Source organism: Haliotis cracherodii, unplaced genomic scaffold (genome assembly GCF_022045235.1).
Source record: "Haliotis cracherodii isolate W230 unplaced genomic scaffold, xgHalCrac1.p SCAF_5, whole genome shotgun sequence".
NCBI lineage: Eukaryota > Metazoa > Mollusca > Gastropoda > Lepetellida > Haliotidae > Haliotis > Haliotis cracherodii.
In genome coordinates, this window is record NW_027266308.1 from 30,276,405 (window position 1) to 30,420,583 (window position 144,179).

At 41.4% G+C, this 144,179-nt stretch overlaps 3 protein-coding genes across 4 annotated transcripts; 1 reads left to right on the forward strand and 2 right to left on the reverse strand.

Annotated features, from left to right (window-relative positions):
* Positions 1–14,509: 14,509 nt before the first annotated feature.
* LOC139442212 (gephyrin-like) lies at positions 14,510–48,321 on the reverse strand. 2 transcript variants are annotated; one of them, XM_071222996.1, is made up of 18 exons: positions 48,247–48,321; positions 42,416–42,494; positions 41,768–41,825; positions 40,471–40,563; positions 39,799–39,893; positions 38,390–38,456; positions 37,019–37,153; positions 24,068–24,338; positions 23,763–23,894; positions 22,877–22,969; positions 22,043–22,098; positions 20,918–21,096; positions 20,227–20,380; positions 18,592–18,713; positions 17,762–17,849; positions 16,536–16,609; positions 15,969–16,137; positions 14,510–15,093 (listed from the first exon to the last, which is right to left on the reverse strand). In XM_071222996.1, the coding sequence occupies exons 1-18, from the start codon at positions 48,308–48,310 to the stop codon at positions 14,863–14,865; spliced, it is 2,160 nt and encodes a 719-aa protein (XP_071079097.1). In that variant the 5' UTR covers positions 48,311–48,321; the 3' UTR covers positions 14,510–14,862. The 2 variants fall into 2 exon arrangements, with proteins under 2 accessions (XP_071079097.1, XP_071079096.1); XM_071222995.1 differs by lacking the exons at positions 14,510–15,093; positions 15,969–16,137; positions 16,536–16,609; ... (6 more) ...; positions 23,763–23,894; positions 24,068–24,338 and adding exons at positions 27,919–33,202; positions 33,911–34,970.
* Positions 48,322–48,708: 387 nt separating this feature from the next.
* On the forward strand, positions 48,709–80,533 carry LOC139442946 (two pore calcium channel protein 1-like). Its single transcript, XM_071223871.1, has 19 exons — positions 48,709–49,131; positions 56,428–56,510; positions 57,380–57,500; positions 58,907–59,029; positions 60,427–60,552; positions 63,975–64,093; positions 64,858–64,962; positions 65,248–65,374; positions 65,918–66,119; positions 66,869–67,013; positions 67,609–67,773; positions 68,024–68,088; positions 70,206–70,287; positions 71,638–71,707; positions 72,187–72,412; positions 72,984–73,074; positions 73,411–73,527; positions 75,770–75,936; positions 80,059–80,533. The coding sequence occupies exons 1-19, from the start codon at positions 48,934–48,936 to the stop codon at positions 80,184–80,186; spliced, it is 2,460 nt and encodes an 819-aa protein (XP_071079972.1). The 5' UTR covers positions 48,709–48,933; the 3' UTR covers positions 80,187–80,533.
* A 7,772-nt stretch (positions 80,534–88,305) lies between these two features.
* LOC139442825 (centrosomal protein kizuna-like) lies at positions 88,306–102,834 on the reverse strand. Its single transcript, XM_071223721.1, has 15 exons — positions 102,761–102,834; positions 101,385–101,447; positions 100,663–100,825; positions 100,133–100,210; positions 98,926–99,544; positions 98,277–98,469; positions 97,514–97,663; positions 96,528–96,695; positions 95,900–96,050; positions 95,280–95,421; positions 94,316–94,417; positions 93,700–93,847; positions 91,312–91,443; positions 90,097–90,143; positions 88,306–88,878 (listed from the first exon to the last, which is right to left on the reverse strand). The coding sequence occupies exons 1-15, from the start codon at positions 102,820–102,822 to the stop codon at positions 88,763–88,765; spliced, it is 2,334 nt and encodes a 777-aa protein (XP_071079822.1). The 5' UTR covers positions 102,823–102,834; the 3' UTR covers positions 88,306–88,762.
* Between the last annotated feature and the right edge of the window lie 41,345 nt (positions 102,835–144,179).

Sequence of the window (144,179 nt, forward strand, 5' to 3'; positions counted from 1 at the left end):
TAGTATATGACATGAACACGAAAAAACTGTTCTATTTATTACCGAAGAAGATGTTTTCATACAGAGACGAGCAAGTCGCAACAGCAGCGGAACCAAAATTCATCTTTGACGTTGTTTCTAGTGTGACGTCATCCCGACCTCACATCACTATAAGATTCGAATGACGTCAACAATGCCGTCCGAATGACGGAAACACTACGCTGTTGTCTCGTGACGTGATATGTTATTAACCACGATGTTTGCCCTCGTAGGTCTGTTAAGTCTGTGTGTTGCTTAACGCCACATTCAGCAATATTCTAGCTATATGACGGCGGTCTGCAAATAATCAAGTCTGGACCAGACAATCCAGTGATTGACATCATGCGCATCGATCCACACAATTGGGATACAATGACATGCATCAACCAAGTCAGCGAGCATGACCACCCGATCCCGTTAGTCTCCTTTTACGGCAAGCATAGGTTGCTGATTCTTACCCGTATCTTCACGGGTCTTGCCCCCGTAGGTAATAAATGCAGTTATCAGGGCGCAACGTTTTTTCACCTCACCTCACAACCCGCTGTGCATTTCACCTCACCTCACAACCCACTGTGCAATCTCTACCCGTGAAGATTCCAGGGTAGAATAGGTCTTCAGCAACCCATGCTTGCCGTAAAAGGCGACTATGCTTGGCGTAAAAGGCGACTAACGGGATCGGGTGGTCAGGCTCGCTGACTTGGTTGATGCATGTCATCGATCCCAATTGCGTGGATCGATGCTCATGATATCTAGAACTGGATTGTCTGGTCCAGACTCGATTATTTACAGACCGCCGTCATATAGCTGGAATATTGCTGAGTGCGGCGTTAAACAACAAACAAACCAACCAACAACCTGTGCAATCTCAGCACGCACCCATTCATCTCAACCCGCTGTGCAATCTCAATGATCGACAAGAAGCAATTGTATCCGTTCTAGGACAATATGGAGCCCACATCCTAATCTTGGATCAGAGGTCCCAGTCCGTTGTAACAACACAATCTTATGAGTTTTTATGTATTGCAACTGTATAATAGCTTGAATTGATGTAATTTAAAGACCTTTAACTTCCACATTTCTAAATCAAATCAGCTTTGAATTGTCAACTTCCAAAGTTGTTAAAACCATCACTGCTGAAAAATTAATTAGACCGTGGGCGTTTTAAATGCTAAATGCTCGGATGTCAGAAGAACGACAATCTGGCTTTTTTCGGTTATAACTTTGTCACGGTTCTTATTCTTTCGCTTTAAACTTTGAAAGGTTAAGCCAGATAATTTTACTAAGCACAGCACGAGGGATCCCTGTGGACCATGGCGTCACATGGTGTAATATTCTAAATCCCATCCAAATATCAATATGCCATAGCACAGGTGCCTCCGAACTCCCAACGGCGTATGTAATTCTCCTGCCCTTCTCTGAGAGAAAGGTTTAGTTGGAGGAAGGTGTGAGGAGAATATGACTAATAAAGCCGCATCGTCTTTACCGTTAAGGTTACAGTTGGTCTCAAGTCACTAAAGCGAGATTTCCCTTAGTCGGAGAATATGGGTTTCGTGGGGGCTGAGACATTGGTCCACCTGTCACATCATGCGTTGCAAGTGATGATATGTATCATAGAAATGGAAGCTGATATGCGGACATTTAAATACATGAAACGATGTTTTAGATTCAAATGTCATTACATGGACATGTCATTGATAATGCGTACTTTTTTTCAAATGTGCATTTCTTTAGTTCTATCAGAATATTTGTTTGTTTGTTTAACGCCACACTCACCAATATTCCAGCTATATAACGCGGTCTGCAAATAGTCGAGTCTGGATCAGACAATCCATGAATTGACATCAGGAGTATCGATCCACCCAATTGCGATACGATGACATGCATCAACCAAGTCAGCGAGCTTGAACATCCGATCCCGTTCGTCGTCTCTTACGACAAGCATAAACGCAATTTACGACAAGCATGAGTTGCTGAAGACGAATTCTAACCCGAATCTTCGAGGGTCTCGAGAATATTTGATCCTGACTGGTCAACAAGAGGTATCAAGCAACGTTGACATGCCTCAAATTGAAAGAAAATGGAATGTGTTTAATATATATGTTAGATATAGTTCCACGGTCTCGTTGCCATTTTCTGGCTACGTTGTAATTGATGCGGGGTGGGGTGACAGTCCAGTAGTCGTTCGCTCGCCACAACGAAAGCCCGGTTCGAATCGTATTCCTGGTGTTCCCCTACGGATGTTGCTGAAACTTTGCTAAAAGCGGCGTAAAACCTTACTCACTCGCTGTAATAAGTGTCTTGAGTGAAACACGAGGGACAATGAGACAGTGAGACATCCTGTATGATGAGTGCATCCATTAAGTGATACATTGACATGCATCACACAGTTCTGAAGACCTAAAGGTGGTGTTTGAATTACTTAAGTCAAACCTTCAAGGTCTGTCGTGTTCCGCGACCCCAGCCGGAAATACAAAATATTGATTAATGGAAGGAAAAAAATCTGAGGTATTGGTTGAAGCATGAAGACCTGGCGGCCTTACGAAGCTGTCTTAGCACTAAGATTGGCGTCAAGGTGTCGTAGCGAAAAACGTCTTAGCTGAGTCTATTCTGAAGCTGTCTTGGCGCTACGTTATCCGTAGCATTCTTGACCAACTCCGGAACAAGCCGAATATTGCAGGTTGCGGAAAGGGGCGAGTGGTGACGAATGTTATCTGTATCTGTTATCATAATTCTCTCATGACGTGACAGGAAAACACCCGATTCTTTCTATCTCCGACAGAGGAGAGCTCCCCGTCTTAGCTGCGACAGCTGTCGTTGCTGGGACACGGCTACGATAGGTTTAAGACAAGTTCAAGAATAGCTCTTATGGCAGCCGTAATGTTTGTCGTATGTCGATAAGATGTGTCTTAGCTAAGACAGCTTCGTGAATGGCCGCCTGGTATCGTATCTACGTTAAAGGGTAGTGCTCTAACCTATTTAAACCATGGCCAACATTCAAAGAACCCTAGCAGCCTAAAATGTTTAAACAACATTGTATTGGTAATCATATTTAAAACGTTATTCAAAAGCCAAATGCTCAACTGTGATAACCCGTGAGACGCCCCGGTGTGATGCACGTGAAATATGCTGCCAGTGCCTTTGCAAGTGCATCTTGAACTTTGGCATCTCGGTTATGAAGTGCATGTCCGGGGGCATGAAAAGAATTCACATTGGACCAACGCGAGCACATATATCAATAACATAAATGATATTTGCCCATGCTGATGGGCCAACAATGAGCAAACATGGCTGTGATCAAGAGAAAGTAACATTCTGAATAAATCACAGTTATTCCCGTTCATGTAAATATGTCATTGTTAATTCCACATGATTTCTTCCATTCCATATCGCCCCATCTTCCCGAGGCAAGGGGGTTAACGCACTTTAAAAATCCAGTATCGTCGTCAGTTAACTCTCTTGCCTCGGGATTCATGTGTCGCCCTGGCAGAAGACTACATTCGTTAGCCTCCGTTACGGACATCCTTGGTTCGAATCCCGCTGACGACACGTGTTGTTCGTGAAATTGTTCAATCGCCAAGGTAAAGTAAAGGCGATAGGGTTCCGCCATTTCTAAATGGTGTTTAACTAAAATTTCTGTGACTTCATGCGCGGCCAAAGACAAAGGAGCCATGGTTTAATCTTAAAATTAGCATATATTTTAAAGAGGTGTAGCAGCATGGATGGCACACAGGCCGTGAATGGCAACGAAAAGTCTTTCACCATCTCCCTGGCCCTCACATCTTGATGACGACGAGAGGTGACCAAATTTGATTGTTTGTTTGTTGTTTAACGCCACACTCAGCAATATTCCAGCAATATGACGGTGGTCTGTAAATAATCGAGTCTGGACCAGACAATCCAGTGTATGACATCCGTATCAATTACATCATCGTCGAATAACCATTTCTTGTTCTTTCAGTTTAGCCACCACCAAACATGTGTGTATACTTTCTTTTGACCGGAGAGCGGAAGGTCCGGGCTTCGATCCCCGGCCCCGTCATACCAAAAGACGTTAAAAGATGGTTCTTGTTGTTACCCTGTCTGGCGCTCGGCATAAAGGGCTAAAACAAGGACTGGTCGGCTCGGAGTCAGTATACTGTGTCTGAGTGTCTGAGTATTCATGTTAAACTGCGGCATGATATCTCAGTGTGCTAGCACTATAAATCGGCATCAGTCTGGACTAGTACAAGCACACACACACACACACACACACACACACACACACACACACTTGCATGCACGTCGATGTATAAGCGCAATAATCTTGGACACGACGTTAAACCCAATTTCACCTCACCTCACCTTTTTTGAACGGCAGTTTATATGACGAACGCTTTGGTGATGGAGGTGGTAAGACTCACGTGACATCGTATTGAAGCCTCGCAACATATCGCTTTACTTTACCATACATCTCTTCGTTCGTTATCCATTGGAACGAGACGTTAAACCCCATTTCACATCACCTCGTTGTCCATTTAGTTTCCGGTACAAAATCCTGTTGCCACGAGTGAAATGAGAGCTTACCGGAATACTTCCAGGAATAACACCTATTTTAAGTAACAGGAAGCATCGACAGTTGGAATGGTCCCTTGCTTAAGTGGCCGACGATTCTTGGTAAAAACTCTTGTCGCATGGCTAGCGTTCCGTGGGACCCATGTTCCCCATATGGAAGAACTGTGTTGACCTTGTATCATTACTGAACTGGAAGTAAACTGCACGCTGCTGTATGGTATAAAATAAACGGTGCTGACAAACCAAGTATCAAAATCAGCGCGAATTCTTGATTCGAAATCATGATCACAGGTTTCAAGCACACCAATCGGACCCAACTATCCATAGCGAATTACCGCGCCTTATTTGATGTGGTTAGACCGGGTCTTCAACAGCTCATGTTTGCCGTAAAAGGCGACTATGCTTGTCGTAAGAGGCGACTAACGGGATCGGGTGGTCAGGCTGGCTGACTTGGTTGATGTATGTCATTGCAGCCCAGATCGATGCTCATGATATCAAGAACTGGATTGTCTGGCCCAGACTCGATTATTAACAGACCGTCGTCACGTAGCTGTAATATTGCTGAGTGTGGCGTTAAACAACAAAGAAAGAGAGAAAACCTTGGCTTGATGTTCACATCGGGAAGAGATGCCAACCACCCGTTCTGATGAAGGTGAGGTGAAATGGGATTTAACGTCGCGTCCAAGAATATTGCACTTATATAGCGACGTGCATGCACATGTATGTGTGTGTATGGTTGCTTGTACTGGTCCGGACTGATGCCGTATATTGACTCCGAGCCGACCAGTCCTTCTTTAAGCCCCTTAATGCCGAGCGCCAGACAGGGTAACAACAAGTACCATCGTTTAACGTCTTTGGGTATGACGCGGCTGGGGATCGAACCCCGGAGCTTCCGCTCTCCGGGCGGACGCTCTGCCATTAGACCACGGAGGCGGTCTCTGATGTAGGTGCTGAAGAAGATGCTTGATGTGGGTGTTGCTTTGTTTTGCCTTGTCCATTCAGCATGAGGTTATTTGAGGTTGGCAATATTTGATTCCTCAGAGAACGGATGTTGATCAGAAATACTCATTCTAAATCTCTTGACAGGTGTGGTAGACTTGCACAAGGCTCTAAGGCAATAATTACTAGTTTAAATCATAATTTCTAGATTATGTAAATAAATAGAGCACGTTGTCCCTATCAGAGACTGGAATCCTTGTACTGTCAATATATCTAGACTTACCTATTAGGATGATAGAATTATTACGCATCCATGGACTTTTCTTTCAGTACAGCCTTGGAGCAAGGCTACATGTGTGGTTGCAGTGAATGTATAAAGTAAAATATATCTGGCCAGGGTTCCAGTAATTATTCATTATCCCACACCAAAATATAGTGGCCTCAAAATTAAAAAAGTGTGAAAGAGTAAGAGATAAGGGATTATTTCTTACGTTTTGTCGCTAGTGCTAACACCGTACACCGAAGTCTGAATTTAGCAGATATTTCTTATGATTATGGAAAATGGTTTGTCGCTTCTATTTAAATGTGTTACTTGACTTGCAGGATAGGAGCGCCTCTGTGGTCTAGTGGTAGAGCGTCCGCCTGGAGAGCGGAAGGTCCGAGGTTCGATCCCCGGCCGCGTCATATCAAAAGACGTTACAAATGGTACTTGTTGTTACCCTGCCTCGAGCTCGACATTAAGGGGCTAAAACAAGGACTGGTCGGCTCGGAGTCAGTATCCTGGGATATTAATGTTAAACTGTGGCATCGTGTCTCAGTGGGCTAGCACTGTGTTGTGTGCGCAAAGTTGCGTCCCTGGGGCACGCCAAAAACGTATGATTGTGGTTTCGAGTTCTCGGCTATGTTTCAAGGTTTGTCAGCACCATACTCATGCTTATAGGCTTCACCAAAGTGGTAAACGTCTGAGACCTGCATAACTTCGGGCTTTCCTCCCACATTAAGCTGACACGTTTTATAACTAGAATACTGTTAAACTCACTCACTCACTCTCTAATTTATGAAATATCGCTGAAATAATACTCGCGCTAATTTGAGTAATTGCGAGAAGGCGCTTCTGTCACCATGGCAACCATTCCGAGTATCACGTAGCGATAACACTATCTGGTGACGTCAATCGCTTTATTAATATTGCTGCTAATTGTTATAAACACTAGTGTTAATAAATCAGCGTGCCATGGTGTATGCGCTAATTTGTTGTTGGATAGGGGAGGCATACCCACACTTAGTCATATAACCTTCACTATTAGTGACGGTATCTATATTTGCAAGATGTTGTGACATTTGAAGCCTGTGGAAACAATGGGCGAGGCGTGAATTCTAGGGTTTCAGATGAAATATCTAGATTAGGTAAAATATGTAAATTCGGTTTGTTCATGAATAATTTCGAACTAACAGTCACTATAGCTATTTCTATGACGTTCATATTTATATATAGGACATCTTATAGTGCCTGCCCACTGAAATACCATGCCGCACTTTAACATGGGTACCCTACAAACACAGACTCCGAGCCGACCAGTAAGTGTTTTATCCCTTAATGCCGAGCGCCAGGCATGGTAACAACAAATACAATTCTTTATGGTCTTTTCGTATGATGCGGTCGGGCATCGAACCACCGACCTTCCGCTCTTTGGGAAAACGCTATATATACTTCACCACGGAGACGGTCTTCGTGATATTAAGTGCAACTAAAATAGAGTTAGTGGTGAGTGGTTTTACTTACCCCAGTAATGTATACACTCTAAAATGGGAGAAAATTTCGTGTTTAAGTAGGCCCCCAGCAATACTATGTTTGTTTGTTTGTTTGTGTGTTTGTTTGTTGTTTAACGCCGCAGTATTCCAGCTATATGATATCGTCTTGTGCATAATCGAGATTGGACCAAACCAGTGGTTGATATTGTGAGCAACGTTCCACGCCGTTGGGGTACGATGACACGTAATCAGCCATGTCAATGAGCCTGGTACGATCTATTTGGTCGTCTCCAGCCCAGACTGCTATTCGAGCCCGAAACCCCAAAGGGAGACAAGCATAAGTTGCTAGGTACCTGTTGTAACCCGGAATTCCACCGAGGATACAAGCACTAGTTGCTGGGAACCTATTCTCACTCGGAATCCCTACGGGATGACGCAATGTGTCTTGGTTGATTTTGTGTCACCGTATCGTGGAACGTTGCTTTTGTAGTAGTTTGCCACAGCGCAGAGTTGCATCTCTTGTGCGTGTCAGGATCCGCTGGTTAAAGTTTAGAATCTCAGATTCAAATAATCCTTTGGTTGCCAGCACCATAGTCGTGCTCGTGGGTTTTACCAAAGTAATACCCGACCTGCACCAGTATAGGCATATATTTGCAATCATCCTAAAGTGTAATAGGTAAAAAAGAGTATGTTTATTTGTGTCTTTGTTGTTTTATTTAACGCCGCAATATACCAGCTATATGACGGTAGTCTGTCAATAATCAAGTCTGGACCAGACTACCCAGTGACTGACATCATAAGCATCGATGAACGCAACTGGGATACGATGACATAACCACCCGATCCATTTAGTCACCTCTTATGACCAGCATGGGTTGTTTGGGACCTATACTCTTACGCAGAATATAAAAAGGAGGATCGGGTATGTCAGAGTAAACATACTGTAACACAACAACGTACCCATTTAATGATGTCTTTTCAACATAATAACACGACAATACTCACCCCTCCTATTCCGAAAAGCTGTACTCGCTCTTTATAAGCTGACACGCCATCCATTGCTGACGACAGCTTTATGATTCTTTTGCAGTCTTTGTGTGTGGAATCATTTATAGAAACATGAATCTGGGTTTACCGGGACCATACACTACCTCGTGAGTTTCAACAATGGTAAAGCCAAACACCTGCATCACTATGGGCCTGCCTCCCACATTTAGCTGACATTCCATGCTGTAACTGAAATACTGTTCAAAGCAGCGTCAGACCAAACTCTCTTTACTCACCCGTTGGGTGACACTCAGCAAAGAAAAACTGAACATTTTTCAGACTTATGCCCCCGGAATGAAGTGACCTCCAACATTAGTTCATTAGGTTTTTAAGTCCAACATGATGGAACGGTAAGTCGAAAATGGAATGTTTCAGAACTTCCTGAACAGAAAAAGGTATCACTTCCCTTGATATGTGTTCGACGTCTCAAGATATGAATGCAGTTTCATTAAGAATATTTGATAGTTCGTATTTCTGTTCCGAAAACAATATGATCACGGACATATAGATCCTCTTCTGTCAGAAACAAGGGATGACGAGGGGAAAGATGGAGGGATGAGATGAAGGGGGGAGACTCAGCCCGCCGGTGTGTGCTGGTGTAGGGTCTTCCCGTGTATGTGACGTGTACGAGTATCAGTCAGTCATGCGGCTGATTCCCACAGCCAGCTATAGCATATACCATAGTATACTTGTCTCGCTTCATGATCAGTATACTGAAGTATGTATACTTGTCTGGCTTCAAGATTAATATACTAAAATACATATACTCGTTTCGCTTCAAGATCAATGTACGAAGCATGTATACTCACTCGTCTTGCTTTTATGTAAAAATACTGAAACATATATATTCGCTTGATTTAATGTAAAAATACTGTAGAATATATACTCGTCTCGCTTCAAACTCAATATACTAAAGTAAATGTACTCGTCTCGCTTCAATATCAATATACTAAAGTGTATTTAATTGTCTGGTTTCAAGATCAATGTACAAACATATCAATACTTGTCTGGCTTCAAGATCAATGTACAAACATATCTATAATTGTCTGGTTTCATGATCAATGTACAAACATATCTATACTTGTCTGGTTTCATGATCAATGTACAAACATATCTATACTTGTCTGGCTTGACGATCAATGTACAAACACATCTATACTTGTCTGGCTTCAAGATCAATGTACAAACATATGTATACTTGTCTGGCTTCAAGACCAATGTACAAACATATGTATACTTGTCTGGCTTCAAGATCAATGTACAAACATATGTATACTTGTCTGGCTTCAAGATCAATGTACAAACATATCTATACTTGCCTGGCTTCAGGATCAACTGAAGAATATACTGGTCTTGCTTCAACAACATCTTCAAGAGCTTCTTGTCCACTAAACAGAGTCGTTTAACGATGTTGACGAAACACACTAACTTGATTCCGCCACTACCATGTTCAACCAGCCAACAGCTTATCGCAGGAAACACGGGGGAATCAGACGAGCTGGTAGGTTTATGCAAGAAACCTTCATGAGTTAGCTCCCTTGCGTTGAAACACGTTGCCTCGTTAAGGCAATACATTTAACAGCATGTTCTTGCTGTCAATGAAAACACACTATGTCAACCGAGCTAGGTGTTGATAATTGACAAAGTTGCTGTTTCAAGAACCATGCGTGGTACCTTGGTGACCTGTAGGAAATCTTGTTCTAGAACAGGTCCTCCTTGTCATAAGAGGCTACTTAATGGATCGGGTGCTCAGACTCCACGATTTGGTTGATTGCGTGTCTTTGTGTCCAGACAATCTGGATCGTTTGCTTATAACATCAGTCATTGTTTTTTTGTTTACAGGACGCTGTCATACATCTTGGACATTGCCGAAGGAGGCCGTACCTATGGTACCTTCGTACCAATATCCTTACGAGTATGCAGCTTTGTGTTACTTAAATGCGAAGGCGTAGTTATGTACTGCTCTTTTTTCACTATCCGATATCTACTGGTCGCCAATACATACATATGCATGTACATTGTACATGTAGCGATGGGTAGATGTTGGAGAGGCACGGGTGACCCAGTCGTCTAAGGTGCCGCAATCCGCTGCGCCCCTTTCGAATCATGGCACAACCTGTTTGTTTCTAGGTTTGTCAGCACCATACCTGTGCTCGTGGGTTTCACCAAAATGAGTAACATCTAAGACCTGTTTCACTACGGGCTGTTAAGTGGCGTTAAACCCAACTCACACTCAGAAGATGTTGGATAGTAAAAGCGTAGCCATATAAAGCTACGGTTTCACAGGTATATGTTCTCTGTCAAACGTCTAAGAATCAGAATAATGACTAATTGTGTCGAACAATGAAGTTTTGAGAGATGAGAACTGAAGATCGAGTTAATGAAGTTTCACAGTACCGACCGCTTTAATAATGTTAAGGACTTTATGGAAGCCTACGTATGGAGATACTGGTATAATGTAATGGGTAATTGAGGCTGCCTATTCCAGGTAAAAAATAGAATAAATAAATTGCAAGTGTTTCTGTGGCATTTATTTGGCTAACCAAGCACCTTTGTCCTTTGTCTCCATAAACCGAAAAAACACCAGGCCGCGTCCACAAACAGATTACTATTTCCTTTTAAACTGATAATGAGTGAGTGGGTGAGTTGGGTTTAACACCGCTTATAACAGTATTACAGTTATATCGCGGAGAGCCCGAAGTGATGCAGGTGCCAGACGTTTACCACTTCGGTGAAACCCAAGAGCACGGCTACGGTGCTTACAAACCTAGAAACATTATCGGGGCGAACAGGGATTCGAATCCACAATCATAGGTTTCTGGCGTGGCCAAGGGACGCAACTCTGCACAGCAAATCGCGACGCCTCAGACGACTGGGCCACCCGTATTGGTTATTTTTGTTTCGATTTACGAGAAAAGCTTTGTTTCAAGCTGCTGGGCAGATCTCATGATGACGTGTACAACCATCTGCGTCCACGAAGAAGCAGGAATGGTAATGCTCCTTCTCCACGACCTCAATGGGTGCAAAACGCAAAGCAAATGTCCACTAACAAGTATGTCAAATATCCGAGTGTTGTGTAAGAAGGCACTCACACTGTTCTTATCTCAACTCTGAGTGAGTGAGTATGGTTTTACGCCATTTTAGCAATATTCCAGCAATATCACGGCGGGGGACTCCAGGAATGGGCTTCACACATTGTACCCATGTCGGGAATCAAAACCCGGGTCTTCTGCGTGACGAGCGAAAGCTTTAACCACTAGGCTACCCGACCGCCCCTCTCAACTCTGAACCTGACAAACAAGGGTTTGATATTGTGAGTAACACTCAAGCATTGATCGGTATGATGACTCATACTCAACATAGTCAACAGTCTGACCACCCAGTCAACTATGGTGCTGACAAACCTTGAAACATAATCAAGGCGAACCAGGATTCAAGACCCTAGTTTCTGGCGTGCACAAGGGACGCAACTCTGCACAGTGCAACATGGCGCCTTAGACGACTGTGACAATGACTGTGAACAAAGGTTTATGTGTAGGTTTTATTGAATTGTCTGCAAAAAATAAAATAAATCACATGACCAAATGCATACAGCATGCCATTGCATAGCTAGATACCTATTTGCTAGCTTTAAAAGATTCAAAAGTCACAAACTTGTTTTGTTAAATAAAAAATTGTCAAAAAGAAAATATATATTTATATATGTCATGAGCTCATTAGATGTTCATACTCAATACTTCACACTGCTTGTATTCACTACCATCCTCCATCATCTGTGAATACATACAACTGACGTGCTGTGTAGTCACGATTTTTAGAAATGAATCAAGACAAGACTTGGTTTCAGCAAGAGGAAAACCAGTCGGTGCTTAGACCATTTTGCACAAACGGCAATATTTCCCCATGCAATATCTGACACAGCCTTGTGGGGCGAGTGATTGAGATGGGTTTAACACTGCTTTTAACAGTATTCCAGTTATATCGCAGCATGTCAGCTTAATGTGGGAGGAAAGCCCGAAATGATGCAAGTCACAGACGTTTACCACTTCAGTGAAACCCACGAACACGTGTATGGTGCTGATAAACCTAGAAACATAATCGGGGCGAACCGGAATTCGAACCCACAATCATAGGTTTCTAGCGTGCCCAAGGGACGCAACTCTGCCCATCGAATCGCGGGGCAGAAGACGACTGGGCCACCCGTGCCCCCCACAGCCTTGTGGACTAACTGCTTCATTATCAGGCAATGGTGGGGCTCACAGGCTCAAAGTTCATGTTATTAGTTGACATGTCCTACACTGGAACTCAGTTGTGGGTGTTCACTGATGAGGAATGTATACAGGCCTGTGAAATATTGATGATGTGGGATGCACTGAAGTAATCTAATATACAATAAAAAGTTCTCACGATCACACCTTACTGCTTAAAACTGCACTACACCAATGATCGATCACACACAGGGAAGTCACACACTGAAAAATTCTGATTAATTGTAGTACTTTTTGACTCTGTATATGGGCCTTATTATCATACAAATACTCAGTCTTCTGGAGTAGAACTCAGATTAAACAATAAATGCTGTCAAATAAAAAATGCCAAATAATATTGTGTTCAAAGAACTGAAACAACCGAGAAGCTTATACCACAATAACAAAACAAACACAGCGCATGTAAGCACTGAGAATGTAACACATGCAACAATATAGCACTCATGTGTTATCAGTTGGAAGGGTAGCATCACATTTCCATTAGTACTATGTGCAAACTATTTGCAAAATACAAACACTCAGTGACAATGAAACAAATACCAACAGCCAGTGCAAGAGATTCATTCCAAAATCCCGAAAGTCAACAAACGAGGTATCAAAGTTTGGAGAGACTACTTACATACAAAACAATCTCATCTTAAACCGCACACGAAACTGGTATTCTAATAATGCCACTGTCAACATTATTTTGGCCACATCAAAGCAGTTTGTAAATATTTGTGGACCTAGCAAAAAGCCATTGAAAGCATGACCGACAATCAACACTCAGAGTATGTTGACAAGCCATGGAGGTGAGTGAATGTTGTTTTATGCCTCAATGCTATTACATGCCTGAGATATTACAGCCTGTGATTAAGCAAGTCGGTCAAATCATCTGGGTACGATGGCTCACAATAAACTCATATTGAAACACCCAATCCTCACTTTAAGATGAGATTTGTTAGCAGCTCTCATCAAGCTGTATGAGTCTGCCCTGTAAATAATAGAGTCTGAACCAGACAAACCTGTGATTGATATTATGAGCAGATGCTCACATTTCTTTCAACATTGGCTGGAAACAGTTGTAGTGCTAAAATAGCTTTGTGGAACATGGCCACGGGCTGTATCAGAGTGAAATTACCCTTCCCAAATAATAATATACTTTTTAGTCCCCTACCAAATACATGTCATGTCAACCAAAACCAGTTCACAACCATTCACCTTAACTGTGTAGCTTACTGCCCAACCACCTTGATGTCACCCTCACAAATATAATGGAATCCAAATTCTATAGCACTTTTGTCCCCATTCATAACAGTCAACTCACTAACATGCACCAACACCGGCAAAACACAAACATTTTTCAGATAGACTTTCAATCTTTGGCCACTCAGTAAATACTGTCAACATGAAGATGAAAATAAATTAGAATTCATCCAAGTATCTTTGGCAACATATCATGTCATCACACTAACATGACACTGTCGGGAATGATTAGTATTTTAAGCCACTTAGTATAGTATCTCGATCATAAGACTCTTCAGCTCAATAAGTGAAGTAAACCCACAGTGACAAAGGACAGTACTTAAGAGTGGGTAACCCACTTGGGGTCTTTGAGACTTGATGTTACAGTATTTAAAAATGAAGACCCTCGAAAACTTTTTAAAATTAACAATAGACTTATGACACGGTTTTCATCCTTAATTCTACCACTGTAGACATTCAGCACTTGACCTAAGAACACTTGTGTGGCGCTGACAGACCAAGGAATGGGAGGAAGGTGAGGTTCAAACCACGACCACAGATCCTGGTACATAACTCTGCACAATGAATCATGACAGGTTAGACCATCTTGCTTACATTGGAAGGCAAAAATTACATAATATTTGTGCTATAAATTTCGGGAACATAATGAATGATATTGTTTCCCAAATTTTTTTAGCATTTTGGATTAAAAAAATAATGGTTGAAATGGTAGATGCAGCAACACCAATATTGATTATATCTGTGCTGTGTAGTTCCATGTGAGAATGTGTACTGAAGACACTATACAGAGGAAAAGAAACCTGTTGACTCATTGTCTTCTCCCATATGACCAGGTATGATATTGACTGTGTTGGTCCAAATGGAATCTCAAAAAGGAGTAGAACTGATGTTACAGTAATCATATGACAATACTACTAATCAAAAGCTAAAATACTTTTGGCACTTCTAGTGTCCAAGTCCATTTTAATTTTGACACATTATAAATTGATTCGTTGTGGCCTAATGGAAGGTTGCGATGGAATTCAAAAATATGTGTTGGAATCTAGAGTCTGCCGATCACCATGGCGTTTACGATATCTCCCTTCTTCAAGGAAGTCTGGGTCTCCGACTTTGGCGGCAACATCAACAAGGCGTTGGCAGTGCTCATGCTCAGCAGGCGGCTGCTGATCTGGTTTCCTGTACTGGTGGCTTCTGGGATGGCTTCTCCCGGGGTCCACGCGAGGACAGCACGATGGTACTCAGGTCTTGGGTCCAGACGCAGATCTTGGGATATCTGAGATGAAGACATGTGAGTGAGTGTTTAAGGTTGTATGATGCCCTCTGCAGTGTTGCAGCAATATCATGGTTGGGTGAGGACCTTGAATTAAATGTATTGTAATTTAGGAAATACTGAAATACTGGTAATGTGTCTCTAACAGATGAAAGAGAGCAGTGGTAGATTATTGTGATTGTTTTGATTCATGACAATACCATCACTTGGCGTAAGTGAGTTCAATAATCCTTATGAGCAGTCTTTCAGAGGTCTCACAGTGAGTAGGTGTAATGAGGGCGGTTGTAGACGTTCACATTCTCGTGATATTAAGGGAAGGGTCTTGTGGAAGAAAACCAAGGATCGTAAACATGACACTGGAGGGGAATGTGGGATTGAAAATCATGACCAGAAGATCCTGGAATGTAGGGATATAGCTCTGCACAGCACATGAGACCCATGGGCTGTAGGGACTTAAACACCACCCACAGGACCTCCACAGGAACAACACAGCGACATCTCCAGACCACCTTGGCAACCACTTTCGTGTATTGTACCCCAAGACCCCTACAGCAACAACATAGCAACATCTCCAGACCACCATCTTGGCAACCTCTCTCATGTTTTGTACCCCAAGACCCCAACAGCAACAACACAGCGACATCTCCAGACCACCATCTTGGCAACCTCTCTCATGTATTGTACCCCAAGACCCCAACAGCAACAACACAGCGACATCTCCAGACCACCATCTTGGCAAACTCTCTCATGTATTGTACCCCAAGACCCCAACAGCAACAACACAGCGACATCTCCAGACCACCATCTTGGCAACCTCTCTCATGTAATGTACCCCATGACCCCTACAGCAACAACCCATCGACAACCCAGCCACCCACCTTAGCCTGCAGCACAGTCCTCCTGGGTTGAGTGCTGCCTGACATCTTGGCCACGACAGGGATGACATACAGGTTACATGTAACTATGGCCGACACGGGGTTGCCAGGAAGACCGAAAAACAGTTTCCTCTTTCCATTGTGCTCTAATGTGGCAAATGATGTTGGCTTGCTAGAGGCGAAAAAAAGAGGCAGTTAGTGTGTGGTCACATATATATAATGTCTGGAAAGGTGTTCTATCTTGGTTTTAAATTTTATTTGATTGTATGTTGGTGGTGGTGGAGGGATAAAACAAGGACCATCTTTTAATGTCTTTTGACATGAGACAGCCAGGGGATCAAACCACCGACCTTCCACTCTCTCCACTGCACCACAGAGGCGGTTTTATTTTGTATGAAAATAGACAAGAACCGTTTCTTATTGTATCATTGAGATTTACTTATGAATGAGTGCCTGAGAGCCCCAAATAGTATCTTTCTGTAAAGCCAAAAGTATTACAAACTCATCAAGACTGTTCAGTAAGGCAAGCAAGGGGGCCACACAATGTCCACTGCTTCTATAAAACCTCACCCTGGCTTCATGAAGACTCTGCCAAAGTGGATGTCAGCACCAAAGTCCTTGTGTAGAACCTGCTTTAGGTAGTCCTGCAGACAGAACAGTAAGGAAATTAACATAGAGCAGTTTCAATTTAGAGGTTTCAAACAGATTTGAAACTCATAGATTCCAATCGATATTGACTCCAACAGCATGAGGTTTGGAAATTATTATGAACTGAACTCACAGTAGGTTTATCTCCAATCATTCATACAAATAATGCAAAAAATTTTGTAACAGAAGAATTACGCAAGCCTAATGTTTTGTGAGGTAGAACATTCCTATTTTAGGATAACCTGAAAAACAGAAGCAGCCCCATCCATCCTCACCTCTTTCTAAATGCCCCAAATTAAGCTGACAATACCAATATCTATCAATAGTCTTCTTGGACCCCTAATGTCTAACATAAACCCAAATCATACCTATGCCACAAACTACCCTAATAAAAAGTTTAAATGTAGGCAAATTCTGGTTCATCACTTCCGTATTTAGGAATACACTTGCCCAATGACTTTCAACATGCAAACAGAAAGTCCAAAGCCCAGCTTATATTGAAGACCACTTCAATAGTGACAATGGAATCAACTGGTGTAGCACTGCACATTAGCAAGTGTTCTTACCCATAAAAACAGAATCAAACTGTTACCAAGAAAACATAAAAAATTATATTTTGAAAATTTAAGGTGATGGGCAATGCATATGCCAAATTCCGTTAAAAAACATTGAACAGTTTTGTTTTCAAGTTATGTCTCGGAATAGGATGGGAACACTGACGACGGGGCCAATGCCAACGGGAACCGAGCCGATTGTCTACCCTTCGGGTTGGTTGGTTGGTTGGTTTGTTGTTTTACGCTGCACTCAGCAATATTCCAGCTATATGACGGCGGTCTGTAAATAATCGAGTCTGGACCAGACAATCCAGTGATTAATATCATGAGCATCAATCCACGCAATTGGGATCGATGACCTTTCATCAACCAAGTCAGCGAGCCTGACCACCCGACCCTGTTAGTCGCCTTTTACGACAAGCATGGGTTGCTGAAGACCTATTCTACCCCGGATTTTCATGGGTCCTACACTTTGGGGGTGGGTGGGGATAAGAGCCATAATAATACTACCCCAGAACAAATGCAACCCTTTACTGCTTGAAACTTGCTTAGGTACATGCATATATATTTGCTCAACATCAGCTGTCTTCTTACCCTCTCTCCCATGGACACGCCCCCTGTTGTCACAACCACATCAGCACTGTCAACGGCCCTTCGTAAAGCCTTCATCAGTTCATCGGGACTGGAGACGGATAAAAAAACGAATGTGCAAGTGAAATAGTAAACAATAATCTTACTTGATGCAGATGTCATCCCTTTCAATCATACAATACTCGGAACGCAATCTCCTTAATTTCGACATATGACACACAAAAAACAGGAAATGTTTTGCAGGCACTGGCTCATTACATTAAATCCTGTGCATCATTTTTACTGCCACTGAACAGAAAGTCGACTCTGTTACCCATGCTTGACAACTGACATTAAACTAAAGAGCTGAGTTCAGTGTGTGTCGAGATGTGTTTGATGGTATTCTTGATGTGAAAAAAAAGTATTCCTCCCTTACTTCTTTTTCTTAATAAAAACTAGATAACTAGTCCTACCACCTCCCTCACTTTTGAGATAAATGTGTGTAGGAAACGTATTTTTTGGGACCACATTAATGATTGCCTCATCAGTGATTCTTCTAGTGTTTGTTGTAGGCCATGCATCAGCCATAGGAAATGAATGCTACTTGGATTACAGTAAATCACTCCTATAGTTGTTATTTAATGATGCAGTCAGAATTATTCCAGCTGTATCACAGCCTGTTAATAATCAGACAAATCTGTGGTAGATATCATGATCAACAGCACACGCAAAATGGGTTATGTTGAACACATTTAACCAATTCACCAAGCCTTAGTCGCCCCATAGTAGAAGCAAGTTTCTGTAATCTTGCCCATACTATTCAGATAGCTCCAACATAACACATGTAAACCTACCTGTCCCTTGCTACCCCGAGATCCACTATAGGGACTCCATAGTCCTTCAGCTGAGACAGCAGGGATGTACGGTTGCTGTCACGGATCTTCCCCTCTACCACAGGATCTTCCGGTTCCAGGAGCTGAGCAGAGACATACAAGATACCACTAGCAGATGGTTTGTTTGTTTAACACTGCAGTATTCTAGCTATACAACAACAGGCTGCAATAATTCATCTTACTGAGACAAGAGAGTCAACTGACTTTAAAAGTCGGGTTTCCACCCTTGCCGAACTAGGCATGAATTCCTGGGCTCAACCGTAGCGCAACCAGTGGCTATTACGAGTTATGTCCCTTTTAAGCCTCTCCTATGGACCAATCAGATTTCAACTCTCGTATCACTTGCATTTGCTTCAAACAAAATGGTGGCGGCGCCCCGTCAAGACGATCAAATCGATAATCACGATCTATATTGTGATAAAATGGGTCTAGCATCGCGAAGTGCATCATTTCAAGTGAGCACCTTGATTAAAAACATGAAAAGATTTGGAAAATATCTGTTGACAAGGCGTTGGCGGTGTACATCTTTTGCAAATCCTGCAATCGACCGAAATCTGCACAACAGTTTACGAACCGGATTTCGATTTCGTTGCGTGATTTTGATTGGACTATGCATAGACTCATTAGTCCAGCCAAAATGGAACTCCATAATACCAGCCTAGTTCGGCAAGGGTGGAAACTGGACTTTTATAGTCGGTTAACTCCCTTGCCTTGGGAAGATGGCAATAATTAGTCTGGACCAGACTTTCCAGTCATCAACATTGAGTGAGAGTCCATGCCAATGAAATGCAATCAACAGTCACCAAGTCTGACCACCTGATCCATTTGGTCACTTCTGATGACTAGCAGAGGTTGCTGGGGGTCTATTTTAACCTGGACTGTGTGATTGAATGACTTTTTATGTCACAGTCAGATCCTTGGTTCCCATGATTTTGGTACTCGAGAATTTATTCTACCACAAATTGGTGTTCAAATGGATTCTCGACAGAAAAAACAACCCCAGCTTTGTCTACCTATATGAAATCACTTCAGTTGTACCTCTTGTTGGGGTATCACAATACAGGTACCGGTACTTCACGATACGATACGTATCTTGATTTTGAGGTCAAGATACGATATGTATCTCGATACAGCAATACCGACCTTTTATGAGTAAATTCAGAAGCAAACTTTTTAACTACATATCACACTCACAATTATGTGTTCTAATCACAATCAGTAGATTTTTTGTAAAATAATAATACTTAGAAAAGGTTGATTCTGTTTAGTCAAACAAGTGTCAGACACTAACAAGTTTTCGTATGTGTCATATTCAGAAAATATGATGACATTTTGAATCGGAAAGAAAAATCAATCGATATGCGAACAAATGGATGTACATATTTCAATAAAATTTTGTATCAATATATATTTACATGTATCTCGTATTGTATCGTGAGAATTATCTACTGATACAATCGGTAAATCTTGACCACACTTATATCTGCATTTTTATCATTATTCATATGGAAGACTAAAGTTCCCTTAATTAAACTAACAACATGTAGACTGTACAATAGACTGTCCCAGAATCTGAAAGTGTGAGTGAAAACTGACCTCATTTCCTGTGGACATGACCCCAACAGTTGGCCTCCTGTAGCAGCTGACCGATGTCACCCCAACCGTCGCTAGTAGCCCCAACTCAGAAGGACCCAGCTTATGACCTTGACCCAACACCTTTTGACCTTTCTCAATGTCCGAACCAACTGGTCTGAAAACAAAACATCAGAACACAAGTCAGAAAAGGAATGTACTTACTGTTTCCTAAACATTGTATTAATGGCCCCCAGTCCCTGAGTCCAAGATTCTTAACTAATATAATCACTCTGCTCCAAATTATCATTCATTGATCATTACTAGTATAACGCATAATGCATATTTTATAGATTGCAGTTATCATGATTCAATTTTTTTAATATCTTATAAGCTGCATTTTATTGATGAGAATATTTATGCACAATTAGTAGATGAACACTCAAATATTAATCCAACATGTAATATCAAATATTACTTTCTGCAGAATCAATTATGGACACCTTGAGCTCATCTTTGCATCTGTCTGAGGTAACTGCTCAATCATCTAATCATCAATATCACAAGATCATGGGAATACCATTCAAACATAGGAACATATATCTGACCCATTTCTCTTTCAGATAATATAAAATGTTCTTGTATGATCACAACATCACAATGACAGACCTCCACAAAACCCAGGCCTGTTCTACTAACGTGCTTATGTCAGTACCTGATATCCTGGGCTTTCTTTGGAATGGTCATTAGTTTAATCTCCAGTTCTTCCTGTCCGTCCTCTGAGTGTTTGGTGAGGACGGTGTCCTCCACCTGTATCACAGCATCAGCACCAGGTGGAAGGGGGGCGCCCGTGTTGATACGCATACAGTAACCAGGGGTTACCTCCCTTGTTGGCTGAAACATCACAGCCATTGTATCCTTAATGGATGGAGTTTACAGTGAGTGAGTGAGTTGGGTTTAACGCCGCTTTTAACAGTATTCTAGTTATATCACGACGTGTCAGCTTAATGTGGGAGGAAAGCCTGAAGTGATGCAGGTCTCAGACATTTAATACTTCGGTGAAACCCATGAGCACCGGTATGGTGCTGACAAACCTAGAAACATAATCGGGACGAACCTGGATTCGAACCCACAATCATAGGTTTCTGGCGTGCCCAAGGGACGTAACTCTGCACAGCGAATCGCGGTGCCTTAGACGACTGGGCCACCCGTGCTCCCCGATGGAGTTTACAAGTGGACCGTACATAATCATTGGTAGTCCTAGACTAACGGAACTGACTATTTTCATTCCAAACAAACTTTTCATCATTTCCAAACATTGTGTAGAATTGTTTACTTGCAGATGTTTCATAAGAAACACTGATATTTTCCTTTCTGATCTGTGTCCCATGCAAATAATTATTTGAATGTAGTCAATACTGCTGACAAGGAGTAAAGTTAGATCAAGCTGGGGTTTGTTTCTGTTTGTCATCAGTCACCCTGATAAGGTAGTAATGACAAATTGTTCCAACGGTTTGGTCGAAGCAGAAACTACATCATTTCAAAGTTTAGGAAATAATGAGTGAGTATGGTTTTACGCCGCTTTAAGCAATATTCCAGCAATATCACGGCGGAGGACACCAGAAATGGGCTTCACACAATTAAGAAATAGTATCATTCCACATAACTATCAGCTATACCATCTCTTTGCTTATGTTACAGCTTTGTCCCTCTCACCTCCCAAAAGGAAATGTGAGTGAGTGAGTGCTTGAGTGAGTGCTTGAGTGAGTGCTTGAGTGAGTGCTTGAGTGAGCGAGTGAGTGAGTGAGTGAGTGAACAAGTTAGCTGGAATTAAACTGACCACATCTCCTGCTGTGGAGTCCCCTATGACCTGCCGTAGTCCGTCCCCATCCGAGGCTGAAACATGGACCCTAATTGTGAGAGACAGCTTCTCATACAATCAAACACAAAGCTATACATTTTCACAAACACACACACACACACACACACACACACACACACACACACACACACACACACACGTTATCAACTATTGCATGGAAACTCTCAGACTATTATAAACAATATAATTCAGCAAATTATTAATTTAAAAATATGTTAAGTAAGTAACATTATGCATTCATTATTAGTAACAATTTCAGACTTTATTTTGCAGTCAAAGTTAGGGAGTTAGATATTCATATATCATATCGTATAGTGACTATGGAGCTGTACATTATATATATACAAGGATAAGTAAAATGAGTTGTGCCCTTATCTTGCTTAATTCCACACTCAGCCAAACCAGTGACTGGCATTACGTGCAACATCTCATTTGTTTGTTGTTTGTTTGTTAATGCTGCACATAGCAATATTCCGGCCGTCTGTAAATATTCGAACCTGGACCAGACAATCCACTGATTGACATCATGAGCATCATCCACGCAATTGGAAAACGATGACATGCATCAATCAAGCGAGTCTGACCACCCAAGCCCATTAGTCCCCTCTTATGACAAGCACAGTCGCCTTTTACAGCAAGCGTGAGTTGTTGAAGACCTTTTCTAACCTGGATCTTCACGGGATGCAACATCTCAAACCGCTGGGTCACAAAAACATGCAATGAGGCTTAACAGGCTTAACCACCCAATTGGTCTCCTCTTACGACAAGCATAACTTAGTTAGGGTAGTATACCTATGACTGCATAGCCATCTTTGATGGAGGCTGGGAACGGAGGAAGAGGATCTCTGGCGAAAACATCCTCGGCGAGATACCGCCCCAAACCCTCTGAAACATGCAAATGACATTTGAGAACAGTACGCTGCTTTTCTCCAGGAAATAGACAACTGGATTAGCAATAAGAAGATTCTATTGCTGTGGTACTACAAATGACATTAGGATCTGTTTTCTACATAGTTATAGTTTTGTTTGTTTGTTTGTTTGTTTGTTTGTTGTTTAACACAGCACCTAGTAATACTCCAGCTATATGACTGTGGTCTGTAAATAATTGAGTCTGGACCAGACAATCCTCGTAATGTGAGGAATGATTCACGCTGTCGGGGCAAATGTTGGCAATCAACCATGTCACCAAGCCTCACCACCAATCCATGAGATCACCTCTTACGACAAGCGTAGGTTGCTAGGGAACTAAGCCCCATGGTTAAACAGTTTTAGTACATTCATGATAGAATGAAAACAATGAAAGAATCTACAGTGAATCAAATCTGTGATTACAAATCCTTATGCCTCAGCAAAAAGGATTACTGCTAACGATTTGACACCTGAAAAATACCACTCAAATTGAGTTTTCATGCTGTCTTGTACTTGTAAAAATGCTGAAATTGTCCCAGTACCATGGCAATTTAAATACTATTCATAAGACAACATCTCAAAGCAATCAGTTACATTCAGTCCATTATGTGGACACATAATATATACCTGAATGAAATACATCAGCTAGCACAGTCATAGTGGACATAAAAAAAAGTTGAGAGTATTCCCTTTTTTTATTCTTAAAAACCCATTTCCCCATATTACTAGAATTCAATATCCATATCAGCTGTCAAGGCCTGTGTCTCACCTCTGAAACTGATGGTCTCTGGCGTCAACACAGGGGCCTTGTCCAACACAGTGTTGACAGCCTCGTCCACCTGGATGATGGGGTACGGGGACTCGCGGGGGCGGTAAGCGATGCTGCTGGCGTCCACCTGGCCTTATTCACATATACAGAACATATCAAGAAATTTTTCAAAGACTAAGGCTGAAACAAGAAAACTTACATCCCCAAGTGTGTTGTTAACCTATATGTTGTATTTGTTATAATTATGCAACACTTATCTCAATGAACTTCTGCTCAGTCTTATGTTAAACTTAACTCGAACTTACTTTTGACATTGTGATGATGTCCATCACCATGGTTAGCATGGCTGTGATGATGGTGATGATCACCATTGCCATGGTGATGATTGTGTCCATGATTGCCATGGTGATGATCGTGACCATTGTTGCCATGGTTATGATCGTGTCCATGGTTGCCATGGTGTCCATGGTTGCCATCGTGCCCATGGTGATGGTGATGATGCTTGTGTCCATGGTGGTGTTTCTCTTGATGGTGATTACCATGGTGATGATGACTGAAATGCTCTTCAGTCTCGACCTATTGGAAGAAATAAGAGTGGTTATTTCTTTATGGTTGCCAGCTCATCACGTCTCAGGATGGGAAGATTTTCTTGCAGGCCAGTCAATGAAGTGCATTGACAAACATAAGTGCAGCATGAACACCACGTACACCAGATTACCATTCCTGTTCCCTGTTCAATTCTACCTTCGCAAGTGGAACACATGATGTCCCAATACATGCTTTTCCTCATCTTCCTGAGGCAAGGAAGTCAACTGACTCTAATAGTCCAGTTTCCTCCCTTGCCGAACTAGGCTGGACTTATGGAGTTCTGTTTTGGCTGGACTAATGAGTCAATGCATAGTCCAATCAAAATCGTGTAACAAAATCGACATCTCATTCGTCATGCAGATTTCGGTCAACTGGCGGATTTGTAAAGCATGTGTACCACCAACTCCGAGTCAACAAATAGTTTCCAATTCCTTTCATGTTTCGAATCAAAGGTGCTCACGTGATTGGATGCACTATGCGAAGTAAGACCCGTTTTATTCCAATATAGATCTTGATTATCGATCAGATCGTCTTGAGATGGAATCGAATTGGTTAATAGGAAGGACAAAGAAGGGACATAGCCCATAGTAGCCACTGGAGGCGCTACGATCAAGCCTAGTAATTCCAGACTGGTTCGGCAAGGGTGGAAACTGGACTTTTATAGTCCGTTAACTCCCTTGCCTCAGGAAGATGGCTTTTTACTGGACTGCATAGTATTACCTGTGTACCTGTAAACTGAAATATGCTTTTCAAACAATACGTATTGCAATATTTATTGTGTTCTTGTAAGTATCGTTATTATTTGTTATTATTTAAACCTACAATCTACACAGAAATTTATTCACAAATGATGTTTCCCTTCGAAACTGATTGTGATTTTTCAAGTTAACTCTGCTGTATCTGTGACAACAAAATGGCAGCGACTGACCATGCCGATTAATATTTACCTTATGATAACAGTATGTGAGGTGAGGTGAGGTGAGGTGAGGTGAAATGGGGTTTAACGTCGCGTCCAAGATTATTGCACTTATATCGCGACGTGCATGCACGTGTGTGGCTGCTTGTACTAGACCGGACTGATGCCGATTTATAGTGCTAGCTCACTGAGATACCATGCTGCAGTTTAACATGAACACCCCACTCAGACACAGTATACGGACTCAGAGCCGACCAGTCCTTGTTTTAGCCCTTTAATGCTGAGCGCCGGACAGGGTAACAACAAGTACCATCTTTTAGCATCTTTTGGTATGACGCGGCCAGGGATCGAACTCCGAACCTTCCGCTCTCCGGGCGGACGATCTACCACTAGACCATGGAGGCGGTCGTTAACAGTATGTAGAGAACAGGATCTACATGTTCACTGTCAAACACTTGAGCTCTCAATAGATCGCAATAGGTATTGCAATACAATTTTTGGCCAATACGCATCCCTAGTTATCATGGTTATTCATGCAGATTTTGATCAAGTTAGTTTAGCAGTTTCTCTTATCTCAGCATGTCACTTTGTTGCTTAATGCTGCACTCAGGTATATGACGATGGTCCGTAAAAGATTGAGTCTGTACCAGACAATCCAGTGACCAACATCATGAGCATCGATCCATGCAATTAGTATACAATGACAAGTCAGCAAGCCTGAGCACCTGATCCCATTAGTCGGGTCTTACGGCAAGCATGGGTTGCTGACCCCCTTGTAAACAACAGGCATTAAAACACCAACAATTACATGATAGTTTGTTAAACAGCTTTTTCTACCCATCATGACAATGTCTGAAATTAAGGTGACGGGTTGGTATGGACAAATAAATGACTGTCATGCCATTTAAGACGAATTATATCTAGTTTGCCTTCCATCAGTACGATTTGGCAGCAAACAGACTACAATGCGTAAAACGTGACCATAATATACTTTTTAATTGATATTTATCAGTTCTGTTTTTCTGACATCTGATACATTGTAATACCAAAAATGGTACACATGCTGAGTGATCCTACTGTGTAATGTTTTTTATGTAATATTTAATAACTGATTTTTACTCCTGTTACACTCTATTTTTTGTTACTTCTAATACACCTATTCATAATTCAAATGATGTCAAAATACACAATTGTGATGAATGGCATAGAGAACCTTGAAAATATAAATGTTTCAATTAATTGCCAGTATTAAAAATTCAGAAATATCGTAATTTGAGTTGTTACCTTTGTTCTCATATTTCAGTATAGAAGCACATAAAGTACTCTGTTTCCAAACCTTATCTTTGACAATCACCATTTTTCATTCTCGTGAATTTTCACAAATGTCAAACCAAGTCGTACCAATTCATCAAGACAATCTTGTCTAGAGGTCATGTATTCCAAGTTAGGGGATTATCCAATCACAAAATCTCAAGTTGCTTTGTCTGCTTGTTTATTAAGTGAGTGAGTGAGTTGAGTTCAATGCCGCTTTAAAAAAGTAACCCAGTTATAGCATGGTGTGTCAGCTTAACGTGGCAAAAAAACAAAACAAGTGATGCAGGTCTCAGACCTATACCACTTTGGTGAAAACCTGGAAATATAAATGTGGTGAACTGGGATTTGAACCTACAAGAATAGGTTCCTTGTGTTTCATTCAACATACACATAGGTGTTGTAAAACATGAACACTCTTACCATGCTTACTGGTACAGTAAGCATTTCACTTCACACTTATTTCAGACAACTGCCACCATGATCATTTTGATTTTGTTCCCAAAAGGTGTACAAGATTATTTATCCTTCCACATGCCTAATCACATTACAGGTATGTCTTTTGAATGCATGCTTTGGTCCAAATCAGTAAGATTACCACAGTATCTAAAAGCAGATGACAGAAACGAACTTAAGATATCCATTTTGGAAACATCTGGAGATCAGCGTCTTACATAATTAATTCAAGATACAAAGTTACGGTTGTTATGTTCCAAATGTTATGCCAACAGTTAAGTAATTCAAGTGGGGAACATAAGAAATGTACCATACGTTTGCGGGGTACATTGAAAATAATAGGAGTCTCAGTCAATCAGAATCCGACATTCATGTTTAAGGTGAGATGAGTGAGTGAATTAGGTTTAATGCCGCCTTTAACATTATTCCAGTTATATCACGGCGTGTCAGCTTAATGTGGGAGGAAACCCTGAAGTGATGCAGTTCATCAGATGTTTACCACTTCGGTGAAACCCACGAGCACAGGTATGGTGCTGATAAACCTAGAAACATAATCAGGGTCTGGGCCACCCATGCCCCCAAGGTCAGAAGATGCATGCTAACTGACAGACTGATGTATGTCTACAACATGGCCAAGAGACCCATGACAAAAGCACACTTGTGTCAAGATAACTGAAGACGATAATCAATATTCAGGTTTTACGCCACAATATACATAATGAGGTGAGGTGAAATGGTGTTAAATGTCACTTTAAAGATTATTTCACACACACATTCCATTCTCCGAGCAAATGCACGTGACTAATTGAATATGAAAACGTCTGAAAAAATCAAACACATGACCAAATATGAAGACAGTATTTAATGTCCAATACATCGAATCAAAACAGTGGCTTTACAATTGAACAGCCAATAAACTTTAACATACAGAGTTTAAGAACTCGTTTATACAGTAAATAATTCATAATGTGGTTGAACTTTTGGAAGCATTTCAGGCTTTTGAGGCAAGTGAGACCGGTGGAACTGTTGGGACACACACACAGCCCCTGCAGTTAACATTGGATGATAGCTCTACATTTGGATTGAAAGCATCTTCCCAAGGCAAGAGTGAGTGAGTGAGTTGGGTTTAACACTGCTTTTAACATTATTCCAGTTATATCACGGCGTGTCAGCTTAATGTGGGAGGAAAGCCCGAAGTGATGCAGGTCTCAGACGTTTACCACTTCGGTGAAACCCACGAGCACGGGTATGGTGTTGACAAACCTAGAAACATAATCGGGGCGAACGGGGATTCGAACCCACAATCATAGGTTTCTGGCGTGTCAAGGGGAAGCAACTCTGCACAGCGAATCGCAGCGCCTTAGACGACTGGGCCACCTGGGCCCCCTTCCAAGGCAAGAGAGTTAACTGAAAATAAAAGTCCAGTTTCCACCCTTGCCGAAATAGGCTGGAATTATGGAGTTACAGTTTGGCTGGACTAACGAGTCTGTGCAAAGTCTAATCAAAATCGCATGCCGAAATTGAAATCTGGTTTGTACAGTCATGCAGATTTAGTCGATTGCAGGATTTGAAAAGCATGTGCACCGCCAACTCGTTGTCAGCAGATATTTTCCAAATCTTTTCATGTTTTTAATCAAGGTACTCACGTTATCTGATGCATTATGCGATGTAAGACCCGTTTTATCACTATATAGATCTTGATTATCGATCAGATCGTCCTGACTGGGCGCCACCATTTTGTGTGAGGCAAACGCTAGTGATACGAGAGGTGGAATCTGATTGGTCTATTGGAGAGGCTTAGTAGGAACATAACTGGTAATACCCACTGGTGGCGCTACGATCGAGCCCAGTTATTCCAGCCTAGTTCGGCAAGGGTGGAAACTGGACTTTTAAAGTCAGTTAACTCTTTTGCCTCGTGAAGATGGATTGAATGAAGCATAAACATAATTCAGTGTTTGATAGCACTTCAAAACTCACAAGGCCAACAACAAGTGATCAATTAACTGTCAAAGATTTCTAACGGTGACATGAAAGGGTGCGTTTATGAGTTGTGTCTTGTGTCATTTTGAACATATTTCAGTTATGCCATGATTGTTAATCAACAACTGTCCTCGGGTAATAGAGATTTGCAACAATTATCATTCTCATACTACAAGTTAGTCCCAATAGACTGTCGTTTAGCAGTCCGGGGACATCTACTGACTAGCCATGCAACATATGCAATCAATTAACTGGAGCACCACAAGCACTATTTAGTGAGGAAACATTTCAAACATATTGTAAAGTGTATAGGGATAATAATTCAGTCAATAGATAGGATAGAGGGCAATTTCTTTTCTCGCTGCAAATAATAATAATAATTAAAAAAAGAAAAGTGTCAAAAGTTGTGGATGAACGTGGTTTTAGCTATACTCAGCAACAAAATGGTGTAAATAATCGTATCTGGGCCAGGCCAACCAGTGGTCAGTAAGGTGAGCATTGATTCAGGGGAAGTGTATCACATAATCTGTTTTAATATCAGGGACATACACTCTCCTGCATGTCTGTATCACAGAGTTAGAGATTCTCATCTGTCAACAATGTTGTTGCGTTGATTGCGTTCTGGAACGGGCCATGACAAATTTGGGAGGAGGGGGGAAATTTTTTTTAAATTTTTTTCGGAAAATACTGGAAACAAATAATTTGGCCTCTGAATGTTCTGTAAAGAATTGTTTGGCTTCTTGAAACAGTGTCTCTTAATAAAATTCCCAGGCCCCCAACAAAGATCAGCGATGCACCTTGGAATCAGCCCACTAGCTATAGTCCCAAGGGGTAGTAGTCTTCATAAGGATGTCTTAGGAGAATATATATGATAGTATAGAGAGCGTGCCGAACAGGCTATCGGTATGAGGAGCTAGTGGGCTCATCATACAAAGTTGGCTAAGTTATCAGGCATGGCAAGTTGTATTAACTCATGGCTACTTGCTTGTGGAGCCATGTACTTATGCAAAGGGGTGGTTGAGCACACCATTGGAGAATACCATTGATGAGCTCCCCACTCCCATCAAATGTGGTACCGTATTCGACGTAATACGCGCCCAGGGCGCTCTCAAAATTAGAAATAAGGGTCTCTTATTGCTTATTAAATGGTATTTTGGTGGAAAAAAACAGAGTTGCCAGATAAATTTCGCGGTTTATGCTGACAGCCTGAAAATGTTTGTATACGACAGATATATTTTCTAGAATTTAATTGCCCATAATTAAGGGTGCACATAACACATGAGTGCGTATTATACAAGAACAAGCATGAAATACTCACATCCCCCGCCATTATGACATGTCGGGTGTGTGCAATGCATTAGCTCCTGTGAACTATGTTCACTTGGCCTTTTTGTAAAGAAATATAGTACGTTTTTCAAGATCTGCTCCGGAAACAAGGACTACCTCCATTTTCAGTCTAAATCAAAGTTGTTGCAATGGAAACTCGAAAAAATAACTTTTAAAAAAAATCCAAAACTATCAAAAGGCACCAGTTCACCACTAAACCTATCTATGTGCCAAGTATGACGAAGAAATATGGTACGGTTTTCAAGATCTGCTCCGGAAACGAGGACTACTGCCATTTTCAGTCTAAATCAAAGTCGTTGCCATGGAAACTAAAAACAAATTGTTTTTAAAAATCCCAAACTATCAAAAGTCACCAGTTAACCACTAGACCTATCCATTTGCCAAGTATGACGAAGAAATATGGTACGGTTTTCAAGATCTGCTCCGGAAATGAGGACTACCACCATTTTCAGTCTAAATAAATGTCGTTGCCATGGAAACTCGAAAAATAATTTATTTTTAAATCCCAAACTATCAAAAGTCACCAGTTAACCACTAGACCTATCTATGTGCCAAGTATGACGAAGAAAAATGGTACGGTTTTCAAGATCTGCTACGGAAATGAGGACTACCGCCATTTTCAGTCTAAATCAAAGTTGTTGCCATGGAAACTCGAAAAATAACTTTTTTAAAAATCATAAACTATCAAAAGGCACCAGTTCACCACTAGATCTATCTATGTGCCAAGTTTGGTGAAGAAATATGGTACGGTTTTCAAGATCTGCTCCGGCAACCAAATGTGACGGACGGACGGACGGACGGAAGGACGGCCGGACAGCACCCATTCCTATATCCCCCTTCCACTTCATGGCTGGGGATAATAAATAAGTCTTGCGTACATTGATCAATTTGAATGGGTGCTAATTGGGATTGTTCACTTGCCAATAAATTAACAAATATCACAGTGGGCGGTTATTAGAGCGGGGCGGTTATTACGTCGAATACGGTATTTGAATTTCTAAAAATAAAACAAAAGACATAAAAAAAAAAAACTGTCCTCAAAACATGTTGGACAAACCATAGTTTCTACCCTAAGGGCAAGGTGGCATTCTTCAGTTAAAGAGATTATTATGTTTACCGTACTATAGGAACAATAGTCTGATTGCTAATATCTTTTAATGTAAATGATGTATTAATATCAGATGCTGTGGTCCAAAACATACAGGGTCCATCTGGCAATTCAGGTGAAACTTCAATATTACAATTTACATTAAGCTCATAAGAAAAACAATAGAGTAATACATAGTTGGTTTCCCACACAAAAGAACGTCCTCGACATGCTCATACCAACAGTGTCAGAAATACTGAAGTGTCCAACAGGAAGGCTTGCAGGAGTATATACCAACTGTGCCAGCCTATACTTACATGACATCTTGTTCACCATCCGATATATATCATGATACTTTCATGTGCTCTTATCTGTCGTGCAAAAGCCATCCTTTTCAAAAACAGGATGGCCAAATACCTGTCACATTGACAATTTACATTTGGCAGTGTCTAGTATTGCACAATGGATGAAAATAGTTATGTTTTCATGACTAATCTTCACAATTTGTGTTTGGTGTAACATTAGAAAGGCAAACATTTAAGGTTAGAATCGATATTTTTCACTTAGTGTGCGACTGTGATCGATACTTGTATCAAGAAGTAAAATATTGTGATACACTGATGCAATGGTGTATCGTCCCACTACTATCTAACAGTGTCTGAAATTATGAAGGGAGTCTGGGTCTTTCAGGTTCGATGCTACGTTATTTTCATCTAAGGACTCTCTTCATCTTTAATTCTCAACAATAAAGGCTCCTTGATTTTGATTCTTAATTTCGAACATTCAACCGAAATGTGTCAGTCCTTCCTACTTATTGAGGTTTGAATGTAGCCAGAAACAATGCTCCAAGATCACTACACCCCGCCACATCTTGGTCGGAGCTGCTCTGGTCCGGTCCTGACATGTCGACACCCTCCCCCGAGGGTGCATATATATACCCAGTCTGTGCACTACTGGAGGAAATCTGGAGAACCATGTCATTATGGGCTACGGAGGGGTTACCCGAAACACTCTGATTGGTCAGTATTGCAGACGACGTGTTCTCATTGGCTGGCACATTCCTTGTGTAAGATAAATAAACATTACCAGCTGGATCGGTCATTTTGAAACATGTCAAAGAGGGAACCATGTTGGACTCATCCAAGCCCACAGCATCTGACACTGCTTGGAAGCCTTTGAATGCTGGGACACATGGCATGGAACTAGACTCTACATTATCCTTGTCTTCTTCTTCTTCATCATCATCATCATCATCTTCATCAACATTGATCACTTCCTCCCCATCCTGATCCCCTTCAAACTCTTCTCCCTCAATGTCAACACACTCAGCCCCCTCCCCACCAGATCCATCCTCACCATCATCTTTAACTGATTCAAAGCCGTCTAAACTGTTATCACGGCAGTTATAGTTCCTCTGTTTCCGTCTCTTCTTCATACTGGACACAAAGCGGCAGATCTTTCTTTTTGACGGGACTACCGGCAAGTCGACAGCAACAGGCTTCTTTGACAGCACTTCCTGTATTTGAGAGGAGCTCGTCTTCTTGGTGGCCACGGTTGCGAGGATGACATCACGTGTGTCTTCGTTGATTCGCTGCTGGTTCTGTTTAGGTGGCTCCCACAAGATGTTGGACTCGAGAGGGACGTGACTCCCACTGATGTGAACCCGCCACTTGGCTGTATCACTGAGGAACATCTTCAGGTTTACAAGCAGCCTGCAGTTATGGCGGTCTTGCTTGTGGGTCTTCCCTTTACAGCCTGCAACAAAATTACCAAAAACACTTCAACGGACACAAATGTCAAATATATTGGCGCACAGACAGGCAATCTGAAATGTTTAATGTTAAACGAGTTAAAAATAAATCCAGGAAACAGTTGATTCATAATATTCATCATTTTTGACAATTATAGAGGTACTAGTACTGTATATATATTGTATTGAGTGTAAGGTCCCCTTGTGATGCTTATTGATAAATTTTAAAAAAGGGACAATGAAAAAGATCCCTGGACTTCAATCCATAATTTCAAACACCGTGGATAAACAAAATGATAAAGGTAATGCAGAACAGGGTTTTAATTCAGAGCATGAACCATAATGATTTAAGGTGCACATGCATGCATAACTAGTTTACTTTAGAGTCAAGAAAACAAATCAAAAATCCAAATCTTGCCATACTATACATAATTGCTCATACATTTGTGAAATCATCTACCATTGTTTGTTGTTATAACACTCTCAGCAATATTCCAGCTATTTGATGTCAAACAGTAAATAAACAGTTCTGGACCAGACAATTCAATGACTGATATTGTGTGCAATGATCCATGTTATTGGAGTACAAGGACCTGCTATCAACCAAGTCACTAAGTCTGACCACCTAACCCATTTGGTCGCACGTTACAACCAGCACAAGTTGCTGGGGACCAATTTACAAAGTAACTTCCTGACAACAAGCAACAGCTCACCATTAACACACTTGCCATATCCCCCACAGCTGCGGCGACAGTTGCCGTGTCCCGGGCACCACATGTACCAGTTGACCACGTACTCGTCCCGAGACAGACGCTTCTCCACCCTCTTCTTCTTCTCCATCCCCGCCTCCGTTAGTTCGAAGTGGTCGTCAAGACGGTTTCTGTCATGTATGTGAGTTCCTCGCTGCCAGCTTCCCACATCCACTGCCAATGTCTCTCTCCTCATCTTCACAAGGTTGCGTTTCACATCACGCTTGCCTTTGTTCAAATATATGCCTCGGATAGCTGGATGAGTACGTAAAAAGGTTTTTACCGTCAAACCCACATCTACATTAGTAACTTCCCCATCATCTGCACTCTTGTGGAGCTTGGCACGTAGGATTGGCTCCTCTGAATTAGTTGTGTTTGACTGAACACTGCCTAAAGTCGGTCGAACGCGTTCAGCCTCTTCATTAAATTCATACACATCCCCATGTTTATCACAAATACCAACACCATGTCTGATAAGCCTGTTTGCTGGCTGAGACCTCAACTCAGGTATTGTTAATATCTCAGGTACGTCAGAACACTGGATTTCTGATGCTGATTCCGGTCGAAGTACTGGTGCTTTACAAGCAAGAACTGCATCACTGGAATCAACAAAACTGCCTTGCAACTGAAACAGCTCAGTGATGTCTTTGGTCTGTTTGTCAAAGGACTGCTGAGGGACGTGACTCTGATTGGGCACCATGGCGATGATTGTCAGCGGCTCCTCAGTAAGGTTGGAGTTGGACTGATCCGTGTGGAAGCAAAGCTGGGTGAATTCCTCTGGTTGGGAGTTCTCTCCCTTACTTAGAGGCTCGGCATGATGGGTTTCATCAGTGATGGTTCGTGTTTGACAGTTAGAGCCAGGAGGCAGGGGTGCTGCTACGGTTGATTCCGGTATGATTGGAGTGGAGTCGAGGGAATCAAATGAAACCGTTCCAGGAAAGTCGGTGTCCATGACAGGATCAGAAATATCTGGCGCCGGATTAAGACTCTCAACTGAATTGTCCATACTTTCATCCGAGGTGTGCTAAACACAGGAAACGGGTTTTATATACAACACAGAAATACACTGGCACATGCTGCACTTGGAGTTTTCAGACATAAATCTTAAATGGGCACCATGATTGCAAAAATTGTCATCATGGCTTCATCATGAGGACATTCACCTTGTTTGGTGCATGAGTTCAGTGTTATCTATTTTTTATGTATAACAATCTTGCATAGAATGATTATCTTAATCATATAGTGTCTCAGATTCACAAATTGCATTTATTTCAGTATCTTGCCCTATAACGGAAATGGACAGGAAACTACAATCACCGCCACCAATTCAGTATTGGGTCAACAATCTATACAGATTTTTAATAAACATGATTTGGAAGAAAAAAATGTTTTGGGGAATGACATGTTATATGGTTACTTCCCTTCCCTAATGGCCGACTTTGAACACTTTCGTCATTACTGAAATTATTTACTGGGCCCTCCTGAACATCTGAATTTATCCTGCATGCAAAATTTGGGATCAGTGATTCAACCAAGGTCACTGATGAAGACATTAATTAGTAAAGAACAACAAAAATAATGCCATGCAGGGACAGCAGGAAAGGATGCATCAAACGCAAAGACAACAAAAACTGAATCGCATGAGATATATTTATCATAAAATGAAATACAGAAGCTGAAGATGGGTCTGGACAGTAGTTTCCTCCCAGGTGTTAGTAGACAAAATCAACAACGACCAACATGTAAACATGGTAACCATAGCACGCTGGCTAAAATGGACACACTTGCATTCTGCTTTATAAGTGTTTCTATGGAGCCAAGCAGACAACAATATTTTCATTGATTTTTTTCTAGGAAACAAGTTTTCCTAAAGTGATCTGGTCTTGTATATAAGCTGGGATTTAGGCAGGAAATTCCACTTATTTTAGCATCCCAAAATATATTCTACTTTTAACACACGGCACATTGTTTTGGGAGACAGTGCAAGTGGCTTGTAGTTTCGTTGTTTAGACAAACAGGACAACAATCTGTTAACATACTTTTCTGTGACGGACCAGGGATTATCAATACCTGCTTAGAGCAAGTAGAGGACGGAAGTAAACGTCAAATAATATTCCCAAATAGGAATTAAAACGTTCCCAATTCACGTCTGATCTATCCTGATCTATGTGATGGCTTATCAGGTTTTACAAATATCAGGACAAATAAGGAGAAGAGGCTTTAATGCTTAGTTATGCATTATGTATAACACTAATATACAATGTCAGGAGACTTCGGAGACAAACAAAAAGGAACTTTAAACAAATCGCAATTTTGAACAAAAGCAATAATTTTGTACCCAATTTGCTTGCCAGGAGCACTTAGGTTGGAATCCTAGATAAACACTTGCAGACATTAATTTGCCTTATAGGTCCTTTTGTTTTTTTGTTGTTTAACGTCTCGAGGAACGATGTCACACAAGCAGACATTTAACCATCACTACCCATTTCAGTCTTGTCAATACACCATGCGTTGAATACACCTCACCCTTAAATACATATGGCTGCTATATAGAGAATCTCACCAGAGTGTCTTTTGATATCAAACATATCAATATGAGTTGATAAGGTTAAAAAATCCAAGGCTCAAAGGACATGAAGGTAAGATTCATTTATCATCCAAAATCATTCTTCCAACGTTTTCAGTTTGTAAACTGTAAATTAAATTATAAACACTGTCATGGGCATAAAAAGCACCCCTAACCAGATTCAGTGTTGGAAAGATTAGTGATGTCCCTGATTGGGATGTCATGGTAACCGATGCATCACAATTGACAAGAGAGAAGTATTGCCATTTTTGCACAGTAAACTGAGCACTCATTGTTCTGGGTACTTGCTTGCTTCCCTCTCACTGGATATTATTTTGTTTAATATGTTGGTTCAAGACATAGCAGCCTCATGTAGTCATTGGTGAAGGAGGAACGTAGTGTATACAAAACATGACATATTGACAAAGGATCTCTTACAACGAGCATGAGGTACTGTGACCCCCTGAGGTTGGTTGACGTGACGTGACGTGACGTGCGTGACATACCTGAATCTGCCCAGGTTCGTTGGAGCGGATGCCCTCCTCTTGAAGGTCAGAATGTGTTGACCTCACACTCTCTCTTGAGCCCTGCAGCTGGTCAATAGCATGGGAAACACCCACCGCTGCAAACCGGAAACATTCCTGCGTGGAAAACAAATATTTCAAATAAAACTGCATGATGAACTATCGATGAATCATGTTTGTTTATAATTTGGGGGTCAGGAAAGTTAATGCATTTGTGTTTGTTGTGTAACGCCTAAGCCAGTAAATAATTTATCCTGGACCAGACAATCCAGTGATCCATGCTGTCAGGGTACAATGACATGTCACAAACCAAGTCACCGAGCTGGACACACCGATCCATCAAGTCGCTTCTTGAGACCAGCATTTGTTCCTGGGTACAAATCACAGCGGAAATGGATGCGTGAAATTGAATGTGTCTGTCTAGTTAAACCAGATCATGCCCGACAACAATTGCCATTGTTTCATCTTTTTCACATCTTGCCTAGGTGAATGACGTGACACAAAGGGCATCAGAAAAATTTGCAGATAGTGTCCGGAATACTGTATTCTTGTCGAAACATGTGGTCCAAGCTCCACAAATTCATAAAATTCATAAGCTCCACAATACATTATGAACTGTACTGCAGTAAGACAATCAATGATGATGACAATGTGGTGTTTTGAGTTCCGAGGAAATATCGGTATACATGCAATTAGTTCTTTGTAGAATGTGTCATGTGACACATCACACATCCAAGTGTTGGTTCACAAGTTAGGATATTTTAATCATAAATATGCAATATTATCTGTAATTAATAAGCCACGTCTGCTGTTACTGCACTAGGCAGTGTCCTGAGCAGTTTATTGTCCTCAGTGATAAGACTTGCAGGAGTAGTATCACACCCATGTTGGTTGGTTGGTTTGTTGTTTAATGCCGCACTCAGCAATATTCCAGCCATATGGCGTGGGTCGGTAAATAATCGAGCCTGGACCAGACAATCTAGTGATTGATATCATGAACATCGAACCATGCAATTGGGATCGATGACATGCATCAACCAAGTCAGCGAGCCTGACCACCCGATCCCCTTAGTCGCCTTTTACGACAATGTACATCTGTTTATATCGAGGACTGGCCTTTCAACAACATAACAATTAGGCAGTGATTTTAAGGGTCGAGTTTGGGGATAGCCTACATTGCAGATCAACTAAAACCCTTCAACATACACTACTGTCAGCTCCTATCACGAGTATGTTTTACTGGGGGCCGATTCTAACCAAGAATCCCATCTCATCATCAACATGATCAATGTAACGAACTGCCAGCTCCAGACAGCCATAACAGTGTTACATGGAGTTACATGATCCACCTACCTCTGACCCTTTGGTGCTGCCAGGAAGGTTGATGATGAGAGTACTCTTCCGGATTCCACAAGTCAACCTGAAACACATCTCATGGAATGATGAAGAGGCCACAGTCACCATGGTATCATATCTGTTTCAAAACAGCTTTGACTTCAAAGAAAAGGTTAGATGGGTGGGTGAGTATGGTTTTACGCCGCTTTTAGCAATATTCCAGCAATATCACGGCGGGGGACACCAGAAATGGGCTTCACACATTGTACCCATGTCGGGAATCGAACCCGGGTCTTCGGCGTTACGAGCGAACGCTTGAACCACTAGGCTACCCGACCGCCCCTAGAAAAGGTTAGAGGTGACATATAGTATTTGTACCTGGCCTCAACATGATCAAGGATTTCATTAACACATTGTACCCATAAACAGTCAGTGACTTTATCACGAGTGTGAGGTGACATGGGGTTTGACGTCACATCCAAGATTATTGCACTTATATAGCTGCATGTACTGGTCTGGACAGGGACCTGCTCTCCAGGCAGCAGTCTAACACAAGACCACGGAGGCGGTGTCACGTGTTCAAAAACATGTCTAATATCTAGGCTAAGCATGGCTTATCATGATGAGTATGGGCTGCTAAGAAAAATGAGTGAGTGCGAGTGTGGGTGTGTGAGTTGAACAGTACTTCCATTTCATGACGAACTTTGTTCTGAAACTATCAATATTTCTAGAAATTAATTTCTAAAAACCATATTGTGACAGGTCTTAGTGTTGTCAGTTGTACTGGTTTTTTGTAGTTCTTGTTGAAACTCTGAAATATTCCAGCTTTATTATGTTTATGACCGTGGCCTGGATCAGACAATCTAATGATTGATATTGGATGCAACGTTCCAAGCCATCAGGGTAAGAAGACTCTTACGACAAGAACAGATTGCCGAGGACTTATTCTAATCCGGAATGCCTTAGCTGTCAACAGGCAGGTAGGGGTGAAATGATACAGCAAGGTCACGATACAATACGTATCACAATACATAGATCACGATACGATACGTATCACAATACACATATTTACGTCAAAAGCGTGGAAACTTCTTGACTTTTAATATTTCAGACAGGTTCAAAGGGAAAAGCTACCGTAGACACATTTCCGTAGCGGCAATTTGTATTATCAAACTTGAAATGCTAATTACTATATATATTGCAATATTTGACTGACAAGAACGCTGGGTTGGGGGTGGGTGGGGGAGGCAGCAGTACTAAGTATTTCATTATAGCAAATTTATTGCCTTGTGCCAAAATAGAAACAAAACGTATTGTGGATGGTATCATGGCATGAAAACTCACGATGCACCGATGTATCATTTCACCCCTTCAGGCAGGTGAGTTACTATTAATGACTCTTGTTGATACAGATAAAGTCCCCTCACCTGGACAGCATGGCCAGCGGTGTTATGTTGAGAGAGCCGGTTAACATGGCCACAGTGATTCCCAGAGCATCGCGATCCAACACGGCCTTCGTAGCCTGAAGAGAAACATCAATGTACAATATACAAAAGTTAAGTAGGGTCTTGGGCGGATGTCAGGATGTGTCAGCTAGATGTGGCAGGAAAGCTGAAATCATGTAGACATTTACCAGCTTTGTGAAATCACTAGCCTAGGTTGGTGCTGACTAACCTAGAAACTAGGGTATTCTGGCATGACTTACGGACATAACTCTGCACCGCGAATGGCGGCACCCAAGAGGTGTGGACCATTCATGCCTAGAACAACACAGAATCAAGAGACACAGTGTGGCTGCTCAGAACCCTTAAACTCAGCTTCAGCAGCAGGCAAATTAGTTAAACAGACGTTTGTAATTGGGAACTGTTCACAAAATATTACACTAGTTCACTGGTATATTTACATTGTAGACATTCACAGGGACCTGGGGCCCTATTCTGGCCTGGTTACACACAGGGAGACAAGCATGAGGACCTGGGGACCTATTCAGGCCTGGTTACACACAGGGAGACAAGCATGAGGTATTGGGGACCTATTCTGGCCCGTAATCCCCACAGGATGTCAACTTTCAAGTGTTTGTGAAGAGTGATGAACCTTACCTCTGGCGTGACATCGCGTGCAGTGAAGCCGGTGCCACCTGTAGACAGGATTAGGTCCAGCTTCATGTTGTCCGCCCAGTCAATGAGGAGACCCTGGTTCAAGTAACAGAGTTAGTTGTACTACTGGAAGCACAGTGAATGCATAACAAGAGCAGATTAATGCAGAGCATCCACATGAAGATTTGCCTGCGACCCGTTATTAAGCAGACAGTAGTGCTGGAGCGATTCATTCATTAATCAGTTAATCAATCAATCTGGAACGTCAAAACTATTATCAATCTGCTGAAGTGTATAATTGATACAGATCATCATGTAAAATCAAATATATAATCATGATAATCAGAACTGCAGTTTACTGGATGCATCTCTTACAGTCCCTGTGAATTCAGAGTGTTACACAAATACAAATACCAATTAATAATTTCATACTTTAAAGTTTACAGTTTCTTTCATGCTGATTGGTTGAATGGGTAGTCACGTGACCTGATATTTGGAGGACACACAACTGTGAACGGACAGAAAAAGTTTCCCCGAATTCTCGATTGGTGTTTACAATCCACTTGTTTTACTATTTTCTTTTTAATCCCTGCATTTATCAGGAATATAATTAATTTAGTAAGTTTGGAGGTTCACACAGTTTAACTAGTGCTTTTAAATCGTTCACACTTCAATGAACCCATCCAAACTGACGTTCAATTCATAAATAACTCTGATTTCCAACTACATGAACAATATCGTATTCGATGTAATAAGCGCCCCGCTCTAATAAGCACCTCACAGTGACATTTGCTGATATATTGGCTGGTGAACAATTCCAATTAGCACCCCTTCTGATTGATCAATGTACACAAGACTAATTTATTCGCGTATAATAAGCACTCATGTGTTATATGCACCCTTAAATATGGGCAATTAAATTCTGGAAAAATATATCTGTCGTACATAAAAATTTCAGGCTGTCAGCATAACCATGAAATTTAACTTTCAACTGTTTTTTTCACCAAAATAATATTCTAATAAGAGCCCCCTATTTCTCATTTTGAGAGCACCCTGGGTGTTTATTACATCGAAAACGGTAGTCAAAGCGTTTTTAACTGACTACTATCAGCATGATTCGTCATGAGATAACATGCCTGCAATAGTCACCAAGCTCAGGATATTGCTCATACACCATCATGATGACTTGATTAATATTTCTCCTTCCCAAATAACAAAGATTGTTTCGCCAAATGTTAGTTATTATGCATAATATCAGCATGACAATGACGTGAAAGGAGATGCAGAAAATGCTTCATACCTTTATCTTTTGAACTTCATCTGGTACAATTTCTTTTACACAAACTTTTCCATCAATTCTGAAACAAAACAGAAAGATAGACTCTAGGGAAAAACCATGCAGTCAGGTCACACACTTCAGTTGCTGACCTCAAAACACAACCTTTAATGTGGCATTCTAATTTAGTTCTACATACGCATTGATGATAATCACACACCTTACATAGCTATTGCCCCCGCAAATGGTTCTTGGCAACTGGCATTCTTCTTACCATGTTAATCCCACATTTTCTTTTACCTAAAGGTACACAAGATTATGTCAGTAGTTTTTTCTGACATGTTCTGAATTTTACCCGTCTCGGACGAGCAGACTCATGTCAAGTTGATTTGTTTTGTTCTGTTTGTTTCACACCACATTTCAGGATATTCCTGAGTATATAGCTATAATCAAGATAAGACGTCAGTCTGTAAACAATCATGTCTGCATCGATCCATACAATTGAGGTATGTCTAATGATGATATGTAATCAACCAGTTACTAAGCCTGGTCATCCGATCCATATAGTAGCTTCTTACGATATGCATAGATTGCTAGCGACCTCTATTCCTCCCCTGAATTCCCCAGGGTATATGATAACCCTGGTATTCCTGTTTTCATGGTTTTGCTTACAATTTCTTCTCCTCTATCAGACATTTCAAGTTGTGTCCACTCTTATCCTCCGTCTGGCCCGAGAAGCATCTGTCACTCACTGAAACAACAACGAAACTTCCTCAATTTTAGTGAAAAGTATAAAAAAACTAAAAAGCTAAATAATCATCGAAGAAAAGATGAGTCCTACCCCAGAAACAATGTCCATAAACATGATAAGCCTTCAGGTCCAACACATTTACCATACTTCCATAATAAGCCTGTGTTGAACCCTCTGGCATTAGCTTGCCATGCCACAGGAAGCTTATGTTCTGATTAAACATGGCAAAACAAGGAAACTATTACAGTTTTACTGTCAAACACCCCCTTCCATGTACAAAGTCCCAATTGTAAATTGTTATCCAAATACGGGAACTAAATATATTTCCTCTCTGTTCTAACCACAACGAAACGTATTGAAACTATACGCCAAATATTGTGTGAAGAAACGCACCTTTCTGACAGACTTTTAGCATAACAAAATGGATGTTCCGATTGAGCACTGAGTCAGGCATCGGTTACCTTCCCTTAGCGTCTTGTCTGTATAAATTTTCCCATAAAGTAAGGAACTGGGAGTTACCTCCCTTGTGTTATTTTTAGTCTTATAGTTTTGACAAACAGACAACTGTAGCATTTAAAAAAATACTTGTCAATCAGATGTTAATGAATAAGTATTTACATTTTGAATGTCTTAGGAAAGAAATGACACAATACGTCTATCAGGCCCCACAAATGGAATTGGGACTTGGAACTTTGCATTTCTATGTTAGGTACACATCATTGTGAACAGAGTCAGAGTCAAATTTGTTGCCATGGAAACAGGAAACATAAATATTTTTTAAATTCCTAATTAGAAAAAGGCACTACTTCAGCCCTTGATTTATACATGTACCAAGTTTGGATGAAAAATGTACAACAGTTTTTTTAGTTCTTCTCTGGAAACGACACCTACCTCCATTTCAGCTAAGAAACATCAAATTTTGAAAAATTCCTAAATAGCAATAGGTACGACTTCAGCTAATTGGTTATTACATGTACCAGGTTTGGATGAAAAGTCTTTCACAGTTTTCAAGTTGTGCTCCGGAAACGACACCTACCCCCAACCTTTGGTTTCCATGGAATGGAAATCAAGAAAAAGAAAAATGACAAAAACCTGCAAATAGCGAAAGGCACCATTTCTGAATCTGTTTGATATATCAGTTTTGTTGAAAGATATTGAATGGTTTTTGAGTTGTGCTCTGGAAACAAAATCCACTCTCTTATGAGACAAACTACAAATTGTTTCCATGGAAATGGAGAAAACTAAAAATGCCCCAAACCTGTAAATAGCAAAAGGCACCACCTCAGGGCCTGTTTGATATATCTGCCAATTGTTGTTGAAAAACACTGAACAGTTTTCCAGTATGCTCCAGATACGAAATTATGACGGACGGACGGACAGACGGACGGACGGACAGACAAAGCGTTGACTATATCCCCTGCATTATATGCCAGGGGGATAATAAAAATGTCTTTCTTCAATCAACATGATCAATAATTTATTTCAGATAAAACTGGAGTGGCAACATAAGTATTTATTATTATTAAATACAATAACAAATTCCCTTTACACAAAAATACTCAGGTGTGCACCCAAAATTAAATATGAATGAATAGGTCCATGTGTGAAACAATACAGGATTAACAACTGTTTGAGAATATTATCAATGCATAGATGTATTGGTGAATCGTGATAACCCCAGGAATTACTGGTAAGGCTTGCTTCATACTTGGCTTGCTTTGTCAATATTCATGGCACTCTATCCCCCAAACAAATGATATCTTGGAGCAGGAATAAAAACAAACAAAAACATTGGTGTGCAACAGGCAACGAAGTCCTCTTTCACCAATAACATCGCATTTATCTTTATAAATAAATTTTAACATGTTAAACATGTTAAACATGTCAAAGTGTTTTGTTTATTTCAAATGGTAACATCTCAACAATATTGTGTAAATTATTTTTGACAATGACAGACTACACCATGTAAACTGACTTGGAAATTCAAACACATGTCAACAAAGATGTAACACATTTCTAACACTAACAGGGCATTCTCTGCTATGCCTCCTTTAACAATTTTGGGGGTTACATGGTTTATTATGAGTATTGGACAGAGCAAGCCACATATTCCCATGGAATGATGTTGACATAAATATATCCAGATTCATGAGTGATAAACAGTGACCTTATTTTTGACAACTGTCAGACATTATTTATCATTTTAGTGGACAAAATGGTAAACATAAAATCATATATTTTATAATCTATTTTGATTTGGAAAATATGTCATAATCTGGAGCCATATGTATCATATTTATGATATGTGTGTGTGTCTTCATATTTAAACATGAATGCTTCAACAATGTCAACATTGTTCAAGATGATGTCATTTCTAAAAGGAAGGAAGGAAGGATATTACTGTTATGCCAGAAGGATTAACGATCTTCCTGTCAAACTGTAATTGTGTTTGTATGCAATTATCAAATGGTTGAATAGCTGCAGAAAGGAAACATTGTAAGCAAGATAATACGACACATTCAATAAATAGGGGGGGGGGGGGGTCTTAGAGACATACCTTTTTAAGTCAAGTCACTGCCATAAGACACAATTTTTTTAGGCTAAAGGAAAACAACACAATTATTTTCAGGACATTTAACATGTCGTTCTTTAAATCGCTTCTTCCTCTGAATATAGAATGGTAGGCCCCTACACATGCTAAGAACCTACTGATAGGGTGATAGGATGCAAGTCTTTTCCTTCACTTAATCATGTTAATAGGGACCTTTTTTTTAAATCATGCAAGGTGCAGGGACTTATCTGTGCTGGTCTGGGGCCATTATTCATCCTAAAGTCTGCAGCAAATGTCACAGTAAGTTCTCAATTCTGGTTGTTACCATGGTTATCGGCTGGTTCTAGTTGTTATGGACCTGTAGAATTGACTTGTATTTCACTGATAACAGGACCAATAAAGAGGAAGTAGTTTTGATAACTGCATTCAATGGAATATGAACTACAGTGTTTAAATACCTGTGAATCTAAGAAATTATGAACTTCACGAATTCACTATTGGTACACACAACTATCTATGTGCTTTCACAGGTCCTGCATTTCTGCTGAGGCCTCTTTTGCAAATGAAATAAGACATAGGTGAGGTATATTCATGCATTGTAATGTTGGTCATGAGACAGGATCATATATTTTGCATATATTTTGGGAGTTTTATTTGTTTAGCATTTACTGAATTAAATATTCAGTCAAGTATGTTTTAAACATTATATTTCACACTTCAACTTTCTTAATTCTGTTTCAGCTTACTGCATGAGTATTGCCACAGCCACAATCACTGAGTGCACTATCACACAATAGCCGGCCCAAGGGTGCCCCTTACTGCCCCTTTGTCTTAAACTTTGTAGCTTACTGTCTCCAGTTTAAAGGATTTGGTTTCACTACAGTTTATATGTCATATTTGAGGTTACTGCCAGTGTCAGTGTCATTCATGGACATTGTGCTATTCACATTTGGACAATTCTTTGTGTTTTAGTCTTTTGGACTTTTGGAATCGGTTCTAAAGGATAATCTCTTGGTGATGTTTTATAGTTTGTATGTATTCCTAGGATTTGTAGGGATACTGTGTTTATGCTGTCGATAGTTTGGCTGTTTTAGCATGTTGTAAATATCGGATAAATCATGGTAACTAGTTGTCTTGCTGTATGTTAACGCATAGTACAATGCATTACAAGTGTTATTATTTACGTAAGGTAAATAATTCAGTAAGTGTTAAGTGCAGGCCTCATATATCATTATTAAACTAAATCTTCAAGTAATATAAACATGATGAAGCTGATAAATGATAGTGTGAAGTATGAAAGTAATTATTATATTTTAGAAATATTTTAAGTTACTCAGCAGTGACATAATGCATCTGATTGTAGTAATATTGCTGCGATTTGATTGGTCCTCACACTATGTATATACTGTTGACACATGACATATAGACACAATTTTATGGATAACAACTTCTTTAATACTGTGAAAAGTGACGTTTCGGTATAGATCCTTATACGTTATATATTCATTTCTTTGTGGTGCAGATGTAGCTGTATTTTTAGTGCAGCGGTCAGTGTCTGGATTGATGAACCCAGGTTAACTATGTTTTCTATATATTTCTTATATATTGTCTATCAGTGTCTATTGTATGAAAACATGACAGTAAATGTATCATGTCATGTTTATGTTACTCTGCATATAACCTATATGATATGCCTAAATATAAGAATATATGCAGGTCAAAGTATGTTTGTGATAGAGCATTAGTTCTATTATACAGCGTTATCTATTAGGTATATATTTTGAATATGGTCAAATGTAATGAAATATTTGATGTCAGAGTTTTTTAATATTTTGTGTCTGTTCTCCATGTTATGAAGCAGTCTCGTTCTCAATGGAGCCCCCAATGAGGATTATGGCCTAGCAAGACAGACAGCTACATATTGACCTCATTGTCCCTTGTCCACTATTACATCATTCATGGAGACATTGTAACATACTCTTACACATGTGTGCGACATTTTTGTGATTTTAAATTATATAGACTTAAAAATATAAATAGTTTAAAATGTGCCTCAATCCTGTGTTTCATTTGAACTCTGTCAGTGGTTATGTGATCAGAGAAGATTTCAGTGTTCAGTAATTTGACAGTACAGACATTTCCGGACTTTGCATTATGCAGACTGTATGTAGTTATGTAACCAGGTTGTGTTGTGCCTGTATGCACAGACTGTTTACCATGTGCATCATCGGACATCATACTTAGTACTGTATATTCTGGCTTTTCTGAGCTCTATTGTATATATGCATATTGTGATAGGGCTGTGCCTACACGCACATACTGATCAACACGTGTTGTGATTTCATTTATGTGCATCAAATCCTCCAAGTGATCTATCATATCTTACACGCAATGTCATTGAATAAGCCAAGCTATTTTGAGAGTTTTCTATATTTGTTTACTAACTAGAGCCTACGGCGAGGCATTTTATATAGCAAGCGCTAGTTTATCATGTTTATGAAAGCAGTCCATGTTGAATGACACAACTCTAAAAATATTATACAGATTTTCTCGAATTCCAAAGTACAAGTACCTTTGGTTTGGCAGAAAAATTGGGATAAACAAATAATTTTGTTTGATGTACTGACTTTCTTAACATCAAAAGGGCTATACATGTTAATATTTCATTCAATACACAAATGTAAAACCAGACATTAAAGCTTCTGCTTTTCAATTGGACCTGCTATCAGTGAAATGTAAGTCACCTCTGCAAAGAAATAACATGACTTGGCTAATATTTTTTATCCATTTCCATACTCAATGGCTAAAACAATGTTCTTTTCAAATCTGTGCGAGCCCTGGAATAAATATGCTAAAGCTAAATACAGGAATACTGTTGATTGGAGATATATTCATTCATGTTAATCGATTGTAACTATTGGCCTTAAATGATGATACCTGTGACACATGTCACACAACTATTTAAACGTCTGACACTGTGAACCTGTGGTATTTACTAATGTTGGCATCAGCCCAAATCTCTCAAGTACCAGCTGAGCATACATGTTCCACATTCATAACAACAAAAAAGTGATCGGCAATTATGTCACGACTTGATCTAAGCTACCGCGCAAGATCATGACTCTGTTAATTAAAAATTAATAGCAACATCAGTGACAGATCTTAAAGAACCACTATTCAACACAACACACGAAGGAGCACCTGTTAAGATGCCAACTCGAATCGTCTTTCCTTCCCGCTCCGAATCTCCCGAACTCTCCGCCATCTTTCCGCCGAACTGTGTCACTTTTACTCTCTATCCAGTGTATAGTTATTAACTTTGGCATTAAATATTTCCCTGTGCAATTGGTTTTAATTTTTCATTACGTCATATGACTCATTTTACAAGAAAAGATTAGTATGAAACAATATCTATGCTTCCATTGGGAAAGATCTGCATAACTTGGTTCCACTGTTGTACGCGACACAAGTTTTGCGATTTTACCTTTCACCAGTTTAGCTAGACAGGATCCCAGTCAAAAAGATGCATTCCGGTTTGAGAGTATAGCCTACTGACGTAACGAGGCGGGAGTTGCGACATGCGCCACGCCCCCTTGCTGGCAGTGCAAAGTGTCAAATGACAGCTGATGATACTTGAGAGTGCACACACGCAATAAGCCAGAATATATTTTCATGCGTTTAATCGAATAATCTGTTCAAAGCTGCTTCATTGCAGACTTATATTGGCAAAAATGCCCTTTTGTGCCCAGGGCTAAATGAACCTGGCTTTGAAGACCACTATCTGTCACCGGTGTCATGGTTATGGAAATGGACTGTCAGTGAAAGACACGGGACAGTCATCTTATCTAGATTAACTACAGTCAAACAGACGCGTTCGGGGAGTACACCATGGCCGATCACGGTGTTATTATAGACGTCAACGCAGGAGAAAGTAGCACAGAGGGAGATTCTGGTATAGAAAACGGAAAAAATGACACCAGAAGCGAAAGAGACACTGTTGATAGTTCACCCAAGCAAGTTCACTTCGATGGCGATATATATGCACAGAAATCCACTCAAGAATCCGATGCAACTGTGAACGAGGAGGTAGCTTTCAAAATTCTTCACCACTTAATGTTCTGCATTGTTATAAGTGTACAAATCGAGGTGACATATATGTATGATATATGTATGTATAATTAGAATATTTGCACTCTATAATGCTTATGTGTACAAAGATAAGTAAGTTAAATTGTATTTTATGTATATTTCTATATTACATACAGAAATCACAAAGTATGTAATCTGATTAGAAATGAAGTGACAGCTGATCACAGATACAGTGATTATAATCAGTTCCATATTTTGTAGTTAACTCGATCAGATCTAAATTTAAACGTGGCTCAGGTATATGTTTTAAATTAGCATATGATGCATACATCACTGAATCATCTCTATTGTAGGGCTGGGATGAGTCCAAATTAACTAGTCGGGTACCCGACCCCCTGTTATCCAACCCTACCCGGATACCTGCTGTAGTTCTCAAGATTTGGCTACAAAATGTGCGATTGGGAACTGTTTTACTGGAGCCATGGCAAAACTATTAAGATACATGTGTAAAATATTTGGATCATGCATGCTCTGAACTTGATTGAAGCTTTATCATTATTCAAACATATAAAAGTAAGAAGAAATGCAAACATTTGTGACTTGTAGAGTAACCATGGAATTATTGTGAATTTTTGTCATTAAACAATATACGTATCTATGTATATCTCATGACTAAACACAGGTCCAGGTAGTCCTGTGGGTACCCGATTCCTACTCAGTATCCAGCCATCCTGGGTACCATAGTTACTACTCTATTTAATACTTGTTTATTTTTTTTCCCTCATAAAATAAGCCTGCAACTACATTTTTTATCCTAATAAATATGCATGGCAGTCATAACAATTTATGACTGTAAAATATAACAAAACCATGCAGAAGAATATAAAATTCCTAGACTGCTGATTCTATGAAGGGAAAGTTAATTAAAGTTTACATGCCCCATCTCCCCATGTCCCATCACCCTATGTCCCATCACCCCATGCCCCATCTCCCAATGCCCCATCACCCCATGCCCCATCTTCCCATGCCTCATCTCCCCATGCCCCATCACCCTATGTCCCATCACCCCATGCCCCATCTCCCCATAGCCCATCTCCCCATGCCCCATGCCCCAGCATCCCATCTCGCCATGCCCCAGCACCCTGTTCCCCATCTCCCCATGCCCCATGCCCCAGCATCCCATCTCGCCATGCCCCAGCACCCTGTTCCCCATCTCCCAATGCCCCATCACCCCATGCCCCATCTTCCCATGCCTCATCACCCCATGCCCCATCTCCCAATGCCCCATCACCCCATGCCCCATCTCCCCATAGCCCATCTCCCCATGCCCCATGCCCCAGCATCCCATCTCGCCATGCCCCAGCACCCTGTTCCCCATCTCCCCATGCCCCATGCCCCAGCATCCCATCTCGCCATGCCCCAGCACCCTGTTCCCCATCTCCCAATGCCCCATCACCCCATGCCCCATCTTCCCATGCCTCATCACCCCATGCCCCATCTCCCAATGCCCCATCACCCCATGCCCCATCTCCCCATGCCTCATCTCCGCATGCCCCATCACCCTATGTCCCTTCTCCCCATGCCCCATCTCCCCATGCCCCATCTCCCCGTGCCCCATCTCCCCATGCCCCATCTCCCCATGCCCCATCACCCCATGCCCAAGCACCCCATGCCCCATCTCCCAATGCCCCATCTCCCCATGCCCCATCACCCCATGCCCCATCTCCCCATGCCCCATCACCCCATGCCCCATCTCCCCAAGCCACAGCAACTTATGCCCCATCTCCCAATGCCCCATCTCCCAATGCCCCATCTCCCCATGCCCCATCACCCCATGCCCCAGCACCCCAAGCCACAGCAACCTATGCCCCATCTCCCAATGCCCCACCTCCCCATGCTCTATCTCCCAATGCCCCATCACCCCATGCCCCAGTATCCCATGCCCTAGCACCCCACACCCCAGCAACCCAAACCACAGCAACCCATGCCCCGTCTCCCTGTGCCCCAGCACCCCAAGCCACAGCACCCCAAACCCCATCTCCCCATGCCAAAGCACACCAATGCCCATCACCCCAAGCCACAACGCTTCATGCCAAGCACCCAAAGCAACAGCACCCCATGCCCCAGCACCCCAAGCCACAGTACCCGATGCCCCATCTCCCCATGCCACAGCAACCAATGCCCCATCTTCCCATGCCCCAGCATCACCTGCCCCATCACCCCAAATCACAGCACCACATCACCCCATCAGCCCACACCCCAGCACCCCAAGCCACAGCATCCCATGCCCCAGCACCCATGTCCAATCTCCCCATGTCCCATCTCCCCATGCCCCATCTCCCCATGTCCAGTCTCCCCATGCCTGAAAACCCCATGCCCCATCTCCCCATGCCCCATCACCCCATGCCCAAGCACCCCATCTCCCCATACCCAGCACCCCATGCCCAAGCACCCCATGCCCCAGCACCCCATGCCCCATCTCCCCATGCCCCATCTCCCCATGTCCCATCTCCCCATGCCCCATCTCCCCATGTCCAATCTCCCCATGCCTGAAAACCCCATGCCCCATCTCCCCATGCCCCATCACCCCATGCCCAAGCACCCCATCTCCCCATACCCAGCACCCCATGCCCAAGCACCCCATGCCCCATCTCCCAATGCCCCATCTCCCCATGCCCCATCTCCCAATGCCCCATCTCCCAATGCCCCATCTCCCCATGCCCCATCTCCCAATGCCCCATCTCCCAATGCCCCATCTCCCCATGCCCCATCTCCCCATGCCCCATCTCCCCATGCCCCATCACCCAATGCCCCATCTCCCTATGTACAATCACCCCATATCCCATCTCCCCATGCCCCATCACCCCATGCCCAGCATCCTAAGTCACAGCACCCCAAGCCACAGCATCCCATGCCCCAGTACTCCATGCCCCATCGCCCCAGCACTCAATGCCCCATCACCCCAAGCCCCAGCACATCAAACCCACAAATCCCATGCCTAAGCACCAAATGCCCCATCTCCCCATGCCCCATGCCCCATGTCCCATCTCCCTATGCCAAATCACCTCATGCCTCAGCACTCCACACCCCAGTACCCCAAGCCACAGCACCCCAAGCCCCATCTCCCCATGCCCAATCACCCCATGCCCCAGCACTCTACGCCCCAGCACTAAATGCCCCTGCACCCCAAGCCACAGCAACCCATGCCCTAGCACCCCTACCCACAGCATCCCATGCCCCAGCACCCCAAGCTGCAGCAACCCATGCCCAGCAACCCATGTCCAGCACCCTAAGCCACAGCACCCCAAACCACAGCACCCCATGGCCAACACCCTATGCCCCATCTCACCATGCCACAGCACCCTATGCCCCATCTCCCCCTGCCCCATCTCCTCATGTCCCATCACCCCATGCCCCGGCACACAAAGCCACAGCACCCCATGCCCAGCACCCCATGCCACACCACCCCAAGCCACACCACACCAAGCCCCAGGACCCCATGCCCCGTATCCCCATGCCCCATCTCCCCATGTCCCATCACCCCATGCCCCAGCACCTCATGCCCCATCTCCCCATCTAATCAAGTAGAAGTAATCAAGCAGCCAATGAGAAGGTAGTTAACATCATGATCTCATCTTTCAGCCAACCTTGCCCTTTTCCATATGCAAGCCCGGGAATCCCATTCAGAGTGCCAATTGTCCTATCACAAATTGCTTTTAAACATTGTAAATTGCCAAAGTCATTTACACAGCTGATAATGTATGCAAGAAGGTATCTTCACACACTTGATGCTTAAGGGGTCTCTCTTTGGCTACAATATTTACATCACAATTTTGTCGAAAACGACCTAGATTTCTCCTGTGGAAAGTTTAGAATGGCTAAAAAAGGGAAAGTTAAATACATTACAGACTTCTCAACGTTAGAAATTAGCATTAGTCCTATAGTCCTTGCCAAACTGCCCAATAGTTAAGGTATCATAAGGACAAGTAAAAATTTGGCATTTGTAAGGGTTTTACTATATGTTATCATTATAAGGACCAGCGAACTAAAACTGTTAGTTTCTATCACAGCTTATTTGCTGCAGAAAGGGGGTAAATATCAAAGATGACAGATTCAGTTGATTTTCATCAATCGCATTCTATCTCACCTTACAATATGAAGTCTAGATCTATGCTAGTAAGTATATTTTCATTCCCATGAAAGGAAAAGATACTACTCCCTTCCATGCCATAGGGCCACTTGTTCAAGCAAGTTTGTTTATCTGACAGCTCCAGAGGGGGGATTCAGCCCCCCCCCCCCCCCCCCATCCCGAAAAACAAATGTAGTATGTTGTAGGCAGTACCGACTGAGAGAAGATTCTTATATTTTGGACCCCTCCATTTCATCATTGCTGGATCCGCCCTTGGTAGGTCAGTCACGCAGCTGTTTGTGACCCAGTTGCACACAGGACAAGCATTACAGCATCTAGACTTTGACTGGAAATTGACACCAGGTAGAAGATCAATGTCTCCCTTTGAGTGTGGATTTTGTGATTTTTGAATGAGCCAGCAGTTGTAGGCTGTCGCCTTAATTCCAATAACCTGTAAGCTTTAATGTTATGTATGTTTTGTTGTACAAAGGAATCGGGAGATTCAGAAAATAATAGTGTATGACTTTTTGCTTTTTATGCCCATCTCTCCATATATTTCAGTATATAAAGAGGATTGTTTGACAGTAACCAAGGCACACAATTTTATTGTTCTAATCCGAATACTGAGAGGGGTGTTTGACAGTAGACAAAGCACACAATTCCATTGTTTTAATCGGTATATAGAGAGGCTTGTTTGATATTAAAACAGACACACAATTCCATTGTTTTAATCGGTATGTTGGGAGGGTTGTTTGATAGTAAATCAGGACAGAATTCCTTTTGTTTTATTTGGTATATAGAGTGGGTTGTTTGATAGTAAAACAGGACAGAATTCCTTTTGTTTTAATTGGTATATAGAGTGGCTTGTTTGATAGTAAAACAGACAATTCCATTGTTTCAATTGGCATGTTGAGAGGCTTGTTTGATAGTAAAACAGGCACACAATTATTTTTGTTTTACCGTATTTAGCATAATAAGCGCCCAGGGCAATCTCAAAATAAGAAATAGGGGGCTCTTCTTAGAATATAATTTTGGTGAAAGAGTTGAAAGATCGTAAATTTCGTGCTTTATGCTGATAGCCTGAAATGATACAAAAGAAAAGTCTGTGGGTATTATACAAGACAGATATATTTTTCCAGAACTTAATTGTCCATAATTAAGGGTGCCTATAACACACGAGTGCGTATTATACACAAATAAATAAGTCTTGTGTACATTGATCATTCGGAAGGGGTTAAACAGACACACAATTTCTTGTTTTTATCAGTATATAGAGAGTGGTGTTTGACAGTATAGCAGACACACAATTCCATTGTTTTCAGCAATATATATAGAGCGGTGTTTGACCGTGTCAGTATTAGCAGACACATAATTCCATTGTTTTAAAGGGGCACTTTTCTAAAGCAATTCCCCGGGACTGGTTGTAATGCCTTTGTTATTGTTTTTCCCCCGTGAATACCCGAATGATATAGCAGAAATCTAGACTAGTTCGAGACCTGTGCTCTGCCATTCGTAAGCGCATTTGTCACTTTTATTGATAGTATAAGGGCATATGGTCACATTGATCAACAAAATGAAAAACAGGAAATAATAAGGAAATGTAGGTATCTTTTTGGGTAGCATCAGTAATGTTGAAGAAGTTTATAAGTCACTTGCTTGGTAATTGTGTGATTTTCGTTTACACTATTTTCACGTGCAACACAAAGTAAATATTTCACCTGAGCATTGCTTATTTTATCGTGTTTATATTTTTACAGTCAAAATGTGCAGAATTTTCACATAGGAAATGTATTAAATGCCTAAATATTTAGTTATTTTACAAATTGACTGGAAAATATGTCCATCTGTCAACTTATCACTTAGGGTTTTTTTTAGGTGTTTCACATAGGTGTCAAGTCTCAAAGGTTAGCTGAGAAAGCCCACGTGACAACTATTTTCCTAATGTCTACGGTTCTTTAAAAAAATCCACTCAATTAGATAACAATGAGCAATCGATCACCGTATTATCGGTTAACCCTAAAATGGAACAAAGTTTGTTGTTATTACATCGGCACTTCACGCCATGATATGAGTGTATTCCCTTTGCTTTAGTAAACCAACACATGTTAGCACTTACTTTTGACATATCCATTGTGTGAGATAACAGTGATTAATCAATCAACATATTTGCTGTTGATCCTTTGATGGCTAGGTATGATCCATTGATTTACAAAAAAGGTAAATCAACTGATCTTTCATCTCTTGCTGGGCTGCCACGTGCATATTACATAACACACATTTCACCTCACTTCAAACCTGGACTTAGATGAATAATTACCCCAGACACAAGAAATGCCAAATGGGAACCTTCAGCAGGTAATCTGAGCGCCAAGTGAATGACGACAAATCAACATGTGTAGGGTTGTACCAGAAAACGCGGAGGACAAGGGAGTCGTAATCGTATTATCCACGCAATCCGAAATCCGAAAATGCTTTCACTTCAGGGAATTTTTTTTATTATTAAACTATGACCATCAGGGGTATTTCCAAATGATGACATCCGATGAGCTTCCGCCATTCTTGTTGTCTGTTTGTTTAGGCTAAAGAAATTAATAAACATGCGCCCTTTGATCTTCATAGATCACGGGTAACCAATCAGTGTTCAGAAATGCGTAAAACAAATATTGCCTCCAAGTTTATTTACGCGTCTTTACAGACGGTAGCCCAGTCTCTTGTCATGCTCAGTTGCTTTAGGGAGCAAATCGACTCACGGCAGCTAGTGAGCCCTAGTGGCCAGTGTCAGACAGCCAAGAAGAAGCCAGAGATTAGCGCCCCTTTGAGCAGTATATAGCGGTGTTTGACCATGAAAAGACAAAGAAATTCATTGTCTTATCAGTATTGAGAGGCTTGTTTGATAGTAGAACAGGCACACAATTTCGTTGTTTTAATCAGAACTTCAGTTTCTTGTAGTTGCACATTACTTAACCAGATTTACCATTTTTCATGAACTGAATTAACAATGATCTTTTAACAAGAGTATAGTTACATAATAGTGAATTAATAAATGCATTCTAGTTCACGATTAAAAATTTATGTCATGTGTTTATTAGCAAATGCTCAAGAACATTTTTTAGAAGAAGTATTGTTGAAGTATTATTTTTAATGATACATCATTTTGTTTTCAGAAATTGTTGCTTGCAGGGACACTTGTGTTAGATGCCAAACGTGGTCGGAATATGGAATTTAAAACTGACCACAATCATGTGAAGTAAGTAATTATGTACAGACTGAAGACTGATGGATACCTGGTATATATCCTGTTAATCTAAACCCTAATCTCGTTCAGTTTTCATTAATCTGAATATACCCTTGGGACAGTTGTTGAGGGGAACAAAATATTTCAGAATATACTAGGTCATTAAAATTTTAAAAAATCAGTTTTGGGGCCACTGGAACTTTGCAAATCATAAAACATTGTTTTACTCTAGACAGTCAACTCAATTCATACCAACAGGCAGCTACATACACAACTTTCTGCATTGATCTGTCCATCATTATTCAGGCTTGATATTCAACCTGTTTAAATGTGTGTGTGATATCTTTGCCTGTTTAATACTGTTAGTTAGCTACAACCAACACTGTTTATGACCCGTGAAGACCCTGGGTAGAATAGGTCTTCAGCAACCCATGCTTCCCATAAATGGCGACTTTACTTGTCATAAGAGGCGACCAACGGGATCGGGTGGTCAGGCACGCAGACTTGATTGATACATGTCATCTATCTCAATTGCGTGGATTAATGCTCATGATGTCATTCACTGGATTGTCTGGTCCAGACTCGATTATTAACAGACCGCCGTCATATAGCTGGAATATTGCTGAGTGCGGTGTTATATTAAGTAAGATGTTCATGAAATATGACATGTTAATAGTTAACTTTTGTAACTTGAAGTAAATAAAAGGATGTCTTTGTACAAAACCACCTTAGTGTTATGACTGTCCTAATACTTTATTCAGGTCTGGAGTTACAAACACCTTACCTCTAAGATCCCATTGTACAACGGCACTCTGAAGTATAAATATAAATTTGTAATATTGATGATAATATATTATTTGCCTATGTTTGTGACATTTCAGAGCGTATATATTGTACCACAAGTTCTACTTGCGATGGCTGCTGTACTTCTTCATCATCATTGACCTTGCCCTTGCCCTGGTAGAACACCCTGCTGTCCCTGGCTGGCTGGCGCCGTACTGGGTGAGAGTTAGGGCTGGGACAATACACCAACTGTGCGATCTGATACATATCACAATACCTTGCTCACGATTCGATACGTACCATGAATAGCATGTGCTCTTATCTGTGATGTGTGAGCCATCTTTTTCATAGACAGGATGGCCAAATAGTTGGCACACTAACGATTTACAGTTGGCAGTGTCATGTATGGCACAATGGGTGAAAATATTTACGTTTTCACTACTCATTTTCACTAGAAATTAGTGTTTGGTATGACATTTACTAAAGAATACATAAGGTAGGAATATTGATAATTTTTTCTAAGTGTGCGACTGTACTTGTATCGAGAAGTAAAAAATCGCAATCCATCTATGCATCGGTGTATCTTCCCACAAATATTGAAATATTGATATTAAAACCCACAGTGTCACTGAAGCACATCAACAGTATTGTGTTCCATTATGTCCATTAGAGCAAACAAACATTCTTCCAGGTGGGGATGGGATGAATCCAAATTTACTACCCGGGTACCCAAACCCATATCATCCTACCCTACAGGGTACCCACTGTGGGTACTCACCAAATGTCCAATTGGGAATTGTTTTACCTGAGCCCTGGTGAAAGCTATTCAGATACACTTGTAAAACAATCTGATCATGCATACACTGAAGTTGACTGAAACTTCGTCATTACTTGCTCAAACATAATAGTGAGAAGGAATGAGTGCACAGACACAAAGAAATGCGAACATTAGCGACTTTTTGTGTAACCCATAGAGTTTTATTGTGTTGTCATTAAACGATATATCACATGACTAACCACGTGGCCAGGTAGTCCTGTGGGTACCCGGGTCCTACTTAGGACCCACCTGACCCTAGTACCTGAGCTACCCATCCCAGCCCTACTTCCTGGGCCAGATTCCACAAACAGTTTCATACTCCCATACTCTAACATAGACTTTAATCAATCGTTGCTTATACTATTAACCTCGGGTTGATTTTTTCCAGGCTGCTGTGATATACATAAATATAAAACATTCACTCACTCATCCTCGCCTTTTAAAAAACATATATAATTCTTTCAGGGAGTCTAGATCCCAAATTTGAAAAATGTACATGGCAATAAATTTAATATTTCGTCAAAAATAATTATTCTGAGAACAAATTATTGCAGGATTGACTTTTAGTAACCTTTATATATGCTACTCAAAAGAAGTAAGTCAATACCTATGACAGGTCAGATTAACTATAGTAACTTCTTTTAAGTAGTATATATATTTAGTGTTGAATATTTTATATGTGCCCTTATATTGTGTCATTGTATAGTAATGTGACTATCTGGATGTGCATTGTATGTTATGGTTGGATTGTTGGATTGTTATGTCATCATTGTTCTGTGATCCTTCTGACAGCTGGTGTTTATTGCAGGCTACGATGATCGTCGAGGGTCTATGTATGGCATACTTCACTTTTCGTATCTGCCATTGCGCCTATGTCACAAACAAGTTCTGGAAGGATACCAAGAACATCATGGTCATCGGTTGTATTGTGGTGAGTTTCACTTGTGTAGTGGTGAGTTTCACTTGTGTAGTGGTGAGTTTCACTTGTGTAGTGGTGAGTTTCTCCTGCCTTGTGATGACTTTGTCCTATCTTGTGGTGAGTTTCTCCTATCTTGTGATAAGTTTCTCCTATCTTGTGGTGAGTTTCTACTATCTTGTGGTGAGTTTCTCCTCATCTTCCCGAGGCAAGAGAGTTAACTGACTATAAATGTCCAGTTTCCACCCTTGCCGGACCAGACTGGAATTATGGAGTTTCATTTTGGCTGGACTAACAAGTCTATGCATAGTCACCAATCAAAATCGTGTCACAAAATCGATATCAGGTTCTTAAACTACTGTGCAGATTTCAGTGAATTGCAGGATTTGCAAAGCATTTGCACCTTCAATTTAGTGTCAACATATATATTCCCAATATTTTCATTTTTTTAATCAAGATGCTCGCGTGATTAGATGCACTTCACAAAGTAAGACTTGTTTTATTACAATGAAAATTTTGATTATCGATCAAATCGTCTTCACTGGGCGGCACCATTTTGTTTGAAGCAAATGCAAATGATATGAGTGGTGGAATCAGATTGGTCAATAGGAGGGACATAGACATAACTCATAATAGAAACTGGTGGTGCTACGATTGAGCCCAGAAATTCCAGCCTAGTTTGGCAAGGGTGGAAACTGGACTTTTACTGTCAGGTAACTAACTCCCTTGCGTCAGGAAGATGGTTTCCCCTGTAATATGGTCACTTTCTCTTGTATTATGGTGAGTTTCTAGTGTACAGCAGGGAGTTTCCTTTGTGTAGCAGTGATATTTCTGAGCCTATATGTTATACCTTGTGGGCTACCCTGCTAGTAACAAATTAACTTGCTTCCAAATTAATACTCGTGCTTAAGGCTACCTGTTTTTCAGCAGGAACCTTTCCGGGGTTACCTGCTTCTCAGTGGGAACATGGTTTTTCCCGACTTTTCAGCCGTGGAATCGTAAAATAGCTTACGTTGGGCAACCAATTGCCAGGTATATGGGCCCGGTGACAGGAGTCGTCAGGTCAGCGGTAGTAGCTACAATGGTTTTTTTACTAATTGGGCCAGGCAGCGATATTTGTTTTGGGCAGCATGGTAGTTGCCAAGCAATGGTAGCATTTAAATATGCTAGGGGGTTGGACAGCGGTAACTGCTAATCGCCGTTACCATGGCAATGGTAGCTTTTCAGCCCACTAGTACCTGCACACCCTCAGCCATTTAATCCAATCTATTCTTGTCTTTTATTATACGCACGGGCATCCACTGTTTGGTGGCCCGTGCCTCTCCTTTGGCATATCATATTTTCTTAAATGCTGCTATAAAACAAGTTGTACATATCACCTTTATGAAGATATTCTTCTTATTTTTTTCCAGCTCACCATGCTAGATATAATCTGTTTTATTGTGTGGCAAAACCTGGTCACTCCACCCACCCGTGCCATTCGGTGGTCAAGGTCCCTCAGGCCATTCTTCATTGTAAACTTCTCAGACGGGAAGCAGGTAAGATGAGGTCTTCTGATCACACATTCCAGGACTAAAGTGATGTCTCTATAAGTCACAATACGATGCAAGGGTCAACATGTTACAATTAGTATTTCGCAGAGAAATTGACTGGCCGTATACTGACACACAATGAAAACGCAGAGTCTTGTTTTCAAGTATCAGACAAGATGTGTGTTTTTGTACACTCAAGTCCATCTTCAATCTCATTAAAATCAGATCTTGGTTTTCGCTACCGCTAAACAAAGATCTGAGGACATCCCATTACACGTCACGTCAGAACAACCTTTCACAAATTTTGACCGACCAATGAAATGACTGACAAGAAATCGACATTAACCAATCAGAAGGCAGCTTTCTCGAGCTTTACAACACTAGTTTCAAACTGGCGACTACGCTTCGAAACATGTTTTGACGTATTCTCGATTATAAATTTTAAAACTGATAAGAACATTCTGAAATGGCTTATAGATGCCACAGATTGTATGGATATAATCATAAAACCTGTAACTGTTGTTTGGAATACCCTGTGTTAAATATATCGTGGTTGCATGATTAGAAAACACATTCCAACTGTCACTTTTCATGATCTGGTAAGCGACGCTCTGATTGGTTAGATGAAAGGTCGTTCTGACGTGACCACTAATGGGATGTCCTCAGATCTTTGTTTAACATAGCGAGAACAAAGATCTGATTTTAATGAGATTGGTCCATCTTGAAACATATGGACTATGACATTGGTGTGTTTGTGTCATGCCTATATACACAAAACAACTTTTGATTTTGGTAGCCATTTTGCTAAATATTATGAAAGTTTGAACATGTGTTTTCAAAGTGTGTCAGTAAGTGGTAATTTAGGCATAATGACATCAAATCCCTTTTACTCCCCACAATCTCTTTATGTCAGTGTTAGTTCAACACTACTCAAATACATGGTCAGAATGGAATTGGATCACTATGATATAAAGATTCAATGTACAGACATGCCATATAAAAAACAATGTATTTTATATTTGTTGGTGTCTATGACCTTTAGGTAAAAGAATACCTGAAGAAATGGTTGTTTCAATGTAATTCACACAATTTTTTATATGTGCATTAAAGACCCTTGTATCAGTTTATAACAGAACCAGTTGTGTTATTGCATGCCAGGATATGGTATTTTTTTGCTGTCAGGAGATAAAAAGAATATTATTTCAGGTTCGGGATGTTATTGAGTATTTGATATCTCAAATTCTAGCATCAAATAGTCAATAACTTCCACAAATCTAAAGACACATTAGGCTTTAGAAAATAAAAGAATTGGTGTTCAGGCAATGTTTTTTAAAAATATAGTGCGGGAGGACAGTTTCTTTTTTTGGGGGGAGGGAAGGGGGGGGTCGTTCAAACTAGTACGTAACCAAATAAACAGTTGTGTAACCAAATAAACAGTTGTGTAACCAAATAAACAGTTGTGAACAATCAACCTGGGAAAAGGCCTCCCTTCATAAATGTATTCCTTGATGAGTAAAATACTGGAATACAGTATTTGACTACCGTTAGACTTGAAATATTGAAGGATTTTTTATATATTTTTTAAATGGAAATAAGAAATGAAACAAACAAACTTTATTATGATGTGGGCAGTGCCTGAGAACCAAGACTATTATTTTTCTTCAGCCTAATCTCATTGACATTGTAAAATACAAGAGTTTTCAGATCTTTTTCTTTCTATGTAAAGTCTCACAGCTGTGAGACAGGCATGATGTCACTCTGGAATGCTATGATGCATGATACAATTGATGATGTCATGTACTTCCGTGACCTGAACCTGTTTCTTAGTAGAATGCTGAAGTAAATGACTAAATCGAGTGTGTTCTGATCAATATTAATCACACTTCATGTACATTAAATGTAACCGTTCTGGCAAGCCAGGTGCTTTGTTTTTCAAATTTGGGATTGGGGAAGAAAGGCACTTCTCAATTGAAGTTTTCATACCATATTTAAAGCTGATGATGGAACAGACGGACAGATAGATCCATGCAAGCCATCTTTAAATTGTCTTTACATCAATCTCATTAAAATCAGATCTTAGTTCTCGCTATCGCCAAACGAAGATCTGAGGACATCCCATTATGGGTCACGTCAGAACGACCTTTCATCCGACCAATCAAAGCGTTGCTTACCATATTATGAAAGTGACAGCTGGAATGTGTTTTCTAATCATGCAACCTCGAAAACGTTAACGCAGGGTATTCCGAACGACAGTTACAGCCCGTACGACTGATTCCATCAAAATCATAGTCAATCCCTCGCTTCTGTGCGATAAGCATTTGAACGGAGGAGTTGTTGCACAGTACATGGGAAGCACTGCATACAATCTCAACCATATATATGAGATATTCCAGAATGTTTGTTGTTCAGTGGTCGGTCAAAGTTCACGAAAGGTCGTTTTGACGTGACCCGTAATGGGATGTCCTCGGGTCTTTGTTTAGCGGCAGCGAGAACTTAGATCTGATTTTAATGAGATTGTCTTTACATATTCATCATCACTTGCAATAACATGATATAATCAGAGTGAACTATGATCATGATACAAAAGGATTATAGTTGTCACCGGGACATGAGTGGCACCATCTTCCCAAGGCAAGGGAGTTAACTGACTGTAAAAGTCCAGTTTCCACCCTTGCCGAATTAGGCTGGAATTACTGGGCTCGATTGTAGGGCCACCAGTGGCTATTACCAGTTATGTCCCTTCTAGACCTCTCCTATGGACCAATCAGATTCCACCTCTCGTATAACTGGCTTTTGCTTCACACAAAATGATGGTGCCCAGTCCAAACAATCTGATCGATAATCAAGATCTATATTGTGATAAAACGGGTCTTACATCGCGAAATGCATCAAATCACATGAGCACCTTGATTAAAAACATGAAAAGATTTGGAAAATATCTGCTGACAATGAATTGGCGGTGCACATGTTTTGCAAATCCTGCAATCGATGGAAATCTGCACGATTGTTTACGAACCGGATTTTGATTTTGGTGCACGAATTTGATTGGACAATGCATAGACTCGTTAGTCCAGCCAAAATGTAACTCCATAATACCAGCCTAGTTCAGCAAGGGTGGAATCTGGACTTGTCAGTTAACGCTCTTGCCTTGGGAAGATGGAGTGGCACAGTCATCTAAAGCATCGCAATTCGCTGCCAGATTTATATCCCTTGGGCACGCCAGAAACCTATAATCAAGGTTGATCCCAATTATGTTTCTTGGTTTGTCTGCACCATACCAGTGCTCATGGGCTTCACCAAAATGAAAACCTGCATCAATTCAGGCTTTCCTCCCACATGAAGCTGACATGCTGTGATGTAACTAGAATAATGTTCAAAGCGGCGTTAAACCACACTCACTCTCTCAGTTGTCACATTAATTTCAACAGATCCGTCGAGCTTTTCGCAACATCCGACGAACTGTGCCAGACATCCTCAACGTGCTCGTCCTGTTCATCCTCAGCGTGTTTCTCTTCGCTCTGCTGGCTCTGAAACTGTTCTACAAGAGGTGTGTCCGGGATTGATTCTTTAAAGGAGAAATCAGGAGAATCTGTTCATTCTTCTTCCGGAATCAACAGATTCAAGTGATTTCTCAGATTTATACCATGTTATAGTTTATATATACTTTCCCTATAATTTTGCATTGGGTCCGTGGCGGTAGTCGCACAATGGTTTTACTAATGGGGCCAGGCAGTGGTATCTGCTTTGGCCGGCTACCTGGGGCCCCGTGCAGGGGTAGTCTGACTTAGGCCAGCAGCGGTAGTTGCTTTTGGCAGCGTGTTAGTTGCCAAGCAATGGTAGCATTTAAATATGCTACCGTGGGGGCTGGACAGCGGTAGCAGTATCAGGCCAGCAGCGCTAGCTACGAATCGCCGTTGGCCATGCTCAAAATAAGCGGTTATGCCCATGTGACATCATTGATGACATTATCATTTACCATGTCATTGCTGTGAAGTGTGTGTTCTTTGTATGGATCTATTTTAACCCATTCTATCAGACCATATGAATAAACCTCATACACAATGTACACAGTGTTCAAAATAAGCGCCTGCCCATAGGCCCATGTCGGGCCTGTAGTTTAAAGGATGTCTGTGTCCATATGGCCTCCAGTTCATATATGTGTCTATTTATTTGTCACAATCAGCTGCAGTTTTTTAAATGAGGGCCACGTGAGTTTAGTCAGGGCCTGCAGCTTCTAATGTCTGTGGTCCTGATGGTGGCCTGGTAGATTTGAGTTATTTCGAACATTGAATGTACACGTCATACTTTCAGGAAGAACCTGGTTTATCCTAACGGAGATGCTTACTTTAAGAACTACTTTGACTGTGTGTGGGATCTGTATGTTCTCGTCACAACCGCCAACAACCCTGATGTCATGTGAGTACCTGACAGTCCCAGTCACTTAGTCAGATAATAGGATAAGGCCAAAACTGGTTGTTTCTCAGTCAGTGTACTGTCTCTGAGTGGAGTATTAGGCAGTGGGCTATCAGTAAAAAATGGCATTAGTCTTAACTTGTACAAGCGGGCACACGCACACACACGCATGCACACACACACACAGACGTACACACACACAGACGTACACACGCGCGAGTGCGCGCGCACACGCGCGCGCGCGCACACACACACACACCACTAATCCTGCCTGTCCTATATGTGCAGGATGCCAGCCTATGATTACAACAACTTCTTCGCAGTGTTCTTCATCATCTACCTCATTATCTGCCTCTACATCTTCATGAGCATCGTCCTGGCAGCCATCTACAACAACTACAAGAAGAACCTTAAGGTGGGCTCAACACCCTTCAACCAGCACACAGTCAGTGTTGCAGGTTTAACAAGCGCAAAAAAAATTTAAGACTGTATGCAAACAATTCCTACTGTACACAAAAGGATATGGATGTTGGAATAGTTCAAACTGATCAAATTGAAGCATGTGCATGTATGTCAGATTTATCTGATATTGCTAGTCTGATGTCCATGTTACAAAATGGCCCCTATTTAATCTCTAGGAGCCCAAATGTATTACATAGAGTCTCTAGGACTCGCAAATATATGGGTAAATCCCTTATGGTGTCTTATGTTGCTGTCAGTTATGTCATCTTCGTAAATAACTCCTCTGTGAAGATCCAGGTCTTCAACAGCCCATGCTTGTTGTAAGAGGCAACTAAAAGGATCCGATGGACAGGATTGCTGACTTGGTTGATGCATGTCTTTGTATCCCAATTGGGTAGATCGATGCTCATGATGTCAGTTTCTGGATTGCGAGATGCCAGATAATTTGTATTCAACCAGCAATTGTATGCACCTGTAATCCCAAAATATATTTCAGAATGAGGTACGCATGTCAGTTTATGGCAAACGGCGTCGGTTGGCCAAAGCATTTGAGCTGCTGAAAGTGCGTCAGAGTGGAGAGTATGTAATAACCAAGGCATGCTGGATCAAACTGATGGGGATCGTGCTACCCACCAAGAGTGCTGCACACCTCGAGGTCATGATGAGGGTACTAGATGTCGGGGGCAACCAATGTATACGTAAGTGATTGCTCAGGGGGCCTCAGGGTCTAATTTGATGAATGAAGACAGATATATCCTTTAAACCTAATGCCAAATTCTAATATGATAGTCAGCTCAATATAAATCATCACAAGAGATCATGACCAATCTCATTAAAATCAGATCTTAGTTCCGCTAAACAAAGATCTGAGGACATCCCATTAGGGGTCACGTCAGAACGACCTTTCATCCGACCAATCAGAGCGTCGCTTACCAGATCATGAAAGTGACAGTCGGAATGTGATTTCTAATCATGCAGCCTTGAAAACGTTAAAACGGGGTACTCCGAACAATAGTTACGGGCTTAACGACTGAATCTATACAATCTAGACCAAATATTTACCATTCTAGAACATTCTTTTTTTTTCAGGTTTCAAATTTTTAAGCGAGAATTTGTCAAAATATGTTTCGAAATGTAGTCGCCAATTTGAAATTAGTGCCGTAAAGCACTAGAAAGCTGCCTTCTGATTGGCTAATGTCGACTTCTTGTCAGTAATTCCATTGGTCAGTCAGAGTTTGCGAAAGGTCGGTCTGATGTGACCCATAATGGGAAAAACACTAACATATGATTCTGGATTGTGTTAAGATAGATGATAAATTATGCTTTAGTTTAAGAAGTGATTGAGGGGCAAAATATTTTTAATTTATCATATGGAAACATGAATTCACCTATGGAAATGAATGAAGGGCTAAATAAATATGATAGGAAAGTAATCTGCTATTTACAGGTAAGAAGCACTTCATGGGACTGGCTGACCTTCTTCAGGTGGAGCTAAGTGAGGTCAAGGACAGACAGACTTTGATAGAGAAATATTTCCCTAAAGTCTATAACGCCTACGCCAGTGTGATGCTGAAGATGGTTGTCAGACACAAGTATAGTATATATGGCAGCTTGGGTTTATGGCTTCACTCCAAACCTTCACAAATGTTGAATAAAGTTCAAATTTAAGATTGGTATTTTTTTATCCTTCCGATTTCTGTATTTGTTAGACATGTATTGATATGGGAGTTGGCATGACTCGTTGACTTACTACACTATTTCACTATTTCACCCAACCAAACACACTTTTAAGAGATCATATTATTTTCCCTGACCACCAAACCTGTAGTTTTAAGAAACTCTGCAAATCAAGTTTAAAACGTTCACGTCTCCAAATGATGATGTCATCCTTCCAGTCAGAATTTATTTTTTGTGTCTCATCACAGAGCAGAATAAAGAAAAATAAATTATCTAGAAAAGAACCATTAAGAGTTAGGTTCCTACAAAAAGAAGACCTGTCCAATCTGTTCATGCCATTAATTATAGAAATATTGATTTCATTGATTTTTTTCATGATTTGAACGTCAATTGGTTTTGTAGGATCAACTTGATAATATTCTCGGAGACGTCAGGATTCAGAGATTTTATTTTGGGGGATTTTATATAGGTGACACCTTCTAGACATTTGATATCCTTTTTTCTTTTCAGATTTTTCCGTTATTCTTTTGACTTTCTGATTTTCGTCAATGCTTTCTTCATCGCCTTTGACATTGATGATGCGGACTGGTTCTTCCTGTCGATGTTCATGGCGGAAATAATTCTGAAGCTCTATACATTTGGTGCCAAAGAGTTTTTCTTGCGCTTCTGGAATATGTAAGAAAGGGATACAATTCTCAGTACATGTAATGATTCCATAATTCTGTAATGTTTCAAAGTTATGGTTTTGATGCCTTTTGTATTTCTAAATCAAATTTAATCAAATTGTCATGATGGATAAGAAAAGAGCTTTCTGGAAATAACAAAAATACCATTTTCAAATTCATTAATTTAATATCATAAATGTTAATTCATGACAATATTAACACACAATTAAAGATATATTGCTTTTCATTTTATGTTTTAGATTTGATTTTTTTGTGATAGCTGCCTGTGTGATAGCTTCTGCTGTGGAGGTGATTATCGGAGCATGTAAGCTGGCTTTTAATTCTTTTCTAGTTAGAGAAAGGGCTGCTTTAGAATTTGATTGTGTACTGAACAGATTTAAAGTTAATGTTAGACACATTTGTTCTTGCATTGTTGTAAAGAGTTGTTTTTGTTTTAAACTTTTAATTAAAAAATAGGGTAGGTAAGTAGGTTTATTTTGTTTATTTTTTTAAATTCTGGCAACTATGTTTGAGAGCTCCATAGAGAATTGAGCTCATAACACAAGCGGTTGCAAACTGCTTTCTAGAGCTGAGTATCACCTGGTATCTTGTGATACGATTTGTATCATGATACGGACTGATGATACTACTGGTATCACGATATACCACATAAAAGAATAGGAAATGACGAAATCACTGAAATACAGCTCTAAAACCTCTTTCTTCACACATTATTAAGCTTTGAAAATTAATGACTAGTCGGAAAATGGCAACACCAAAATCTATGTGATACCATTTAATTAAAGTATGGATCTTCCTATAAGGTACATCAGGTAATGTTCTTTTCAACATACCAGGGCAGTCAGTTTTAAGAAACATTGATGTTCCTTATGTTTCAGACAAGGTTACTTTTTCAAAACAAAATGCAAATAAAGTAGGTATATACAGTGGCCCATACCCGCCACTGGTGAGATCATTTTTCACTGTATGCCTCTATATTTTATCTGGCGGCCGCCAGATACTTCCACTAGTGAGATAAAATATAGAGGTTTACAGGGGGAAATGATCTCACCTGTGGCGGGTATGGGCCACCGTAGGTATAAAATACATGTGAAATAATGTCTTTGTCGCAACATTTTCTACTTCGACATAAAATATTCAAATAAGTAAAGCAGGATGATGTTTTTTGAAGAAATGTATTCATTGTGAAAAATGTCCCTTCTGTTACCACTTTTTTCATGGTAACAGCCGGGACAGCAACAGGAGGGGAGTATTTGACTTTAGATGATGTTTTGACACATTTAATTCAAAATGTTTGTGAGAAAAATACATTGTATGATAAAGGCTGTACGAAGACTCATTATAAATAATAAAAACTGTCAAAATGGGGTGGACATAAGGGACACACGTAAAGAGTACTCAGTGACTCAAATCTTCAAGACCTTTTTATAAAATCAAATCTGAATCCAAGCTAAAAAATTAATCCACCACTGCAAACCCAGAAAGCACAAAAGTCATGTTACCCAAAAGAGTGGAGTTACCGGGACTGGGTACAGAGAGAGGGATCAGATAACATTGATATGTTCAGCCTGGTAACAGGTGGGACAGATTCTTTTGAACCAAAAAAAAGATAATTAAACTCATTGATTTGTTCAACATAAGAGTACATATGCAGTGTTATTAGAGCAGACAGTACACACCCAACACTGGGTGTACGCAACCTACATATATGTTGTAAAAACAGTGTTCAAAAGATAAACTCATAATACACTGATTGATTGAGTATTGTTATCTAACGAATGTAATTTTTCAACATAAGTGTACATATGGCACATACTAGAGAAGACAGGATACCTGTCGCAAGGTGAAACACCCATGGACAAGAGATATCCATACATAAAATGCATTGATTTATTGAGCATTGCTGTCAGTAGATCTGACACCTTTCATAAACAATTACATCAGAACATATAGTCAGGCAATACTCTGACAGTTATCCACAACTCTGTGTTGCTTTTTTTAGATTCTAAAACTATGAGTGTAAGCAAAAATACTGTACATTTAAAGCTATTAGAAGTTTAATTCCGTTTGACAGGTTGCGTCTTTTAACATGTTAGTTGCATCCCATTATGGGTCACGTCAGCACGACCTTTCATCCATCTATAAGCCATTCCAGAATGTTGTTTTGGTCAGTTTTAAAAATATGTTTTGAAGCGTAGTCGCCAGTTTGAAACTAGTGACTCGATTTCTTGTCAGTCATTTCATTGGTCAGTCAATGTTCGCGAAAGGTCGTTCTGACGTGACCCGTAATGGGATGTCCTCAGATCTTTGGTTAGCAGTAGCGAAAACTAAGATCTTATTTTACTGAGATTGCACATCCCCAAGTAAACTAATGATACATCAATGAATCGTGACACCACTAGCACTATATTCCTTTTTCAGCATCCGACGAGTTCCGCACACTGGATGTTCTCCTTGTCCTTCGTGTGATGAGATTAATCAAACTGTTTGGCAGCATACAGAGGTGAGTGGAACTTGTACTGAAAGTTAATAAAGCCAAGCATCTTAGACAGGAGTCCATAACCTATACTGATAGACAAGACAGTACAGACAACGGGATTCTGGGAAAATATTGCATGCTTGTCATAGAGCTGACTTAATAGGGTTGTTACAGTGTGAGATCAGGGCCCTGTTTCTTAAAGCAATCTTAGCGCTAAGATTATCATACCTCCATGCTTCACCATAACCCTACAACAGTCGTAGGGTTAAGATTGCTTTGTGAAACCACACCCTGGTTGTTTGTTTGTCTTTGTCCCCCCTCGGCATGGTCTGTTGCTCATACTGTCAACCACTGGTTTGCCTGACCCAGACCATCTTCCCAAGGCAAGGGAGTTAACTGACCTTAAAAGTTGAGTTTCCACCCTTGCCAAACTAGGCTGGAATTATGAAGTTATATTTTGACTGGAATAAACGAGTCTATGCATAGTACAATCAAAATCCTGTCATAAACGGGATATCGACATCCTGTTCATAAACAACATGGCAACTGCCGTGTCAAGTTCATTCATTTGCAGGATTTGCAGAACCTGTTTACTGTCAACTGGGCATCGACACATATTTTCCAAATCTTTTCATGTTTTTAGAAAAGTGATTTGATGCACTACACGAGGTAAAGCCTGTCTTATAACAATAAAGATCTTTATTACCGATAAGATCGTCCTGACTGGGCGCCGCCATTTTGTTTGAAGCAAATGCAAGTGATATGAGAGGTGGAATCTGAAAGGTCAGTCGGGGAGACAAAGGGACATAACTCGAAATAGCCACTGGTGGCGCTCCGATCGAGCCCATAAATTCCAGTCTAGTTCGGCAAGGGTGGAAACTCGACTTTTAAAATCAGTTACCAACTCCCTTGCCTCGGGAAGATATACCCAGACATGATTATTTTACAGGCTGCTGTTATTGCTGGAACATGGATGACTGTGACATCAAACACCATTCAGTCAATCAGTTCTCTTTTACTTTAATGCCATTTTGTTCCTTGACTTTGTTCCTACAATGCTATATTCAATCTGTTGAAAACTTAAGCAGTTTGATTTAATCAGTCAAATCACATATATCATTATTGTTCCATAAGTATTCCTGTGTGTATGTGTCTTGATCAATGTGGGGCGGTCGGGTAGCCTAGTGGTTAAAGCGTTCGCTCGTCACACCGAAGACCCGGGTTCGATTCCCGACATGGGTACAATGTGTGAAGCCCATTTCTGGTGTCCCCCGCCGTGATATTGCTTGAATATTGCTAAAAGCGGCGAAAAACCAAACTCACTCACTCACTCACTTAATCATTGTGACTGGTATTCTGACGTGTCACTGACAGGTTCAAAGTCATCATTATGACCATCGTCAACATCGGACCTTCCATCCTGACTTATGGCGGCGTCATACTGGTTAGTACTGAAAAAAGAAGAAAATGTCCCCCTATACTGCTAAAGTATTTGACAAGGAACATATATATTCATTCTATTGCTAATTTTCTTGCATCTTTTGCTACTATCATAAATTCACATTGATAACAGAAAAACAATAAGTTTAGACTTCTCAATATTTGACGTAAAATGTAAGTTCCCCTTGCTTACCTGGACAGTTGTTCTACCTGACAGTTTGTGAAAATGGCCTTTGTTACAAGTGGAATTGACCTTAACACTTTCCAGTAATCAAAGTTGGAGATATACATGCTGTGTTTTCAATTTACAGTTAGGTCATCTGTAGATTTGATCATGCTAAATTGAATTTGGAATGCTGGAACCCCTGTGCAGCATGGGGTTTCAAATGACATTTCAGCAATGTTAAATTGACTACTTTGGCCTAGATCAAATTTATTAAAAAAAACTTCATGATAAAACAAGAATGCTTCTACCTGTTTCAGGTGTTCTATTACTTCTATGCCATTATTGGTATGGAAATCTTCAACAACAAGATACAATACTTTGGCTACAATGAGTCAATGCAACTGGAAAATCACAGATATTGTGGCAACCCTGCTCTGAAGGGCTCCCTGTTCTACAAGTCACAATACTGCAGCAACAACTTCAACGATCTGCTCAAGTCCATTGTGTTGCTGTTCGAATTGACAGTAGTCAATCAATGGCATGATATCCTTTTTGGTGAAGTAACAAAGCTGTATGTAATGTTTGATGAACAACCATCATTCAAATTGTTTTGTAAGCAACGCTTGTTCAAATAGTGACTCTAAGTAATAATTGTTTCATTTATGTGAACGGAAACATTATTAAGAAACAATTTTAGCAGTTGTCAAGCAAGTCTTAAGTGGCATCAGTGATTTTCCTACGGCTATTGGCAGTTAAGATTTTCTCATCCTACTAATGATATCTGGTGGCCAGGTTCCCTGACTTGGTTGATGCATGTCATTGTATCCTGATTGAGTAGATCGATGCTCATCGATGCTCATCAATGCTCATCATGTCAATCACTGATCCGAATTCAATTGTTCGTGATGTCATGATATAGCTGGTATATTGAAGAGTGCTGCATTAAAAACCAAACAAATAAACCAATAAACAATGTAAAAAATACAAGCAATGTTAAGGGTCTAATTGAAATATTTTTTAAGTTTTTGAGAAAAAAATTCTGTCGCCAACTGGCATATAAAAGGCCTAAATGTAGTGTGAGTGCTGACAGTGTTTACGACCTTAACCCTCTCACTGCTAACATCAGGGTTTGTGTTGGTAACCAACAAGGCAGCCAGAATCTATTTCTTTCTCTTCCATCTCACGTGTGTTGTGCTGGTGCTCAAGTAAGTCTACAATCTACAAAATCTCCAAGTTTGTTTATTTTTTATGTGAATCATTGTTAATATTGGAAAGCATGTCCCAAATATGTTGTTATGAAAAGATATCATGTGTTTAACAAAGGGTATCACAACAGAGATATTGGCTATAAATAGATAAATGGGTAGATTAATTGTTATTGTTTTGAAAATGAAATATAGCCCAACATCATAGTTAAGGTTTTGCAGTGCAAGTACAGCCATAAACCAGTCTGGATTGTGTTCCATTCACTGTAATGAATGGTGCTAATGGCTGTTGAATATGGTAACCTCAGCTTACTATTGACATGTTCTGTGTTCCAGTATTTTCACAGCGTTCATCCTAGAAGCGTTCATCCTTGAGTATTCCCTGCAGAAGGTGCCCAAACTAGAGTCGCAAGTTGAAGCCAAGATCAAGGAAATGGGCCTGGGCATTGGCAGGTGTGTGGATGTATAGGTGCTTCCTAGAAATGTTATCTAGTGGCTAGTAATATTTGCTAGTAATATGGGCTAATCAAATGCCAATAATCCTTAGTTTTATTTTTACTTAATCCTGAATTACATATTTCATTTCTTTCGAAAACATAACTGGACACATCATCCCTTGAGCAAATCCTGTTCCCGAACACAGTTGAAACTGATCACCTAAATATATCATGCCCTCACTGCATCAGTCAACATACGCATCACTCTTCTTGTTTTCGCCGATGAAAGCAGATTCCCTGTGAATGTTATCCTTTGTCTTTTGTTGTAGATATCAAACTTTTGTTTTCTTTCAGGACAGATTGGTTTGTTTATTCACTTGGGTACATACATATGTTTCTTCATCTTCCTGTGCCTTTGTCGTCTGGCACTCTGAGTTTGTAGGACGTGTTTTGTTCCCACCTTTTTTGCTAAAAGAAGTTGTGGGTCTCGCCTATGTTACTACACGTACCCACACACAAGGCTTTGATAACCAGTCTCCACTGAGGTTAAGCCCTCCTCCTGCTGTCAAGATAAAATGCAATATGTAATGCAGGATTAACTAAACATTTATCAATATCTGATGTAGTTTGTCCCTTGAATTGGTCTAGTAAAGATGGGAAACCATATTTCCCTTTTTCGTTGGTTTACAACACTGGCTGACAAAAAAACTGAAATCAGAAAGAAAGGAAATATTGACTTTTAACCAAAATAATTTGGCTGACTGTTTTACAATTAACTGAAAAAAAACCACAAGATTTTATCACCATTTTTCGTAAGAAATGGTAAATAATACATATATAAGACTGTAGAAGACAAACCAGTCAATTATCTATCTTTCACTATCTTGCCATGTTAAAACTTGTGTGTTTTTCATTCAGAAGCAGCAGTATTAATCTGGAAATTGAAATATATTTTATTTTTCTGAACACCTACATTGAACTTTAGGCCAGCAATGTTGTAAACCAACTAATAAAAAATAAAAGAAATTAAGGAAATTCTGTTAAAACCTGGTATGTTTTCTAATGCTTCATCTACATTTTAATATTAAAATAGCCTCCACATGCCCTTAAAGGTACAGTATGTTGACAGTTCTGTTTTTGTTAATCAAGCAGGAAATCATTTCCAAATGTGACGTCAAATGGCCGATTAAAAATTCTCAAACCAAAACAATAGAGCTCTGCACAGCAAAGCTGACACCGCAAGCACTGCACAGAGTAAACTGGCTACAAACAAGAGAAAATTCTTGTCACGTGATAGTGCCAACCTACATCCGTAGTATGGTCGCTGAAGCACAAAATGCTATCACGGAATAAGGCAAGCCTAGCCGAATAAGCTTGGGGTTTATAGGTTATTGTTTACATACAATGCTTCAGAACGGTCAACGTCCTGTCCCTTTAATTCAGTATTTTGAAGCTATGAATGCTATTATCCAATCTCATAAAAATCAGACCTTAGTTCTCGCTATCGCTAAACAAAGATCTGAGGACATCCCATTACGGGTCACATCAGAACGACCTTTCATCCAACCAATCAAAGCGTCACATACCAGATCCTGAAAGTGACATTTGGAATGTGTTTTCGAATCATGCAACCTCGAAAACGTTAAAGCAGGGTATTCCAAACGACAGTTACGTCCCTTACCACTGATTCCGCCACGCTGCCGTGGGATAAACATTTGAACGGAAGAGTCGTTGTATTAGACATTCCGGAATGTTTGTTTGTACTGTTTTCAAAATTTTAATCGAGAACTGTGTCACCATATTTTTCCGAATTTTTCCTAGTTCCACCAAAATCTCTCGCTTCTGTGGTATAAACATTTGAACGGAAGAGGCGTTGCACAGTACGTGGGAAGCACTGCCATACAATCTCAACCTTATATTGGACATTCCGGAATGTTTGTTTGTTCAGTTTTCAATATTTTAATCGAGAATTGTGTCAACATATTTTTCAAGCGAAGTCTGAATTGGAAATCGCCTGGTCGAAATGAGTGTCGTAAAGCTCGAGAAAGCTGCTTTCTACTTGGCTGATTATTCGCGTTAGTAATTTCAGTGGTCGGTCAAAGTTCACGAAAGGTCGTTCTGGCGTGACCTGTAATGGGATGTCCTCAGATCTTTGTTTAGCGGCAGACACTTAGAACTGATTTTAATGAGATTGGCTATTATCTCAAGATCTATTTGTGCATATTGAGTGTTAACATTTGTTTTAAATACATTTCTAGCAAGAAGCCAAACAAAACAACTTCGACTTCAGTAGATTCCTTAGAACTCGTGGAAAATGAAGTACCACCAGACAGAAGAGAGGATGATAAGGAAAATGATTCTGACACTGACAGTATCCCAGACATGTCACAGGAAACAGGGCTCAAGTTTCACCTCAAGAAGAAAAGTATGCTCATCATTTTCTCTTTGTTCAACTTAGCAAGTAAAGGGTCATGGGGAATAACATACCTACGATGTTATTGTTTCCATTTTTGTTCTTCCCAAGCATTTATGTTGATACAGACCTGTAACCCTAGCTAACAGGATCAACAGCATGGTCGCAGGTTTGAATCCCAGATTGGCCAAGATATATTACCTTGGTCTTTGAGCGCAATTGTCCTATTTATGGGTTCTAATACCGAAGAATCACAGAGTCTGAAGGCAGGACTAGTAATAGTCCACTTATAAATGGCATATAATATATCGGGCACAAGAAAGGTTTAAATCTATGAAGGTGAGTTTAAAAGGATGAGTATTCAATCGTCTTAAAGATTTGGAAAGTTGGAGAAACAAAAATTTTAAACCTATACTATCTCACATGATGCATTTCCTGGTGTGGAAAAGTCCTAAAACAAAGTTTCCAGCTTCTAAAAACATTTTGCCCAAACACCCCTCGCATTACTATAGTTATCACTCAAACAAATGGGTCACGCACTGCAATCCCATGCAACCTGACCTAAGTGGTTTGATCACCTGACGCCTTATGCCACATTGTTCTTTTGCTCATCATCAGTGTGTGGAGACATGTTTGAGAAGAAGAGAATTGATTTTACCTTCTTTTTTCGTTAGTGATTCCTCTTATGTATGATCAACATTTATGCTATGGGGAATGGGACTAAACGCCCGGCTCTTGTCGCCACATTTTGTCACCTTGTGTTCCACATGAACTTTATTGTGACTGCCAGGGAATGTGCAAGCCTGGTCACTGCTGTTGTGACTGCCAGGGAATGTGCAAGCCTGGTCACTGCTGTTGTGACTGCCAGGGAATGTGCAAGCCTGGTCACTGCTGTTGTGACTGCCAGGGAATGTGCAAGCCTGGTCACTGCTGTTGTGACTGCCAGGGAATGTGCAAGCCTGGTCACTGCTGTTGTGACTGCCAGGGATTTGCAAGCCTGGTCACTGCTGTTGTGACTGCCAGGGAATGTGCAAGCCTGGTCACTGCTGTTGTGACTGCCAGGGATTTGCAAGCCTGGTCACTGCTGTTGTGACTGCCAGGGAATGTGCAAGCCTGGTCACTGCTGTTGTGACTGCCAGGGAATGTGCAAGCCTGGTCACTGCTGTTGTGACTGCCAGGGAATGTGCAAGCCTGGTCACTGCTGTTGTGACTGCCAGGGAATGTGCAAGCCTGGTCACTGCTGTTGTGACTGCCAGGGAATGTGCAAGCCTGGGCACTGCTGTTGTGACTGCCAGGGAATGTGCAAGCCTGGTCACTGCTGTTGTGACTGCCAGAGAATCTGCAAGCCTGGTCACTGCTGTTGTGACTGCCAGGGAATCTGCAAGCCTGGTCACTGCTGTTGTGACTGCCAGGGAATCTGCAAGCTGGGTCACTGCAGTTGTGACTGCCAGGGAATCTGCAAGCTGGGTCACTGCTGTTGTGACTGCCAGGGATTGTGCAAGCCTGGTCACTGCTGTTGTGACTGCCAGGGAATGTGCAAGCCTGGTCACTGCTGTTGTGACTGCCAGGGAATGTGCAAGCCTGGTCACTGCTGTTGTGACTGCCAGGGAATCTGCAAGCCTGGTCACTGCTGCTGTGACTGCCAGGGAATGTGCAAGCCTGGTCACTGCTGTTGTGACTGCCAGGGAATGTGCAAGCCTGGTCACTGCTGTTGTGACTGCCAGGGAATGTGCAAGCCTGGTCACTGCTGTTGTGACTGCCAGGGAATGTGCAAGCCTGGGCACTGCTGTTGTGACTGCCAGGGAATGTGCAAGCCTGGTCACTGCTGTTGTGACTGCCAGGGAATCTGCAAGCCTGGTCACTGCTGTTGTGACTGCCAGGAAATCTGCAAGCCTGGTCACTGCTGTTGTGACTGCCAGGGAATCTGCAAGCTGGGTCACTGCTGTTGCTGATGTGCACATCTCTCAGAGGAAGCCTTTATCTACTATTGGCATAAATGCCAGAAACCTACCGTCTTACCACAATCCAAGTCACAGGATGCAGAACACAGGCCATCTTCATCCAAGAGGCCTGAGCATGTCACTTAAAAGAAAAACAGCTGTCCCTTCCTTCCAGTAGTAAGAGGAAAGCTATCAGTCTAAATGCGAAATTGAGAATCATGAATGATGTTGATGCAGGCAAAAAGGCTAAGAAAGACATTACAATGGAATTTGACATTTCAAATCAACATTAAGTACCATCAACATTCCCTTCTCGAATCCTGCATGTCGACTGACTTTGGCCCCGCTGGGAAAAGGCTACAAGCTGCCAATCACCAAGATGCCCTCTTGAAGTGGTTTCAAGCTGTGAGAAGAGAAATCATTCTGCTTAGTGGTCCGTTACTGCAAACCAAAGCTGATGAACTTGCAGTGAAATTAGGCTATGACGATTTCACTTGTAACACTGCATGGATCAACCATTTCGAACAGAGGCTTGGGATCATAGCCAAATCTGGGCATGTGAATGCAGGAGTGGACACAAACATTGTCAATGATTGGTTGACGTCTCAACTTCCAGGTTTTCTTGTAACATACACGCCAGAAAACATTTTCAATGCAGATGAAACTGACCTTTTTTGTAAACTGACACTCCAGAGAAATCTTCATCTTAAATTAAAAAAATGTTGTGGGGGAAAGAAATGTAAGGACAGAATAACTCTGTTAGTAGCAGCCAATATGACGGGCATAGAAAAACTGAAATTGCATGTGAGTAGTAAATCTCAGAAATATCATTGTTTTAAAAATGTTGAAAAACGTGCCAGTCACCTACCGTGCCAACACAAAAGCTTGAATGACAGGTGAAAATCACTGATTCGAGACCAAGATAAGAGCATGGCCAAACAAAAGCGTAAGATTGTTTTGTTTGTTGACGAGTGCCCTGCCCACCCAAATCTGTCTAATCTCATGAACATTAAACTTGTGTTTCTGCCACTCAACACAACATCTAAGATGGAACTGATGGCCCAGGGAATTATCACCAATCTCAAACAGAATTACAAACGTAAGATGATGACAAGTATATCATGCTTTGACAACAAGATCACGTGATAATTATGTTAAAAGCAATCGAGATTTTCACCGAGTGTGGGGGAAGTCACTGCTTCATCAATAAAGAACTGTTTCCGAAAAGGTGGCTTTGTGTTGACCGATGGTGTGGGTGAATCCAACCGTGACAAATTTGACGACAATCCGTTATCAGACTTGAGGTATAATTGGTCTGATAATTTAGTGGTTCACTCACTAATTACCGTGTTCTACCCACTCATGAGTCCAAGCCCTTTGGACACTAAACTGTGCAACAATCCTGTGGTTGAAGCATTGTTTAGCACCAGCTTCCTCGTATACATCTCACAGTGGTAGTCCACTACTGACTAGAGTATCTGCGACCCTCTCTCCAACTGTGGCATTAAATTCATAGTGTGAGATAGGATAAGTTTAAAACACGCTATATGTCCACCCGACCATCTCCACATCACAGTTACCTGTCAGCTCCAAGAGAATGATGTGGCATAGGGTGTCAGGTGATCAAACTGCTTAGGTCAGGGATTGCAGTGCGTGACACATTTTTGGGGTAGTGACTATGGTGATTGATGCAAGGAGTGTTCAGGAGAAATGTTTTTAGAGGGTGGAAACTTTGTTTTAGGATGTTTCCACACCAGGATCGAAATTTGAAGGAAGAATGCATAGTATGAGATACGATAAGTATATCAATATACAATTTAATGTAAAATTTTCAATATCAAGTGGGAGACTGTTCCACTTGGTTACAGCAGCAAGGGACAAGGAGCCATGGCCAGAGCCGACATTACATTTGTCACACATTCAGATATTAGAGGCAGATAACTTTGTATAAGTATTCTGTTAATGGTATGAAGAGCTATATGTTAGGTTGTAACACTGACAGTTTAACCTAGTTTGTTGTCTCCCCACCACCCCAGCAAGATGTGTCCAGACATAAACTGAGGAGACAGTTTATAAGATAGTATTTTCTTGACTGACCTCCAACATCTGGGATGTGTATTATATACATGGAGACATGGTGTGAGATAAAGGTCACTTACAGGTGTCGCTTGTAATCAACTCGTGTTGTTTCCAGGTCGCAAGAAGGTGGAGGTGTTGCTGATGCAGATGTTCGAAGGAGAGATCGAAGATGATGATGAGGGCCCAGAGCTGGATGAGGAGTACTTTTCTACACGCAGGCCAACACTCGAGTCAGTCACATGACAGGCTTGACAACACACATTGACCCTGTAATCTGCTCACCCATCTCACACTCCCAGCATTCCCAGTTTCATTCCCAGCATTCCCAGTTTCATTTCCAGAATGCACTAGTGGCCGTTGAGTTATCACTTATGTCAATCATCTTGTCAAGTTACACTGCACTCTTAGTTCTGTCAGCCATGTAGCGCTTATGATTTCCCAACTTTAACTGAAATACTGCTCATAGTGAAATTAAACAACTCACTCATAACTTTTGAAACAAAGTCTTAGAAAGTGTATCTAAGCACTTACAATATTTTGACCATAATGTTGATCATATGATTGATCGTATTTCCCTGTTAAAGGCGACTTATGATGAGCTTGGACCCCATTGATTATGAATGATCACTGCAGTGAAACCTCAGGAGCTTGGACCCCATTGATTATGAATGATCACTGCAGTGAAATCCCCGCGAGCTTGGACCCAATTGATTATGAATGATCACTGCAGTGAAACCTCATGACCTTGGATCCCATTGATTATGAATGATCACTGCAGTGAAACCTCACGAGCTTGGACCCCATTGATTATGAATGATCACTGCAGTGAAACCTCACGAGCTTGGACCCCATTGATTATGAATGATCACTGCAGTGAAACCTTGCGAGCTTGGATCCCATTGATTATGAATGATCACTGCAGTGAAACCTCACGAGCTTGGACCCCATTGATTATGAATGATCACTGCAGTGAAACCTTGCGAGCTTGGATCCCATTGATTATGAATGATCACTGCAGTGAAACCTCAGGAGCTTGGACCCCATTGATTATGAATGATCACTGCAGTGAAACCTTGTGAGCTTGGACCCCATTGATTATGAATGATCACTGCAGTGAAACCTCAGGAGCTTGGACCCCATTGATTATGAATGATCACTGCAGTGAAACCTTGTGAGCTTGGACCCCATTGATTATGAATGAACACTGCAGGGAATGCTGACATGCATTCAATGTGAGATTGCTGCATACTCACCATTTGTGTGCTGTAAATAGCTGAAAGATTTCTGATGCAAAGTTAAGCTATATTCACTCACTCACCCATCATTTGTTTATTCAAAAAATTGTAAAACCAGATGATTTCAGCGAAAATTCTACCATAGGGACAAAAGGGTTTCACTGTAGTATATGATATCACTCATTTAAGAATTGATCTCAATAATTTTGGCATTGATGAGGAATGAAGTAAAACTTGGTGTGCACATTGCACCACAGATTTATGCAAAGTCTGCACAACGGTTTTCACATTTATACCGCCATAGATGCACACAAAAATTGTTGGGAATTCTTTTAAATAAATAGTCAAAATGATAACTTCAGACTACATATTAAATCATAATCACACAAAAACAACGATATGAAATCAGTGACAACGCTCAGCGCAATAATCATGATAATGCAACACAAGCCCCACCCTCTCTATTATCCAGCCAATCAGGAAACAGTAGTCCACTAGTGGGCATGGCCTATCCTATTTTTAAGTTAAGCCAATGAAATGCCATGGAATTCCTTGCAATTCATTTATTCTGGTTAGAACTCTTACAAGCACACACAGTGTCGGACAGAGTGGGGAGTTCAAACCGTGGTTTGTTGTGTTTCAATAGTCTGTACCATCCTATTGAGTGAAGTATTTATCCTGAACTTTGAATGGGTGTTATTGCATCTTAAGATATTTACAGATTGGCATTCTGAATCTGTTGTGAGTTTCTATGTTGTGATTGTGTCTTCCTCATGCTGAACACAGGCTGCTCCTGAGATCAATACATCTGTGTGAAGTGACTTCCATTGCCAGTGAATTCTGATACTTATACAGACTGAAGGATATACATACATGATTGCGAGTGATGAATATTTAATATATAGGCATATTTTGAAAATTGGAACAAATAAAAAGTACCATTTTTTTCTATCCACCGAGGGCACACTCATGGTCATGCAAGACCAACCCATCTTTGAAAGGCATTTAGAAGTGATACACATAAGGAAGAGAATTTATGGACGTCAACTTCTTTATTATGAGGAACATGTTTCAGTGTACTTACTCCTTCATCAGTGTTCCTCAAAATAAAGAATTACAATCCATAAATTCTCTTCCTAGAGACCAACATGTTCAGCTTAACCAACACAGCACACATAACTTAAGTATTTAGATATCTTTTCATTTGTTCAAATATATTTGAAGAATGTTTGTAAACCAAGAAATATAAAATGTCTGGCATAAAGGAACATGATCAAAATGCTGAAAAAATGGAATATGTGTTGCTTACATTCTCCAACTGTGATGGCAAAAAGGTGGATGTTAGTCACGTTACCAGCAAGTCTAAACACATGGTGCAGTACATGTCCTGGGGAAATGGCCATTTGTGTGAGGAAAGTTTTTCTTTCACGAGTATCTCTGTTTGGGGCATTCTACTTTCATGAACTTTGGTATATGTCTTTAAATGTGTACTTTCATATGTTTTTTATTGTCTTGAAGATTGAAATAATGATCCAAGCTTGTTTATGCTGTTGAAGATTGTCAGGCCATTTGAAGATAGAATAAAATCATTGATAATTGATGAATATTGTTACCAGATAACCTGGATAGTGTCCAACAGCATTTCAAGATCTTAAGCTGCCTCATCCTTGATAATCGAGTGTATTATGCCTCCATTCTACAATGATAAATACCCTGTGCTCATTTGCCACCATAGCTTCATTTTGACCCCGATTATCACTGCACGTGTATAATGTTGCATAACATGCATTAGTTCCATGCCCAAATCACATCCTATTTTGATCCAAAGTACAATCAGATTTATCCCCAGTCTGGAAACTCAAAATATGCCTCTCAAATATTTAGTAGTGTATTAGAATGGAAATGTGATACACTGGATAATCAAGAGTTATATTACCTAGGGATAATTGTGATTCACTGACACTACAGGAGATCTATGTATACTTCAGACTTCAATTTAGAAAGTGTGCAATATGTTTTCATCATACACTCAGTTGTGCATGAATCACATGCATTGTTAATGCATACATGAAACATGCATTGCTTAAGTCAGTATGGGCCAGTATGGGGAGTAAACAGATTTTCTTGTGCTCATGTGTGTGGGGCTTTGCAGAGCTTTCAATGTTGATGATTTTAAAATGGTAATTTATTTATTTTTGGATTAAGTGCAGTGGGATTTATGATTCTATTTTGGTTTGTTTGTATGCATTTGGTTTGTTTGTATGCGTGGAATCAGTATACTTAGGTTGTTATTCATTGTTTGTTATTGTTCAAAAATGGAATATTTGGACAAATGATCATTTTAGTGCCTTGTGAAATTAGTGTCAACACTTTAGCTGTTGAAGGTGAGGATATGGTTTCAAAAAATGAGCTAAAGACTTTTCAGGTACATTTTTACTGCATTAATTAAATGAATAAATTGTTAGATCAAAGAACACATGCAACCTGAAATATTATACTTTTGTAATATTATATTGACCATATGTTACAATGAGGGTGCAGGCAGCCTAGTGGTCTCAGGCACTATAATATGCTGTGCAGAGTTGCATCCCTTTGTTTGACAGTATCTGCTCAAGGGCTCAAATCCCACATTTGTCCCAATAGTCCATATTCCACTCCACGAAATCTACAATTCTAACTGTTGCTAATCACATGACACAGGACATCCTATCCTTACAAAATGGCCTCCATTCTGGAACAGAAGTGGGAAGACCTGGCTTCAGACATTGCAATCCGTCTGGATGCTTTACCAATAATAGTAATCGGCAGATGAAGACTTCATATACATAAACATGACCATGATGTACTCCATGATGAGAGTGACAGTATCCATTTTGTCCCTGATTTTGTCCTTTGTCATGTGACACAGTGCGGAGTGGAAAATCCAGTATTATGATCCTGTTTGTCCGCAGTGGTGTGTTCCAATGGTGTCACTTCAGCTTTCTCCCATATTTACCTGAGATGTTATTATATATATGAAATACAATTGTTTGATAGGTATTACTTAGAAGTTGACGGATGACAAAGTAGACACAATTTATGGATAACAACTTCTTTAATACTGTAAAGGCGACATTTCGGTATAGATCCGTATACCGTTATCAAGCTTGATCTATACCAAAACGTTACCTTTACAGTATTAAAGAAGTTGTTATCCATAAAAAAATTGTCTACTTTGTATATGAAATAATACTCAAAACGGTATTAAATCCCAACTCACTCACCATGTACAGATATATTCTCATGTCAAAGGTCACCTTTAATACCTTTGTGAAGTATTTAAGAATGGATGAGATGGAGGTGGGATATGAAGTTTTCCAAACATGGATATTACACTATTCCTATAACCAGCTATCAGAGAGTAAAACTTGTGTCGTGCAAATAATTTGAAGTTTTCCGCATATTGTAGAAGTGATGCCGTAATGAATTTCATTGTAAATTCACATCACCCATATTTAATATTATTGGAAATCCTATGACAGTACTTAACTATTGGTATACCCTGCGGATTTCGTTTTGTCAAGGGTAATTTTTGTGATACATGCTATTACACTATGCGGATAAATCATAGTCCTACAGGCCCCAAGCTAACTCTCAGTGTGTTTTTTTTTTTATAAAACACATTCTCATCCCTGTTAATTGTACATAAGCCTGCCCTGCACTTCTTACTTTCAAAAGAACATATGTTTTTGTTGTGACTTTGTTTAGCGGTCACCATGGCCTCATGCCCTAGTCTCATACCTCGAACCACCTTGCTGGCCAGGTTGCAGGGGGCATGGCCAAATGAGGTCACGTGAAACTATTTCCATCTGTCTCTTGGCAAACTTTCGGAGGGGCTACTTCGTCAAGAGACTAAGATGGCTGCTGGAGATCATTCATTTATCTACTTTCCATAACTGTTCAGAATGTAGCCTTCCCATGGTTAAAGCATTTGCATATATAGTGGTAATCCTTCACTGTTAACACAACCATAGCAGTAATAATTATGGGCCTATAAACACCAATGCATTGTTAACAAAACAATTAAATGTACAGAATATCCAAATAGATATGCTCTCTATATATGGTTCTTAAGGAGATCATAATGAATCATTGTCGTATAATCTGTGATATCTGTTTCGTCCTATTTATTTTCAATAGGAGACCACTTAGACAATGTCGGCCATTTTGGAAATATTTTCTGCGAGATCGTTCAACGAACAGAGTAGCTTCAGTAGTGCCACAAACCCTCTGCACCATTGAACGCAGGGCATAATATCCTTGAGACAGCATCACGACATTGCTCAAATAATCCCCATTTATGCACAGATATATTAATGAAATACTCCTCTTGAAGCATCTCTATGAAGACATATGTTTATTGCTTGTTGACCTGCATTTTGCACAAAGGACATATATTTTCAGGGTATTTGTTCATCAGTGCATGCTTTATTGTTGATGCTGACATGTGAATAAATACATAGTTACCACTATGTCTTGTCAACTCTTTGATAGACTTTGAGAAGTTGGAAGAACATTACAACATGAAACCTTTTGGGATCACAACTTAATTGTTTGAAACGATGGACCATGGCTACGTCTTGCCTCTTCATTAGGTGACCTGTTGTTGTCCTAAAAGGTTTCATTCATGTCTTCCAGCCTTTCTCCCAAATACCATTGTACCATTTAGTTTCAACCACCCTTGTGTTGGCTTTAGTGCTCTCACTTTTCAAAGGTCAGGTTTGATTTTCCAGGTCAGACTATTCTCGGTGACCAATCATGGGTTGACATCATGAGCATCAGTCCACTACAATGGGATATGATGTCAAGCACCAAGTCACCAAGTCTGACCACCCGATTCAGTAGTCACATGACAAGCATGGGTTGCTGAAGACCAATTCTAACCTGTATCGTCATGGGGGTCACTCTTATGAGCATTATATCAGAATCCACTATTTTATATGGTTGGCATTCTTGCAGGTTTCTCACTGAATACAGTTCACATCTGACAAAAACATTGTCTTGTTAATTACTGTAAATAACAACTGGGCCTGTAGATTTTTAAAGTTTCTTCAGTCATAAAACAAATGTATTTGAGACTAGCGAACTTCTCTTCAAGTTGAAAATACGTAAACTGAAGACTGATATTTACTCCAGTTGTAAGAGTGAATGGGAGAGTTGGGTTTAACACCAATTTGAACAGTATTCCAGTTATATCACAGCATCTCAGCCTAATGTGGGAGGAAAACCCGAAGCATTGCAGGTCTTACACGTTTACCACTTTCATGAAACTCCTGAATAAAGGTACATGTATGGTGCTGACGAACCGACAATCACAGGTTTCTGGCATACCCAAGAAATGCAATTCTACACAGCAAATTGCCTCCCCAGTTGAAGGAATATTTAAGAATTTATAGATTCAAAAACAAACCACACAATTTATAGCTTTATTTAACCACTTGTATGTATATAATGACAGTAAATGCATCACAGATGACATAAGTATTGAATTCTGCAAGCACATTTGCTGGAGTGGACGGAAACAATATAAAAAGAACATGATTCTACAAGAAATGGTGCCAAGAATATCACAGAAAGAGCTCGTAAATAATGGAATGTGAAACAGGTAATGCCACAATTTCTGCACATACCTGGGCCATTTCTTCCCCTTCTCATACAGCATGTCACTATGACATTGACAATAACATGTCTGCAGAATCCTCCAGTTCACTTATCCTGCATGTCTAGTCATATATTTACATCTCATCTCATAATAAATTGAAATTTTCCAATCACCATTTAAATCAAGACTAGAGCCAGGATATGGAAGTCCAACAGGATACAAGGCAATATGAAGCCAGTTAAGATGTCCTTTTCATGATGAGATTGTTTGCTTGTTGTAAAATGGTGCACTCCGCAATATTCCAGATATATCATGGCAGCCTGTAAATAATCAAAACTGGACCAGACATTGATATTGTGTGCAACTATCAACAGTCCAGCTACCATGCCATACAATCAACCATGTCCTAAAGACTGACCAACCAATCCAATAAGCATAGATTGATGGAGACCTATTCTAACCTGGAATCCCAACGGGGAGACAAGCATATGCAACTGGGGACCTATTCCAACCCTAATTCACCACGGGGAGACAAGCATCGGTTGCTGGGGACCTATTCTAACCTGGAATCCCCATGGAGAGACAAGCATCGGTTGCTGGGGACCTATTCTAACCTGGAATCCCCATGGGGAGACAAGCATATGCAACTGGGGACCTATTCCAACCCTAATTCACCACGGGGAGATAAGCATCGGTTGCTGAGGACCTATTCTAACCTGGAATCCCAATGGAAGTTTTTGAAACAATTGAAAAAAACATTCTTGTAGAACAAGACTTATACTGCTGGCTGAAGCTATTTGATGTGGGAAAGAATCTGAAGGAGTCTGATCAGTGATGAGGACAGCTAGATAAACTAGGACCCACACAAACAAATGTTCAAAATTGCTGTAATTCAGCACTGAAAAATCTAATGTGGACTGACTGAACGTGTACCTTATGTTCAGACCAATGGACCCTCAAATAACCATAGTGGTAGATAGACCTTGTGCCATGCCATAAGTATCACAATCTTAAAGGAAACCATTGAGAGTTACCCTAAGGCGGGAAGACCTAAAGTAACATGTGACCAAATTATGTCCCACTGAAACACATCTTATTGAATGTTTCGCACTAAACAAACCATAAGAAATAAACATTGCTGTATGTTATTGAATGTATCACACAAAACAAACCAGATCTTGAAATAAAGATATCTTGTCTTCTGTTAAACAAAGCTTGTACCAAAACAGCTGCAGGTCTCGACGGTAATGAGATTAGGGATTCTGTCCTGTTGTTCACACACATTTTGCCTTCCATCTTCTACAGGCAGGCTCTGTATGTATTCCAGTTATATCACAACATGTCAGCTTAATGTGGGAGGAAAGCCCAAAGTGATGCAGGTCTCGGATGTTTACCACTTCAGTGAAACCCATGAGCATGGGTATGGTGCTGACAAACCCAGAAACAATCAGGGCGTACCGGGATTCGAACCTTCAATCATATGTTTCTGGCGTGCCCAAGGGACGCAACTCTGCACAGTGAATCGCGGCACCTTAGACAACTGGGCCACCCGTTCCCAAACAATCTTTAATGTATGGGACATATTTTATACATCAGCACATAGAAAGGTGGAAATAAGGAGAGCTAACATATTTGAACTGCCTGCACTAGTGCTAAATTTACAATGAAAATTTATGCCTTGTTTTGGGACTACACAACATGTGGAATGAGCCTTGGCTAACTATAAGACACATCCAGCAATGACTGGGACTCAAAGACGACACAGCGAATCCAGTGCTTACTGAATTTTCAGGTTTCTGTGGCATTTTAATGTGTGCTGATGAGACGCAAACATTTAACAACGTACTTGAGATGTATGGACTAAATGCACCAACTAATCAAGAAGAATAGACTAGAGCTATACTGATATATGTGATCTGGGTGAACAGGTGACTCCACAAAGATCAGCCATAGAAGTCGAAGTCATCCTCCTGTTCCTCCGAATTCTGTCGTTTCTTGCTGGCTGCTAGAACATCAAGCTCAGAATCTGTGTCAAGGTCAGAGCTGATCTTTATTCCCGCTGAAAAAAATAAAATAATACTTATGTTTTAGTAAAAAGGGTTTGTTAGCAGCAGTTTGTTAGGGCTGGGGCAAATAGATGAAGTCACCGAGTCTGACCAACCGGTCATATTGTGTCTCTTAAAACATACATTAGAGCACCTATTCCAACCCAGAATCCCCTTTGGATCCACCCCCAGCCGCTCCATCTGTTGCTACTGTACCTATTCTAACCTCCCCCTTGGGATCCACCGTAAATATCCATCTGTTGCTACTGTACCTATTCTACCCAGAACCCCCTTGGGATCCACCCTAAATATCCATCTGTTGCTACTGTACCTATTCTAATCTGGAACCCCCTTGGGATCCACCCCAGACTACCCATCTGTTGCTACTGTACCTATTCTACCCAGAACCCCCTTGGATTTCCACCGTAAATATCAATCTGTTGCTACTGTACCTATTCTAATCCGGAACCCCCTTGGGATCCACCCCAGACTACCAATCTGCTGCTACTGCACCTATTCTAACCTGGACCCCCCTTGGGATCCACCCAAGACTACCCATATGTTGCTACTGTACCTATTCTAACCTGGAAGCCCCTTAGGATCCAAACCAAACTACCCATCTGCTGCTACTTTACCTATTCTAACCTAGAACCCACTTGGGATCCACCACAGACTACCAATCTGCTGCTACTATACCTATTCTAACCTGAAACCCGCTTGGGATCCACTCCAGACTACCCATCTGCTGCTACTGTACCTATTCTAACCAGGACCCCCCTTGGGATCCACCCCAGACTCCCTATCTGTTCTAGTGTACCCATTCTACCCAGAATCCCCTTGGGATCCATCCCAAATATCCATCTGTTGCTACTGTACCTTTTCTACCCAGAATCCCCTTGGGATCCACCGTTAATATCCATCTGTTGCTACTGTACCTATTCTACCCAGAACCCCCTTGGGATCCACCGTAAATATCCATCTGTTGCTACTGTACCTATTCTACCAAGAACCCCCCTTGGGATCCACCCTAAATATCCATCTGTTGCTACTGTACCTATTCTACCCAGAATCCCCTTGGGATCCACCGTAAATATCCATCTGTTGCTACTGTACCTATTCTACCCAGAACCCCCTTGGGATCCACCCTAAATATCAATCTGTTGCTACTGTACCTATTCTACCCAGAACCCCCCTTGGGATCTATCCCAAATATCCATCTGTTGCTACTGTACCTATTCTCTTGGGTGGCTGGCTTGAACCTGTGGAGTTCATTGTTGACCTGGAACAGAAATAACACTAATGAGCTGACAGATATATATCATACATGTCTCAGTGCCAAAAAGGCAGGAGTGAACCATTAGGCAAGAGGTGCTGATAAACCAAAATGCTTTTAAGAATCTCCTCTAAGTATATTTTTTACATCCATTTCCTAAGGTTCAAGGACAGTATGTTTGAAACATAAAATTGTTGATAAATGATGTTTCAGACTTTTATTTTGGTTCATAAAGTTGTCCCTCAGCAATTTTCCTTTACAGGCTTTACATGCTCGGTCAAGACCTCAGAGTCGTTTTTTTAACAATTACTTATATATACCATCGGAGCCTTATGTATAATTTTTTATATCGATAAACAACATAAGCAACGAAATGTCTGAAAGCATCATGCATAGGAAATGTGTATGATGCATAAGAAATGATTAAACAAAATGAATACAATTTGTTATCTAATAATTATGATTATATCAGCTTGTGATTCAATATACATGAATATACAATTAACATTCCTTACATCACCAGACCAATTCACTTTTCGTTTCACAATAATTACTGCTGTGTCTAATTCAAATTTTGAAAAGTTAAAATTTAGAAAAGAATAAATACCGTTCTCTTGCTGAAATCATTATTTAAAATTGTTTTTCAGGAAATTACCCTCAAAACAACCCTGAATTTATCATGTTTATTTTTTTTTTACCCCTGGGCATAATGACCAATAAATATACACAAAACGAGAAATTTACTTGGTCTGGCCTAATTTTATGGTTTCACACAAAAAACATTAAGTGATTAGGCAAAATGTTAAGTCAGAAAACAAAACATGCAAGGTTAACATTGAACAGCGATGGAAAGGAGCAAAATTCTGATTTATACATTTCAGAATACAAACAAGGACAACAAAAAAGTTAGCAGTAAGCCAACATGAAACCTGCTGCCATGTTAGATCTGACATACATGCAAATAGTAGTAGTCAAATTCAACAGCCATAGCTACTATAGATCAGCACTGACATCAGTTGTTACTTCAGTACACACAACAGCACCATCAACAACAGCAGAGCATTACTGTCAGCACTGATCAAAGCTGTATGACGCAGTATTAGCTAAAAGCCAGACAACAGCGCTGTGACACCAGTAGAAACATGCAGCATGACAACAGCAGTGTGACGGGTACCTCGGCTGTATTGCTGTTGGGACATACACAGGACTATTTGCTGCTGTAGGGCTGCTCATCTCCGACAAGTCGTCATCTTCGATCTGGGGCGGCTTACTTTGTGTGTCAAAGTTTGCCATTGCCTCTGGGATGCTGAAAGGTTGAGGTTGGTTTGACATGATCTGACCTCCATCACATACCTTACCTGGTGTAAACACTCTGTGTGATAAAAGATGGAAGAATGCCTAGCATGTCTACTCAGACAGTAGCAACAAGATGAAAAATAACTCATATTTACCTAGCAGCTGTGATGTAAAAATAAACATAAGATATATAGAGAGAAGAATCAGTGACTAATAATCTAAATGACGGAGTTGGTAAAACAGTATTTCAGCGTCCATATTTTCTCTTTAAATAAGCACCGGTTCTGATAGGCACAGGCCTCCAACAAGCACTGGGTATGAAGCATCGTACAACTCATCAACTGCTCGGTCTTTAATAAGCACAAGGTCTCTAATAAGCACTGGGTATGTTAGAATTTTTCAGGCATGATATCAGTTTTGAAGTTCTCTTGTTAACACCCCACACAAAGTGTTTTTGTTGCAATTTTATACTACTATATTCACTCTCACTCTCAATCTTAAAATAAATTCTGTATCAAGAAGTTACCTTCTATTGTATGTCAATTGATTAGTGACTGTAGTTTATGCAACACTGAAGTTAAAATATCAAACACCTAGTCTCTAATTACCACCAGGCCCCTATAACCCATATGGAAGCTTCTTCGAAGGATCCTGATTAGCATTGATTAGAGGAAATACGGTATATTGCAGCTTGTCAGCTTATGTGGGAGGAAGCCCAAAGTGATGCAGGTGATACAAATTCACCACAAGCACAAGTATGCTTCTGTCAAAAATTCAGGAAACTCAAAAGCAGATCCTGGCACAGTTAAGGGACAAAACTCTGCACAGCATATTGCAGCACCTTATACTACTGAGCTCACATTACAGTGTTGGTTCATCACAGATATTTTCCTGTTTTCCCACAGAAGAGATCTAGAATACTACTTTCACTACACTACCTACTGATTAACAATGTTTACGGACATTAAAACACTAACCTGAGCTAAACCAAGCTACAAATAATGATAAGACCAAAATAACTCACAGTGTATCATAAATCTGTCAGTTTTGATCAGAGATGAACTATTTGGAAACATCAACAACCTAATATGGTATCAAAATCTGACAGTAACCATGAATCAATGTAAAACATTCTGCATCCCCACTTATTCTTATGTTCCACTTACCATGCTTCCAGATGTGTCTTATTTGAGTCAAACAGTAGGCAACAGAGCATCTTTACACAACTGGAAATGGTGTGCACAACAAGATTGCTATTACATATGAATTTAACTTTTCATAGAATTCCAGCAGTTACTTGACCATTGAGGCAATATTTTTTCCACAGTATTGCTTATCAATCCCATTCCTCTCCTGTTCTCTACATCATCATTCGTGCCCCCTCACCCCATCCTTCCTGCCATTCCCCCTCCTCCAGGGTATTCACCCTATACCTGTTGCTAGCGAGGAATTTGGGGTGACAAGACTACAGAAAATGTTTCCTCCACATCATCATCCATGCCCCCTCACCCCCTCCTCCCTGCCATTCCCCCTCCTCCAGGGTATTCACCCTATACCTGTTGCTAGCAGGGAATTTGGGGTGACAAGACTACAGCAAATGTTTCCTCCACATCATCATCTGTGCCCCCTCTCCCATATCCTTCCTCATCTTCCCACCTGCTGCTAGCAGGAATGCACAGGGAACAGATTGAGGTAAACTGTTTCTGAATATCATCATGTGTACCTACCTCCTATGTTTCCTACACCTCCTCTCCCATTCCCTCCTTCCACATGTGGCTTGCTAGAGGTATGGTACAAGACCATGGCAAACTGTTTCTGAATATCATCATGTGTACCTACCTCCTATGTTTCCTACACCTCCTCTCCCATTCCCTCCTTCCACATGTGGCTTGCTAGAGGTATGGTACAAGACCATGGCAAACTGTTTGTGAAAATTATCACCTATTACTAGCAGGAGTGCGGAGGGACAAGACCGAGGAAAATTGTTCCTCGACATGATCAGTGTCCCCCTTCACGCACCTATTACTAACGGGAGGGCACCGCACAACACTGTGGCTAACAGTTTCGCCCCCATCATAACCAGACCCCCACATCCTCCTGTCTGTTGCTGTCTCAAGTGTGGGGGAACAAGACATCATCACAACAGTATATCAACATCAACATCATTGTGCACCCTTTTTCTATCTCCCTTTCCCCCTTCCTATTCTCCAATACTTCATCACCCATTTCTCCTCTACCCTCCCCTTCTCCGCCCCACTCCTCCTACCTGTTGCTTGCTGGAGTGCGGGGAGACAACACAGAGGCAAACTGTTTCTCGACATCATCATCTGTATCCTCCTCTTCCTCCTCCTCCAGGGGTCTGCTGCGCTGGCTGTTTATTGTTCCACTCAACATGTTCTTGTAGGCATCAGTTTCTGGAGGAGCAACACAAACCATCACAGAACTGGGCAGCTCTAAGGTACACTATTACAGCCTGTACCTAATCAAGTCTGGACCAGACAATCCAACAGTCTGTATCAAAACACTTTTGAGGCTACTAGCCGAAACTTAGCTCCTAGCATCATTTCAGCCAATTTTAATGTTATTATATGGACTAATATTTCTGAGCTTACTAGACTGAACAGAATTTTACTAAACGCAGGCTTCGGTCTACTGGCTTGAGTCGCAGAGTGATCAACTGATTGATATTATAAGCAACGTCCCACATCATAGGGTTACAAGGACACGCAATCAACCATGTCAGTGAGCCTGACTACCCGATCATTATGACAAGCATAGGTCTAACCCAGTAATCCTAATGGAGTTTTTACAATTAGACAGAAGAATTCATCTCCAAGACACTTCAGTGGTAATCTGTCCATGATATCTACTCCCATAGTTACCATTTAGCGGCATTTTCTCTCGCGGTGCACTACTGAAGAAGCTGGTGGACTCGTCATCTGTGAGGGGTTTCTCCAGCAGGCTGCCAAACTTCAGTGGTGGAACTAAATGAGAGAGGCAAAGAAGTGATCAAAACACTGGTCGTAACAACACAGATAAATAATTATATATTTCACATCACAATCTATGATTTTTTTTCAAACCATGGTGCCATTTTCAAAGTGCTTGGCCATTTTCTTTATTGTTTGGACTCAAAATAAAAGCCCTTTCTCAAATCTGTGCAAATGCCGCAAAGATACGTTAATATATAGTCAGAACTGAATTGCTGACTAGATGTATTTAGCTCATGAAGTCTACCTGAAACAAGACAGCCATGAGATAGTCAATTAAAATCAGATCTTAGTTCTCGCTAAACAAAGATCTGAGGACATCCCATTATAGGTGACGTCAGACCAACCTTTCGTGAACTTTAACCGACCAATGGAATGACTAACAAGAGCCAGTCAGAAGGCAGCTTAATCGAGCTTTACAGCACGAGTTTTAAACTGGCGACTATGCTTTGAAACATATTTTGACATATACTTGATTAAAACATTAAAAACTGAACAAAAGAACATTCTGGAATGGCTAATAGATGGTCTAGATTGTATGAATACAGACATAAAGCCCATAACTGTCGTTTGGAATACCCTGTGAGTTTTTTTCGAGGTTGCACGATCAAAAATCACATTCCAACTGTCACTTTCATGATCTGATAAGCGATAGCTCTGATTGGTCAGATGAAAGGTCGTTCTGCCATGACCCGCAATGGGATGTCCTCAGATCTTTGTTTAGCGGTAGCGAGAACTAAGACCTGACTTTAATGAGATTGTGAGATAGTAATACAGCTAACAGAAGCAAAAGCAATCTCCATCCCTCACTCACTCAACAACCCACCCACTCTCAACAACTGAGGAACTCACTCACCCTTGCCATCATACGTGCCACTGTTGACATCAGCCTTGGGTGTGTGGGGCGCGGGTTGGCGTACCGGCGAGGCCAGGGAAGAGGCATCATCCGTCTCATCCCCACTCATCCCCGTCAGTAGTCGGGTAACCAACTGGTAGGCCTGCACGAGACACGTTGTTCCTTTACCACTCAGCTCTGCCAGCTTTCATTTGGTAATATTGATATAACACTGTAGCTAAGAACCAAGGGACCCCTCTTTTTTAACCCTGGCACCACTAGTTCCAATGCCTTTGCGCTGTACTTTCTTGTTGCAGGTGAAGCCAAAGACATTAATTTGTGAATAAGCCTGTGACCAGTCAAGAAGGAAAGAAGACAAATTCTTGTGATGATGCTTATGGTGGGATGTTAGGAAAATGTTTCCAGAGCTGAATTTCAGTACAGTGAAGTTTGCAGTCACCTAAGCAGAGCTTGACGAAGTGACCAACAGTCTGGACAAGGTATAGCTTGGAAATAGAGAGCCATTTGATTTTAGTAGAGGTCAATGAGCCAGTGGCCTTGAATTCTAAACCAACTTGGAAGTGAGTGTCCATGGTGTACTTGATATATATCAATGAAAAACTTGTACAACTTGTACTAACCTTCTTTTGTTTTAGTGACCCATCCTCCACGATGCAGGGCACAAAAATAGCTGCAATTTCCTTTGGCTCCATCACCTTGTATTGCAGAAGCAGGGAGAAGTGGTTGAACAAGCCATCCCACAATGTCTGCCCATCAGGAGATAACTGCTGCCTACAATGGGTGCCCAATACTCTCATATCGGATAGTAACATCATGACAATAAAGTTGAATCATTCACCACAATCTAAACAATTGGGATATGATGACGTGCATAAACCAAGTCAGCAAGCCTGACCACCTGATCCCATTTGTCACCTCTTACAACAAGCATAACATTTTCATTATTTTTATTATAGATGTGCTTGTCACTTTCCAGCCTGCATGTAAAAAATAATTTGGAGGCAAATATCTTGAAACAAAAAGCTACTACATTTTTAAGTATTTGAAGATTATTATTCTGACAAATCGAATCTCATAATGTCAATCACTTGATTGTATGGCCGAGACTCAATTATTTACAGACCGCCATCATATAGCTAGACTATTGCTGAGTGCAGCGTCTAACAACAAACCAATGCACAATCAAAACAATGAGGCCTATAATATGATCTGTAAAGAGTTGTGTGTTTAATTAACACTAGCACTGACTTGATGGCGTGCTGTGAGAGAGCAGTGTTCTCGGCCTGGTCCAGAAGACTGTCAGACAACAAGTAGCCATCCTTCAGACTCATCACCACCAGGATCATCTGCTCCAGCACCAGCATGCTCACTTGATTCAGATCAAACGTCTCCAGGTCACTCTTGCTGTTGGCTTTCCTGAAACATCACATACACAGAATGAAGGACATTTCAGAAACTCTTAAATAAAGCATTTCAGTACAAAGAAATCAGGTATGAGTGCCTCATGTAAGTAGTGATGGCATTTGTGGTGGCACAGCCCATAGGTCACAAATCTGGCAAAGTTAAGCAATGTTGGTCACAGAGAGTAATTATGGGTGACCGCTGGACTCCTGAGAGTTTCTAGGGCTTCCGTCCTGCCTCACACTGAAGCACATGTAGCACATGCAGTGTCTCCTTAAGCAAGTGACTGTTCGAATATGCCTCTGTTCACCCAGCTTTTAATGGGTACCCAGTAGGAAAAGATGGTAATGTGACAGTTAAACTTCTAGCACCTCACAGGCTGTTTGGGTTGTGTACTCCCTAGGGAGTTGAGAATGAAAGTTCACACTGATCCACTGACTGGGGTAATAATAGTATTGTGCTTTGAGCATGCCCCTGTGTGGTGTGGAAATAGAGCCTAATAAAAATGGCTAATATCGATTGTTCCATCAACCGTTACACTGCTGATATATACGCCCTTTGTGAACTTCACAGTTCTAAGTATACTTTCACTATCAAGTGTAGGTGATAATCCTGTATCACCATGTGAAACAAGTGAGTGAGTGAGTGAGTTTGGTTTTATTTTAGCATTATTCCCTCAATATCACGGCGGGGATGCCAGAAATGGGCTTCACACATTGTACCCATGTTGGGAATCGAACCCGGGTTTTCGGCGTGACGAGCGAACACTTTAACCACCCGACCGACCCTGTGAAACAAGTGGCGAGAGAGAAGATGTATGTCGGTGCACTCACTGTATGATCTCCAACCTGGCAGAAGAGTCTGGTCTGTAGGATCTGTAGTAGCCGTCTGTAGCAAAGGCTTGGGGGAAATCCTCCTGCACAACTTTAAGTAGGAACAGCATTCCCTCCAATGTCAGTTCTGGCTTCACACAGCCATACTCGCTAAACAACAAGTAGAGATCAATCATGAATATACACACTAAGAGCCATACTCGCTGAACAACATGTAGAGATCATGTATGAATACATACACACAGAGACAACTCGCTAAACAACAAGTAGAGATCAATCATGAATACACACACTAAGAGCCATACTCGCTGAACAACATGTAGAGATCAAGTATGAATACATACACACAGAGACAACTCGCTAAACAACAAGTAGAGATCAATCATGAATACACACACTAAGAGCCATACTCGCTGAACAACATGTAGAGATCAAGTATGAATACATACACACAGAGCCAACTCGCTAAACAACAAGTAGAGATCAATCATGAATACACACACTAAGAGCCATACTCGCTGAACAACATGTAGAGATCAAGTATGAATACATACACACAGAGCCAACTCGCTAAACAACAAGAAGAGATCAAGTATGAATACTACACACAGAGCCAACTTGCTAAACAACAGGTAGAGATCAATCATGAATACATACATGTCCATACTCGTTCAACAGAAGGTACAGATTACTCATGATTCCCAAAATACACAGCCATAATCATGAATATATCATACCACTATGACTGTCATTAATCTCATACCTCCATCGTTTTGATGAGTGAAAACTGGATCCTCTAGCAAAAGGCTTTGACGCGGAGACAGAATCATCTCCCCCTGACACAGTTCTCTCCCTTAGTTGTACAGGTGCCTGACCCTGAGTATCACTCAGTGGGAGGTCAACATCACTGCCAAAGTCCACATCATCTTCATCAACTTCAGGCTGCATGGCTGAAACTGAAAAGGAATAAGATTTAGAAATGACATACCATATTCGACGTAATAAGCGCCCACTGCGATATTTGCTAATATATTGGCTAGTGAACAATCCCAATTAGCATCCCTTCCGATTGATCAATGTACACAAGACTTATTTATTCATGTATAATATGCACTCGTGTGTTATATGCACCCTTAATTATGGGCAATTAAATTCTGGACAAATATATCTGTCGTATATAAACAATTCAGACCGTCAGCATAAACCGCGAAATTTCAACCCTGTTTTTTTTCCACCAAAATAATATTCTAATAAGAGCCCCCTATTTCTAATTTTGAGAGCGGCCTGGGCGCTTATTACCTCGAATACAGTACATCATTTCCAATTTCATTTTTTCTATTACTTCCAGCAAGCTCTTTATTATAATATATCATGACAATGATATTCTTATCTCGATTTATCACCTGTCTTACCTGCCCCCTGTGCAGGGCTTGCCACCTTTTTCTGTATACTAATGTTCTGTACCGGCAATGGTCCACCATCTTCACTCCTGTCACGGGGTGTGTCTGAGAGAGTATTTGACACCCTGCTCACATCACGGGGTGTCTCAGACTGGATCCCCTTACCCACCATGTCGCTGTCCCGCTCTGCAGATGTGTCAGCAACATGACCAGACGATGGATTAGCAAAAGCTTCTGGAGGCTGGATCTGTGTGGCCTGTGCTGGCTGAGTGTTCATGTATGTGTGATGAGAATCTGTGACCGGCTGAGCTGATGGTAAAGAGTGCTGGGGGGTAGATGAAGCAGGCTGTGTCCCTCCGTAGCTCTGCTGATTGACTGATGATGCAAGTTGTGACCCAGGGTATGTTTGGTGGGAGGTTGTGTGAGGCTGTTGGTGGGTCGTCACAGGAGCAGCACTTGTAGAAGCTGGATGGGATGCTCCCACGGCCCGGATGTTCATGATGTTGCTGGGGGGCTTAGTTGGGGATTTATTGTTGACGATCTGTGACATCTGCAGCTTTACTTTCTCAGCTATTGGGTCTGTCTCCTTGCGAGGGCTGCCAATCTGACCATCAGACACAGTGGCATCAGGCTGAACACAAATTAAAAACTGTAAATCTTAGATTGAGAAACAGGATCCTGTTCCACAACATTCAAGCATTGTAGTTACAATCACGCTATCACAAGGATCACTTTATGAAACTGGGCCATGGACTGTTTAGCTTAGGCCTGTCTTTTTACTTCCATTTGTTAAAACTGTAATTTGAAGCATGCTCAAACCACCTACTGGAATTCTGAGTGAAAGAGTATTTCTTTAGCAACAAGCATTTTCTTTCAAAAGAACAGTTACAGAAATATAATTCAGTAATTTTTCACCTCTTATCCTCAGATGTTGAAATAGTGTTACCAACAGACCCCTTCGTTTTTAAATATAATATGATAATGAACATTATGAAAGTAACAAACATTGTTAACTAAGCTACATTGCCTACATAATCATGATAATGGCATACAAAATACTGAATGTTAGCATTCCATCGTTTTACATCAGTGTTTTTCTCAACAGTCAAGGATAACAAAACAATAGGCCAGTTGTTTGATTTTCTTCCAAAAGAATCATGAGTCTACGTCTGTCGAAACTGTTATATAACACAATATATATAACTATCTATCTGCGTACCTTTGGCCCTTCCATCTTGGCCTGACAGAGCTCCCTCCACTGGGGGTAGGTCCTCTCTATGTAATCCTCATACTCTTTCTGTCAATGAAATAACAAAACAGAATCTCACAAGAATGCTGCAGTAAGCAATATTCCATCCTGGACTGGGGATTAACCTTGGGGACGGAGAGGAAGAAAGAGGATTTAAATCTGTCTTGAAGTCTTCTTCAATCAGTCATTGAAAACATATCCTGTCTTCAAGAATCCAGGCTCCCTCTAGTCTGTCCCTCCCTCGCAGAATTTTGAAATGTTGTTCCTTGGAAGACGTGAAGAAAGCTACTTACGGACACCCTTTTGATTTGATAATAATATATAGGATAACTTAACAAGCTTCACTAAAGCTTCATGGTATACCAGGCATGGTAGATAAATAGTAATAGTTCTGATGAAAATAATGAAAACAGTGTCACCAAAATTTGATTGTACAAAAGTAGGTATAATTATTATTAATTAGTTCTAAATTTTTTTATTTGACTTGAAAACTTGTGAACCTTTAATATTCTGAGCTTCTCTGTCCGGGAGCCAAGGGAGGCCATGTGTGTATCGATCCTCTCAAACTCTCGGCGGATCTGTTCATTCCTCTGCTTGCTACGGCGTTCATCCTCACAGATCTTCTTCCAATAGTTATGTAGCCGTACAGCCTTCAGCTTGCCTCTATTGAAACACAAGCCATGATATGTCAAACACTACAGGCAAAAGCTGACCTCATTTTCTTTCAAATTTTGAACCAAAGGATTCTCAAGAAAACAGGGTTGTTGTTTTGCTTTTTTTTTGCATATTTAATGCTGCACACATCATTGCATATCAATATTCCACCAATGATGGAGGCCTATCCATTCTTGAATCTGGACCCAACAATCCACTGATCACAGTGTTTACAAACACACAAACTCAGCATGCTCAGGGAACTCCCCATAACAAATATTTATGGAAAAATTGTTTTGGATCATTTGACCACAACATGCACAAGGGGGACTTTCATAACTAAAAAATACTTAAGCAGCTTCTATCATGTATATGGTTTGAATAATACCCTTTCTCTGTCAATATATGATTTGGTACAAAATTACCAACCATGCAAAAAAATAACGTGGACATTTCCAACAAAATTATTTTGATTTCACCATGTTTACAAAGAATGTCTGCTTTTGCATGCCAAGTAATCAAAAGCCTCATATCATGTATACTAATACATCTTCATGCCACTACTCACAATCTCTGGTCAGACTGAAAATATGCTTTCAACTGTTGGTCCAACCTAAGCCTCTCTTGCTCACTGAAAACAAAATATGATTCCTATTCAGTAATGCATCTGGATACACATCAACAGCAGCTGTTGCACTTAACTTGACCGTTTCATGCTGACAGGATCCTAACTTTAGGCAAAATATATTTCCAATCAAAATATGTGGTGTAGTTAAAGATAAACATTTTGTAGCTAGGGGTTATTATCAATTCGACAATATTCTGTAACAAGCCCTCTGACAAAGGTTGTGAAGGCTGATGAAAAATCAACACCGGACTTGAATGTTATTGTGAGTGAATCGTAGCAATGTATAAGTGACAGGCAGATGTAGTAAAAGTGGAGCAGTACACAGCTATGATTTATCAGCCTTAATAACACAGATGGTATTGATATCCGTAATGAACTTACATGAACATACCGGGTACTCTTCCCTTATTAATATTACTTAGATATGTTTGCTTGTTGTTGTTTAATGCTGCTCTCAGCAATATTCCACCTAAATAACGACAGCCTGTAATAATCGAAATTGAACCAGGCAATTAAGTGATTAACATTGTGAACAACAATCCACTCGATTGGAGTAGATGACACACTATCAACCAAGTCACCAAATCTGACCAGCCAATCCATTCGGTCTCCTCTTATGACCTGCATAGGTTGAATGGTACCTAGTCTGTCTCAGAATTCCCACAGGGTTATTCGGATAAGAATTACAAAATTACAATAATATTATGATGGTGAAAATGATGCATAAAATTACATGCACAACAAATATGCGACCATATTTTATTCGTCATGTTGATTGAACATGTTGAAGCATGTGTGTCATATGTGAAACCAAGAAGTCTACCAAATACGTCATGGAGTGCTGACAAATCAGGATAACAAATCAGTTTGTGTACAAAATAAAACTATAAATTGAAGCATGTCGGCGAGGAGGGCAACAGGAAGTCTTAATGCAGAAATGTCAATATATCTGGGATTGTGCTGGAGACAAATGGGATTAGGAATAGGACTGAGAACATTTTCATCATTTTCTATAACATTTATTCTTCTTTGTCATTACCAAATCCGCAAATTATCTTAAGGGCATTTCGGGTGACAGTCAGTCAATGGTCTAGAAAATTAACAAATCTGAAACGCTGCACCTGTCTGTAGACGACACAAATCTATTCGACTATCGGCTGATTGGGACTCAACTCTCAACTTGACAAGCACCTGCAAATCACGTATCTTATATCGAATTCGAACTATTAAAGACTGTCGACATAATATTATGTTTGCATATTGTTTGAAATACGTCTACACTCTATATCTGAAAAAAATCATAAGGAAATGTGTACCTCTTATTTATTTTATCTTGTAATTCTTTCTGCTTTTCGTAATATTCAACATTAGACGCCATTTTGAAACAAAATTGTTGCTACGGAGTTAAGTGCCCTTGGTTAATGTTATTATATGACCGATTTCTTTTACGGAAAAAGCACAGGCAATAATAACATGTTTTCGACGTGCATTAAGAAGCTGGAGAACATGAATAAGCGAGTTCTTCAAACAATTCATGGCTTTAATGATGGCAGGAAATGCGCCATATTACACTAAATTGCTCGTTCGTAGATAGCTATTTCAAAAGTGCATTATTCACAAACAGATTTATTTTTTTGATACAAATAACACATAATTTTAACATTATCATGTCAAATTGATAGAATATTCTCCATATTTTTTGAATGGCATATGAATAACCGAGATGATGTATAAAGGTTTCTATCCCAATCATATAATACAGTTATTAAATTTACCATGACAGAATAATAATATAAGCATCGTGTTTCAATTCCAGAAAAAAATCTTAACCACGCATTACTCATGCTAAATAAGAATCAAAACATGCACTAAGTTGCTTTTTAAAAGCAACAAGGTATCAGAATTTTGAAAATTGACAACAATTTGGTCAGCATAATTATTATAACTGTTTTTAAAGTCACAACGGCGACATTGTTTACGAAAGAACATCACTATCTACAAGATCATATTACCATCTATGTAATAATGTATACCTACCCAGGGAAAATCGGAATGAAGATTTCGTGTCACTTAGGGTACTTTTGAATTGCAAGTAGAATTCACGAAACTTTGATAAAAAAATAATAAAAAAACATAATTTACTTACCTGTGGAATCGAATCCGCTTTTTGTGCCAGCTTTAACAGATTTTGTTAAGCTAAAAAAAAAAGGAGGTCATTATAAGGTGATGCCTTAAAAATATGACTTGTAGTGTAAAAAGAAATAAAGATTTACTTTAATTCCCACATCGATCTACTTTGGGCTTATATATGTTATTACCGAAGTTCGGTGGGGAAGGAAAGGTTGTTCGTAAAGTCATAACTGAAACATTGCCGATGTGACGTTCTGTAAATGTGTAATTATAAGACGAAAGACACGTTTTTTACATTGTCCACGAACTGAAAATTGCAGGTTTTACCTCCTTCTCGATGTAGTTTCATATGTTATGATTAATATTATTTTATTGATGCTTAGAAAGTAGATTTTATACTATCCAGTTAAGATTGTTACAGCTGCCAAAACCTGACATGGTATTTAAAACAACGTTCTGATGTAACATAACATGGGCTTTATAATTTTTTTACTGTTTGTTACTAGTTTTCTTTTAATTTATTACGTATACATAGGCATGTACATTTTTATCAAATATATATGTAGTTTTGTTTATCAGTCCCTCGTAACTCCGTATGGTGTGGGTTGTTACTGTATATACGTTTATGTTTAATCTATTTCACTTGTTATATATTTATTTGTTTTGTTTGTTTGTTGTTTAACGCCGTAATCAGCAATATTCCAGCTATATGACAGCGGTCTGTAAAGAATCGTGTCTGGTCCAGACAATCTAGTGATTGACATCATCAGCATCGATCCATCCAACTGGGATATTATGACATGCATCAACCGAGTCAGTGAGTCTGACACCCGATCCCGTTATTCGCCTCTCACGACAAGCACAGGTTCTAACCAACCCGGATCTTCACGCGACTGTTTGATTACGTAACGGTGTGATACTCCCTGCCTGCCTGAAGTTAAAACGCATGCGCAGCTTTAAATTTAATACAAACTCACATTTCAACACAATGAAGTGAGGTGAAATTGGGTTTAACGTCGCGTCCAAGATTATTGCACTTATATAGCGACGTGCATGTAGACCACGGAGGCGGTTTCAACACAATGAAAATACTCCTAGGCTGGAAATTGGCAACTGAAAATGGAACATAGTTCTTTAAGATTTAAGTGAAGATGGAGATGGGATTATAAGGTGTCTGGATGTGCTGTAAATCGGTTTGAATTCATCATTTAGAAAATCATCGATTGTGATTGATAACTAACATTGATTTGTAGATTTGTCTATAAATCACATGTCAAAGGACCTGTTTTATCATCCAGAAAACAGATGTAAGCAGATCTGGATGTGATGATAATAAAGGGAGACAACTCTTCCATGCATGTCATTGCAACATGGATCCATTATTGCTCTGGGTCATAACGGCAGGAGAGAAACATCAGGTTCGAAAATGAAAATTGCAAATGCATTATCTTAGATTAAACTTTTGTAATTTACAAATGCACAAACCTGCGTTATATCAGGTGTCGTAGCATGACTTATGAACATTGAGACACGTGAAGATCCGGGGTAGAATAGGTCTAAAGGCGACTATGCTTGTCGTAAGAGGCGACTAACGGAATCGGGTGGTCAGGCGCGCTGATTTGGTTGATGCATGTCATCATGTCCCAATTGCGTGGATCGATGCTCATGATGTTAGTCACTGGATTGTCTGTGCCAGACTCGATTATTTACAGACCGCCCTCATATAGCTGGAATATTGCTGAGTGTGGCGTTAAATAACAAAACAAACAAAACAAAACAAATATGAACATATTGACATCCTGTCGTTCCGTGTATACGTCCTATGCAGTTCATGAACTCGCGTTATATGTTTCGTTAACAAGTACATTCTACTTGCATTTGTTTTCACTTTGTACATTAAGTTAAATAAAAAAATATTTATACATATGTATGTCATTGCAATCATGACTCGAACCTGAAATATCCAACTCTAGTTTATGTATTTTAGACTACCTTAATCCAGTTTCAATAGTTACTTCCCTTTAGTTGAAAACGGATTTTTCAATCCAGTGGCACACGAACTGGTTCACTGTGCCATGTTTATCTACGCTATTCCTTCTCTCATCGCATATATTACAGGAAAACCAAACAATCTCTGTTAAAACGTTATGCATTACACAGAAAATAAACATGTCGGGGGTTTGTTCTCTTCTATTACCCCGTGAACAGCTTGTAATCACACACCGGATAGTTTGACTTAAAGTCAATGTAAATGTTATATACGTTAAAACAAACATATACATGTCTGTTCTGTGTCAATAGGATTACTGTAACCAGTCTGTCAGTTTCGTTTTCCCAGCTTTAAGTGAGGTAGAAGGATCTTGGGTGTACTCAAAGTCAAGTGTAAAGTATGCTCCAGCGCATCAATAATATTTCAAGGCTCTGGAAATGTCATATTTGTTACTTAAATGGTAAGAGTAGTCTATATAACAGTGCTCGCTAAACATGATTCACTCTAAGCGATACTCCTTCCAGTTTCAAGGTGTATGGTTGAGAGGGTGGCGATGGTGGTGTGTGTGCGTGCGTGCGTGCGTGCGTGCGTGCGAGTGTGTGCTTGTATTAGGCCCAACTGAGTCCTTGTATTCTCTTAATGCCTTGTACCAGGCAGGGTGACAACAAGTACCATATTGGTATCTCAGTAGGTTAGTACTTAACCCCCCCACACACACACACACACACACGAGCATGCACTTATCTATATTACCTATATTAGTGCAATAATCTTTAACGCGACGTTAAACCTAATTTCATCCCACCTAAACCATCTACGGACTTATCGCAGAGTTTAGGCAAGATGATGGATTTACTGTGCTGATACATACGCCGTATGTGAAACGCTTACAATCTGAGAAAATTTACGTTCGTTCCAAGTTTAGATACATTGTTCCGTTTATCCCCCGCTGTACCTTATTCAAAGCATATATTGGTATATCGGTCTGTACGCTCTGAGGGTTTCAGGCCCAGCTGGATATATATGCTGAATGGACAGAATCCCCCCCGCTCACTTATGCAGCGACGGCCTTCACTCGTGTTTTGCTAAATCCGCTATCGGGGATAGCGGAATGTTCAGATGCAAATTCCTGAGGTCCAAGGTTATCTGTAAGATTTCTCTGACACCTTAATCTTTTGAAAAAGGTAAATCCCTACTTTGTCGGCTTTGTGAATCGTAAACCCTTTAATAAAAAAGGGCTGAACGCTATGCTATGAATGACAAATACGTATAATTATTAGCTGATTGCGATAAAAGGTTAGTGAAATTATAATCGTTCTGGGCTTGTGAGCCGGATCGCTTTGCCCAGAGTAGGTCTGTCGTAATACAATCCGGTTGCCTGTAGCTGTGGGGTGGATTACAGAAATCAACGTTGAAATGACGTGTGTTTTTTCTATCATTTCGCGAGAGTGGTATCGATTGTCACTGTGTTATCAGTTTCTTCACACCCAGTCTTTGTTTTGAGATTCCTTAGAGCCAGCCACGATCAATAGGAGTTAATCTGTGTAATAAGAGAGAGAGAGAGAGAGAGGGAGGGAGATTATGCTAATTTAAAACACCCTTATCTATATTTCACTGCAACCCGTGCTTGTTGTTAAAGGCGACTATGCTTGTCGTAAGAGGCGACTAACGGGATCGGGTGGTCAGGCTCTCTGACTTGGTTGATGCATGCCATCGTATCCAAATTGCGTAGATCAGTAATCATGATATCAATCACTGGATTGTGTGGTCCAAACTCGATTATTTATAAACCGCCGTCATAGTTTCAGCTGGAACATTGCTGAGTGCATCTACCCGAGGCAAGGGAGTTAACTCAATGTAAAAGTCCAATTTCTACGTGGACACTGGACTGTTGTTGTCAGTTAACACCCTTGCCTCGGGAAGGTGTGCTGAACAACAAAGAAATATAAAAAAAAAATCACACGGTGAAATAGATAGATAAATAAATAGATAGGCCAATAAAGAGAGAGTCATATATTTTGAAGGCAACGTTTAAAATACGACATTTTTTTTATTGAGGATTGAAAGCGTGAAGTGACCAGGCTGTTGGCGCTAACTATTTTTATGAAACAAATGAGCACGAGTATTCATGCTTGAGAGTGGTCACATGTATTTCATCCCTGAACTGACAGTGCAGGTAATGGAGGATGAATATTCTCACAGCGTTATCTGTGAGGACCAACTTGTCATAACTCTCACACGTTCTCAAGTTGATAGCATCTGTATTCTGCAAACTCACGACCGCATCATGGCGTAAACACATCGTTATCTTACTGGTGGTGATAAGTACAAATGACAGGTAAAAATTTGCCCAGTCACAATTAACGACAAGAATACGCTACTACGAGTGAAATCTACGACCTTTGACCACCATAACATCCAATTATATCCTCTTGCGTGGCCTTAATCTCAACCCGTGATCTTTCTGAACCAGATAGGAACACTGTTGTACGCAGGTGTGAACTTTGATAAACTCCGAACACTTCATGACTATTGATTATGATCATCAATTATCAGTGTAAGGAGTTGGGAAACAATGTCTGACGTAGCCGGGCGAGATAAAATGTGTCTATTGTCTTGTCTGTGGAAGAAGGGGTCCATGATGCAATGCTGGTCATGATGATGATAATGAGTGTTATCACTGACCCTTTGTCCAGACTCTGTGAACGCGACGTGTTCGTGTATGACGGTGCAACATTGATTATACTATTCACACGGTATCATGTAGCTTCTAGCGTGCTCCCATATTGTCTTATGGTGTATAGATATACCTCACTCTGCTGCTCGGTGACCTGTTTACCCACACAGGTGTTATAGTGAGTGAGTCGACATGATGCGGACAGGAAAGACTGACATTTAGTCCCAGAAATAGTTTTCTTTTTTCTTATTTTAAATATAAATATATCTACACACCAAGTGGAGCCCAGAACAACCTTTGAGATAATCTAGACTTTCTAGACTTGCCAAATAATTCTAGACTTGAGTTGGACTCCTTTTTTTATTTTTCTCTCTAGTGTCTAGGGTCCTTAACGGTTTAACTGTGTGTGTGTGTGCGTGCGTGCGTGCGTGCGTGCGTGCGCGCGTGCGTGTGTCGGTTCATGTTGTGACCATGAATCTCTTGCTGGTATTATTTATTTGAAGACCATTTTCAGGGTATACTGAAAATGTCGTTACATTTTAAAGCGTGGCTGAGTTGGCTTATCATCGCTTTGTACAGTACTTCTATTATACCACAGCGTGATGCATGCCAGATAGTTGGAGATAAACTCGACATTCACAAGTACATGTACCATTTTGCTATTTGGTGTTTCAAATATTCTGAAAAATATGTTCATTTGACAGACTAGATGTTAGTCTGGACTTACATTATGCTAATTTAAACACCTTAAATATATTTCACTACAGGTATGTATTCAGCAACTCTTGCTTGTTGTGAAAGGCGACTATGTTTGTTGTAAGAGACGCCTAACTGGATCGGGTGGTCAGGCTCGCGTTAAACAACAAACAAACAAACAAACAAACAACAACAACATCATTACTAAAGTATCGTTACTGTGTACTATAGATTTATTCAACATGTTATCTCGAAGTTAGAACAATGTATGTTTAACAATTAAGTTCCCATACGATAGTGCATGTGCTCAGCGAGGAATGAGTGGGTGAGTGCTGTTTTATGCCGCATTGAGTCTTATATCACTGAGGCTATATTCAATGAATATGTACATTGCATTATCCTCGCAATATGAGTTTTCTCTTAATTTTTATGCAGCATGAGCCTTACAAATGTCAAACTTTATGTGTCCCCGTTGATCCCAATTCACACAACTATATTCTTGTAATAGATCTTAATAAAACCTTAAGTGATGACAGTATTAACCCAAATTATAACAAATAACAATAATGTCCAAAAGGCGACATATAATCCGTATAAAGACGGTATCAATGATGATGGACATCGTCGCCATTTTAGTGACCATATTGTTACCGATTTTACCTTTCGTTATCCACGATTAATGATCAAGACCGTGTTAAACGAGAAACTAACTCGGTGTTACGGTAGTAATGGCCACAGTTAGGGGCGTTGGATTTCTGGTCCCGTTGGTATATATCACGATACGTTGATGTAGATCCAGTATTGGTGTTTGCATGGAACTCGATACCGACTAAAGACATTGTTAATGACACCGTGGAACGAACTCATTAAACCCCACTCCACGAAATCTGCGCCCGGTTATAGCAAAAGATACAAAGACAAATCACTCATTGGTTTTTAGTTTGCAAGCTATTTTGATGGTGCAGATAACAACGAGATCGATCTAAGCTATCTTCAGCTTAAAAAGCTGGACGCCTGCCGTCAATTCCGGAAGTGGATTTTTTATCATATTTGTTTTCTTCATGGCGTCCCTAATCGCTACAAAATACTGGCCGTAAATGGAATCTTAAATAGATAATATTATCTTATAATATCATTATTAATTAATTCGTAAGATTTGTTTTATAAGCAGACTTACAAAGCCTAATGCCAAAGAAGAAATATGGTATCTAATCATTAGTTGTTTCTTAAATTTAAACCACTGTCTACATGTACATGTAGGACTCTAGCCATCAGACCAAACCATCTAGTACATGGATTTTAGTCTCAGATGAGCGCCAGGAATAATCACTATTTGATAATAATGCATAAACACATGCTCATAATATAGTCGGAATCGTACAATCGACTCTGTTTTTGGCATATATTTCTTATGAATATGGAAGGGGTTTTGTCTCTTTTATTTAATCGGAATCGTACAAACGTTTCTTATGATTATTGGGGCGGTCGGGTAGCCTATCGGTTAAAACGTTCGCTCGTCACGCCGAAGACCCGGGTTCGATTCCCGACATGGGTACAAAGTGTGAAGCCCATTTCTGGTGTCCTCCGCCGTGATATTGTTGGTATATTGCTAAAAGCGACGTAAAACCATACTCACCCACTCACACTTATGATTATGGAACTCGTGAAGATCCGGAATAGAACTGGTCTTTAGCGACACATGCTCGTCGTAAGAGGCGACTAATGGGATCGGGTGGTTAGGCCCGCCGACTGGGTTGATGCAGTCTTCATATATGAAGTGCGTATATCGATGCTCATGATGTCAGTCACTGGATTGTCAGACTCGATTATTTACAGACCGCCTTCATATAGCTGAAATATTGCTGAGTGCGGCGTAAAATAACCCCCAAAAATTATTTATAAAAAGATTTGGCACTTTTATTTATATGAATAACCTTAATTAAGAAACTCAGACATGTTGCAGAGGTGCCGCCTTATTACAGAGTGGCAATCCTGGTTTCGAGGCCGGAGATGGAACATAATATATCACGAAAGGTGTATATTGATTTGTGCGTCAGAAAATGCATGGACAGACTAGTGGTCTGTCCAAAGAACTGTGCTCGGCCCTAAATTGTTGAATGTATGTCAAAAGTCGTCTATTGGTGTATACAGCATTGGTAATGCTGGAATATTGCTAAAAGCGGCATAAACCCATACTCACCCACATTGTGAGTGTTTATGACCGCACGAAGATACAATAAATCTAAAGCATGTAAATACTATCAAAACTGTAATATCACCGATAGAATAAATTTGTGTTCATATTAAAACCTATTTATGACACGGTATTGAAACACCTCTTTCTCAATGGCGAGAGCTATACAGGATATAGTAAAGCAAGGTGGATGTCAGGAGACGACACGGGATGGCGGCCATGTTGGCTAAGGCGCCACATTTTGCTGTGCAGATTTGCGTCCCTTAGTAATGCTAGGAACCTATGATCATATGTTCGAATCTCAGATCCGCCCTGATTATGGTTGTCAACACCATATATTCTTATATGGGTTTCAACAAAATGGTAAGCCTACGACCGTCGTAATTTCGGGCTTTACCCCCACAAGAAGCTGACACGCCTTGATACAACTGAAATACTGTTCAAAGCGGTGTTAAACCAAACTCTCTTCCTCATATCTTACACATGCCATATTTCACAATAAAGTTGTTTAACAGGCCTCTAAGTATCCATACTGAGGTAGATAAGCTGTCGTACAACACGAACAGTGTGACAGTACTGAGTCAATCTGATCACGCTATACAGTCTTTATACAAACAATCGATGTCAGTTTAAAATCCACGTTGAGGCCCGGGGCTCATAAATGCGTATCTGCTACTCGAGTTTGACAGACACACATAAAACGTGGCCATTCCGATGTAGTCCTCTACTTCCGGAAGAATTTACAATCTGAGTATGTCGGTAAAGTTGGGTAAGGGGCATGTAGACATGTTTTTACGGAAATGGACATCCATGAGTTATGGCTTCTAGGACCACGGTCCTACTTCGCAATAATCATAATCATAATCATAATCATCACCATCATCATCATAATCACAATCGCAATCATAATAAATAAAAACGACAAAGCCCTTTTCATATCCATAAGATATATCGGCTGAATACAGAATCGAGTGTACGATTCCGACGATATCATGAGCATGTGTTTATGAATCACTATCAAATATTAGTAGTGATGATACCAGGTGTTCGCTAAAAGGTGAGCGTATTCTGGCCGCTCACAAACACGTGCAAAGGCAAGTAAAAAAACACGGGATCATATTGTTAAAGTCAAAATAGGGAATTGCATCCCCATACATGCATCCAATACATCCTTAGCACTAAGGTGATCGTAAGTCATACTATTTTTAACTTAACCCTTTGAGTAAATGAGGGTGAAACTAAATGATGTGGTTTTTATATCACGGACTGCAATATATGTTGTCTGTACGTGATACTGAGGTCGATTCCTTGAGAACATCATACTATTCCCACACGAATAATGTTTATGTTACACATGTCTTGCATCTAGAAACATCCCCAAGATACAGTACATGTGTTCAATCATACTGTATAATGCCGTAAGTCCCGATGTGTTTTAAATATCATCTGGAATATATACAATTTTGATATATGGGGGAAATATACGTAAATCATTATGCAACGAGTTGAAAAGTATGTGAGATTTGCCCGTTTGCACATATAAGGAATCAAGGCGCAAAAATGTCCACGAGAGGGGCACGAGTTCGATCATGAGTTTTATTTACAGATTCTGCCCGATTATTGGTCCATAAACTGGTTTGTCAGCACCTCGGCGAAGTTACCCACATCCTGACGGCGTTCAGCATTAGTTCCTCTGTATGCCGCTACTGCATGGAGGCTACAGATCGCGCGGAGTGGCTGTAGATAATAAAATATTTATAAAATCTAAATAGCAGTCTCGTCTTAATCACTTTCCTCTAAATACGTAATATGGTTTATTTCATCGAAAGTGAACAAGGAATCCAGATCGAAAACAAAAACCGGTTCCGTTTTCGTGTGGGCGCCATGTTGTTTACCAAAACCCAACCCGGTTTTTGTCTTCCAATCTGTCAGCAGCTGCTCCCGTGTTTCGACCTGCATCACTTTGGACCTTTCTCCCACATTTATCGGACACATCATGGTAGAAGTGATATGTTGTTCAAAGCGGCGTACTCACTCGCCCATCCCCAATTTCCCTTCCTTTGGGTTTGCAGCAAGAATGAGAATCGGGTGGTTAAAATGGCTGCGTTTTGTGGACATTTCAAAAGAGTCTCACGAAGACCCTCCTTCAGATGATTTTGACGCCATCCTAACGGAATTGCATCGCTCTCACACTATCAGTCACAGGTATGACTGTTCTATAAAGATTTTCAATCTCAAGGAAAAACGAATGCTGCAGACTGCAGGCTTTAAGTCAAAAACACACCTGCTCAGCCACTTTCTGTTCACCCTTCATGCACAGACGTCTACGTCCAAGTTTTCAAAATATTCTTGAAACTAATACTCATTAATGTTATCGCAATTACAGAGGAGTGTTGGATTACTAGGCAACATATTAAAAAAACAATTGTCGAGAAATACAGACAATGTGACCAGGGGAAAAAGTGGAGCTTGTTTTTTTCTTAGTTAAGTAGGTCGCTCGCAAGCACCAACGGCTCGTGTGACTGTGCTGCACGCTCTAGACCGTCTAAAGTGCAATGCTGTGTGATATAAATTGCATAACCTTTATAGTACAACGCTCCTCGCTGGCGGTCTAATAAATATCCAAGTCAGATAAGGCCCATTTGAATGTAATGCCTTCCGGAATCAGCTGTAAATAACATGCTGTACTGCTCGCATTGACTCACCCCGACAGGCGTCGGGATAATATCAGCATACGATGCTGAAATGGTTTCTTTGTTGTTATGTTTTAAACAAAAAAACTAACATATTCACAGAATTAATGTTTTTATTTAAGAGAGAGTTGGATTAAATGGCGGGTTGAACAGCATTTAGTTATATCACGTTATATCAGCCTAATGTGGAAGGAAATCCCTCGAGTGAGCGGTTTAACGCCGCCGTGAACAGTATTCCAGTTATATCATGGCGCGTCCGCTTAATGTGGGAGGAAAGCCCGAAATGATGCAGGTCTCAGACGTTTACCGCTTTGGTGAAACCCACGAGCACGAACAAACATAATCGAGACGAGAGATTGAGAGATTGAGATAGAGATCCGAACCAGGCAATCATCGGATCCTGTCACGCTTGAGGGACGCAAGTTGCTGTATCTAGATCACTAGGTCTCACAGTTTTATGTAGATATCTCCAAATGACAATTATAGATGTTCGGTATATATGAAAATAAAACAGCGGTGATTAATATTTTACAGGTGTAGTTTATGATTTATCACTTCGATCAAATTACTAGTTCTAACTAATTGAATTTTTTACGAGACAAATAACATATTGTTTTATGTTATAACTGCTTACATCACTTCTTTATCATCAAAACTGCTTTTGTGGTTACTTCATGTTCTTGAGAATCAATGCATGCATGAACCCGTGAAGATTCCGGGGTAGAGTAGGTCTTCAGTAACCCATGCTTGCCGTAAAAGGTGACTATGCTTGTCGTAAAAGGCGACTAACGGGATCGGGTGGTCAGGCTCGCTGATTTGGTTGATGCATGTCATCGATCCCAATTGCGTGGATCGATGCTCATGATATTTATCACTGGATTGTCTGGTCCAGACTCGATTATTTACAGACCGCCGTCATATAGCTGGAATATTGCTGAGTGCGGCGTTAAACAGCAAACCAACCAATGCGTGCATGGAACTGGCCAGTTAACAGTTTGGGATTTAAGGAGTTGAGATATATACCCATGAAAACAGAGGACCCTCGCGTTCGGTTCCAAATTCAATTTAGCGAGGTTAAGTACAGTAAACTACGGTTATAACGAACTCAAAGGGACCACCCATTTTAGTTCGCAATAACCGTAGTTCGTTATAAGCATATATACAGCATATATGCAACACATGGCAGGGCTAACAAGTAAGTTCGTTATATCGATCAGTTCGTTATACGCGTGTTCGTTATAACCGTAGTTTACTGTTATACGGGAAACCTATCTCTACGTTGAAAACACAGTATATTTATCATCTGTTTAAGTCATGTCACACAAACAGTACATTGTTTTCTTAATGTCATCATATATAACGCCCAGGTGTCCAGTATATGTCCAGCCGTGGTCACACACATTTGTCACCCTACATCTGGACAATCATGTGACCCGCTTGACACGACCACTGACTGGAGATCGCTTAAAGCCAAAACAGATATATTCATCAGGCATAAACAACAGTGTACAGCACTGTACATGTGTGTCACCTGATTAAGCTGTTTCATCTCCAACCATAACGGTGATATATTGCCGGTGTTTTTTTTATTTCCCGGGTGATATATATCGACTAAGCTTATTGTCTCTTTATGACTATGGATGTGCATGTATCACTTTTTAATGTATATTAAAAGTCGAAAAAAACATGAAAACAATAAAACAAGCATAATATGTGCCATAACGTGGCCTATATAATGAATAATTCACGTCTTTGGAATTTTATTCTTGTATTATGTTACAAAAGGGAATGGTATGAAAAGCGCCCTTTTCAGCACATGGGGTCTTTATGTGCATGTAATCAGCATAACTTTTAGAAATTGTTATGGAAGTTGTTAGGTGTGTTCACATGAATGAGATTTTGATTTTGTTCATTTTACCACTATAAGGATAAAATGTGTCAAAAAATAATCTTTCAAGGCTGCATTTTGTATCTGAAGATGAAGAAGACGTCCACCTAAGCTGGTTCTCTTTGGACATGAAGATAAAGACCGTGCCAACAGATGGTGAACTAGGGTTACGGACAGTGAAGTGAAGTGAAATTGGGTTTAACGTCCAAGATTATTGCACTTATATAGCGACGTGCATGCATGTGTGCGCGGTTGAACATGAATACCCCACTCAGACACAGTATACTGGCTCCTAAGCCGACCACTCCTTGTTTTAGCCCCTAAATACCGAGCGCCAGACAGGGTAACAACATGTACCACCTTTTATGTATACATTTTGGTATGACGCAGGTGGGGATCGAAGCCCGGACCTTCCGCTCTCCGGGCGGACGCCCTACCACAAGGCCACGGAGGCGGTCAGGTCACGGACAGGCTCATACTTAGATTTCCTCGCACCGATGTTGGCCATGCTTATTGTAAGAGACTGAATATTTTTTCGGTCACTGCCGTAAGTTTATTTTTTCGCACAATCAGCATGTCCACCGAACAATACATTTTTATGTAAAACCTAAGGCAAAACCATTTTTTCCCAGTATTGTTCTTAGATCCCACCATATAATATCAACAGTTTAATTCACTTGAATGAATTTGAATTGAGCTTGGTTGTAGAAATATAGGAAGTCGTTACATTGACAACATTTACCACAGTGAGGTAAGGTGAAATGGGTTTTTATGTCGCGTTCAAGATCTTTGCACTTACATAACGTGCATGCCCGTGTGTGTGTTTGTGTGTGTGTGTGTGTGTGTGTGCGCGCGCGCGTGCGCGTGTGTGTGTGTGTGTGTGTGTGTGTGTGTGTGTGTGTGTGTGTGTGTGTGTGTGTGTGTGTGTGTGTGTGTGTGTGTGTGTGTGTGTGTGTGTGCTGATCCGATTTTTAAGTTCTAGCCAACTGAGATACCATGCCGCAGTTTAACTCAACTCAGACACAGTAGACTGACTCCGAGCGCCTGGCATGGTGGCATCAAGTACCACCTTTTAACGGCTTTTGGTATGACGCCGCCGGGGATCGAACCCCGGACCGTCCGCTCTCCACAGACCACGGAGACGGTCTTTAACACAGTGAACATTGTACACTTGACTGGCTAAGTTTAACAGTCCGCCGTCATATAGCTGGAATAGTGCTGATTGCGGCGTAAACAACAAACAAACAAACAATACATGTCTAACATAAAAGAAGACCACAGCGGTTGTAAGACAATGTGAAAAGCTACCTATTTCCTTGTCTCCTTGGTGACATTTAAACATACTAAAATATTTTCATCATGTACATTACACGGTAAAACATCGTTTAATATCTTCAAAACAAAGCAGTTGGTGTCCCAGCAAAGTTTACACAGCAATACATTATCAATTTAAGAGGAAGTTTATTCACTTAATGTGGTAGTAAACAAAGCGTTGATATTGTTCCATCAACAGGATGACCAGAGGCAATGACCAGTGATGGGTCAAAGGTCACCAGGAACGCAGAGGCGAGACAGATCTTGAAGCTTCAGGGTTTATTTGCCTCAAAGGCACAGAACAACATTAATCCTGTGTCTACAACAAGGAGCAACACACCGCCTTGAATATTAACGTGGATCACGGAGGCCCATCAGATCCGAGATAGGTCCATCGTGAAGGCTCTCCTAATCTTCAGATGGCGTCACCGGTTTCCATCTTTCTCGGACCTGCTTTGAAGTAGGAAGCAAGGTTGATGACGTATGAAATGTGAAATTCTGTCTGGCATTCCTCACACAAGCAATAATTGCCGCTCCCTTCCCTTCATAACTACCCTTGGTATTGAACATTATTATAACAGGTGAAAATGATTCCGTGCACAATTCTTATAGATACCTACCTTATATGAAAAATAGTTCATCAATTGAAATATGATGAATTAAATTTATAAAACACTTCAGTATTATTAATATAGGGACATTCTATCCTACATTTTGTTACACTCAAATTAATGTTTTCAGATGAACTTGGGATACAGTAGCAATATAGTTATGGTGCATTCGTTAGAAAATCGAGTATGATGTCTTCTTCTTCTTCTAACCTCTTCTTCTAACCTCTACTTCTTCTTCTAACCTCCTCCATGGTCTAGTAGATAGGGCGTCCGTCCGGAAGGCTGGTGGTTGGATCCCCGGCACAGTCAAACCCAAAAACGTTAAAATAGGTTGTTACCCTGCCTGGCACTCGACATTGGGGTGAGAAAACCACTTGCACAAAGCGGTCTTAACGCTAAGATGATCGTAACTCCCATACTTTAACATAGGCTTACAATTGTCATAGCGCTAAGATCGCTTGGTGCAAGTGGGCCCTGGTCGGCATTAGTCAGTACTAGTACAAGCAGCCACACACACACACACACACACACACACACACACACACACACCATCTCCATCTCATCTCTCGTCTACAACATCTACTAATAGTATTCTACGACTCTTCTTAACTCGTACTACTGTTACTACCACTACTACTGCCAGTAAATATTCGAGTCCGGACCAGACAATCCGGTGATTGATATTGTGAGCAACGATCCATGTCAGGGTTTGATGACAGCAATCACCGAGTCTGACCACCCGATCCATTCAGTCACCCCTTACGACCAGCATAGGTGGCTGGGGACTTATTCTAACCCGGCATCCAACGGGGATGCTGGGAAATAGTTTATGATCATGTCAGAAACAAACACACGTTTCTACAGCGTCCTGCTCACATATATACCACGGTTATAACGAACACGCCTATAACTAACTGGCGTTTTATCCGACTATTTGCTGTAGTTATGCTATATATAATTATGCTGTATATATGCTTATAATGAACTACGGTTATAACGATCTAACATAAGTAGTACCTTTGAGTTCGTTATAACCGTGTTTACTGTAGTGATGACATGACCTTATAGTAGTAGTACCGGTACCCCTCCGATTATTACGATTATATTTGCTTAGTTTCTAGTATTGGTTCATCGAACCAATTAACGCCACACAATTGTATGATGACATTTACACGACAAAGAGAAGATAAACATTGCCTATTTCTGTCAATCAAATTGCGACCAAATCGATTGCGGGTATTGAACGTGTATCGACTCTTTGCGGGGTGAAGGGAACACATGGTGGTCAATATTTGCTTGTTTATGTATCAATAGTAGAAAGCGATTCAGCTCTTTCGCCATCGGCACCAACATTGAAGCCTTTTAGGATACTGATTATTAGTCTCTTTGGGGTCCTGATAAATTCATATATGAAGCTAATATGTCAAAATAAAAATATATCGTCTGATGAATAAAAGATGAAATAAAGATAAAAAATATCCTCATAAAGAAGGCCATTGAAATATGATTAAAAAGCTCAAAGAAACACCTTAATCGTGACGAGCGTTCTGTCTGAGACTAAACAGTGGCCTATCACTTGTGATACCACCATCCGACTGATGACAGTGCGCCTCTGTGAGGGAATCACGACAAGCCCATCACCAACACACAAAGCAGTATGTTATCCACACGTCAGGCTTGGCCCCTCGTTTCCGTGCTGTTGTCATGAAACAGTGTGTGCCTTTCAAACTTTTATGATTTTATATGATGTATATTTGCATAATTAAATAACTGTACAATGTGTTGAAAAACACTGATGGAAATAAACGTGAGTCAGGCAGAGATACACGAGGTGATTATACGGGGATATTTTGAGGATAAAGACCGTTATAGTGGGTCTTACTGGCGGTTTAGTAGGTCTTACATTTCGTATAATAGGCCTTACTGGTGGTATAGTAGGTCTTACTGGCGGTATAGTATGTCTCATTAGCGTTATAGTAGGTCTTACTGGTGGTATAGTGGGTCCTACTGGTGGTATAGTGGCTCTTGCTGGTTGTATAGTGGGCTCTACTGGCGGTATAGTGGGTCTTGCTGGTTGTATAGTAGGTCTCACTGGCGTTATAGTGGGTGTTACTGGCGGTATAGTAACTCTTAATGGTGATATAGTAGGCCTTACTGCCTGTATAGTAGGTCTTACTGGCGGTATAGTAGGCCTTCCTGGTAGTACAGTAGGTCTTACAGGTGGTATAGTAAATCTTACTGCCCGTATAGTAGGTCGTGCTGGTATAGTAGGTCTTATTGCCTGTATAGTAGGTGTTACTGCTGGTATAGTAGGTCTTACTGGCGGTATAGTAGGTCTTACTTTCTCTGAAGTAGGTCTTACTGGTGGTATATTTGGCCTTACTGTGGTATGGTAGGTCTCACTGGCGGTATAGCAGGTTTTACTGGCGATATAGTTAGTCTTACTCACGGTGTAATATGTCTGTAAAACTAGGTCCTTGTGTATAATAAAGTAGATATCATTTGCGTTAGGTACGTTCTGCTAGGGACAAACTGAGGATGTGGTACCGGCGTGGCACATCCTTCTTGGGTACAATCGGTCCTTCTGGTGTTGCAAATCAAGTGCCCGAACCCTAGAGTGAAGACATGGAATGTTATCTACCAGTCCGTGAGGTCGATACCAGAACATGAAGGACACGGGGTTCTGCCTTTTAAACAGGTCAAATGACAGCATAATGTCTATGAACATGAGTTAAGTGGGCCTCTGTACGCTGGTGACACCCCGCTCCTCCTCCTCCCTCCACAAGACGCCCCATCCCGACCCCGACGATGGCAAGGGCTTGAAGGATATAACCTCCACCCAGCCACCTGTAACTGTATCAAGGCCGGATCTAATCTGCCAGGACAAACTGCCTTGTCAGCGTCGCATGTCGTAACTCCCCTATCTCCTGGCCCCATCCTTGACGCTCATGATACTCTGGACGGGTAGATTTGTTGACATGAAAATTTATTTCGGAGTCAGTTTAACATTTGTATAATCCTCTGACGTTTACCGAGAGCTTATTTTTACGTCTTGAACCGGTGTTTCTGGACCAGTGAGTGTTTTAGCGGACTGATATTTGCCAATCATCACTCACACACGTGTCTCCTCACGTGTATTACATGCGCGCCTTTACATACCTTCTATATCTTACATCATTGTATGCTGTGTTCGGGTGGAGGACTATTACACCATCTTTCTTGTCAGCGTTATGTGTATCAATCAGGAATGTCTGTAAATCAGATGTAACAATAGTTGTTTTTATATTTTGAGAATTGGTGGTGGTCTACACAAAACTATAAATGAAAAGACTTCCCATATTTTTTATTTATTTTGGATGTGTGGGTGTTACTGACATTTTTAACAGATTCACTTTTGTGCGAGTCTTCGCTCTATCATGTGTTAGTGCTGTCGAGGCTTCGCTCTATCAAGTATAAGTGTTGTCGAGGCTTCGCTCTATCAAGTATTAGAGCTGTCGAGGGGCTGCTCTGTGAAGGATTAGTGCCGTCGAGGCTTCGCTCTATCAAGTATTAGTGCTGTCGAGGCTTCGCTCTATCAAGTATTAGTGCTGTCGAGGCTTTGCTCTATCAAGTATTAGTACTGTCGAGGCTTCGCTCTATCAAGTATTAGTGCTGTCGAGGCTTCGCTCAATCATGTAAGAGTGCTGTCGCGGCTTCGCTCTATCTAGCACTAGTGCTGTCGAGGCTTCGCTCTATCAAGCATAAGGGCTGTCGAGGCTTCGCTCTATCAAGCACTAGTGCTGTCGAGGCTTCGCTCTATCATGTATTGGGGCTGTCGAGGGGCTGCTCTGTGAAGGATTAGTGCTGTCGAGGCTTCGCTCTATCAAGTATTAGTGCTGTCGAGGCTTTGCTCTATCAAGTATTAGTACTGTCGAGGCTTCGCTCTATCAAGTATTAGTGCTGTCGAGGCTTCGCTCAATCATGTAAGAGTGCTGTCGCGGCTTCGCTCTATCAAGTATTGGTGCTGTCGAGGGGCTTCTCTGTGAAGTATTAGTGCTGTCCAGGCTTCGCTCTATTCAAGTATTAGTGCTGTCGAGGCTTCGCTCTATCAAGTATTGATACTGTCGAGGCCTCGCCCCGTCAAGTATTAGTCCTGTCAAGGCTTCACCCTGTCAAGTATTAGTCAGCCCCGTTGCCCTCATACATAAGATTTATTTATCCGCTGACTGCAATCCCATGACAATGTCTTTAGTTCATTGTCGACAAATGTTTGATATGGTATGATATGGTATGATATGTTTATGGGGGTATAGATGGGCCAGTTGTTGAAGATGATGATTGCGTCATACCTCTGACTGTTGGCTTCACCAACGCGGCAAACGCCTAGGGTCTTCACCACTTCGGTCATTCATCCCACGTCAAGCTGACAAACCGTGGTATGACTGGAATGATTTCAAAGTTAAACCTAACTTACACACGGATAGATAAGTGATCAGACATTCAGTCTTAACAGCTGGGACATTTTGGTATGCTTCCCTACCACAAGTGCCACGGAGGGCAGCCAGTTTATCGTAGCTGAACTATTTCATCACTGCCTCAACAAAGTCATCAATACCAGGGAACTGGTGACTGTGGGCAGTACACAGAGTGTATATAAACAACGACACATAATGTGGTAATAGGAAAAAGATGAGCTTCAATTTATCATCATCGTCGTCGTCGTCGTCATCGTCGTCGTCGTCATCATCATCATCACTATCATTAGCAGTTGCATTATTATAATTACCATTCATGTCCCAATTAGAGAATTCATTACCTTCGAGGGCAAACATGTCTGGGTTCAGAAAAAGCATTTATTACTTGCCCGTGAAGAGATCACCCGTTGAATAAACACACAGCTGTATTACACATTGTATAATACCAAAACGCGTGCTTATGTACTCTCGGAACACGTTTCACGAACAAATATTGAAAGCTCTCAACATCCCTTGGCTTATTCAACGACATTGCGTGTGGGTTGATAGATCACTGAGAGGAGTTTATGCACACTCGATGACCCCAGCATCCGTGTTGCTAGGCTGACGTCACATTGCATTGTTTCGCCGATGGAGCTTGCAACAAAATTCCACAAATTAGGTCATCGGGTATTGTGACGTTATTGTAAACTTTGAGGTGCAAGGCCCGTTCCACAAGGCGATCGTATTGTAGCGCAACGACAGTGGTAAGTCTGTTAAAGTATGTGAGTTGCGATAGTCGTAGCCCTACGATAATTTTGTGAATTCTAAAGGTGGACCTTGTATGGTATTAAATTCATACGTTTCAAATTTTGACGTGTTTGAAGTATTATTCTGTTAAACTCAATTGGACTATGCCGTGGATCGTGTAGGTGTCAGCCTATTCATACTCAACAGTATAATTCAAAAAACGTTATAAATGGCAAGTAATAAATAAAATACTAAACTCGCTCCCATGTAAAACCAATTTAATGAAACTCGTGAAACGTTGTGGTATCTGACTCGCTTTCGCTCGTCAGATACCACAACTATTCACTCGTTTCATAAAATTGGTATTACACGGGGGCTGGTTTAGTATTCTATATATGTACCCTAGGGTCATATCACGTTCGAGACAACAGTGTATTGTTTCCGTCATCCGAACGACCTTGTTGACGTCATTCGAATCTTATTGTGACGTGAGGCCGGATTGACGTCACACTAGAAACGACGTCATAGCTAAAGATTGTTCACGTCATTTGTCAAATTGTGGTTCCGCTGCTGTTGCGACTTGCTGTCCCAATAGGTAAACACTAAAACTTGTCTCTGTGTGTAGACATCTTTTTCGATAATAAATAGAACATCATATGTGTGTTCATGTCATACTTTGTTTACGACACTCGTGATGAGAACATAGTATGACATGAACACTCATATGATATCCTCTACTAACCATCGAAAGGCAAGGCCAAAGGATCGGAACTTCTACCATGTATTCACTCGGGACAGGTAATAACAAGAAAATTGAGATCAAACCTATAAAATGTTAACCCTACAGAGAAACTTAATTGAAGGCACCCTACTGTTCAGATGATGTAACCGGGCTACCTCATGAACAATGAATGGTGTCAAAATAGTATTTTACTCAACAATGAAGCACTGCTGTGACGTCATATTTCAATTGACCAATCAGCATTGAGAATCGCTAAAATCGCTAAAATGCAAAAGTTATTACGCACGATCATTTTACCTTTCTGGGTAAGATATCACTCTTACATTATACAGTGAATATCTCTGCCAGTTAGAGATACTTAGATGTATACATTTTAGTTTGTTGTTGCAGCACCATGTGAGAGTTTGGCTGATGTATATTTTTGAGTGAGGAGGATGATTATCTTCTTTCACCATCAGTTTTGCTTCCTCTTAATATGTCCCCTCAAAGTCAATACATCGATTCTGCTGACCGTTTACCTCCCAATCGGTTGCGTATAGAGGCAATTGGGTGTCTCAATTTGTATTTAGAGAACTTTTGTGTTGTTAAGTGTTCACTGAAAAGCGATGGAGAGGACATATTATATGTACTATGCTACTAAAGTACTCATGGAAATGAAAAAACCCTGTTTGCTGAATTTAATAATCGACACAAAGCATTACGTAGATGTAAATACGAAATAACAAAACAACTGGAAAAGTACTAGTCTGGATTTGCTAGTTTTATCTCAGTGCTCAATACAAAATGTACTTTACAGGCGGTATTTTGTGGGCACTTTCAACATTCAAAATAAAACTAAGTCCAAATTGACATGGCAGAAACAGGCTATAGGCATTATGCAAATTAGCCTGGAAAAAAGTTTTCAAAACAACAATAAAAATAACAGCTATGTTTATGTACATAATAATAATGACATGTAAGTTGTTGTTTGAGAAGGGAATATGTTACTTTTACGTTCTGATATTTTGACGATGATTCACTATCCCACAATGCCTCTTACAAATCACTAACCACTGACAAACCACGTGCACGTGGGTTTCAAGCACCTGTTTTCACCTGTCGTCAAGGTGTCATAGGTCATGGACATTCACCTTGATCTACTAACACCTGGTTATGCCCAGTTTCACAATAGTCTGTTTTCTTCATATTTTTACACACTTTTACGTGTAAAAAGACATAAAAACCTTTGATACGCTGTATTTGTGCCAAGGCCCAATTAGTACTAATTGAGTTGTTTGAATATTAATATATTTTGTATATTAACTGCATTTATTTAAAATCTGAGATCGAAAAAACACAATGATGGAAAAAATCTATTCGCACTACATAGGAACGATGAAAGTAATTTATTTTATTGAATAGTGTGTTTTGTAAGGAAGGGTATATGGGTTTGTCTACATGGAAAGAGATACGACATTGTTCCCGGGCAACGCCTTGTTACAACGACGTCATTTTGACATCAATCAATGCAGCTGATGTTTGCAGTGAGATTTCAGATCTAGCGTTTGTTTGTTTGTTGTTAAAGCCTCACTCACCAATTCCAGCTATATAACGGTGGTTTCTTCATAATCGAGTCTCGGCCACACAATCCAGTGATTGACATCATGAGCATCGATCTACATAATTGGGGTACGATGGCATGCATCAACCAAGTCAGCGAGCCACCCGATCCCGTTAGTCGCCTCTCACGGCTAGCAAGTCGCCTCTTACGACAAGCATGGGTTGCTGATGGATCAATTCTAACCCGCATCTGCACTGGGGTTAGATGTAACGAGTGGCATAAAAACAATATAGTGAGAGACACCACACATGCATATTTGGTGAGTGAAACAAACTCTGCATATTATTCACAACTTGACTTTTAACCTAAAGTTTTTATTTCGTGAGTCAAAACTCAAGTATCCATGATTGTTGTGTTTCTCCATCTCCTGACCGCCATTTTGTATTATAACTAAGGCTGCATGGCCCCTAGGTTTGCTGACAGTGTTTGCGTTCAATTTCAAAACCCGGAAGGACTCAGATGAACCCGTGCTGACAAAAGTATAACCCAAGTTAACCTTGGTAGGCCGATGATAGCACGTGTTAACCGATTTACGTCATAGTTAGGTTCGCCTCAGTTGCCCATACCAACTGAACCCCTGGGGTTCCGGGCTCCGGTTAGCAGCCTAAAGTATCGAACATTATAATTAAAGCTATGATTCAATCATGAACAAAAGCATTTTAATTAATATAATTATATAGCTTTTAATATAATTAAATTAAACTATATTGTGCCTGAGAGTTAGAACTTTACTGTGCTTTAAATATATATATATATATATATTTGTGTGTGTGTGTGTGTGTGTGTGTGTGTGTGTGTGTGTGTGTGTGTGTGTGTGTGTGTGTGTGTGTGTGTGTGTGTGTGTGTGTGTGTGTGTGTTCAATTGTGCGTTAGGGAAATTTAACTTTCGATTTTTAAAATAAATTTAGAATCAGTAATGAAACTTTCATCAGGATGTTTCATCTTTGTTTCGCCTTTTTACGCGTTTTTTAACGCTCTTGTCGAAGATATAGAAAATGAAAAAGGTACAATGGCAGCTTTGTCAAGAAATTTAATACTTGTCATCCTCTCGTTGGCACGGTTGTTGTGTTTTTCCTTTCCTGACTGCCGCTTTTATTACATCTCAGGTTGCACGCTAGGCGTGCTGCCCCAGGTTATGCTTAGTTAACACTGGTAAATTCAGGTTGAATCTAGTCAACCTTGGTTGCCAGATATTTGGTAACATCGGTTGACTCAGGTGACTTGAATTGAACGCACGTGGTGACATTTAAGAAACAAAGTTCCACAACCTGAAGAGTGTTCGAGGTCTGGTGTAAGGTGAAGGTCACATGTCGTTGCGAAATGAAGAGCCAGTACGACTGATTGTTGACACACTGATATCAGGTGAACTAATGACTACACTACGTACGCTGCCTTTCACTTCACTACAACTTTACCACACCGCATCATACCACAATGTACCACACTGCACCACATTGCACCACACCGCACCACACCACATTACACCACACTGCACCACATTACACCACACTGCACCACACTGCACCACACCACATTACACCACACTGCACCACATTACACCACACTGCACCACACTACACCACATTACACCACATTGCACCACATTACACCACACTGCACCACACCACAACACACTGCACCACATTACACCACACTGCACCACACAACACCACACTGCACCACACCACAACACACTGCACCACATTACACCACACTGCACCACACCACAACACACTGCACCACACTGCACCACACCACATTACACCACACTGCACCACATTACACCACACTGCACCACACTGCACCACACCACAACACACTGCACCACATTACACCACACTGCACCACACTGCACCACACCACATTACACCACACTGCACCACATTACACCACACTGCACCACACTGCACCACACCACAACACACTGCACCACATTACACCACACTGCACCACATTACACCACACTGCACCACACCACAACACACTGCACCACACTGCACCACACCACATTACACCAAACTGCACCACATTACACCACACTGCACCACACTGCACCACACCACAACACACTGCACCACATTACACCACACTGCACCACAACACACCACACCACAACACACTGCACCACATTACACCACACTGCACCACACCACAACACACTGCACCACACTGCACCACACCACATTACACCACACTGCACCACATTACACCACACTGCACCACACTGCACCACACCACAACACACTGCACCACATTACACCACACTGCACCACACTGCACCACATTACACCACACTGCACCACACTACACCACACTGCACCACATTGCACCACATTACACCACACTGCCCCACACCACACCACACTGCACCACATTACACCACATTGCACCACATTACACCACACTGCACCACACCACAACACCACATTACACCACACTGCACCACATTACACCACACTGCACCACACCACAACACACTGCACCACATTACACCACACTGCACCACACTGCACCACATTACACCACACTACACCACACTGCACCACATTACACCACACTACACCACACTGCACCACACTGTATCACACCACAACACACTGCACCACATTACACCACATTACACCACACTGCACCACACTGCACCACACTGCACCACACTGCACCACACTACACCACACCACAACACACTGCACCACATTACACCACACTGCACCACACTGCACCACACTGCACCACACTACACCACACTGCACCACACCACAACACACTACACCACATTACACCACACTGCACCACACTGCACCACACTGCACCACACTGCACCACACCGCAACACACTGCACCACATTACACCACACTGCACCACACTGCACCACATTACACCACACTGCACCACACCACATTACACCACACTGCACCACACCACATTACACCACACTGCACCACATTACACCACACTGCACCACACTGCACCACACCACAACACACTGCACCACATTACACCAAACTGCACCACACTGCACCACATTACACCACACTGCACCACATTACACCACACTGCACCACACTACACCACACTGCACCACATTACACCACATTGCACCACATTACACCACACTGCCCCACACCACACCACACTGCACCACATTACACCACATTGCACCACATTACACCACACTGCACCACACCACAACACACTGCACCACATAACACCACAATGCACCACCACAACACATTACACCACAATGCACCACATTACACCACACTGCACGACACCACAGCACACCGCACCACACCACAGCTCACTGCACCACATTACACCACACTGCACCACATTACACCACACTGCACCACATAACACCACATTACACCACACCACAACACACACCACATCACACCGCACCGCACCGCACCGCACTGCACGACACTGCACTACATACCACCGCACCATACCACAGCACACTGCACCACATCACACCACACTGCACCACACCACACCACACTGCACTACATACAACCGCACCACACCACATCACACTGCACGCATTTACACCACACTACACCACACCGCACCACATCGCATCATATGACATCACAACACAACACACTGCACCACACTACACCGAAACACACTACACCACACTGCACCACATTACACCACATTGCACCACATTACACCACACTGCACCACACCACAACACACTGCACCACATAACACCACAATGCACCACCACAACACATTACACCACAATGCACCACATTACACCACACTGCACGACACCACAGCACACCGCACCACACCACAGCTCACTGCACCACATTACACCACACTGCACCACATTACACCACACTGCACCACATAACACCACATTACACCACACCACAACACACACCACATCACACCGCACCGCACCGCACTGCACGACACTGCACTACATACCACCGCACCATACCACAGCACACTGCACCACATCACACCACACTGCACCACACCACACCACACTGCACTACATACAACCGCACCACACCACATCACACTGCACGCATTTACACCACACTACACCACACCGCACCACATCGCATCATATGACATCACAACACAACACACTGCACCACACCATACCGAAACACACTGCACCCCACCTCACCTCACCACACCACATTAGACCACACCACATTAGACCACACCACACTGCACCACACCTCACTGCACCACACCTCACCACACCACACTGCACCACACCTCACCACACCGCACTGTACCACACCGAACCACACTGCACCACACCTCACCACACCACACCTCACCACACCACACCACACTGCACCACACCTCACCACACCGCACTGCACCACACACCACACCACACCACACCACACCACACCACACCTCACCACACCACACCTCACCACACCTCACCACACCACACCACACTGCACCACACCTCACCACACCGCACTGCACCACACACCACACCACACTGCACCACACCTCACCACACCACACTGCACCACACCTCACCACACCACACTGCACCACACTGCACCACACCGCACTGCACCACACCTCACCACACCACACTGCACCACACCTCACCACACCACACTGCACCACACCGCACTGCACCACACCTCACCACACCACACTGCACCACACCTCACCACACCACACTGCACCACACCTCACCACACCTCAATGCACCACACCTCACCACACCACACTGCACCACACCTCACCACACCGCACTGCACCACACCTCACCACACCACACTGCACCACACCTCACCACACCGCAACACACTGCACCACACCGCACCACACTGCACCACACCTCACCACACTGCACTGCACCACACCTCACCACACCGCACTGCACCACACCTCACCACACCGCACTGCACCACACCACGCCGCACTGCACCACACCTCACCACACTGCACCACACCTCACCACACCGCACTGCACCACACCACACCACACTGCACCACACCTCACCACGCCGCACTGCACCACACCTCACCACACTGCACCACACCTCACCACACCGCACTGCACCACACCGCACCACACTGCACCACACCACGCCGCACTGCACCACACCTCACTGCACCACACCTCACCACACCACACTGCACCACACCTCACCACACCTCACTGCACCACACCTCACCACACCACACTGCACCACACCTCACCACACCACACTGCACCACACCGCACCACATCGCATCATATGACATCACAACACAACACACTGCACCACACTACACCGAAACACACTACACCACAAAGCACTATATTACACCACGCCGCAACACACCATACCGAAACACACCACACCACACTGCACCACACCTCACCACACCGCACTGCACCACACACCACACCACACCACACCACACCACACCACACCACACCACACCTCACCACACCACACCTCACCACACCTCACCACACCACACCACACTGCACCACACCTCACCACACCGCACTGCACCACACACCACACCACACTGCACCACACCTCACCACACCACACTGCACCACACCTCACCACACCACACTGCACCACACTGCACCACACTGCACCACACCGCACTGCACCACACCTCACCACACCACACTGCACCACACCTCACCACACCACACTGCACCACACCGCACTGCACCACACCTCACCACACCACACTGCACCACACCTCACCACACCACACTGCACCACACCTCACCACACCTCAATGCACCACACCTCACCACACCACACTGCACCACACCTCACCACACCGCACTGCACCACACCTCACCACACCACACTGCACCACACCTCACCACACCGCAACACACTGCACCACACCGCACCACACTGCACCACACCTCACCACACTGCACTGCACCACACCTCACCACACCGCACTGCACCACACCTCACCACACCGCACTGCACCACACCACGCCGCACTGCACCACACCTCACCACACTGCACCACACCTCACCACACCGCACTGCACCACACCACACCACACTGCACCACACCTCACCACGCCGCACTGCACCACACCTCACCACACTGCACCACACCTCACCACACCGCACTGCACCACACCGCACCACACTGCACCACACCACGCCGCACTGCACCACACCTCACTGCACCACACCTCACCACACCACACTGCACCACACCTCACCACACCACACTGCACCACACCTCACCACACCACACTGCACCACACCGCACCACATCGCATCATATGACATCACAACACAACACACTGCACCACACTACACCGAAACACACTACACCACAAAGCACTATATTACACCACGCCGCAACACACCATACCGAAACACACTGCACCCCACCTCACCTCACCACATCACATTAGACCACACCACACTGCACCACACCTCACTGCACCACACCTCACCACACCACACTGCACCACACCTCACCACACCGCACTGTACCACACCGAACCACACTGCACCACACCTCACCACACCTCACCACAACACACCTCACCACACCACACCACACTGCACCACACCTCACCACACCGCACTGCACCACACACCACACCACACCACACCACACCACACCACACCACACCACACCTCACCACACCACACCACACTGCACCACACCTCACCACACCGCACTGCACCACACACCACACCACACTGCACCACACCTCACCACACCACACTGCACCACACCTCACCACACCACACTGCACCACACTGCACCACACCGCACTGCACCACACCTCACCACACCACACTGCACCACACCTCACCACACCACACTACACCACACCGCACTGCACCACACCTCACCGCACCGCACCACACCATATTACACCACACCGCAACACACTGCACCATACCACACCCAACCGCACCCCATTACACTACACCACACCACACCACATTACACAATACCGCACCGCACCGCACCGCACCGCACCGCACCGCACCGCACCCCTCTCCACTCTATTTCAGGCCAATCCACTGCCTCCATATCTCACCACACCACACCTACTGTAAGCTACCACCACAACAAACCGCAACACATCACGGTGTGCGTGTGTGCATGTGTGCATGTGTGCGTGTGTGCATGTTACATGTTAAAAGCCACAGCAATATTCCAACAACATGACAGCGGCCTGATGGTGATCAAGTCTGGACCAGACAATCCAGTGTCGATCCACGCCATGGAGGTAGGTTGCCACGCCACAACAAGTCAGAAAAAAAGTACCCGAATCTGGGGACACATTCTAACGGGTCCCTTCATAATTACACAGATAGATGAGAAGAAAACGGTCTGCATCAGCGTCCACCCGTTTGAGACGGGAGGGCGGGGGCTCGTATTCCGGCCAACTAAACATGCACTTTCTCAGCCCTGGTCATGTCAATACCACCTCTCTCTCCAAGATCCCGTTATCATAAGCATACGATCACGTGTTGACGCCATGAGGCGGGCCCATATTACACTGACGCAGGTATGCATTTCAAGTCTTGAGTTTAGCTACATCACTTCACCTGCCGCAAATGAGCGCAACATACCTGTACATGTCTCGATGACCCCTATAGGTCCAAGGGTTGTATACACCGCCCAAAAAGAAGTTATGCAGCGATACGAGAAGGCCCGACACTAATTCGCATCATTTGTTATCTTGAAGTTGAAATGAATATATGGAAGCTAAAGGCGACTATCCTTAATCGTGTTAATACACCATACATAACGTAATAGAAATACAGTAAACTACGGTAATAACGAACTCAAAGCGACTACTAATTTTAGTTCGTTATAACCGTAGTTCGTTATAAGCATATGTACAGCATAACTACCGCAAATAGTCGGGATCAAAAAAGTAAGTTCGTTATATCCGTCAGTTCGTTATAAGCGTGTTCGTTATAACCGTAGTTTACTGTATCAAAACACATGCCACTTGTGGTGAGTACAATTAGCATCTACTGAAAAAACGACAAAAAGATCTACCATTTTCACATGAGTATCGAATAGATTACCATAAGATAAACTAGTGTCCAAAAGAAACGATACCACCTGTTTGCAACGACATAAAAGAAAAACTAAACAAGGCAGAAGTTTAGGATTGGTGTTAAGCTTTTGAGAAATCCTTTCACAACATCTGTACAAAAATTTCATTTCAATAAAATCTGTACAACCAATATGACAAGCCTTTAAAGATGGGTGGGGTCGAAAAATGAACATTTCGTTAGAGCACTGATCACAGAAACAACGGGAAATGTCACACCACACGTCTCAAAGTCAAGTCAGTAGCGGGTATTTCCACCGTGAGCATCAATACATGCCAGAACACGCCTACGGACTGATGACGTCAAACGTCTGATGACGTTGGGAGTGATGCGTTGCCATTCCTCGAGGAGACATCGTTCCAAGTCCTGGACGTTGACTGGAGGCACACGGCGACGTCGGATTTGCCGATCGAGGTGGTCCCATAAGTGCTCGATGGGATTCATGTCCGGTGAACATGCGGGCCATGGCAAAACCTGTACGTTGGCGTTGGCAAGGAAGTTCTGTGTCAATCTTGCTGTGTGTGGCCTTGCATTGTCATGTTGGAAAAGGAGTCCACGAGGCTGTTGCTGAATAAAGGGCACCACAACAGGCCGTAGGATGTCATCAAGATAACGCTGTGCATTCAGATTTCCACGAATTACGACAAGCATCGTTTTGACGTCACCACATATGCCACCCCATACCATTAACCCTCCGCCTCCAAACGGCCGGACCTGTTGGATACAGTTAGTCGCCAAACGTTCACCAAATCGTCGGTATACAAGCTGCCGTCCATCGTTTCTGAAGATGAGGAATCTGCTCTCATCAGAGAACATAACACGTGCCCAGTCCCGCCGTTGCCAACGTCGAACTCGCCTGGCCCAGATCAGCCTGTTGTTCCGGTGTCGAGGCGTCAGGAGCGGTCCGCGGTAGGGATGACGTGGCCGGATACCATACTGCCGTAGTCTCCTGTAGACGGTCTGTCGACTGATCCTGTGTCCCAGTGCTGTAGCCGCCGTGGACGTCGCTGTTACGGTGAGGTTCCTCATGTGTAATACCCGGATGTAACGATCTTCACGGGGCGTGGTTACTCGTGGTCTTCCACTCCTTGGCCTGTCTGACGTCTGACCTGTCTGACGTAACCACTGCATCAACCTGGTGATAGTGATGCGTGCGCAGCCCAACCTTCTGGCGACGTCGAAGTGTGACGCTCCTTGTTGGACCTTTCCAACGGCTCTCTCTCTCTCGATGGCTGTCAAACGTGGCATATCTTGTATTCTTTTTGTTGCTGTGATATCAACGTGTCTGATCAGCCGTTTTATACAGTTTTTATGCACGTGCAGAACATGCTAGAGAGGGAAATGTCACGTTTTTTCCCGGAAGTGATCACGTGTTCCCGGTATTTTTTATCGACTATGCTGTGTTTGGGATGTGCAATACGAATTGGCATGTTTTCATACTAGACATTTCACTTAGTAAAAAACAATTTTGAAAATAAGTTCGTATCGTTTCTTTTGGACACTACTTTATAATCAACTTCCGTGTCTTCTAAAAAGGCCAAAGAAGTAGTCCTATTTCCGACAGACCACAATAAAGACAATATTATTAAGATGGATATGCCCGAAACAGGGATTATCTCCCCTTTGACCACTATCACAGTGACATGCCAATCTAATACTGATTGAACTGCTTATACTCCGTAGGGCTCATGGCCAACATCGTCTCAAGCTGTCTGATCGGCTTTACTGTAAGTGTATATTTTCATGGATAATAATTAAATGGTCACTGATTTCTAAAAATTCGCAACAGCTATGCCAAGATGGAGTATTCACTAGCTATGTTTCTGCTGATCTGGCATTCAGTGTGACCCGGTGTGTCGACATGATATTGATACATGTGCACTGCACCTGACCACGTGTTGACACAGGCATGATATCTGCTGTGTACATAGACTGTGTATGGCAATTATTAAGATATTCATAAAAATTGTTATGATAGCGTTCTAAATTTAGATTGAAATATCGGATTACGTCCTACGTCCCGTTTCACAAAGTGATCACAGTGCTACGACATGCGTTAGGCCGTGTCAGCTTAATGTAGGGGGGAAAGCCCGCAGTGATACAGGTTTCGCCCACGAGCACGGGTATGGTGCTGACAAACCTAGAAACATAATTGGGGCGAACCCGGATTCGAACCCACAATCATAGGTTTCTGGCGTGCCCAAGGGACGCAACTCTGCACAGCGAATAGCGGGGCCTTAGACGACTGGGCCACCCGTGCCCCCTAAAGTACATGTACATGTGTCCCCCGCCGTGATATTGCTGGAATATTGCTAAAAGCGGCGTAAAACCAAATTCACTCACTCACTCACATGTACATGACCTACGATAGCCGCAGTGAGACAGTTGCGATCACACTTAATAAAGATCCCAATTTCGTGTCGGGTAGTATATGTAAACGATCCCAGTTTTCACCTCTTTTTTCATTATCCAATGTAAGCTGAATGAGTAGAGGCGAAACGTTATTTTAAGGAGTATTTAATAATAAATATCTTATTGGATAAAGGTACTGTGCGTAGCATCTATAACGAAACTTCGCCTTGAAATAATGATTTGAAAGAAGCTGAAATCCCAAAGTCATCTCTGTCTTCATCTTTAAGAAAGATGGACTGTGACAGCTGTTCTTGGTGTCGCCCGGGTGCAATTATTAATCAACCTAATGATAAATGGCAATAACATGTTGCAATATCGATAGGCGGAGAAAAAACAAATCCGCTATAAAAAAGCGACGGAAAAAAATACTCACTCATTTGATTGTTTAAAGTCAACCCATGCAACATTCCAGCTATATGAAGGCGGTCTGTAAATAATGGAGACTGGGCCAGACAATATAGTGACTGACATCATGAGCATCGATCTACGCAATTGGGATATGATGGCATGCATCAACCAAGTCAGCGAGCCTGACCATCCGATCCCGGTAGTCGCTACTTACGACAAGCATGGGCTGTTGAAGACCAGTTCAAACCCGTATATTGAATTCATAAAACTACCACGTTTATTCCCTACATGTTTCATAAGTGTGTAAATGTAATAGTTATCAAACTTCTTCCTTGTGTATATGTGTACCTATTTCATCATTAAAATACACATTTGTAAAAAGAGACTTGCATTTCTGGACCCTTCATCCACATACTACCCCTCACGCCACCCTCTCCAGTACACAGGTATTGGTCCATGTAATGTTCTGTCACCAATTACTGCACTGTGTATCTTTGTTTATATTTGCACTGTGTGATAGACACATGCCCACCAACACCCAGTGCCCTGGTATGTGACGGAATAACACGCCAAGTAGTTGGTTAAGACGTTGAGGAAACACTTCAGCTCCTGAGCCACGTGACTGTCAAACAGGATTCTTCCATATCCCGGCAGGATGAAACAGACAGAGAACTCGATGAATGAAGTTTGATATCATATACTAAGTATATGAGAACTCAGATGAGACACATGCATTGTTAATTTGTAACTTTTAAAATTACTGGCTTCGATAACCCGACTTCGCCCCTTTGATAAAGTTGATTTCCTTCAACAAGTCATATATTGTCTCTGGATATTAACGAGATCTATAACAACTGATATTGTACTTGTTTTCTTCATCAGCATTGATCCATAAATCTATGGAGACGTTGAACGAAACTGATCGATATTGGTTATGTCCTAAATACCCTAACCATATAAATAATAATAACAATAATAATAAATAACAAAGACATTAGTACAGCTACGAGGCGTCGGGTGAACATTAACGTTGAATAACACTTAACGACGTTGAAATGAAAACATTACTTTTACATATTGATTCTATCACAGTACAGGATGCAAGGCTCGCCTTTAAATCCTATTATTTACATATTGCATCTTGTTTTTAACACATAGCCGGTGCAGAATGCTAAACGTCGGATGATTAATAACGTTGAATGACGTTAGAGAACGTTGAACAACATTAAGGCTGACGTTATATTGCAAACTTAAATAGTATTTATATTATATAGCCAGTACATGGTCAGTTTCCTTGCATGAATGATAATGTTGAATGACGTTGAAGTACGTTGAAACCCATGTATACCTTAAACTTTCACGGATTGCAAATTCCTGTCACATATCGGCCCAGTAGTACTGAATCTGTTTGATAATAAAAGTTGAATCAGGTTAAATAACGTGGGATAATTGGTGATAATCGGAAACGTCTAAATATCCATCATTCATGAACGAAATTGTAAATAAAGTAAAATTCATTTAGCTTAGAGCGTCAATTTCAATATTTCCCATTTGAGATTCCATTATCTATCAGAGTAACTCTAAGATACAGAAGCACATAGCATCTATACATATTGACTGACATCCTCATCAGGCTTGTACTAGTATGTATCATCCCATGCTGATGATCAATGAAGTCTCATTGGAACAGAATCAACATAGAATCATTTCATCAGCTGTTGCAGAATGGTGTAATGATTCTTGTATAAATCAATGATATATTTAAGAATGCCAGGTCAGAAAGGTCTCAAGTAGCCTATGCTTGACGCAAGAGGCGACTGTGGATTGGGTGGTTGCGCTTGGCGACTTGGTAGATTACGTTTTTTCATTTCAAACACACACTCGAGTAATCACAGACCACAGTCTAGCTGGAATATTGCTAATTGCGGCGTTAAGGAACAAACAGTAAGTCAATGAAGGGACCGTCTCCGTGGTGGATAGAGAGGCGTCAGCCCAGAGAGGCTAGGTATCAGGGGAATAAAACACGGACTGGTTGGCTTGGAGTCTAAAGTGGTAGACTGCTGCATGGTATTCTCGGTGACCTAGCATTATTAAAAACTATAAATGCACGACGCACACGTACGCACGTGACACACCTCACCTCCATGACGGAATCATATTTAAAAGCCTGTGAAGGAAGTAACGCCATTCGGCCACTAATGTTCGGCACGTTTGTCATTCCTTGCAAGTCCACGTTAAGAAATATCACACATTTGTCTCAATTCAAACTTCCCTAAGCTACAAGGTTGGCATAAGTCGGGTTGTCAATCAGTATACGAGGTCACTCCGCATACACATGGAGCCATGTTCGTCATCCGTTCATCAAACGTCAAGGTCGACTTTTTATACAAGGAATTCACTGATGTAATACAATTTATCTAAGTCAAGAAATATCCCGGTTACTGCATGTATTGACCTAGAATGTACAATGCTTCGCCCGTGATTTGGGCAATTAGGGGTCATAGAGTTTGCTGTTTTTGTATTTTAAACATCGATGTGGAGGAGTTTCCCCGTGGGAAGTAATCCTGTTAATTAGTTATGGAATTAGATATCATACTATCTCTAAATGACCGTCAAATCATATTTGCTAGGAGATACTAAATTTGGCTTCGTCGAATCATCAACTTGAAATAATTAATAAGTTAAAACTAACTTCATACCGAAATGTTTTTGCAAATATGATATTAAGGAACCAGGCCGGTGTTTCTCGAAGCAATCTTAGTGCTACGAATGTCTTAAGACTATGTTAAACTACGGGAGTTTCGGGAATCTTAGCGCTGCAACTGTCTTAAGACGATGTTAAATTATGGGAGTTACGGCAATCTTAGTGCTACGACTGTCTTAAGGCTATGTTAAACTATGGGAGTAACGGCAATCTTAGTGCTACGACGGTCTTAAGACTTTGTTAAATTATGGGAGTTACGACAATCTTAGTGCAACCACTGTCTTAGCGCTATGACTGTCTTAAGTCTATATTAACCTATGGGAGTTTCGGGAATCTTAGCGCTACGATTGTCTTAAGAAGATGTTAAATTATTGGAGTTACGGCAATCTTAGCGCTACGATCGCTTTGTGAAATGCAACCAAGGGCCCTGGACCCTGTTGTACAAAACTACCATTACTAAGGTTGAACTTAAGGAGGTAAGACAACCTTAGCGAAAGGGTTGTTTTGTGCAACGGCACCCAGTTCCATAAAGCAATCGTGGCGCTAAGATGACTGTGACACATATACTTTAACATAATCTAAAGATAGTCGTAGTGCTGCGATCGCTTTGTGCAACCGGGCCCAGAATGCCATTCAAGTTGTTAAACATGTTGAATTCTCAGAACACTAACCATTATAATATACCACTGTAGCTAAGTCTCCACAGCGACCACCATGGATTAGACTCATAACCCAGGTCAACAATTGTATTCCCCGACGACAGAACAACGTGGACTTCCCGTATGTAAATAGGGGCGCGTAACCAGATACCGCCTGATACCTCCCGTCCTTGTCCCCATTGTCCACGTGAACGCAGGGTGCATTTACGCATGTTTATGCATGGTGAAGAGGGGAGTGAAATAATACATGTTTGTTTGTTGGTTGGTTGGTTGTTTGAGCCGTACTCAGCAATAGTCCAGCTATATGACGGCGGTCTGTAAATAATACAGTCTGGACCAGACAATCTAGTGATTGATATCATGAGAATCGATCCATGCAATTGGGACATGCATCAACCAAGTCAGCGACCCTGACCAACCGATCCCGGTAGTCGCCTCTTACGACAAGCATAGTCGCTTTTTATGGCAAGCATGGGTTGCTGAAGACCTATTCTACCCCGGATCTTCACGGGTCGAAATAATACATGTAACGAATAAGTGACGGACAGTGTTGAGGGAAGGACGGACGGACGAGGATAAATTAAGTACAGACAAGCAATATGTATGAATTAAGTCAGTTCCCGAATGTACGCTTATCTTTGTTCAAGTCTTCGCAGGCGAACATACGTCGCACGAATAATGTAACATTATATATCTCATTATTCACCGGTCATTGTGTTTGTTTGTTTGTTTGTTTGTTGTTAAATGCCACACCCAGCTAAGTAATGGAAACAGTCGAGGTGGAGAAGACGATCCTGTGATTGACATCATGAGCATCGATCTGGGATATCCTGACAAGGATCAACCAAGTGAGCAAGCCTGACCACCCGATCCCGTTAGTCGCCTCTTACGGCAAGCATGGCTTGCTGAAGACCAATTCTAATTGGGATCTACATGGGGTTCGTCATTGTGACCGTGTGCATACAATTTAACGTCAACGCCAATAAATGGTATACACACGTACATGCATGTACACACAAAGACATGTAACGAAACAGAAATCAATATCCTTAAGGACATAAAAAAAAATAAATTTCTCGACGAAAAGTGTTGCCAGCGATTTTGGAAAGTGATGATGCGACGGTGAACAATAATTGGCCTATTCAATTAGCAACGAAAGCTGCTAGGGTACCGCATATACTCCATTGTTGATTTGACAAGAGTTGGCAATATATGTAATTATGAAATTGCTGTCATATCAGTCGAACAAGAACCAGCACTATTGTCACTCAACTTCCCAGCGTACTGACAGGACTAAATGCTTACCCAAATACAAACCCACACGGTACTATATAGGCTCTGACTAAGACAAATTGCGACAAGCGGTTCCCCCGGTAATTGTGTTTATATATAGGTGCGAATGTAATATATGCTGTTCCTAATTGCTTTCTGGTGCGTGGAATGTTTAAAATTCCCATGTGAATGATGAGGGATCGATACGAGAAAAAAACAGTCGAATTACGGTTTGACACGCACGTTAAGGGCAATCCTTCCGCACACACGAGCCCTAATTGAGTATTTCTAATCACCTCTTACTCTCCCGTCTGTCGGTAAAGTACTTTCACTGCACATCCCCACGGGGGTTCAGTTTCGTATTATTATAAACACAGGGGAATGGCGTTCCACAACATGCTGTATGCCTTACCATGTCTTTTGGGGAGCGCACAGCGTCCACAAAATCTGCTCTTATACCGTTCTAGAAGCCCTTGTCAATTGGCACCACAATTATATTTTGAGGTATTGGTATATGACCCCCCTGTGTTCCATCGGCGCCATTACAGCCCGAAGTAGTTACACTTTGTAAGTGTGTAATCAGTGTTATCGTAGCGCTTTCAATAAAGCAGAACAAACTATCCTTTGATTTATCTTATGACATACGCTGAGCTTATAAACATGCATAAACAGCTAGGAACTGTTTGTGTAACGACGCTATGCGTGCTGCTAATGGTCTTGCGATTTTTGGTCGTAACGTAAGCCGTCTACTGAACAGGAGGCCGTGGCAGTGAAATGGATGTGTCTGAGAATCTTGATTGCGGGATCAAATACGAAATAGCAGGACATTAAATCTTCCGATGATGAAATAGTTTTTGGATTGTTGTCATATTAGCCATATGAGGGTGCTGTTGATGGCTTTACCTTGGCGGGATGTGGTGTTGTTCCTCCCGTGGGAGAAGGGGTTGTTGTCGGTGGCGCTGCGCCAAATGAACCTGACAATGTCAAGGATTATATAAACCAGATTTAGTGGGAATACGTTACATAGTTCTTGGTATTTTGTGGATGTGATGTTTATTTTCAAAATATTGTGAAATTACCATGTAATAGTTATAATCGTATGGGAGAGGAAGATGAAAGATATGACATTCTTGTGGGGTGAGTGGGTGGCATTGGGGGTTTGGGGGTGTCGGGGTACGGTGTGTGTTGGTGTGTCTGTGGTGCTGAACTCTGATGATGTTGGTAGTTACGCAGGATTTATAATTGCCTTGGCTAATCTGTACATACCGATATCACAATCAAATCTCTAGCCCTATCTACTCACAGCCCGCCACATTCCTACCCCAAACGGCATGCAACCAGATCGCGGGCTGCCTGAGTCGTACCCCCGTCACTTCACATCAGCCCAACCCTCCCCTCATCACCAAGCCCAGACCCTACCCCCATCCACTCATTGCAAGCTTAATCCCCACGCAGACCATTCTACCCCTGCTCTCATCCCCTCGCAGTCCACCCTGTCTCAGATAGTGATTACATGTGGCATCAAACCCTTCTTCCCGAGGCAAGGGAACTTGACTATACAGTCCAGTTTTCACCCCTGCCGAACTAGGCTAGAATTATGGAGTTAACTTTCGCTGGACTAACGATTCTATGCTTAGTACAATCAAAATCGCGTAACAAAGTAGCCATCCGGTTCGTAAACAACATGGATTTCAACGTACAGATTTCGGTCGACTGCCATCTTCCCGAGGCAAGAGAGTTAACTGACTTTAAAAGTCCAGTTTCCATTAACTCTCTTCCCTCGGGAAGATGGTCTACTGCAGGATTTGCAAAGCATGTGTACCGTCAACTAGGTGTCGACAGATATTTGGAAATGTTTTCATGTTTTTTAATCAAGTTGCTCAAGTTATTTGATGCACTTCGTGGGGTAAGACCCGTTTTTTACAATAAAGCTCTTCATTATCGATCAGATCGTCGAGACCGGGAGCCGCCATTTTGTTTTTGAAGCAAATGCACGTGATATTTGAGATGGAATCTGATTGGTCATTAGAAGGGACATAGAAGGGACATAACTCGTAATAGCCACTTGGGGCGCTACGATGGTGCCTTGAAATACCAGCTTTGTTCGGCAAGGGTGGAAACTGGACTTTTATAGTCAGTTAACGCCCTTGCCTCGGGAAGATGCATCAAACTCGGCAGACGCCAAGAGAAAACACGTTATGTGCTATCCCGCTAACTTTATCAGTTTACAACAATCTTCACGAACATGATATAAAGGGAAGAACAGGCGTATACCATTCAAACAGGTAGACACATTACATATCCATTATAACGACCTTCTTCTAGGTGAAGAAGTATAGAAATACTGACTTATTATTTACAGAGACTCAAGCATTTCTGTTCCGTTATATTCCTTACATTTTTTTAATCCAGCATGTGCGAGTTAACTGCTAGGTAGCGAGTTTTAGTGTGTCTTGTTCTCAAACACAAACATGATTATGCATATATTGTATACAAACACCTTTAGAAAGTTTGTAAAAACAGTTACAATGATTGATAATCGGCCCTCTAGACTGTGTAAGAAAGAATAGATTTCAGTTTGGGTTGAGCGAAGTAAGTAGAAATGAATTACTACTAAAGTGCCAGTGGAAACAAGCCACATGTTCCGCTGAAATTCATATTGTTACTTGTTTGTTTTACCAGTAGGTCACGATGAGCCTGCAGAGCGGTTAAGCTGCTCGGCGCGATTGTCTATATAAGTCGAAGCTGTATATATTCATTGAGCACCTGTAACCGATGTACGATCATGTGTACTGTAGGGGAGATAAATGTATACATTACAATAGCAACAACCACCGTTTTGCCCACACAATCCAAACATATAGATTCAGTCTGTCTGTCATCTTGTAATTGGAAATAACTCTTGCATTAATATCCCACCTTTAAAGACTCTTTGTCTGCACCACCCTCCTCATCCTAGCTCTGTATTATACAAACACTGTGAACATCGACTAATTACATGTATGTTAATTGCAAACGTCATCCTCGGTTACCAAACAAATATATTTCGGTTCTGTCTTCTTTTTTTTGTCCTTGAGAGTAATAAAGTTGTGTTCTGTTCGGTCATACATATAAGAGTCACACCTCAGCATATTTACTTCCTCCAAAGTGAAGAACATCGTTTATGGGATTTACGGCAGTCTGTAAATAATCGAGTCTGGACCAGACAATCCAGTGATTGCCATCGTGAGCATCGATCCACGCAATTGGGATACGATGACATGCATCAACCAAGTCGGCGAGCCTGACCACCCGATCCCGTTAGTCGTTTCTTACGACAAGCATAGTCGCCTTTTACGGCAAACATGGGTTGCTGAAGACCAATTCTACCCCGGATCTTCATGGGATTTGAAAATAACGAGAAACAGTTTATAACAAAAACAAAAACATGTCCCGAGCTCCATCTATATATACTGCATCTGAAATAATTATAATGATGTGTTAGGGAAAACTAAATGTGACGCATGTTTACCATTTCTGTGAAACTCACGAGCTTGAGGTTTTGGGTCGAATCTGAGA

Coding starts and splice junctions, on each gene's coding strand:
- LOC139442212 (XM_071222995.1), bottom strand. CDS start 48,310: ATGGCGGAGAGTTCGGGAGATTCGGAGCGGGAAGGAAAGACGATTCGA. Junction 40,564..41,767: donor ATGAAGTTCAAAAGATAAAG/GTATGAAGCATT, acceptor TACTTGAACCAG/GGTCTCCTCATTGACTGGGC. Junction 34,971..37,018: donor ACGAACCTGGGCAGATTCAG/GTATGTCACGCA, acceptor TCCTGTGTTTAG/CACACCTCGGATGAAAGTAT.
- LOC139442825 (XM_071223721.1), bottom strand. CDS start 102,822: ATGGCGTCTAATGTTGAATATTACGAAAAGCAGAAAGAATTACAAGAT. Junction 99,545..100,132: donor CCAAGATGGAAGGGCCAAAG/GTACGCAGATAG, acceptor ATTTGTGTTCAG/CCTGATGCCACTGTGTCTGA. Junction 91,444..93,699: donor CGCACTCCAGCAAGCAACAG/GTAGGAGGAGTG, acceptor TCAACCTTTCAG/CATCCCAGAGGCAATGGCAA.
- LOC139442946 (XM_071223871.1), top strand. CDS start 48,934: ATGGCCGATCACGGTGTTATTATAGACGTCAACGCAGGAGAAAGTAGC. Junction 57,501..58,906: donor GCTGGCTGGCGCCGTACTGG/GTGAGAGTTAGG, acceptor TGTTTATTGCAG/GCTACGATGATCGTCGAGGG. Junction 70,288..71,637: donor CTGTTTGGCAGCATACAGAG/GTGAGTGGAACT, acceptor TGTCACTGACAG/GTTCAAAGTCATCATTATGA.